The sequence below is a fragment of the Anomalospiza imberbis genome, chromosome 3 (assembly GCF_031753505.1).
Source record: "Anomalospiza imberbis isolate Cuckoo-Finch-1a 21T00152 chromosome 3, ASM3175350v1, whole genome shotgun sequence".
Taxonomy (NCBI): domain Eukaryota; kingdom Metazoa; phylum Chordata; class Aves; order Passeriformes; family Viduidae; genus Anomalospiza; species Anomalospiza imberbis.
This window is the reverse complement of record NC_089683.1, coordinates 29,634,481-29,771,121: the sequence shown is the minus strand read 5'-3', so window position 1 is coordinate 29,771,121 and position 136,641 is coordinate 29,634,481. Positions and strand designations below refer to the sequence as shown.

Sequence of the window (136,641 nt, the reverse complement as noted above, 5' to 3'; positions counted from 1 at the left end):
TCCTACCCAAGTGGTAAAAGACATTTAAGAAAAGAATTCTCAGTGTTGTTTTAATTAATGAGATTTTTTTTCAGCATTTTACTTTGTGTAGGATAATTCCTGCCCAGCTCTAGTGCTGGTATTTTCAATCAAAAAAAAAAAAAAAATTGAGGAAGCCATAGTAACATCACATTACATGAAATAACATCTGTATCAGAGACTCTACAGCTATACCAAGAGTCACCACATATTTTTATTCTTTGTTTAAAAAGAAAAATACAGCCCTGAAAATAAATTCAGTAGTATTAAAGGATTCAGTATTTTTTAACAAAAAACCCCCAACAAAACATAACAAACCCTAGCCTTGGAGAATCAGAAAGTTTAGTTTTCAAAGCCCAATTTTAAATCTGCCTTGATAAATCTTTTTAATGTTAACATACAAACTACATGTATTTTTGAACATAATACATTAATTTATGCCTTACAAAACATAAGCTATATAGGATAGAATATAGTGATGCAATAAAAAGATTCCTTATACAATGCAAAATTGTTGGGGACAGGACTTCTGAAACTGTAGTTGAATATACTGTGTACACAGGAGTAACAAGATCATATCTCATCATCCCCAAAATCAGTATTATGTGTTTGACAGCCTTGGAGGGTCACTGCAATGGGAACTCTGGTTGATAAGCGTTGTGGGCTTGCCCCAGGAGTGGCATGAGTTGTGTTCTTACATTTTGAGCCCTCACTGCCTGGCCAATGAACCAAACAACGATAGTGTCACTCCTAAGATGGTTAAAAAGTATTAAAGGACCGAGATTTATAGGTGAGGCTGCATTTTCAATGAATTCTAGTTTCTGTACAGCAACTTGACTGGAGAGATTAGATATTGGAGGCAGTAAATCTTTCCTCCAGTTTCTTGGTTCTTCCTTTATTTCTATTCAAAGATCTGGTATTAGACGAATTATTGACCTTATAACATCCCAGAAAAGGCAGTCTAATTTCTATAGCTGCTAAGCATTTGAAATACACTGAAATAGAAAGATTGTGATGTGACTGCAATTCTGAAAATTGAGACAGAAATTCTAATGCTTCACCAACAGTCTTGTTTTCTTGAGAGTTAGTAGTAAATCTGAATTTTAATTGTAAATAAATTAGTGCCTGAGGGGAAACTGCAAATTAAATAGAAGGATGAGTAAATACATTTCAATGACCTTTCCTGTCAGTCATAACTGTGTAAACTCAGGGAAAAAACCCCATACTGTAGAGCTAATATGCTCTATTATGTTTTGAACTAGTGCATGTATTAGGCCACTATATTCTCATGTGAATTATAATGCAGGATAGTGTAGGTGTAGAATATAAGGAAATGTAAGCTCCATATGGTTCCAGTGGAAGCATGGAAGCGATCTTTAAGATTAAATGCTTTGCACTTGCCAAGCTCTTGGTGTATTTTCAGCTATTTAAGGCTGTTTGTATGTTTCAGTTGGAGTCTTCTCATTTCGATTCATCTCATTTTAAGACTGGGTTTTCTGAACAGAGAGACTGTTAGATGGAACTTTGTGAGTCATGCATTTGGCTCAGTTGGGCTTTGAGGATAAGAATACCAGCCTTAGGTATCAGCAGTCATTAGTATCTAGCCAAGATGAAGAGCAATGATCAGATGTAAAATCAGTTGCAAAATCATAAAATTGAAATACTAGGGAAAATATGAAAAGAAAATACAAAGAGGGGGAGCTGAACTCCATTGTTATTGCTGTTTCGTGTCCTACTGTGTAAAAGGTAGTCTTTGAAGCTTAAAAATGTTTTGTTGTTGGGTAAATGATGAGATAGTCACTAAAGCTAGGACAGTTTTTGATCTTCACAAATCTGAATTTTAGCTCTTCAACGATAGGAACTGTGATTCATGTAGTCCATTTTTTCCCTCCAATGAAGTCAGGAACTTGCAGAGAGTGTGGGTTAAGGACTAACTGATGAACTGCAAGCTTCAGACAGTTGCAGACAAAATAGAATCTAGATATATATAGCATTTGAGATTATTTTTTTACTCTATAACATTATGCTTTTCCTTCTCTTTTCTGCAGTACTCTTTAAATACTAGTGTCAATGAATTTGTGTTTATCTTGTCAGTGCCCTTTACGATAAGGAGTAATTAATAATTGTGTGCTATATCTTACCTGTTTGGAGATCTACAGCAGCCCTGCAAATTCTACCTATTTTTGTCTTAGAATTGTCCTCAGAAAAGTGGAAAAGTTGAGGACAAACATTTTAAATACTTTTTCTTTTTTGAGATAATTTCACACTGGGGGAGACTGAGGGGGTAAAGTTATAACAAATCATAGTGGCTTCTGAGTGTCTCTGCAGTCCAGAGATGCTTAAGGAGAATAATTTCTACTTCAAAAGCTGATATTTTTAGTGATCAGTGAGTCTTTTATCAAAAAAAGAATGTCCATAGCACTCACAAGCTGAGCTTATATCTGCAAGAAAACATTTTTCCTCAGCTACTGGATACTCAAGAAATGAGAAAAGTGATTTGCTGTACAAAAGAAAAAAAATAAGCTCTTCCTTCAGTCCCTCTGTGATCTATCACTTGAGGAAAAACATATTTGGGATGTGTTCCCTGGGCAGTGGCTACATCTGGCAGATAAAAAAATCTCCTGCATTTCTGCCTTTAGAAGCATGAAGCCCATAATGGTTGATGTGATGTTTTCCTTGGGTTTTGTACAAAACTTGCAATTATACTGCACAGGAAGTGTGATGTCAGGAGAATATGAGCTCTGACTCCAAGAATTTGCAGCTCTCAAAGAGATGCATGGCCCTGCATGTGCAGGAGAACAGGAAATCTGTTACATACTCTCACGTCTGTTACATAATCTCACATACTCTGGACAGGCATCTGATTGGGACTTCCCCCAGCTGACTAGTTGCTTCAACTTTTTATTCCTGGCTTTAGGCTGACTCTGGAATTCTCTCCAGATCAGATCAAGTTTTCACAGAATGGGAAATATTTTGTGGAAAGTCTCTCATAAATGCATTGCTTTTCAGGAGCAGTTTTTCTCTCCATACAAAATCCATCTGGTCCTTTGCCCCTTCCCTTCCCTTCCCTTCCCTTCCCTTCCCTTCCCTTCCCTTCCCTTCCCTTCCCTTCCCTTCCCTTCCCTTCCCTTCCCTTCCCTTCCCTTCCCAACACAGGCCCACACATCCACATCATGTAAAAAAGAAAAATTACCATTGCAATGTCTGTGCTTTTATTACTACAGCATCTTTGATACCAAAATGCTGCTCAAAATGCTTGTACAGGAAAGCAACAGGGATTTTCTAAATGCAGTACTATTTTGATAGTTTAAAAATAGGTTTCTATGTTTAGAAAGAATATTGAATTTTGTCTTTTATAACTTTGTGATTCGTTGTGATGACAGACTTAATCAATCTGATGAATCCTTGTTCAGTGTTCTGGCAAATATAATCAGCCCTGGAGTGTTTTCTTACTCCCCAAAGGCACATTGTTTCTGTGTTTATTTCATTCTGATGTTTTATCTGGAAAACATATTTCTTTTTCTTGAAGTGTACTGTTGTTCTGAGATGTACATTGAAAGCCATGTGTTTATTTTACTGAATATGAAATGATCTTTTTATTTAGGAAGTCAAAGGAGAAGGTTATTGAACAAAAGGTCCAGTAAGGTAAAGGGCACAGAAGTCACAGAGAGAAAAGGGAAAGGATTGATCTTGTAAGAATCACAGGGCAGATTTAAAGACAGTTTGTAGTAATAAAAAAAGACTGTTAGAGACTCCAAGTCCTATGCCTCATTTCTAAAAATTATCCACAAAATGTACACTTGTATTAAAGCAATATCAAGATCTACTTTCCACAACTCATTTCTTGCTTCTGAATCTTCATTTTGTGTTCTTTAATGTCACTTGTCTGCCAGATTATTCTAGGGCCTTTGAAGTGCAGAAAGATGGTCTATTTTCAGGCTTTACTCCCATGCATAGTTCCAGCATGCACTGCAAATCTTTAGGGGTGGTATTTGTCTCCTAAAAATATGGAGCTTGTAACGGAGTACTATAAAATAATGAATAAAATAGACAGCAGAGGTATTCAAGACTAAAAAAATAAATAATGTATTATATATGTAATGTTGAGACTACTAAAGAGGATCATTTAACTAGCAAGCACTGTTTTGTTTTTTTTTTTAATTTCAATTTCAGTATCTGCCCCTTTGAAGGCAGGTGTAAGTGCACACAGCAGCAGAGCTGACTGTTTCTCTTCTTCAGCAAGTGCAGAACAGAGCCTGTGGTACAGAGTGGGGTGTACCTTTCCTATTGCAGGAAAGGCAAGGAAAAGCTATGCTGTGTGGTAGCAACTGCTGCTTCATACCAGTAGCTTTAGTACATTGCTACACCTGGCTCGTTTCTTGGATGTTATGCACAAGGGGTCTTTCGTAATCAGATCAGTTGCAGGAATGACCTGCAGAGTATTGAAAGAAGGTATTCTACATAACTCATTAATACTTTGTGTGTCAGAGTAATTTAGACTCAGAGCTGTTTAAATGTTGTAACACTGCACACTTAATAACAGTCCAGGGCTAGGTAGAACACAATTAATTGCTCTCTAAAGCACAATTTGTAATAAGCAATGTTGTCCTTACAACTCTGATGACTGAGATCATCTCTGAATCTTCAGCTGAAATGATGAAATGACACACCCAAGGTCAGCCATTATCTCTATGTATTCTTACTATCATAGTCTGATAGGAATTGTCTTTAATATTCGTGCATAGAGCGTTCATATCCATGACAGCTCTTTAATGCCAGATAAGATTTTTGGTATTGTCTTTACTAGGCAGTAAAAGTGGTTAGCCTTAGCAGGAGGCCCTTAATAAATGAACTAACAACAGTTAAGGTTAAAAAAATGGTAGCATATTTTAAGTAATGTCAGTTAATTTAAATTTATAGTTCTAACAAACCTTAGATCTTTCCAAACAACACAAGTTCTTAAATTCTGGTAATCGTGCAGTTATGTAAAATATCATCCTTTTGACATACTATTCCATAGAATTCCTTATCGGAATGCTGAAATAGACAGCAGTACCCCTTCAACTCACTCGGGGGAGACTATAATGATAGTATGATTTTTAACCAATGGAAAAATGCAAACCAAGTATTTGTTTAAATTGCATCTGATGGAAAGGTATTACTGGACAGGTGTCTTCCTCTGCTTGTTTCCATGGGAGGTGGTTTTTAGTTTGATTACACTTGGATGTTAATAAACGTTTCATTTCATTTCTAGTTTGGGGCTGTTTTCCATGAAATCTCTTGAGACCAGCAGTAAGTATGGTTTTTCTGTGTCCCTGATGATTCTGAGATCCTGACATTGCAAGCAATTTACAGCTTTCTCTGGTTTTAGCTGAAATTCACTACCTGAGCCTCAGTTAACCAAGCAGCAAATTTCCCTGGGTGTCACTCCAGTACTGAAATTTATCCATGTCAGTATTATACAAGCTCCTTATATTTTTGGTGACTTTCTCACTTTGCATTTCAACAGTTAAAGACAAGAATTCATGTCCTTTGAGTTGCAGCCTTCAGAGACATGACAGATTAACTAAGCTCTTTAGGTGGCTCTCTAATTTCAGGGTGAGTTGCATGACATTGACAGTGTAATTAAAACTACAATCCGGATCTTTTTCATATTTTTTTTCTAGCACACATTTTTATAAGCGACTTGTATCAAATAATTTCCTGTGCCTTTTTTTTTTTTTTACTGAAGATTTAACTCACCAATTGCATCAGCCTCACATGAGCCTCACATGAGCCTTTCTGCACCTCACAATAATGTAAACATGTAGATTTGTCAACACATGTAAGTGGGTTTTCTTATATTTTCCTGGGATGTGTCTAGTGGCTGCAGTAAGAGACAGCATATTTTCTGGATAAAATGTGTCTAATCCAATACAGGTAGACTCAGATTTGGTTTTGATCAAGTCATTCCACCTCCAATGGCTTTGTTTCCCCATTAATATGACGAACTTAATGTACTGGTCTCCTTTTAATGTGATACCAGATTTATAGAGGTGAAGTGCTGCTAAATAACATTTTATCATCAAGTCCTGCATCCCTGGAGCTTGGATTAAGGTGAAGGTGTTTGCTTGGTGTTCATTTGTTCTTTCTGAAATATCTGCTTTACATTTATTTTTAGAAGATGGCATAGATTTTGAGGTCCAAGGAAATGCTTCCTGCACTTGAAAGCAGCTGCCTCACTTTGTTGACCCTTTACAGCCTTAAGATGTCTTAACTACAGGAGAGTTTCTGTCATAACTCATCCTGGAATCAAAGCTCCCAGGAATATACATCAGCAGAGCAGAATTGGAAAGTAAGCAGGTTTTCCCACTTCTGACTCTATTTCTGGCTGAGGTTGAATACCCCATGTGTCTTAGATTCCATGTTTCTTAAGCTGAAGGCTCTTAGAAATTCTTGCACCTGAGAAAAGCAGGGTGAAGACTGAAAAGCTTGCAGACCTGGTCTCCAGCTGAGAGGTGCCCAGTGGGTGGGCTCCATTTGGACTTGAAAATGCATGCATTGGGTGCTCTACGTGCTCTGCTTTAGCTGTGTGCCTTATACAGTGGAGGTACAACCTTCTGTTTTAGTCCTAAAGCTGCCATTCTTTATCTGTGGTCAAAACAAAAGAGTAATATTTTCTGCTATGGAAAAGCTCCTTTCTAGTAAACTAAAAGGAGAGTGTTAATATTTTTAAAGTATTTTGTTAAAACAAATGTGGGTGAAGAAAACATTTAAAAATATATCAGATGAAATCTATATGGTTGGCAAAATTTGAAGCTTTGCTATTATTGAATGATTGCTGTGAGGAAGGAGTCCTACTCTTTTCCTTTAAAATTTTCAAAGATAAACCACATCCACACATGAAATTTGTTAAAATTATACTTGTAGCATACACACTATGAAAAACATATTGTTATTACAAAAGCAAATAATTTGATAGTAAATTTAAATGAAGAAGAAATGGGATTTCTCCTCCTTCAAATAATATGATTTTAATGTTAATGAAACCTTGATAAAAATAAAAAAATCTCCTGGTAGGGTAAAAGCTATTGAGTGTTACAGAAAAGAACCACTTCAAAGTGGCCGAAAGAGCCTAAGGTGACACACAAGCACTGACAACACTGCTCCTTCTGAGTTTTATTCTGGTCAGATGTACTTGCTCTGGGCAAGGTGTGTAAGAACTGACAAAGTGTGCACATGCTGTAGGCAGTCTGAATGTGACAAACATGGCTTAGTGTGTTAAAATCTGGGGGTTAGCTGATTTTTTCAAGAGGTCACTTGCCCAAGGAGAGCACGTGTTTGTTTTCACCTCAGTCTACCCAAGAGATGCAGCTTCTTGGTCTCCTCCCACTTTTCTCTCATCCTCGGTGGCCTTTAGTGCAGCCCAGTTACGTACCTCTTTCTGACATAAGCCCCTATGCTGTATGAAATAGCCTGCAGATGTTGACTGGCAGGGAGTCTAAAGCAGGGACTGATAATTAAAGGGTGGCTGGACAGGAACAAACGCAGATCCAAACCAATATGGCTAATCATACCTTCTCCCTTTATTGTTTACAGACAGTAGTTTTTATACACTTCCAGATAGTTTACAATCGTGAGCACACTCTCATTGGCAAGCAAACATTGTTTGTTCCTGTCTTAAGGTGGCTAAAGTTTCACACTGCAGACCTATACTAATTCACACCTAGATAGCTCAGTAAATTGTGCTATACCTTAACATAATTTCTGACTGTGCCACAGACTTATTCTTAACTGCGCCACAGGCTTTCAGGCCTCCGAGGCCCACATCTGAGGCCTAGGCTGGGGTAGCTCAACCTTCACTCTAAATTTATAAATCATGAACATCCAGATTGTGACCCCTTTCTCTCAGAAATTGCTCTACAGAGTCTGAGAAGCAGACTCCTTTCACAAACAGACTGACCTGGCTGAAGTGTTATCTCAAATTTTGTTTAGATGTGTCTAGTTGAGCAAATTGTTGTTGATGTTAGGTATGCCGGGATGCTTGCGTTCATCAATGATTCTCTTCAGGTATTTCAGCCTGCAATGTCTTGTATGTGCAATGAAAATAATCCTTTCTTCTTACTGCGAGGGTTTAGGTGAATAATTTCTCCAAATTTCTCCTGATATCTATTTCATCTTTGAGGGACATGTTGATGTAACAATGAATACACACAAAGAGTGTCAGCAGCCTGGAAAGCAGAGTGAGACTTCAGCTTTGTCTTTGCTCTGGTGCTTTCTCAGGCTACATACAGTGTCCACAGTTCTCTGCCTTCAAAAATATCTGAGATTAGCATCCAAGAGTATTAGTATCTGTATACTTTGGAGAGGTAACATAGGCAAATATATAATATTTGAGTTGATTTTTACTCAAGAAGTAAGGGGTATGTGCACAAGAATATTTCCAAAGAATTTTTTAATTACTGTTGTCCTCTGCAGACCCTAATTCCTTATGCCGTGCAGCAGCTGGCATTCCCCACCATCGGCCAACTATAGTAAATTCATTCACATACACAAACTTCATTGAAGTCTTGTTTTTCTAGTTCTTAAAGACACTTCAGCCATGACTGATGTGGTTTAGTTCATATGACACAGCCTCTGAGCACTGCTGACCACAGAGAATGTTGATTACCTTGTATTAGGCTGCATGTATTTTCCAAATTCTTCCCATAGTTTACTGATGATGCAAAGGAAGTATTCTGTGCCAGTTCTGTGACCATTGCAGAACAGCAATACAAGTAATAGAGCAAACACTGTGAGGTACAGAAGCTGCACAAGCCTCAACTGGTTAAGAAGAGTAAGAAATATGGGCTATAGTTGGCCAGGAATTGGTTTTTAATGACAGGGATACAGCAAATTGTGCATACCTGAGGAGAAACCAAGAATGTCACATTCCTCCATCCTGTTGTCTTGGCACGTGCAATTAGAAGGCAGGATACAGATCATAGAAATTACATACTGATCATATTAGAATTTCAGGTGAAGAGTCATAAAATTGAATAAGCAAAGGCAAGGATTCACTTCTGAGTGTAAATTTTGAAAACAGAACTAAGCAAAAGACTGATATACTCAGAGAGATTTCTCCACTGAGAAATATAACTGCATCTGGCAGCATTTCAAGTTTTCTTCTCCCACTACTCTAAGAGCATAATGATGTTGTTATTACAAATGAGAAATACCCAACATGCCTTCTTGTGGCTTCAACTGAATATTTGCAGTGAGGAAAAAAAAAACATCTTTATTTCACACTGGATTCAGTCTCACATACATTAAAATCATTAGAAATGTACAGCTGTTCAGGTCCCTACTATCTTAAATTTACTCTCTAAATTACTTTCTTTAATGATTTTTATATTTTTATTGACTCTTTTTTCCCACTTAGAAACACTACAGATCCTCTTGACTAATTACAGCATTAAAACAACCATTATAAAAAGTTTCAAAGGAGCAGCTGATCAAATGATCCTTAAATGAATTCCAAAGTTAATTTATGCCTATTGTCTAGTCTTATCTCTAGACAATTTATTTTGTGTACAAGATGTAGAACTACTCAAGAACATAAGGTCTGAAAGAGAATTGTATTGTATTGAAAAACTACATAGACTTAAAAGCTTAACTGTCAGACCATGGTAAGAGATAACAGAAAATCGAAACAAAAAATTGTCCCACTGATGTTCCACAATGTCTTTTATGAGAGGACTTCTACCAAAGCACTTGGTGATACCTTTGTCAGATGAAGGATGCTGGCCTAGCTGGATTTTGGCCATAGTTCTAGCAAACACAATCAGTTCTTTCACAGTTTGGTTAGACATTAATATTTACCATTTAAACCAGTCTTGATCTGGCTGTAACTTTTTCAGTTTTCAAAATTCTATAGGATATTTATAAACTCCTGAAGAAACTGGAGCTGTATTAGCTGTACTTTTACTACATAAAAAACCATTTCATTATAATTGTTATCTATGAAGTTTTGATGCATTGTGAAATGGTTTCATAAAGTGCCAACCTCCCACACAGGGATGAAATTGGCAAATGATTCTGTATTAAGGGTGTGTGTGTACATATACATATATCTGTGTGAATAAGGATATGCAAATGTCTGTAGATATTCATGTTCTAGAAACAGGTACAATTTTCATTTTCAGCTCTGTGTGGGAGGCAGTTTCCGTCCACGGAGAGGAACAACACACATCTATTGAGCAGAGAGGAGAACCCCATGATTAGTACTCAGCAGGAAATGCTGAGAGTCCAGACTGCTGCCTCTACGGTGTCTGATAGGACAACAGGAGCTTAGCAGCCTGCAGAGCCCATCTGCCCTGAGAGGACAAAGCTGGGATGCTGTTAGGCAAGCCTGTGGGTTATCCTGCATCTGCACGGGGCAGCAGGAAAGCAGGGTCACCCGCACACTCTGCAGCTGCTTTGGTTTGCCCAGCCTGTAGCCAAGGAAATTAGGGAAAAGAGCTGAAAGTACTGGGAGTGAGGTGATGGGAAAGGATGAATTTGTGATTGGATGCAGCGTAGAGGGTGTGTGAGAGGGCTCTGTGACAGCTACATGCTGGGTCACACTGTCCATGCCTTGCTGTCCACTGGGAACTCAGCTGACTGCCTTCCCACAGAACTTGCTCTTCCTGTGTGCCACCAGGGAAGCACTACAGCGTGTTCTACTGCTCATGGACTAGGGAAAAGCCCTGCATGCCAATCAGGGCCAACAAATTACCAAGGCATCAGTAGTCAGTCTCCAGCACGCTGAACACTTCCCAGAATCTACAGTAAATCCAAGTTTCTTGTCCTTGAGTTTAGAAAAGTGGCATATTCATGCTAAAACTGCTTCTGAGGAGGCAACTTCCTTGGAGACAGCCTAACTTTTAAAAAACAAAACTAAAAATGGGCAAGACGCAGGCTTAAGGAAATGTTTGTTGTGTGTCCAGAACACTATGACATCCAGACCACTCCTGAAGTTTTATAAAATGTGTCTGGCTGTTGAAGTACTGCAGACAGAAAGGGTTCTGCAGAGTACAAAGTGAAATTTGGGCTGCTATTCCCAAATTAGGCTGGATGAGAATTTCCTACAAATGAGGCAGCTCAAAATGTTAAAGGGATTTCTTGCCAAATTTCTGATCCCCACCTTAAAATTTCTCTCCCAGCAATCACGAAATGATGAAGCAAGCTCCATGATACATTAATTCTGTCCTAAAGGTCAGAAGGAATTGTTCTTTCCTTTGTTCAGAGATAACAAACCAACACCACGTTTCCCAGTGCCACTATGGTCTAAACTAATGCCAGCACCATCATAAATCCTGCCCTGCCATCAGTCCCATTTCAACACAATCCGAAAGGACATAACCATTTTTTTGTTACCATAAACTGAAAGAAAAAACACACTTCTGTGATAGGAAAAAAATCTTGGAATCATGTCAAAGCAGAGATGGAAGAACGCAAAAAAAGAGCTAGGAACTGAAATTTCTATTATGGTATGAAATAAATAAGTTTTCCATTTTCTGCTGATGACCAGACATGAAAGGTATGCAGCAGCACTGCATGTCAGGGACATTCTTCTTAGTGAGGGACAAGTATTCGCCTACATCCACAAGCTGCCAATTCAAGGGTTCAAAACATTTTGGACTAAAGGAGGTACATAAGGAGGGACATGCTGATGGACATGCTGAGGGCCTTCCTTGGTCAGCTGAGGTTTTCTGAAATGCAGGAATCCTAGCCAGACCAGCAATGCAGGACTTGATGCAACAAGGAAAAGGCTGTAATAAAAGATCAGTTAGATGTTACAGTGACCTTGGCATATACGGATGGAAAGAAAGACTCCAGAAACAGAGACCAGGATCCAGTTTAAGCCCAGGCTTGGTGCAGCTCATGTGGAAAAGCCTACTCCTGCCTCCCCTCCCTCCCCTCCACAACACAGCACAGTACTGGTCCCCTCATTCTCCAGCCATCCTTATTTCAATAATATGGCAAAATGAAAATTCTTACTCTTTTCTTGCATACCTGTGCTGTTTTGCTTTCTGGCTTCCTTTGAAGTACCACAGTAGCTGCACAAATGCAGTGAGCATTCTGTTTTTTCCCTTCACACAGGGTTTGGTGGAGCCCAGCAGGCCTCTGTGACAGACCCAGTATTATCCACAGTTCTCTACAAACAGTTTTATAGGAAGGACCATCTGGTGGTCAGCTGCCCAAATGCACATTTGCTGCATCCTGCACCTGTTCAGTGTCATTCAGCCTCTCTCTGACAGTTGCTCTCCCATCAGAGGTCTTCCTGAGCGCAGGGACGAGAGGATGCAGCACATCTCCTGAAACAGTGGCAGGTACAGACACCTTTTTGAGATTTCTGTTCTTAAGGAGGAATAAATCCCATTTTATCTTCAAAATGGAGATGACAATAAGACCAGAAGGTAACCACCTGGCTCTCTGAGCCCTTTTACTCAAATCTCTCTGCCATTTCAGAGATGGTATTGATGCCTGCAGTCATTCACAGGTGAGCCTACAATGTACCTACCAGTCAGATGTGTACTACTTTAGCATGGTATTTCTCTGTGCAAACTAAGATCTGAAACCATAAAAGCTTGTTTAGGGACTGTCCTGACATACCAGAATGTCCTGACCGGACAGACTGGACCACAACCATGTGCTCTGAAAAAAGCTGAATAATGTAACCTGACAGCTAAGTGACTTTCACAGAGGAGACCTTGAAATGAGTTTGGGTTTAAACTCCTGAAAGTTTAAAACTTTCAGGGAGACTGATGCTACTTCTTAGAGACATCTTTCTCCCTCTTTGCATCTTTGACTTCCTGCAAAAGCTAGATTTTGACAGAATAATTAACTTAAATTTGAAACTTGAGTCAAATGCAACTGGAGAAGTTCCAGTTATCTTTCTGACTGTAGGTAAGATCTTCACATATAAAAATCCCCCATATTATCAAGATTTCCTTCAAAGAAAGGAAGCAGAAAGAGAAACACCTGCAATTTGTGATTAATGCTGTGATGTGCCCTGTTACTACTACAGAGAAACAAAGGATACAACCTATCAAAAAAACACTTCAAGGACGGCAAAAAGTAAAAGTGAAATTAAATAATATGCAATTTAATGATAAGAGAGCTGCAGCTGTCATTATCAAGCTGAAAAAAAAACCAGGGAGAATGAAACAATATGTCTGCCAGACCAAACAGCTACTGCAGTCCTGTCTGAAGAAAATCATCTGGGAAAAAATCTGTCTCAAGATCACACATACACACTGCAGAATGTGTAAGTGAAAACTCTGGGGTAAAATGTAAACCAAAAGCAGGATACTCCCTAAGCTAAGCAACACTTGCTTGTCTGTCTTGTAAGACACGGTGAAATTTTCCCCAGCTTTCAAATGGTAGCTGGAAACACACCATCCTTTGTTTTTTAGCCTCTCACAAGGAAGTCACACAGACTAAAGGTTTGCTGAGCAAATATATGACTTTTTCCTAGTCTGCCAGTTTTATTTTGGTGGAAAGTCCCTCTCAGCAGCACGTCAGCTAAGACTGCTTAGTTGTTAGGTCAACGCACTTCACTCTTATTAGGGAAAACATCCCAACTAATTTGTAGGTTTGAGATTCTTGTTGTTATCTGACTGTAAGTTTATTCAGTGTTACCCTCCTGGCTGTATCATGCTGTAGGCATTTGCCTGGGAGGTGGATAGGCAGAAGGAATTTAAAGAACTAGCTTCAGCCTTTTTCTTCTCATTTTAAGATAATGTAACTCCCTTTTACAAGGTGTCTAAGAGCTGGCCCTGGACATCCCCTTCACTGCCACCAGTGTTTGGGAAGGGTGCAGGCAGCAAAAGCACTGCAGGTCCTGTTGCCTCACTGCAGCACCCCCCCACCTCCACCTCCCCCGAGGAAGTAAATAGTTCACACTCATGTTCAGGGACACCCTGGCTTCCCTTGTCACCACCAGGGTGCTGATACCTAATGCATCTTGCTTAGGGCAGCTGTTTAGGCAGTCTTTAAAGTCAGTAGGGAGGATACCCTTAAAACACCCCCATTCACCACCTGTAATAACAAACTCTCCCCGTACTGAGACAAGACTACCTTTTAGAGGCATCTCCCTGAACTACAACTAGGAGGGAAGCAGAGATGGCTACATAAGTCACTGGAGTTTAAAACAATCAGTTAGGAGAGTGTAAGTTATAGTTCAATATCTGGCTTCTAGAATTAACCCGACCACCACTGCATAGCTCACTTGACTTTTGTCAGGGGCTAACATTTGAGAATTACAGCTGTGTTTTGATGGGCTATGGGTGTCAGCTTTAATATAAATTACAGTATTAAGTAAGGACCTTAAAAAGCTTCTTTGAACACTCTCACCCTAAAAATGGCAACATTAAGATATGTGATTTTTTTTAAAGGCACAAGGCTGTAGCTGACTGGGAGATTTAATGCCTGGAAAATGCATGTCAAAGACTTTCCTGCTGCAAGCTTTAATTGGCACTTCTGATGCTATTTGAGGGGAAAAAATTCCATTCTCACAGCAAAAAATGAAGAGGGATGCTGAGTATTTTTGAAGAAAATACATATGGTCAAAGTCATTCACCAACTTGATTTCCAAAGGATGGGAGGCCAATATCTGCACTGCCTCCACACTTCAAAAGTCAGTAATTCCAACCAATTGTGAAAAGGTGTCAAGGAGAGACATTAAGAGAATTAAGCTCTTGAAAGCTCTGTGGAAATCAGTGGCTGGGAAAGAGGTCCAAATAACTCCTCTCAGGGAAAAAAGATGTGCAGAAAGATGCCCCTGGCCTAGTGGAGAGAATGTCAATCAACACAGGAACGCGAAGATGCTCGATCTGCAGGGAGTGTCAGACATTCATAGGAAACAGGACTTCGTTAGTTCCGCCCCTCAAACACTCATTTTAAACAGAGCTCTTTTCTCAGGATTTGCCATTTTGTAACTAAGATTCAACTTCTACTGGGACCCTTTCTGCAACAAAAGTGGTTTAGAAGATTACACATGACAACCCCTAAACAAGCAGCAGTTTTGGAGCTGGAAGAGGGAGCACAGCCATACCCATATTAGAATATAGCCTCCACATCTCAGCTGGTCTGATAGGAAACACTGACCACCAGCTAAGCAAAGGTATTTTATATTGCATTTTACAAAAGCAAGAAAGTGACCACAAATGTGCATGGTTTTGATCTCCATCAGCACATGAATACACATTCCAAACCATTTCCTTCTGTTCTGATATATTTGATACCATGTTATACTTTGATACTCATGAACAATTACAAAGACACAGAACTACTAAAACTGCTTCTCTTAAAAATGAATGCAGTTTTCCTCCTTTTCCTGACATTTCAGGACAAGATGGTGTGGTGGTTTTTCAGTAAGAATACCAAAATAAGGGTCATAAAAAGGCATTTAATTTATCTGTCACTACAGAGCACTGGAATTTGTCATCATTTATTGCAGTCAACTGAAAATGTAGTAAAGATTTGTAACAACATTCTATGGTGCTTTACAAACATATGCTACCATCACAGGTAATTTTACTGTGATTCTATTATGTATCCTGTGTTTCAATTTAATAAAATCAACACTGAAATACATACTTTCTAAACAAGGCAATATATAGCTAATATTTTCTTGAACTGTAAATTGAAAGTTCATGTATTTTGAAATAAAATAATTATGGTGCAATTCCTTCAAACAATAAAGGCTTAATAATTTTAATAATGTACCAAATGCATCTATGTCAAGTAGCAGAAACAAGTTTAAAAGAGAAAACCTACTGCAGAAATACAACGTATATATTTTTATTAAAGAAAACGAAACAGAGCAGCTAGCATCCCGCAGTACCGCAAGAATTTGCTTACACACACAGAACAATTTTCCTTTGTCTCACAGAAAGTTAACATAAAATGTTAGGATATAGCCCCTGCTGCTCTTCACTCTTTATATTAACAAAAAGAACTAAAAAAAAGAATCAATCAGTATTTATGATAAAAGCATACCTATGGCTGATCTAATAGATAATGCCCCAAGCCATTTTCTTACCCTAATGCTAAATTCCAGTGAATTGCTAATAGTAATTATCTGGGAAGAGCAGGAAGACAGCTCCAAAAAAGTGCTGAAGTGCTGCTTTCCTAACTGCTGGCACTGCAAGAAAACAAAGGGAAATGATCATTTATATCCTAGAATATCATCGTATCATTTGTTACATTCAATCCCTGATCACTTTTGACAGGTACCACAACAGATTTTGCAGCATTGTAGGATTTTGTGCTTAACTGTTACTGGAACCTAGGGCTCCTCTTTTTTGGTAAATGCCAGACAATGTAAGAGGGCCCCTTGGCATTCACTCTTTGGCTCTCACATATTATTTGCTTATATGTTCAGTTTCCTATGTCTTATTGACACATTCCATAAACAAGTTAAGCAAGTACTTGGTTACTGGCACCAGCCTGGGAGGTGGTAAAAAAGGCTTGAAGTTGCTCAAGACTGAAGTGGTATCCTCTATTTCCCATGCACCAATTCCTTTTCAGCTATTTATAACTAGGGTTAACAACAGCCTTTTTATTTTAGGAAAAAATTCTTCAATGAAAGGGCTGTCAAGCTTAAAACAGACTGTCCAGGGAAGTGGTTGAGTCACCATCCCTAGAGGTATTTAAAAGATGTGTAGATGTGGCACTCAAGAACATGATTTAGTGGCAGACTTGTCAGTGGTTGGACTTGATGATCTTAGGTCAGGTCTATGAAATAGACCTCTATGAAATAGAGGTCTATGAAATAATTCTATATAAATTCAATAATTTCTATAAATTATTCTGTGATTCTGTTTTTTGAAGGAAAGCAAAATCCCTGCCTTTATGAGACACTCTGTCCTATTGGTACAGATGCTAGCGCTCTCAGAATTATCTTCAGAATGCAGGTACTTCACGGATACTGGCATGGAGTGTCTAGGACGTGCCCGAGCTCTGACAGGAAGGGCTGGCTGCCTGTGCCTCTGACAGCAGCAGTCATTACCTGCATGAAAGCAGACAAGCAGGGGCCTGGACAGTACTTGGGTCAGCCCTTAATCACAAAACTGAGGGAGACTGAAGATAAGTAACTGAAATGTAAGGAAAATGATGGAAAAGTGAGACCAGTTCTTCATATGCTAAATCAAAACAGTCTAAGTCCGCATCCAGGGAGGAATGCACCTGCAGTCGGCACCGAGGAAAACAATTAGATTTGAAAATCAGGAATGCCAAGAAGTGCAACTAGGTAAACATTCATGGAGTGTGTGCTGGGAAGGGTAAAACCTGGTATGAGAAGATAATGAAGTAATGCAACAATCCATGGAGAAGATTTAGAATTTTAAAATAAAATAATTGCAATATTTTACCGCTTCTTCGTGAACTAAGATGTTAAGCCTATTAATAATGATGCAGAAAAGGCAGCAGAAGCTTCCAACTAAAATTTCCACTTCCTATTTGAAAAGGTGGTGTATTGTGTGAGAAAGTATTTTCCAACACACCAGCAACTGAAAAGACAAAACATTACTAGAAATAATTAACAAATTAAAGACAGCTGACCCAGCCTATCTTTTAGGTAAATGAAAATGTCAATAGATTTTGAAAAGATCTGTCACTATACAGAAGGGAAACTAGAATGAATCAGATAATAAATGCAAACCAATTTTCCAATATCCAAGCCATTCTGCAGAATTTAAAGGTTCAGAATCTAATTACTACTAATAACACCTTTTATGAGAAATAGATTTTTGTTAATCTCATTTTTCTTGTCAGTGAGGTATTTGGTTGATAAACCTATAACTGAATAGGTTCAGTATTTTTGTAGGGAATCATCACAGTGACACACACATCCAAACAACTACAGGAAGACTATGTAACATACACACTGGATACACAAACTGTCAAATTTCAAAAAGGAGCTCCCCGCTGGCTGTCAGTCAAATGAGTTTAGGGGAGGCTGCCCAGATTTGTGACAATACCAACACACTTTAATGCTCTAGTTAAACCATGCAAAGACAAAGCTGGGCAAAGCCCATACCTTTCTCTGATTCTGTGACTAGAGAAGATCCATTTGTTCAGGATATCAGAAAGAACTTGCACAGAAATAGAGCACATGTTCACATTTCAATGACAACTAACTCTCATTAGTAAGTACCCACACAAGTGGTAGATTTGCACAATACTACTACTCTACTACAGTACTTACGACTAGGCAAATTCTTGAATGAAGAACCAAGCTCAGTCTAACTGAAAGATATTTAATTTGATGCCAGATAACTTAGTTTTAAGACCTGCACTATTAGATCACCAAATGGGATTTGTCCCCTTTGACCATAAGGTTTCAGACAGTAAGGCTGTATTTTTCCCAAGCAGCATTTAGCCCATGTGCAAAAGGGCACCTCCACAAAAGAAAAGACAATGCAAGTAGCATGAAGAAGACAGGTGATAAAGGACAGTGTTCTAGAATTGCAAACAGAGCACCTCTACACTACTTGCAATCAAGAGCTGACCCTCTCCAAAATATAAGTCTCCGTTTCCACTGTACTACTTACACTCCTCAGAGACAAGACTGTCCCTTCCCTACAACCAGGAAAAAACATCCAATCCACTGCAATAGAGACAGAGGGAAGGTCCTTCAGTAAAGGGGCTTTTACCAGGGAACCACTGTGTGAAATCAGTGACCTACTGATCTCCTCAGAGTTGGTTCTACCTTTGATGAATGGTCTCCAGGTTCATGAAATGCAAACTTTTACAACACCACATAAATCTTTGCATTCATGAAGAAATACAAGCCCTTGTACATCTCAATAAGCTCCTGACTACCAATTTCATACCACTATACTTGCACTTATACTTGCACAGTGTAAATAGTATTAAAGATCAGGCAGACACTGAGCCACTAGCAGCTCCATAATCTGAGCTGCAGCACTGTGTTTAATTACATTGCATTATTAAGAAAATTCATCACATGACAGAATGTAGTGGCATGACAGAAATAATAAGCTCCACGACAAATCCAGGTGAGATTTTTTCTGTACATTATATTTTTCAGCAACTAGAAATATTTTATTAGCAATACAGTTATTTAAATATTAGAAATCTATACAACGTCCTTTTCTTTCCCAGTCTCCAAAACGTGTAGGTTCAGGGCCTCTGGGTCCACCCCTCTCTTTTGTAGTAGGATTGATTCCATCAGGGAATTCTAAAATAACAGGGAAAATTCATTAAAATTTCTATAATGTTGACAAATATAAAGATGCTATCAGTTATGATGTCTTCCTTTTAGTTTCATTTTCAGAGACAAAATCAATTCTTTTTTCTTTAGAAAGGCAACCTTGAGCTAAACATTTCCCAGAGCCCTACAAAATTAATTTCAGTTTTCTTGAGATCATATATGTTATATTATGTATATATACAAATATAGGTATATTATTTATTATGCAAATAAAGAAGCTACTGAATGTCCAGAGGCATTAAAGGACCACAGCTTCTCAAATCAGAACTTGCATCATTCAGGTACACTGTATTTATGTTCATGAAATCTAAAATACCAGGTATCACTTGCTGTTTACCTCTCTAATTTTAAGTACTCTGTTTTAATTTTAGCTTGAATTTTAGTCAAGATTCTGTTAGTCTTGTACTTAAAACATCCAGGTTGGATGGTTGACCCATCCAACCTAATCTTGAACACTTGCAGGAATGGGGCATCCACAGGTTCACTGGGCAGCCTGTTCTAATGCTTCACCACCCTTGAGTAAAGAGTTTCTTCCTAACATCTAATCCAAACCTGTCTTCCTTCAGTTTAGAACCACTGCCCGTTGTCCTGTCACCATCTGCTGGTATGAAAACTCCTTTCCTACATTTCATAAACCCCCTTAAGGTACTGAACCCCCTTTAGACATCAGAAGGCCACAATTAGATCTTCCCAAACCCTTCTCTCCTTCAGGCTGAGCAGCCCCAGCTCTCTCAGTCTGTCCAGTAGGAGAGATGCTCTAGTCCTTTGATCACCTTTATGTCCCTCCTCTGGACCCATTCAAACAGGTCCATGCCTTTCTTATGCTGAGGACTCTACACTGGATACAGCACTTCAGGTAGGGTCTCATGAGGGCAGAGGGGGAGAATCACTTCCCTTGATCTGCTGGCCCTGCTGCTTTTGATGCAGTCCAGGATTTGGTTTTCAGGGCTGCAATCACACACTGCCGGATCATGTCCAGCTTTTCATCCAACCCCCTATTCTGCTACTAAAGAGAAGCATACTGCCAGCTCATGCTACTTTCTTAAACACCTGAGAGCTTTCTGTACCTCAGCCAACATTCTTACACTACTCGGTGCACCTTTACTCAGGTCCATCTCCTAAGAATGGTTAACTCAGGCCATGAAGTACTTGTAGCACAGCACCATCCTGGGCTGAGTCTCATCCTGCTCTAGACTGCAGGGCTCCCAGAAACTCACAGTACCCCACATGCCCCTTGCCACGCTGATTCTCCAGAGCTTCCCATACAGACACCTAACGTGGGACTCCCTCAGTCATATCCCTAACACAGCCCTGGTGGGCAACACAGGTAATAAGGTGCAGGGTTGAAAATGAGAAAAGACAACAACAGAAATTCTGGAGAGCAGACAAGAAGAAAAGTGATGGAGGAAACTCATACAGCTACAGGCTGTACAGGATGACATACTGGGATACCTGTTTCATAACTGATGCCGACCAGGAAAAGAAATGTCAGTATCTGAGCACCTCTGGCAGTACAAAGTGTGCAAATGCACCTGATATTATTTTGTACATGTCATCATCCCAATATCAAAGCACTACTCATGCGCTGACAGTGGGTGCAGATGCTCAGAAGTTTTCTCCACGACAGCTACAGAGCACTGGAAATTCTAAATCCAGCTTCAACTCTTTAGTTTTTTCCTAATAATACAAAAGGCAGTTTGCAAACGATTGCTGGTGCTCCACATAAAAAATACAGGTGCCACTAAAGAGACCTTGAGTCTTGCTCCAAAACCTGGAATACCTAAGCAAATAACAAAAGATATTGATTATGCATGTTTTAAATGAAGCAGTGATAGCATTGATTTTCCTGGGAATAAAAAGATGAGAATTAAACAGCTGCTTACACAGTAATTCCAATTGTGAGTTAGTTCTCAAGTGAGCCACAATCTGAAATTGTGTGATGATTCTATAATACAAGAATAATACAACAATACAATGACAAACTTGCAGAGCAATTTATGAAAGAAGGAGAAACAGAAGTAACTTTTCACCATGATGCAGCTTTCCCAATGGCTGTGGTGGCCTCAACGTAATACTCTGGAGTTGGAGACCTTTTTCTAGCTCTGCTGCATAAAAAGTGCCATTTTAGCCTGTATGAATAAAGAGGGGACTTTTGTTAAAGAGTATCTGAGGATTTTAGGTATGAAATTAAGGATTCTAAGGTGGAAGAACATGATCAGTTTCTTAAATGAATGCAAGGAATAATTTGTCTTTATGCTGCTATCATTCAACTCTGGTGTCCTTATGGAATTAAGGAAGGGGCACATCCTCATGGACTGAACTATGCATGGCACTGGCTTGCTTGGATGTTGAATATTGAGCCCCTGACAGATGTGACAGCTACACTACTTTTTAATTTTCTGGATGTGAGTGGAAATGCTCTCATGAGACAGTATCACATCCAGTTCTGGAAAATGACTTTATCCAAGTTTATCCAAGGCTACATCCCAAGAATTGAAGCAATTACAAGCACTGTACAGAAGGGCACGTTAATGTGTTTGAAGGATTTCATGAAGCACTGTCTACAGATGAAGGAAATTCTGCTTCCAATGGGCACTCTGCTGCCTTCCTTTTGGAGACTATATATCAGTCTGTATTTCTTTTCCCCAGGATGTTAGTGCTTTAGACTTGGCTTCCTGTTTACATGCTAAGGCAGAATATATTCTGTATATAGAAGAATGAGAAGAAAATATTTCATCAACTTGTTAATGCTTAATTCATGAAGATGTTCGGCAGAAGAAACTTGTGTTTAATTTGCTGCAAATAGTTAAAAGTCATTCTTTGCACTGCCTCTTTAAAAGTTCTTGTATCATAAATACTTGTTGAAAAAAAAAAAAAAACAAACCCCACCCAGAGTACTGTGTTCAGCTGTGGAGCTCTCAAAAAAGAGGTGGACCTGTTGGAACAAGTCCAGAGAAGGCCACTAAAACAATCACAGGACTGATGCACCCCTCCTATTAAGACAGACTGAGAGAAGACTGAGAGAACTGGGGTTCTTCAGCCTGCAGAAGAGAAGGCTCTGGAAGACCTTTTAGTAGCCTTCCAGTACCTGAAGAGGGCCTGTAAAAAAGCTGGAGAGGGCCTTTTAACAAGGGCATGTAGTGACAGGATAAGGGAAACTGGCTTTAAAATAAAAGAGGGAAGGTTTAGATTAGCTATTAGGAAGAAATTCTTTACTGTGAGGATGGTGAGGCACTGGAACAAGTTATTCAGAGAGGCTGTGGATGCCCTGGAAATGTTCAAGGCCAGGCTTAAGCAGCCTGTTCTAATGGAAGGTACCCCTGCTAAAGGCAGGGCTGGTACTAAGTCAGGACGCCCAGGCAAATTTACTTATCTTCAAGAGCAGAGGAAGCCCAGGCTCTCTGTATGACTTGCTAAAATGTTTGACCACAGTTGTTCTGAAGGTTCTTCTCCCCTGGTGCACCATTTGCTGCAACTTGTGCCCATTGCCCTGCCTCTCTGATATTTTTTTTTCAGAACCAGTAAGCTTAGAAAATGATTCTAAAGAGTGCTGAATGCCTGTCACCTTCTTAAACTGACATCAGCACAGCATCTTGCAGTCTTGCCTTTAAAACACAGCTTCCAATTTTGTAAAACATTACTTACTTTCCAGGGGTTCCTTCTCCATACTGGACTCTTCTGGTTCATCAAACCGCCCTACTGGTAACTTTGGTTTCTTTAGTGGCTGCTTAGCAGGTTCAGATCTTCCTCCTGGCTTAGAGCTGGAGCTGCTTCGCGAGTGGCAAAGAAGTGAGGACTCTATCGACTCTATCAAGCAAACGGACACGTGTAGCATAAATGTGGGAGTTTAACACTGAGTAATGCTGTGACGGTGCAGAGCACCTCTGAAAAAAAACCCTACTTCAGGGATAAGGGAGAGGAAGGCAGGAAAACAAACTCTAAAAATTATTTACCACTCAACTCATGAACACCTAAGAAATCAGCACAGATAATTATTTTTGGCCCTAGAAACATATGTAGGCAAAATTGTGTTAGTTGTATAACTCAATTCACATTAACAGTGTATTTTAAACTGCTTGAACTTAACTTCGCTGTTACTTTCTTGTATTTTAGACTTTTAAACAGTAATTATGCTAGCATAGACCAGTACAGTCTGTTTTCCAGGAGAAATCCTAACCTCCCCCAAGAAACCTGCTGATTTCCATGTCTTGGCTCATTTCCACCAGCTTTTTAGTCAGAAAAAGCTTCTGCTTTCCCAAAGGAAAGTTTGAAAAATAAAACGTTCCCTTAGTAACATATTTTCCAGAAGGTCGGCAGAAGATAGCTGGGTTTCCCTTAGGATGGTAAAATAATTCAGGTGGTAGTCAAAAGCAGGAAAAACTTAAGTTAAATTATGTAACTGCAAGAAAATGCTTTCATTAAAAGCATTAACTTTTTTCCTTTAAAGTCCTACTAGCATTTTGGTTAAAAAAGCCAAATATCTAGAGTGAGCACAAACTATCCACTAAAAATATTTTGGCTGTATACAGGTGCCTAAAGCAGTTCTGACATTTCCTAAGCAAGATTCAAACAGAAATCCTCCCTGTACCAGCTGGGTGCAAAGTACCTGAAAGAACTATTATTCTACTTTCCTAAGGAGATTGAATCAGGAAGCCTTGTCAAGCCCTGTCAATTTGACTCACCTTAATATACACCAACTAGCAACTCACTCCCAGAATCAGCATATTCATTCATTTTAAAATACCACATCTCTAATATCAAAGCCTACAGCCACACAAACTGTATTATGTCTGCCAACTGCTGCCAATGCCCCAGAGGCGTAAAGCATGGTGTAACAAACTATCAACAGTAAAGGATCCAATCTGTTGCAAACATTGGGTCTTCCTACTCCTGCCAAGCTTCTTGTCATTCTTCAGTAAGCTAAAATAGAAAAGCTAGCTAGAAAATTAAATTATAGCTGGTATTGTAGTCCAAATTAAAATAAAAATCAGATTAAGGTACCATTATGAAATTGATTATCTTGGTCACTAGAAAAGGGGCAAAACCCATTATCCTTGATAGATTTACTTGATATTCTTGACCAAAGTGCACTCTTCTTGACAGAGAGGTGACAAAAGTTCAACATGAAACATCTCTGAAAAAGATGAGATGAACTATCAACATTAGTAAAACACATTGTACAAACTGATCATCGATTCCCTCCTCTTTTACAAAGCCCTCCCATTTATTAATTATATAGCTAAACTTGAAGTTGAAAATCCCAAGTCTTTAAAGTTGCTGCACTGCAATATTCCGTTTTTTCAAGTGGCCACAGCATGTGATTTATCCTAACAAATCCATCCATGCAGTGGGATTTAGGCACACATCGGGATGCTCAGAGGATTAGAGCATCAGCCACATCTTGCCATGAACCTGAGAGCCAGAGTACAAACGTCTAACAGCAATTTGAACAGCTCTTCCATTAACACACAGCGTACAGGCTTGTTTTAGCGTATTTTATCAACAGCATCACAGAACCTCAGCTTTTGACGAGAGGGAAGCGCCCAACAGAGAGCCCAAGCTGAGGCCTGTGGGACAGGCTCTGTTATCCAGTCTGCCTTACTTCCCTATAAACAAAACACCTGACTTTCCTCAGGTGAGGGGAACGGACCAGTAACTTCCAGGTGTACAGCACGTCTCCTCCAGCTATTCTCCGAAAGTTACACCACTGTCTAACATTTTACTGCCATGAAGCAACGACGGGGCAAGAAAACCTCCGCAGTAACAGATTTGCTCGATAGCAGTAGGTTTGCAGTACAGGCGACGATATTAATATCGAAAGGGCGGGGGCGAAGGGAGGGAAGGGGTTAGGAGCAGGGAAAGCGCAGGGCCACGGAAGGTGCGCGGAAAGCCGCGAAAGCCCGCGGCCCCCAGGCTGCGGCGGCCGTGCAGCACTCCTCCCCCGCCGCCATCTTGGGCGCTCTCCAGCCCCCCCGGCGCCGGCAGCCCCGGGCGGCGCCCGCCCCGTCCCGTCCCGTCCCCTCGCTCGTCAGTTCCTGCGGGAGGAAGGGCAGGGGGGCCGGGGAGCCCCTCCGCGGCACAACCCGGGCTCTCCCGCCCTCCGCCCGCTCCTTACTCGCTGCGCCGGGCGCGCCGCGCAGCAGCCGCAGAGCCATGGCCGGGACGGAGCCGTGCGGGGCGGGCAGCGCCGCCGCGCAGGCGCCCCAGGCGGCGGCAGCGGCTGCAGCTGCAGCCGGGGGCGGGCGGCGAGCGCGGCCCCGGGCAGGGCTGCTTCAGCGGCCGCACAATGCCCGTGCCCCTGCGCTGCTCCCCGGCTCCGGTGAACAGAGGCGAACGGCGCCTGGGGAGCCACGGTCCTGATGAAAGCAGCTACAGGCTCCTAGAGGTGCTCGAGAAATACGCTGTAACTCTATTCTTCACTCCTAGCGAAACGTGGAGCAAAGACGCCTTCTTTCTTCAATGCAGTGAAGAGTTTACCGCTGCAAGAACCCGTTTTCCCCTCAATGGGTAGTGCAGTCCAGCTAGGAGTTTTTTGTGGTTTGTTTGTTTGAGTTTTTAATTTTTTTTTTTTTTAATAATAAAAATTGTACATTGTTTAAATAATACACAAAGGCTGCCAAGGACATGAAGGAACTGTGGCTAACACCATAGTGATGTACAGACAGTGTTTGTGCTTTCAGATGGCATCTTTCCAGTTTCTGAGTTTAAGCAGTGAAGTTGCTTTTAACGCTCAGAATAAACCCAACCTGGGATAAGTAGCATGTTCATGGAGTGGCACTCCAGTTAATTAAGTACAGGTAATGTTCTGAATATGGCAACTTTTGCTTTTTGTCACTCTTTAAACTTCTCCAGCTAACCTTGTTCTTAGATAAAACAGATGTACACAGATACTAACCTGAAGAAGGTAACTTGGAGATCTGAATCTAAAACAGCATTTTTTGTTCACATCTGAAAGCTTTAAGAAAGTAAGTCTTGGTCAATTAAAGAGCAGCAGCACTTCCTGGAGTTTATTTGAGCTACATCTGGCAATGCCTACACACTGAAAGTAATTAAATTTAACTGACTGCCTTATGTGTAACATTTTCTCAATCAGCCTTTTATAACATGGTTAATTAGACATTGGAGACTGAAAATAATGGAAACTCTTTCCTTTATTCTAACAGCAAGATGCTGGGCCTCTAGATCAGAGAAAATAAAGATGAATGCAGAAAAAAAATGCTCTGCCTGAAAGCAGCAAGGAGAAAACCTAAACAGATCTTGTCAAAGTTCAAGAAATTATTATTTATGTCTTCAGTACAATAAAAACATGAAATCCTTCCCTTAAAAAAACTTATGAAGCTGCCTGCAGACACCAATAGTAGCCTCTGCTTCTAAACCACTTAACACAATCTGTATGCATACATCATATGTACAAGCATACATGTCAAATTTCAAATGGTAAGAATGAAAGAACAAGGAAAGATTTTTGAGGTACTGTTTATCCACCTATAAATTAACTGTCTTCAAAACATATTTCTCATCTTTATTGTATTGCTGTAAAAATTCACTTGTAACTCCTGAATTATTCATTTCCAGATCTCTTGGCGAAGGAGGTAATAAATCTTAACATTGGTAAAAACAACTGTAGCATACACCACAGGAATTTTCTACTTTGTGATTAAATGGACTGTTTTCTTGTTTTCCTTCCTCTGTTTACTGATCATTTATCTCATGCACTGCAGCTTCCTTTGCAAGATGACACAAACAGTATTGTATTTAGCTTTGCTGTTCTAAAAAATGGGGAATAAAAGACTTACAGCTAGCACAAAGCTTGCAGCAGGTCAGTTCAGATGAGCCAGATGTACTGATCTTGGAGACTACTGGGAAAGCACCACAACCAGCACGGCCCTGGGCAGCCAATGTACTGATATTGCCTAAATGCCTCCTCTGCCTCTGAGACCACGTCAAGAACCTTGGTTATCTGAACACCACACCTGGTCAGGGCTAAGCAAATAAAACCAGCTTGGAAACAAGGTTGTTTCGTGGTTACAGAGTAAGTTTTCCATCTATGTCAAATCTCTTGGCTCTGCTGCAAATCCTGGCGATTTCCAGTATAACATGAACTCTTTTTTCCAAAGTAGTAGCAATGCCTAGATTTACAGTAACAGAAAGCTTAGTTTGTATCAAGGATTCAAACACAACCCAAGGAATTAATTTATATACACAACATGGAAACAGAGGTTCAGACACTATGCCATTTTATGCAGTGATCTCCTAATTTTATCACTGAGAGCTTTTTAAAATAACAGTACCAGCCTACTGCCTTCAGGGAACAAGAGACTGACAGTTAAAGGAATGTTAAGACCTCAGTTCTTACCTCTCATTCTGTAAGCAGCATACTTCTCTTTGAAGCAGCTGCAGGATACCTGCATGAAGGAGAGGTCACTATCACTAAAGGAATATGAAGCCCTCATTCAAACAGAAGAGTGGTGAGATGGTGAGTAGCAGCACTTTAGAGCTTCTACTGCATCAGATGACACTGACTTACGTATACACACATCTGTAGGTCTAGGAAAGCGAAGGCAGAAAACTGCAGGAGTAGGGGGAACATGCCATGCAACACATGCACAGTTGTCCAAAATATCCCAGCCTGCATGTGTTGTTCAGAGAGCAACTGCAAGTGACCATACAGTCTGCAAGTAAATATGAACCTCCTATGCTTCAAGGACATGTTGGGGTCATCACGCGTCTCACTATGGTCAGACAGCACATTCCTTTGGGACTTTGGGATGTCAAACAGCCCTCACAAAAGCTACAGTACTGAGAGGGCTACCAGACCACATATAGACTAGGCAATAAAAATTAAGGAAGAGAGAATTAATGTACTGAGAGGGCTACCAGACCACATATAGACTAGGCAATAAAAATTAAGGAAGAGAGAATTAATTTACTGTTCTCTTAATTTGCCCTGTTCCTTGAGATACTTACACGCAAATGTCACATGATGTCCTGCACCATCCATTTTCCTCAAAGAACAAATCTAATTCAAGCTGCTTTAAATAGATGGGACCTACTGTTACCACCCCCACCCCAGAAAAGAAAAGAAAAGAAAAGAAAAGAAAAGAAAAGAAAAGAAAAGAAAAGAAAAGAAAAGAAAAGAAAAGAAAAGAAAAGAAAAGAAAAGAAAAGAAAAGAAAAGAAAAGAAAAGAAAAGAAAAGAAAGCTATTTCTATCATGATACTTCTGCTTTTCTGATCACAAAAGCATGCTTTACATGTTCAGATTTCCAGAGACAGAAAGCAAGACAGTAATTTTTCAATAGTGACAGAACCATCTAAATACCTGTTTCCTAAGAATAGTTTAAAGTCTTAAATGTGAATGAAGGAATATTTTGTAACTTCAGATAAATTCAACAGCTATTCAAAGTTTAGCCAGTAGCCACATCCAATAATATTGTTATATAAAAGACAGTTGAGATACCAGAACATAATTTAAACATTTAGAGCTTAATAGCAACATCATAATACAAAACTAAAATAAAAATAGGCATTTTTATAGTGAGAATGTATTAAAGATACCTTTGTGTCATAAGGACTTGCCTAACACAACTCTAATTAAATACTCTGCAGTGTATACATTGCTGAACTGTAGATGTTCAGATACTCATTTCAGCATCTTGTAAGTTATAGGAAACTCCCCCCATATATTACAAAGACTATTATACAACATTCCATATCAAATGCAAAATCACTTCATCTATTATTATAGACATTTCATCTATATATATAATAATTTCAATTATTATTGCTATATTAATTTCAAAAGTACAAAATTATTAATTATGTACAAAAAGCCTTCCCAGAATTTTGGTAATTAGCAGAACATTTCATTTTCTTTAATTGCTTTCATTAGAGTAATTTCTTCATTTTATTAACACCAGATGCAATAACACAATGCTAAAAATAAACATGCGTTATACAACAAATTCATATTTTTCAAAAAATGTTCATTACAATTAGTGTACAATTAATGAATGCACATATAACTCTTTTCCCCCAGCTTTAGTGAACTATTGTTTGAAACAGAGAAAAGGGAAGGAAGAAGAAACCAAACAATGCTATTCAGCACCAGTAGAAAGTGAGATCTTTAACATTCCTGTATATCAAAAACATTTTATCTGTGTCACTAAACAGGTAAAGTTTACAATAGTCTTATTTGAAGATGTATTGATTTATATTTACAATACTTTATAGTCAATAAAACATTTCAACAATATTTAAAAATTGCTTAAATTCATAAAAGTATTGCAGAAATTTATAACATTTACTTATTTTAAGTATATACAAGGAAGTCCACGTAAAATTGTCCATGTTCATCTGAAGAACTGACAGAGTAAGGAACCATCTTAATACAGTTTGCAAAACCCCAATTATTTGAAGGCAGCTATCACTGAACATTCAAAAATCCTTAGTTGCCATTTGCTTCTGAAAACAAAAGTTCCAGTCATAAAATTTGAGTGTGTAAACTAACATGTTTTTGAGATCAGCAGAAAATATATTCCCACAGGCATAACATCTTTAACAATGACAGTAATGATTTTGTAGAAAACCGTTAAGCTATAGCAGATATAGTAATTTTCAAATATCCAGTATTTTAGCAGCTCATTGTGTTTCCAGTTAAACTTCCTACAGTGCTAAAATACGACAAGTGAACACGTAAGACATTGTTAGAATTTTAAAATCCAATTTATTTTTGGCATCTAAAGCCTCTTGTAAAATGTAGCCAAGTAACATCGACTTCTGTTGTCTGAAAGCCAATACCCAAACAAAAGTACACACTGTGCTTTAATCTCCAAATAATTATGTACCCAAAATTAAGAAAAAGTAATAGAAAAGTAAAAAGAACAAAATAAAAAAATATTGCACAGTCACATTACCTAGAAAGTAAAGTTGATGTTAAAAAGCCCTAAGTGTGGATGATATAAATTATCTTCCATATAAAAAGTATAAATATCTCTTAAAATACAGCTGCAGCTATACTTTAACACCACACATTATCTGAATTCATCTGTTAATGAGGTAATAACCAAGTCTCTGACAATGCTTTTCTCTACTGAAAATATTTTAGGGCAGCAACAAGAAAGAATTTTTCTAAAAATATTTCTGAATCAAGAACAGCAATGTGTGCAGCTCTCCCTATGAGAGAATCTGCTGTATTGGGCAATGCATTAATTACATTATAACGAACCAAATTACATTCCTTGTTTTGAAGAACTGGCAGAAGCAGGTTCTGGATCATTTCAGCATAAATTGGTCCTGTAGAGGAAAAGAAAAGTTGTACTGCGTGAATTGCCAGAAACAAACAATTCTTTGACCTTGAACTCAGAATGAACACATTCCAGAGTAAGAGAAGTAATGAAATGTATTATGCTGTGGTTCTGTTAAGATAGAATATAGAGAAAGTTTAATTTCCTCTAGAAATGTTGAAAAAATAATTTTAAGCTATGCATTTTAATATTTGTACATTTATAGTGAGAATGTACTTATCCGTATTAATTTATTACATCATATTAAAGTTATTTGTCAATATATAACACTAAAATGCAATTGTGCTAGGATATCTCAACAGTAAGTACAACAACTGACCCTAACTCATTATAGAAAAATTACCTTTTTTTCAGTGCTATTATTAAGCCACAGCTAAATACAGCCCAGGGCCTGATGCTACAATTTGATATCCTCAAAAATCAAAATTATTTGTCCTCCCTGTTCACGAAATAATACATCAAGGGCTGTGTCTAGCTCACCTAACCTTCAGCAAAGTCAGTGAGCTATAAACCTGTTCAGTCTCATCTCCATCTGCATGTAATACAACAGGACAGACACAGAAAGCAAGTCAGCCTCTACATGGATTTTCTCCCTCTACTATTACTACAAAGTAAGCCCAAAGTTTCTAAACACATAATAGAGGTGCCTCAGTTAAGCAGCCAAAATTAAATGGGAGGAGATTGATATGTGTGAGGTTTTAACCTGAGCGGTTTGTTTATTTTGCAGGATATTTATTACCTGATTGTTTATCCTTTAAAGCTGTTTTACACATCTCAATGCGAGCAGAGTGATAAGGAACATAACGATCCTGCAGAGATCCTACTAACACAATGTTTTTGAAGTAATGAAGACCTACAAGAAAAAAGGTATCACTTAGAGCAAATCCTCTGATCTATTACTACTGAATAATTAAACATTTTACAACTGATATTTGGCACTAATTTATTACGGGATCTTGCACAAAAAGGGAGATAAACCAATTACAATAGGTAGAGCTACAAAATAAGGCGATGTTTGGTACCAGTCTTTCCTCCGTACATATTTAATAGACATGGCCATGGCTCAGTTGTAGAGTTTCCCATTAAACTGAGTATGGTTCAAACCTTCATCTTGTTTCTTAGGAATACAGTGGTTGGTTTCTGGCTATACAGAAGAGACTAAAGCTTCCACATGGCTTAAAGAAACCTAAAGATGGATGGTGCCTTGTCTTCACTGATGTTTCAGACAATAGCTGCATTGAAATTCGTGCCTAGCACCAACACATACATGATATAGCCCACCTAGTGCAGGTGCCTGTCTAAGGCACTGCCTCACTGTAAGGTTTAACCAGCTCAAGCACAGGTGCAGAATCCACCCAACACAACCCTGAAGTACAATTAAACCTTTATAACTAAAACCAGACTTCCTAATTCCTGAACAAGCATGCTCATAGTAGAACGATGCAAGGTAGGAACCCCAAGTAATGACAGAGTTACAGCCCTTAAAGACATTAAATTGTTACATTTTCTGTAGAAATCTGCAGCAGATTTCTGGTGCTGCCCATCTGCTTTAGGCCAAACACAATGAAGCACTTTAGAAAATAGTTTGCCTTAGAACAGCCCCTTCTGAATATCATATTTTAGACATAAGTATCATCAATCTTTCATTATGAAAAAGTGATCAAAATCTTCAGCAGGAGCAAAGAAAGTATATAGGATATTTAATAAGATAAGTGAGTTTAACTGTTTACCTATTCTTCATCCATTTTGGGGTTAAGCAACAGGATGTGTTTAACACATATGTTCTTTGAGAAATTTGAAATTTAGAGTCACAAGCCACCATACAACTATGTAGCTGAGACATTGAACCCTCAAAACACCACCTGCTGGATCCACAGCAAGTTTTAGATTTTGCTGCCTTAGGGATTTTCCCAAGTAACTCTTAAATATTAAAACTGAAACAGGAGCTGTTTGAAAATAAGTTCTTTTTTTTTTTTTAGGTTTCATATTTATACACAGTTGCTTTTTAGAGATAGGAAGCATTAACAAAGCTTACCTGCTTTTTTACTAAGTTTATATAAGAATGTCTGTCGTGGATCTGAATGGTCTCGACAAGTCAGTTGCAATAAAGAACCAGACTTCTTCCATTTCTGCATAAACCACAGTCCTGCATTGTTAGGTACAATATTAGTATAGATCCACAGTAAAATATAAAAACCAATTAAACATAAGTATAATATATGAAGTTCATAACAGTCTCTCAGATGTTAATTTTACTTTTCATGTAAGTATTGTCAATCTCAGAAACAGTTTAAATTTTCATTTTCTTTCCTCTCTATCTACACAATGAAGCATGAACGCCTTTATTTCCACTAATGCACACGCCTGCCAACAAAAAATAACTTCCAGAAAGTGTAAATAATGTTAGCCACAATATACACATTCTATTTCAATAATTTGTATAGTATTAAAACATTTTGATGTTCAAAAAACAACAGGCATTACTTCTCCAGTTTCTAAACTGAGCTCATTAAATGTAACTTGAAAAAAGGAAGCGGAATTTTGTCACAGGAATACCATAGTAGAAAGTTTACTATGGTGCTATTTCTCTTTATTAGTCAATAATTATAATAGGTGGCTAACTGACTTTTCAGAAAACCTTGGCTCCCTCGCCATGCACATCTGCAGAAACACACTGCAGGTTGTAAGGCATTTTTGAGAGAGAAAAGACACCAATAGTTTAGAATTATTTTAATGTATCTAATATAATTGTTTGGCAGATTAACTATATTCAATTCAGTTTATTATAAATTGAACTCAACAGATCAAAACTGGAGTTTATTTATGCTGCAACAGAAAATCTGAACCAAACATACTGGAAAATACTTATGCCAACCACCTCTTGCACATCCTTTTATTGATACTTTATTTTTATAACCCTTCTCTCTGCTTATGACAGTGAAATATGCAGTTTCTCAAAACCATAGTAATGCAGAAATGTGCACCCCACATAAAATTGCTAAGTCCATTTAAAAGTCAAGATTTCCCCTAAACTAATACTACTGAAAATAATACTTCACCTGTATTAACAAGAGCACTGCTGTTGTAGAGGGTACCAAGATGTGGTCCAGACAGAGACAGGAAGGTATGAAGTTTGTTGAGGTAATACTTAAATCGATGCCTTGTAAGCACTGAACGGATTATTAAATTACCCAGTGAGTGTCCAATAAAGCTGTTAAAGAGAAAAAGCAATATAACATGAAATTTTATAGCAGGATTTTTTTTTTCCACAGAGAAAAAGAAAATCTGTGTCATGAAATGCTAAAAGAGCATAGGAAAAAATTAATGAAAAGTTTCCATTCAGACCTGTTTTTATATAATTCAGGAGGCATAGCTTGTCTATGTCTCTCAAGCTGCACAAACTCATTACAAACATGTTTTGAACTCCTCCAGAAATATTTAATACAGCACTTCTGAAAAGCTAACAAAACCAAACTACCCTTCCACCAGCATCTACCACCCAAACCCAAGATTATTTCTGGGTTCATTTCCCTTAGCACCAACTATTAAGAAAATATTTTATGAGCCATGCATGACTGAAATCATCATTACTTTGGCATGTGATGGCAGTCAATATGATAAATGTATGAGCATTCCTGAAACAATCTGGTGTAGACAGATTCCAAAGGTAGTCCTAATAGGGGGGAACTCTATTACTTAACTGAACCTGATTATTTAAAAACAGAAGCAACATCTCAGATCTGCTTAGCAGAGCTGACCTTTTCAAAAGAAGTGATTATCAGCTTGAGCAAGCAATTGAAGAATATGTCTCTGTCAGGACAATAGTACTTTCAGGTGTTTCCCTGGTTAAGCAATTTAAGGGAAAGATGGATGGAACTCTTTAGCTTCTTGTATCTAAGGGTAAATATTACTTAATGTGAGGTGCTTACTGTCATATATGCAAGCCTATATAAAGCATTCCTTTAAAACAAACACTACAAATATTAAGCAATTCTAGTTATTATGCTTACAGATCCCTGCTGAGATCAGGAACACACCAGACTAGGCACTGACTTAAAGCAGAACAGACTCACAAAGTTAGAAGGAAGAAGTGCTCTCCTGCATTACAGATGCAACCCCAGGATATGGTGAAAACAGAAAACCATCCAAAATTATGTACAGCAGAACTATCACTGCTGGATCACATATGTGCTACAGTATTATTCCTCTAGGATCATCCTTCGTGTTTGCTCTGTATCACTACATTCATAAACAAAAGTAGCTAAAACAAAGCTTCCTGTAACATCTGTATAAGATACAGTGCTTAAAGATTACTTGACTGTTTAAATGCTTCCCAAGCAAGAAAGCTGTCTCGGAAAATACCAATTTAAAAGTAAATTTAAAAATTCAAACAATTGGTTATAGAATGGCAGAACCACCCTGAACTCCTAAACTTCAAAATAATTATGCATTTCTACAACAGAAAAATGTTTTTTGTCCATTATTAATACATAGTTTAACCATGTATGTATATTCTTCTCAGTTGCTTTAACTACTAGATTTCCAATATTATTTGTATGAGAAATTCTTTACTTGAGTTTGCTATGTTTACTTAACTAATTTTGAAATGAAAGATTATGTATCCTCTGTGGTGTCAGCACAACAGCAGTGCATTTGCAAAACAAAACACTGAGCTGCTCTCTTGAATACTAAAATTTAAAACTATTCCCTTGGAGGACATCATGAAACTCCACACAAGAACAACAAAACCACAGATGTCTTTAAGAAAAGTAAATGCCCACAGAAATTGAGTTGACTCTGCAGATGATCTGTGTGATATAACTGCTTTTGAGTAAAACAGATTGTTTTCTAAAGAAGATCTGAGCATTAGCAGAGATACTCTCTTGACAGTTCTCCTACAGTTCAGACAGTATTTACTAAAAGTCATAAGGGGATGAGAAACTCTTATACTGTACCATAACAAAGGGCATTTTCTGTGAAAAAAGCAGTAATCCATCTATCAATTCTATCATCCCTAAGAGTACAGGCATACTTAACCCAAATTTCTGAAACATGAAAGATCAATTTTGAGGAAAACTGGAAGCTCACAATCAGCTATGTGAATGTACCTCAAAGACTAAACACTTGTAGTTAATTTGAAAAGCCTTAGAAATATAATAAAGGTTACAGTAATACATTGTGATCCAATTCAGATGCTTAGGTGAACCCATAATAAGCCTTAAATTTGTTTTTTAATAGAGAAAGGTTTTAAAAATTGCTCAAATCAAAAAGGGGAGGAAAAGGAAAATTCTTCAAATAGGGTCTTGAAAGTGTAAGACAGGAATGTAATCCATCCTACTCACAGGAAGCTTTGCAAAAGCAATGAACACTAGGTGGCAATAGTACAATCTTCTGAATATATCATAAACACTCTAAAGTTAACAGAATTACAGTTTTTATACATGCTTTGTGATACAAGTCTACCAATTCAGATAATACTAGAAAAATCAGACTCAGCAAAACCTCATTATTCTGTGCCAATAAACAAGAATCCTGTCCAACTATAAAAATTCATGGAAGGAAGAAAAATCAATCAAGATTCATAATCAATGAGGTGCTCAAACAACAGATGTTTTAATATATGCATAGCATTAAACACTTTTTTTTTTTTAAATGAGCCAATGTTACTTTGGGAAGAGGATGACAAGCTGATTAATCTACCTGAGGTCAAAGTCCAATACAAATCATCAGAAATTTACATAAGACCTGACATGTGCAAAATGGTTTCTGAAACTACACTATAAGAGCAGATGGTTTATTCCCCAGTTGCCTGGTTACCTGGAGGGCTTCCATCCTCATAGACACTTAAAACTTGAATGGCTATGACTGAGCAATTTGACACACTTCAAAGCTGCATTAACTTTGATGGCAACATGTATGACTGGTCCAAATGACCTCACCCCAAAGCCTCCTGTGATTCTTTACTAAACAGTTCTTTTATAAGGCATATTGCATTTGTTTTGAATCAAGCTTCCAGCTCATGCTTGCTCCACGCTTGTTGTGAGCACAAAGATTTTGTTCAGAGATGAAGGAATGTGTTAGATAGTGAATTGCTGCAATAGCTGATATTAGCTCTGCAGGTACCAAAAATGTTTACTGAAGCTGACACTATTCCAGTGGTACAGGGAGTGTCTTTTCTCAGTACAGGAATGTAGCACAGTAAAAGTAGGATTTCACCATTACTTAAGAGCATGGAACTCTGCATTTATCTGAATAAAGGGCAGAATCTCAGAACATCTCTGGACTTATCCTGACCTGAGCCGATTTTGATTTGTGAACTACCAAGTTCAGGTCTAAAGTTGTTTTAGTTTCAGTACAGTTTCTATTAATAACAAATAGTTATTATTTGTGGCCTGAACTGTGTATCACCAGAATGAAGTGTGGTGTGGATGACTGTAGGTACAGGTATCATATGGTAGAGGTCCCCAATGGTCTATTAATGATCACTGCAAGAGCACAGTTGTGTAACTTAGGAGAGGAAGTCAGCGTTAGGGATAACAGAGAATGGGAGGGGAAAAAGAGTAAATGGGAAACAAAAGAAAGAACATATGTGCCAACTGGAAATATAGAAATATGAAATTAATCTATCCAGACCCAAGGCCAAGGAAGCTGGAACTCCCACCATGAACATCATTGTCCTTATACTGAAGCCTGGGATGCTGATGTCCAACTGCTTAAGCAAGACAGAATCCAACCATCTTAGGATGTTGGCTTTCTTTGCCATACAAAATCACAAATCTGGAGACTGATGTCAATTTTGACTGGTTATGGAGCAGTACTTGTAGAGAGAACACTTCCTTTAGGAGATGGGGAGATTTTATGAGGAGAAACCAGCATCATTCAGGACACTACAGGTAACTACTACAAGGGCTGTTTTCTACAGTGGCATAACCAAAATGAGGCAGGAAAGCATCAGCTTCTTAAGCAGAGGATTTCTCAGCAGTACTTTCCCAGGCTTTCTGGGTCATCCTTTCAAGGCCTTCTTGCATAGAGGCACATGTCTTTCTAACAGGTCTCTCATGTAAACTTTCTTATAAGAAAAGCTTAAGTTGAAAAATGAAAACTTCTGCTTCAGTAGGGCCCAAGACAAGTACGCACACACCTTAAAAAGGAAACTAAAATAAAAATTCATAGGTTTTTTTTTCTTTCACATGACGAGTAACAAATAAAAGTGAAAAATATTTACAAATCAGAAGTCTTATGAGAGAAGCAAACCAAAAGCAAATAAGAGTTCAATTCTCAGGTATAAACAATGAGAAAATAAGTGGGTGGGTTTGCTCATTACAATCTTCAGACAACAGCATGGGAGAGAAGATCCTGGTGTATGCTGGTGGGTTACAGAACTCTTCTCTCCCATACTGAGGGTGCTACCATGTAGTCTGTGAAACAAAAATACGATCACACAGTGCTTTTTAAAATTTTAAATCAACAGTTTAGACAAAATTAAGCATGTCAAATCTTGCCTAGCTCAAAACAGAAACATATGTTTAAACAGTGAGATTATGTTTAAATGTTTTAGATGTTTCCTCCAGCTGAACAAGGCCTACCAAACACATGTGAATGCACAAACTTGTCTGAAACACATGTGACTAGAAAAGTCAAAAAACCTTCTGGATGTATAATTTGAGGATGCCTAAACAAATGGATGAAGTCAGGCTTGAATTAGCTCTTTTCATCTATTGATGAGCTAACTCCAGCAACACTGCTGAGTTAGTAAGGTAGTCTGCCCAAGTGGCGCACCATGCCTTGAGAAAATAAGTGCAACGGGCATTCCCTGAAGTAAATGTAAAAGAAAACAGGAATGCATAGACTGTGGTAAGCCCTCTAATAAGATGTAAAACATGCTATTTAGCAGATGAAACAATCAGAAAACATAAAAAATAATGAAATATATTTTCATGCAGCTGCCCTTCAACATCACAGGTAAGATGAAAGTGCCCTGTAGGAGTGACAAGACAGTCTGCCGTGTCATACTTGGTGAAGGGACTATAAAATCAGAAGGAAGCTAACTTAATCCTGGCATAGTGATATTACAGGTTCCTTTGACTTTCTCAAAATACTGTTTTTCTGCAGAACTCTATTATGCAGGATTTGTCGAAGCACAGGACAGCATTCCTTAAATTTAATGCTTAACCTGCCCTAAAACCACCAACAGATGAGCTTACAACATTGTTCAGTCTTTGTTCATCTGGCAATTCCCTCTCTCTCCATTTTCCTCCTTTCCCCTACTCCTCCCCCATCCCAAATTGTTTTTTCTCAATCTCTGTTTTGGTCTGCTCCTGAGCATCATAGTTTAAAACAACCCAGGGCTCTAGTTTTAAGTTTATTTCTGTAAATAATATAGAACACATATTACCTGATTTTTGAAAGGGGTAGATTATAAATTTGTATATACTGAATAATTTCATCTAAAAGGCGATCTGTCATGGAATCAAAATCAGCAAAGGTATCATTCTGTAAAATAAAAGAAATAAAAAATAATAACTGTATTTTCTAATGCAGCAATATACATTCTGCATTCAGTCTGAATTCTTACTCCCCAGTGTTTCGATCAACAGCACACAAATAAAAGCATCGATATTAACTCTGAATACAAACACTACAGCTAGTTATTATGAACTTTTCATGTCATTTTCTTGTAACACGGAAAAAAGTGATACACATTCTACTGTAAGACTACTTTCATCTAAAATACTAAAACAAATCTTAACATTACACACCCAGCCTTACTTCTAAGCTGTTCTCTACACTTAAGATTATCTGTAGTGAAACAGAAGACCAAACTGCATATTCAGAATTATATCACACTGCTCATGAAATAGAGATGAGACAATTACTGTGACAGCAGTCTATAGTAATACCAGTTATTCAAAATGAAACAAACAAACAAAATTCTTAAGGCCTTATCCTCAGTTCATAGCAGATTCTCTCCAATGATCAGCAGTAAGAAATTAAAAGAGATAGGCAAAGCCTGCCTAGAACTTTTCAACACAAGTTCCAAAGGATCTGTGCTAAAATCTGTAGTGTTCAACATATTGGTAAATCATCTGGGAAAGTAAAGGAGATGAAAAATCAGTTTGTAGGCAAAACTAAATATCCAGAGTAGTCAAATCTAGAATCAACCAGAATTTCACAAGAATCTTATACTACTGCATGCCTGGGTGATAAAATGGCAAGAAATGCAAACAAATGTTACACAGAGAAGACCAGCCCTAACTGTATAAGCAAACAATGATCTACATGTCTGTGTTGCATATAATCAGCTATGTTAGGAAAGCAAGGAAAGAAAATAGCAATATAGAATTTTGTCAGTCCATAGTGCAAAAGCCAGGTCAGAACTAGAACTAAAACTGAATGATCAGAACTAGACAGGGCATCTTAAATGCCTTGTCTAGTTCTGATCATTCTATTTTCATGACATGAAGTTTCAAGTGGGCCAGGAAGGGTATCGTGGATGAACAGAAACTTTTCACATCTAATTGTTAGAAATAATAAATGGACTAAGTCTCTTCAGTTGCCTCCTGAGGGAGAAATTGTACTTGCTTATAAAGTATGTGATTAATTGAAGCAGTGAATGAGGAATGATTATCAAGTATTTTTTCCAAAACTAACTGTAAGGTAAATTATTTCTATTTCCTTGTTTGCAACTGAATTACTAATGTATAGAAACCACAGAATTAATCTCAACTGTATGCTATGGACACAGAAGTAAAAAAAATTCAAATAGAATCAGCCAACATTAAGGAGAAAAGTCTGTCACCAGCTATTAGGCTCAGGGGTCTCAGTGGAATCCACAAATCAGAAAGCATCACAGCTGCTGACTGACACAAACTATAGGGCTAGAGAAGAGAAAGCCTGGCTGATCCCTGTCCAGCCTCTTTCACAAAGCATCCCAGCAGCTACTGCCAGAAAAATGCTAGTGCACTAAATGAAGCTTTTGTTTGAGCCACTGACAAGACTTTGTTCTAGTTAATCTCTGAAGTATGTCTAATACACACATACACACAGACAAAAAGTAAAAATTGGTCTTTTGTGCTTTGGCAAGTTTACATCATAAGAAAATAATAAAATTCACAACAGTTTAACACAAGAGGTAACTTGATATTTGTTTAGTGTTATGATGTAGATCTTGCAGAATGCTGACAAAGAACAAGTGACAGCAATTGTGTATTTCTCAGATCCTTTGAAAGAACACATCTCCCTTCTTGCCACACCAGTTTTCACTATTACCATTTTAACCACTAGTATTGAGCATATTTTATCCACAATCCAAACTGCTTATGCTGAGAACTTAGGAGACACACTACATACAACAAATTGGTAGTAATAAATGTTACCCCTTAAAATATTTACCTTCAGTACCATACAAGATTTTGTGATTACTTTGACACAAGCCACAGATCAAATAATGGATTCCATGAGAATACAATAAAATGCATAAAATGTAGTAAACACAATAGTGCAATAAAATCAATGTGTTTGAAGGTTTACACTGTTCATAGTTTTACAAAAATTATTTTTTAGCTGGCAAATACCTGATTCCTTTCAGACATAAGAAATTCAATTCTTCCTCCAGGCAGCCCTAGCTCAATGTATGTCTTCACTAATCTTAGATCTGCACTGTTACCTTCAAAAGAAAAACAATCAAGAGTTAGATTCCGCAAAGTTAACTTGCAATGAAAGCACTCAGAATACTGAAATGAATCTCTGTCAGAGCTTATATTTAAACACAGATAATTATAGCCTCAGCCCTAATTAAAATTCAGTAAGACTTTGAAAGATAAACTAGAATGTCAAATTAAGTGACAAAATGGTTTATGAAAATTATATTAGATGTAAACACTTTTAAAAAAGCAAGGATGTAGGAAGTCATGCTTGATTCTGTCTTATCCTCCAACTGATACACAGCACTGTGAACATTACATTCTTGGAAATGTAATTAATTTTGATAAAGCCAATTAAAGAACTCAAAGTGAGCTTAAAGAATTCAGGGAAGGAGTATTTCATAAAATGAAAAGGCAGAGTGAACTATCAGCAGATAAAGATACTTTGAGATACTGTGGTACCCAAAACAACAAATGCCAGTGGAACTAGCATCCTAAAGATTTTTCCACATCAGCAGTCAGTGATGCTTTTGAAGAAAGGGTAGCCTTTTTGCCCTAATTAGGTAACAGGAGTTTTATTTACATCTGTCATTTATAGGAAATAGCTTGCATAGGCGCACCATTTAATAAGAAAATTCTAACTATGTGGACTTTCCTAAGGCTTCAAACACATGTTTTTTTAACAACAGGCTTCTTAGTCAAGTTAATTTTTGTGCCACTTCAGCATGCAATGGCATGAGAATATCTACACTAGTAGAAGGGAATACTCTAAGTCCTCTGAGTCCTGTTTTTAGAAGGACTTAACAAAGGCTGCTTTCTGCTCAAGTGAGGAAAGAAAAACTATGTTGTTATTTTATTTTTTTAACTTAGGAATTTGAAAAATGAAGAAGGTGCCTGTGCAGTGTTGTACTCTATTCTACTGCCCTCTTGTGTTTCCTTACATTGTTAATTTAAGAAGTGTCTCAAAAATGCACAAAAGCTAGAGGGGATATTATTTCTTAATATACATATATGCTTTGAACTAAAAGCAGGGGAATATATTCAAGCTATTTAAACTTTATAACCCTTTCAATTAAAACGAGATTTTTCTCACTTCTACCAGAGTAGAATCTTTGTAGATTCTTTGTAGAATCTTGGGAATAGTCAAAAACCCAGCTGGGTTACATCCTGGGCAATCTGCTGTAGACTCTGCTCCGAGCAAGGAAACTGAACAACAAAATATTCAGTAATCCCCTTCACCCTCAACCACACTGTGATTCAGTGACTTAACCTTTTAAAACCTTATAAATACTTGACTGTGTTTTACATGTACTGTTTCTTTTTCCTAACAAGATACACATATTTCATTTTTCTTGACAACACAGCAATTCTAAAGAAAACAGTTTTGTCAGTAACTCCATTCTATTACCACAACATGGACAAATTCCTTTATGACATAAAAAACTGAAAGATGCACCTGATGTGAACTATGGCATTAAATACTCTGCAGGGAAGTTTTATTAAAGAAAGAGAATTCTTAATTTAAAAGATTTTATGGAACACATTGTCAAATGTAGCAGTACAATGTCAGGTTCCCATTTCCCTCCAGTCAACCTATTTCAGGTGTTCAATTCAGAGTCTGAATGACCAAAGCTAAATCTCACTGGTAATCTGAACTGCTTTCTTGTACAGTATCACATTTCTCAGCATACCATCTAGGCCATGGACACAAACTATAAGATGTACTCCTTCTTCTGAACACTCCTCATCTTCCATACTGAAATAAGGTATTGAAGAAGCCAGTTTGAAAACATCACTATACATAAATCCAGGAAGTTTAAGTTGCCTCAATTCTTCTTTAGCCTGTAGGAAACTGGAACAAAAAAATACTTGTACATTTACTATTGCTAGATAAATGTGGGGTCTTCCAGGATACAGTTTTCTACTGTCATTTTGTTTGTATTCTATGTAATTAATATGAAGGAAAATATATTTATCAAATTACTATTTTCACAAAATAAGCCATTTCCTCAGAACATTTTACTGCAGATTCCTACAGCCCCTTTTCCTCTGTAACAAAAGCATATCTCAAGCTCTACACTCTTCTCTCCTTTGATTATCCTTTCAAACTCTCAAGTATTTCTGAAACCACTGAAGATGCTGGGTTCATTGTGGTCTTGAGCAAGCAACAGCTTTGTTTCCATGCAATAAAAAATTATAGAAATTATAACCAGTTGGAAGTCAAGGTAAAAATTTTCAATGACTTTTGATAATTCTTGCCAAGCCTATTTCTTAGGTCAGAAGAGAGCTGGAATCAGTGCTGTAATGTCTCACCATAAGGTTCCTGTGGTAGGCTGAAAAACTGACACTTGCTTCTGAAACAGCCAGATCCAGACTTCTGATCTTCTACCTATTCTATGAAGGCATAGACTATAAGGTTTTTAATAGCCGAGATCCTCACATGCTAGGAGCTCCTTGTGTTCCTTCCTCTCTTTCTTCCACTTCGCTTAGTTTTTGTGCATGGCCTTCCTAATTGCATATCAGTTTCCCTGCAGCACATAAAGCTTTATGCTTCCTTATGCTTCCTTAATCCATCTGTTCTGCTTGATCCCTTACAGCGTCATGCTGTACTCCATCCTCTTCTGCCTGCTCACTGTTTCCCTCCCATTCTACCTTTTGTTCTCTGTTTCCCCAGCTTTATCTTTAGCTCATTCTTCACTAACTGGCAGGAGCAGGCCTCAGTGAAGTCAGCCTGAACAGAAACCACTGCTGACAGCTGCTTTTATCACTCTGCAACAGAAGCTACTTGAGTTTGTACTCAAGGCATGTTTCCTAAACACACCAAGGGTGGTTCTTTATGGAGCAGATCATACCCTCTGGATTCACAGCTATCTCATATTCCAGGGGACTCTGCTTCTCCCATGGCCAAGTCCTTGATTTTATTCCAAGTTCGCTTTTATTGTTACAGATCAGCCTGAGTAGTCTCTGATCCTCATTCTTCCCATTCCACACCAGTATCACTGTACAGTATTTCAGAAACTACTTTTCTGGCCACTTCTAACATGTTTTCCCCCACATGACTGCTTACCCCTTCTTTCTGTTCTCAAGCTGCTTTTCACAAACTATCTGGTCTTCTATCTCTTCCACCTGATCAGCATTTGTTTCTGCCTCTCTTTTAAATTTTCTTTTCTCTCACAGCAACATTTTAGTTCCAATACAACACATAAGCTGCTGCTTCACATGTTTATTTAGCAGCAGGAGTTTACCAGGGAAACTCCTATGTTTGCAGCAAGAAGAGGTAAAATCTGGGATCCTTGATGTTCCTCTAAATTTGGCTTTCCTGGTCTCCAAACTGCAGTGTAATTTAAAACACTGTGGTCTCCGAGGTGTTACATTTTTGATATTTGAAGTTACGATTTAAAAATAAGGCCATTACCATAGCTTGCATTACACATTTGCTTCACTTAGCTAATCTGATGTACAACCAGTTACACAATGTTTTTGGATTTATGTTTTTGAAGTCAAAGCATATTTTCCCAAGCTAGCTATTTTAACAATTTCCATTTCATAAAACACCATTTTTATGCTCAGTATCCTTTACAACATCATTCTTCAGCTGGATGATTATTTTTTAAATGTAACAAAGAAAAATCCTGTTTTACTTGTTTTTCGAACCACATGAAATGACAAGGTAACTTAGAGAAGGGTAGTGCTAAGACACTTTCTATCTGAACATCTAGAACATGCTGTTACTTGGGCATGCAGAATTCAGAAGCCACAGTTCTGGGGCATTCTACAGCCCAATCATATTTCTTTTTCCCCTTCTCTATTATATTAACATAGTTTCTAAAAGTAAAAAGCTTGTTTTAAAACAATCACTTACGCTAACATCTGAGGTTTTGGGGAGCTTTCATACCAGGAAACAGCTGAAGCTGAGCTGTAGGATGTGCTGCCTGGCTGTTGTGTAATTGCATCAGATTTATTCTTTGAAGAAGAGGTAGCATTGCAGGGAGAGTCCCTCAGAGAAGAAGGGAAAGACAAACAACCAGGAGTACAGACAGGGGGCACAGTCATTATGTCTTGCAGGTGTCCACTGTCAATCATTTCAGATCTCAGGGCTCTCTCTTCTGCTAAGCCATGATCTCGGTCAGCACTGCATGCTCCATCTAATATACTATAATCAGTTTCTTCATAATACCCATTTTCAATCATTTCTTGATCCTCCTCTTCTTCCTCATCTTGTTGGGAAGAACAAATAATTTGTTTCTCATATGCTTCCTTTTGAGGGCTAACAGGATTGCTGTTGTCCATAGGCCAAATATCTGAAATATCTGTGCTGCTTCGAGAGCCAAAATAGTTTTCAACGAGCCCTTGCTTTACCATGTCAGCACTACCAGCTGGAGAAGGATTATCTGTACCAGTTTCACTTTTTGCTCCTGACAGTTCTTCAGTTGTGCCCTTAAATTCTAAAGGGTCATTATTTTTTCCTTTGTTTGTTTTTTTTACCACTGCATTTACAGATGAAGAACCTGAAACAGCAGATGGCTCACCCAAACAAGTTGTTTCCAAACACAACTTAACTGTTTCCTCTGTAGCTCTAGGATGCCTTTCAAGGTCCTGAGGGTCCTTGCATGTTGTGCCAGGGCCTGTTTGTGGGCTGCAACTTTCCACATCAGTAGGTGTGTCCTCATCTGAAGCAACCAAGTGTAACAGACCTTTTTCTCCTGAGAGTGAGGAATGTATAGACACAGTTTTGTTATCCAAGTGCCCTGAATACACAACAAGCTGTTGCTGCAAATTGGTGTTTGATGTTTTACTGTCATCACATTTTGGCAAGTCAACTGCTCCTAGATCCAATACTGTTTTGCTGTCACTTAGCTGGCATTCAGGTACAACAGACATCTTTGAATTCTCATCAGGTGACAGCTCATCATCATCTGAAGGCAGTGAATTTATGGATGTCAGGGATGACTGTATTTCACTTACAGCACTTGTACTCTCAGTGCAATGGCTTTCGATTGTGTTTTTTATTGCACAGTCTGGTTTTAGTAAAGGCTGAGGAAATGCTCTTTCACCATTGTGTGCACTTTGTCCATGAATATTTTCAAAAACATGATCAGGGTTGGGGTGAGTTGCAAAAGAACTCGGTTCACTTTCTACACCTGAATCTGAAAATCTAGAAGAGGCATATGTCACACTAACATCTGGTAATTTAGTCATGTCTCCACTTGCAGAGATTTGACTTTCTTTTGTTGAAAGAGTAGGTGGATTGCTTTTCATTTTTGTCAAGATGTCACTGGTATGCTGGCAGTTTCTCTCATGGACCTCTTCCTTTTCAATCGTGGGTTCCTGTTCTCTCAAACTCAATTTATTTCCAGATTCTAAAGACTGAACATTGGGTGTCAGCAAATTATCTTCGTGCACTTCTTCTTGCGGAATCTTAGCCCATGATCCAGTGTGAGCCACTCCTTTCTCCTCTTCATAAAGATTCTTATTACTTGGTTTGACCTCAGTTGTCCTGACTCCTGAGGAAGCTGGATGACCCCTGTGACAACCTTCAAGTATACCTCTGTGTTGTAAAGCACTGTCTGCTTGAACAGTTCCAGAACCAGTCTGGGAGATAGTCAGTCTATCAAAAATAGCCTCATTTTCACAGTGCACAGGACTACTTGGACCTGGTTGGTCACCTTCAATCTTGACAGCCATTTCATCACATGGCAACAATGGAAGGTCTCTTCGAGTTATTTGCCTGATGCAGGCCTTTGTATCACATGGAATTCCACTTACTCCAGGGTCCAGCCCTTCATTAGCACTGTATGAAGGCTCTCCATCTAACCTTCTACAGGCATTTTCCAGTGCTGCACTTATCAAACATTTGTATCCTACTAACACCACAGAGTCCTTTGAGTTCTGTTTTACGACTTTTTTTGTGTTTTCAGCTTTCATTGTTTTTATGAGCTTAGCAACCTTAGCTTTGGATTTATTTGTATCTTCATTTTTCCCTTTGAAGGTTTTTGTTAGCATCTTTTCAGCTTCTGAATGCCAAAAGACAGAGGCACCAGCAGGTCTCATTTTCAGTTCTGGGCTACTAAAACCAGCAACGAAACCTTCTTCAGCTTCTAATTTATCCAGTTTATTGGACTCTGCCCTTGGAACACTCTGAGCTACCAACCAGGGTACATCCAAATCTTTCGCAGAAAAGGGGGGAAAAGAGAAAGTATGTTTACCATAAGATTGTGCAGATAAGTGATGCTATAACACACTAACAATTACAGAATTTTACACATCCTCAAAACTCAAGCTAAACCCCCATATCCTATCAAATAAATGTAGTCATTTAAAGCCAGCAAGAAATTTGTAAAAAAACCCTCAAGTTTTACATAATTTTGCTAATTTCTTCAAAAAGGAAATTGTTCTGTGAGCTGTGTTTACCTTCAGTAATTGAATCTAAATACCGATCTTCAAAGATAATAGGCAAGGAGTTCATATCTCCATCTAATTCACTGCATTCAATAGGGAGGGGTGGAAGAGAACTGCAGAAGGAAATGTTTTTGATAGCTGCACACACCTGTAGATGACTTTGAGCACTGAAAAAAGGAAGCAGTCCTCCATGAAAAAAACAGAACTATTTATTTTTACATTAACAGAAATTACCAACAGTTTAATTCATTGTAGTAGGCGCTTTTCTAGTAATTAACTATTAATAGCTTGATTATTTAATAACTTCTTATATAACTACCAGTAGTTTAAATCTATATTGAGAACAAAAGTTTCCCTTGAATTTCTTATGTACTTTTGCAATGCTACTTCAACACAACAGAAACTATACAGTAACAGTACTACATGCTATATACTGTGGCATTTCAAAGGCTACTCACTGTAGTTCTTGAAAGGCAAGAGCAGCTTGCCTAGGATGCTCAAAGCAAAAGAATGCTTCAGCAAATCTGCGCACCTGCAAGATCCAAATGAAGGCAGAGGTTATTTTACCTTACAAATAATTTTAACAATCCACCAGCATTCCTATGCATCAATGTTGTATCATTTGTATGTATAGTACAGACAGTTACTTTTTTTTTTAGATGTTCATTCTGGATAAGTGACACAGACAAGACTAGTGACTGAAACAATTTTAATTTGTCCTCTGGATAACTGGGAATTATATTAGACTCAACTGCCTGCTGAAAATTTTATTTCAAATAAATCAGGCATCCAAATCAGGCACAAATAATAACACACAAAAATATTAGTGGGATTTTTGATTGGAAGAAAGGAAATCACTGGTCAATTCACACTTCTGAATGAGCCTGTTCAACTCACACTTCTGAAGCAGAAACCCATTAGATATTCTGCAGTCTCAAACTACAGAGGAGTGTTTCAAACTTTCTGTAAGTACCCTCTAGACCACAGTAAACTACTGTGCAAAAGAATCTTTGGTTTGCAAAGATTTCAGCTGGAAATGATGAAGACAGTAACAGAATGTACATTAATTATAAGCACTGCATTAAAGACTTAATTTTATGTTTGAGGTCAATAAACAATACAATACTGAAGTGGTATTTAGTAACACATGGGAGTATATTTTTTTACCATCAAATGTGTTAAACCATCAATATTTTACCATCAAATACATGCTAAAATAGAGAATATGAATTATACAGCAATTTGCTGAAAACATAATCAATGTATTGAAAATATAGGATCTAGAAACCCCAAAGGTTTTGTACAAGATTTCTCGCATTTCCAATATTCTACATAAATATTAATTTAATCAATATGCATTTTATTTTTGCAACTGCCAAATTACCTGCATCTAAAAAAAGCAAACCAAAGAGAATGTGCTCTGCAATGGTTGTTGGCAACAGCTTGTTTGTTAACATTAACTTGGTTGTATCAATTTAAACAAAACTTCTATCCCACTTAGAGAATTACATGCTAGTCTTCCAAATCCATAATTTATTTATCAAGTGCTTCCTGACCTCCTACAGCTTTATTTCTTCAATATACTCTGGGTCTTCCTCTTAAATGATGCAACTTCCTGAACAAATTGTGGGAGTTTTCAGCGTGAAACTAGCAACAAGTGTGAAGACCTAGTTCAGTTCCCTCAGCTCTCTCACTCAGAGCTACAGCCAGCATCTGCACCCATCCTGAGCACAAACATGGCTGAAAATCTTGTCCATGAACTGGCAAACATCAGACTTTCAGAACCACATTAATTTTGTTCAGAGATAAGAACTTGCATGGGAGTTCATTTTCCCTCCTGATACACGGCCCACTATACTTTTAGAGAGTACCACTTGGATGAAGTTCTGTAGCTTCTACACTTTTTTGTTTTCTTAATACAAGAAGAGCTGAGGAAAAAATTTTCCCTAGGTGCTTAAGAAAAAACCCAATCCTAAATCACAAACATTTTACCCCCAATCTCTAACTTGCAATCAAAACAGAAAATCCTGTCCCAACCTCCCAGAATTCATTGTACTGTATTACATGAAATTAATCTTAGTCATAACATCATCTCTGAACAGTCATGGAAAATGCTTTTAAGTAAAAAGAAACCACTAAATTCAGCAGTTTCTTGTAAGTGCAACTTCCACTCTTGCCAGAACTCAATTTGCTTTCTTTCAGAATTTGTTGTTAGGAGTTTATACATACACATGCGGGATTAGATTTGATGTTCCCAAGTAATTTGCTGCATTTTCCCAGCTGGCTTTTCTAAACAGACATCTACCTTGCAAATATATGATTTTTTCTAAGCTAATCCCTACCCTTTCCCCCAGAAAGGGGGGACTATTGTTATACAACAGACTTAACAGATAATTTTACTGCTTAAAAACTAGATTTTAGAACAATTGATGATGAACAGTGGACATTATAATTTTAAATTAAGCAATTTTAAAATTATTTAAAGATCCTAATCAATCAGGTTACAGGAACATTGCCAAATTAGTAGATGTCTATGGTATATGTCAAGAAAAGGGCACACAGCTGTTTCCCAGGAAGCAAGTAAGGTAGTTTTGAGTTTACATGTGAGAACTTCACCATATAAAGTAACTGGAGTTATATGGAGAGTAGATCTTTAGAATACTGCACTCTCTCCAACTGAAGAGGAAGGCATTTTTTTATCTGCAATAAATCCCATTTGCAATTAAGTAATTTCAGTGCTTGTGAAGAAAATCTCAATACCAGCTCCAGACAGCTCCACATAGAATAGAAACAGTATAAAACTAGTAGAAAGCAAGCTCCTAAAGCACATAAGTCTTTATTAGTGACAGAAAAGAACCCAAATCAACAGGAGTTTATTATGTTTAATAGGTGTTTAACTTACTGAAGGACTGAGGCACTTGCTAGGACACTGTTAAATAGGCTCTGCAGAACCAGAGTGACTGCCAGCTCTGTTAGTGACGCAGGAACCACTGACTTGGGCTGACTCAACAAGGACTTTGCAGGAGGAAGTTGCAGCTGTTACTCCTAATCTCTAGACTTCCCAGAGGCATGGTTTTTATGATCCTCCCAATGTAAACAGAAGAACTGTGTATAAAAACTGCTGTGGAATACATATTGTGTGTCTGCATATTTATTAATGGCAATCAGAGATCTTAGTGTTCAGCTCTCCTATTTTAGGACTAATCAAACTGAAAGAAATAATTTTGGAAGAATTTATTCAGACCTACCAGAAGATGTCACTACAGAATAAAGAGATGAACTAGTTTAGTGTTCAAATGTTTTGTAATATAAAATAACACTTTCTGAGCAGTTTTTTTCAATAAAATACATTTGTAAACTGTATCAGGTTGATCAGTATGATCCATGTAGTAGATGGATGTTCAATTTTAAAGTGTTCCTTACTTCTTAATGTAGTGCTTTTCCAAGTATTTGAAAATAGTTAAATATTGAAACACTTAAGTAAACACAAGTAAAACGATTAAAATAGTAATTTCAATACTTGAACAACTCTTCAGCAGAAATACCTGGTTTATAAACATCTGTGCAAAGAGGGTGAAAGTCATTTGACCAAATAGAAGTCATTTGACCAGGTGGCAGGCCTTTCTAGGGGGTATTTTAACACAAGTATCTTAACCACTCAGATTAATCACTCCCTAAATGTGTTCATTCATAAACATTCCCAGGGAGAAATTTCCTGTGGAAGGTATAGTCTGGAAATATTGCAAGAAGAAAAGATAAAATGAGATTTAGCATCCAGTAGTGAACACATGAAAGTATCCATTTCCAAAATAAAAAGGTTTCTTATTCCAGAAAGGACAGGTTAAGTCTCTTAAGAGGAGAATTAGTGGGTCACCTTCAGCCTGAAGGAAAGGAAGCTCAGGGGAGACTTTATTACTCTCTACAACTACCTGAAAAGAGGTTGTAGCCAGGTGGGAATTGGTCCCTTCTGCCATGTCCCAGGTGAAGACAAGAGGAAATGGCCTTAAGTTGTGTCAGGGGAGGTCTAGGTTGGATATTAGGATTTTTTTTTTCACAGAAGGAGTTGTAAAGTATTGGAACAGACTGCCCAGGGAAGTGGTGGAATCGCCATCTGTGGGAGCATTCAAAATACATCTGGATACGGCACATGGGCATCTGGTTTAGTGCTGAATGCGATGGTGCTGGGTTGATCGTTGGACTTGAACTTAAAGGTCTTTTCCAACCTTAACAATTCCATTCAATTCCATGACATATAGTCTCCAAAGAGAAGAATTAGTAGATCATCTTTTAAATATCAACAAAATCCAATAACCAGAAAGCCTGCATCACTTGGTATGTGCATAATGGCTCCAGTGGAACATGATCATCAATGCAGATTTCCCGAGGTATGTTTATACAATCCCTCTGAATATAAATTCTCAAGAGGTTATTAATAAAAGTTACAATTTATTATATTAAGCACTGCAAAACAAGATCCTCCAAAACAACAACTGAACATACTCTCAGAAAACATAGGGCTGAAATTTAGCATCTCTTTTTAATTTAAAGATTTACTGAATTTATGGATTGTGAGTTCCTGCTCTACTGCCACAAGGGAAGCCCAGTGAACAACGGTTTCTTATACATATTTTAATTTCATATATTTGCAAAGTATTCACACAAACTCAAATCATCTTGCAGTGCAGAAAACAAGTGTCCATTTAAAAATGAAGTAATATCACATTGCTGGTTCTATCTAACTTGGCTCAGGTAAAAATCCCTTCTCAATGCTTTATTATGCAATTCTTACAGAGTCAGCTTGCTTGCTTTCTGCTATCAGGCACTAAATAAAAATGTAATTTTTGGATTACCCATGCCTTGCATCTCCTCTCCAGTCTTTGATTGATTATAGATATCCACAAAGTACAGAGACAGATAACAAAAGGAGTGAGCATAACAGCAACTCAAAATCACACAGGCCATGCAGATATGAAATCAAGTTATACTATATCTTTTTCATAGGGAGGAAGGCGACTCTTATTTGAATTTTTTTTTTCAAACTGGAAAGCATCACAGAAATATGTGCATTATCTCAATTATCTTAATATGTGCATTATCTCAATTCCCATAGTATAATTAAATACTTTGATTTATACTCCCTAAAACAATTGCAGGAAAATTCAACAATTAAAGCATTTATGAGATATGGAGGATGACTGATATCACAGATTTTAAAAGAACCACATTTAAGAAGACAAATACATAATCATTAGCAGTGTCTTTTCTGGAGCAGTAAAATTAATATATTAATTCTTTCTTTGGTTTTATTAAATATAAATTTGTACAAACAGTAACATACCAACAGCTGAATGCAAATGCAGGTTAAATGAAACAGTATTCTTGTTTCATACCTTCCACCAGTTAACTTGAGGGACACCCGTATTTATACAAAAATCACAGAAAGGTAAGTAAGATTCATAGACAATAAAATTACACCTTTCTTATGGCTAGCACATCAAACAAATAACCCTTACAGTCTTTCTGAAAGATTCCATTTATTCTCCACAACAGGCTAGTTCCACAACCATAATATCCTCACTAAACAATGTGATTTATCAAGTAAGAGTAATGTTTTAGTCCATACTCGATTATATTTCACTATGGGAAAGAGCACTGCTGTGGTTCTTCTTGCAGAGAGCCCACAGCAATTGCACACACCCATAGAGAGACCAACAGCACTACAGATGTGTTAGTGTACACGCACACATAATCACTGGCCAGATCATTTCACATACACTTCTTTTACAAAATTCCATGTAAAAGACTTTTCAAAACTTATTAACATCACAGATTCTTAATTCAGAAAGAAATACACTTTGTTTATGATGTAAGCAGGCAGCCTATATGCAGCAGAGAAGTAAAATGTAGGGTGGGCACTAGACATGGCTCCCACAGAAAATACATCAGTCTGCACAAATATATGTTATTCCACAGCCTGCAATCTGCCTTCTGAACTGCATTTCTTATTCAAAAGAACAGTGAATTACTTGGTTCGTAAACATAAATAATATGTTTTATGCATTATATTCCAACATAATACATTATATACAAGGTAACAAATGAAATGCAACAGCTCCCTTTACAATTCCAACCAGCTTTCCAAAATATAAATAGAAAAATGGTAATCTGGAGTCTGATTTTGATAAACATTAGCATATCACTGTGTCCCAGTAAGCGTATGAAGGTCCCTGGGTCAATACTTACTCTTAATGTGTGATGCTCTTGTGCTAGCAAAGCTGTGACCTCTTCTTGTAAGGTAATGACCTCCAGAAACTGCCCCCAGAGAGCCATCAGAAGTGAACAAAGCTGAGCAAGATTCATATTTATAAGTTCTGCCAGTTCATCAGGATTTTCCATTTTCTGAAGTCAGGAAAAAATATTTACACGATTCACTAATTAAACCATAATGTACATACAGGAATAATAATAAAAAATATACTTTATCTTAGCGGGAATTTTAATTTAAAAAGCAACTTCCAAATGAGAACTGTTTCAACTAAGTATCAAAACTGGATGTCCTGAAGTTACCTCAAACCAAGACACTGGATCAATATATGTTAAAACAGTAATAGATTATTTTATGTTGTATTAAATATTGTCCCATTTCTTTTTAGAGTAAGGACTCCTGTCCAAAAATTAAAGCAATAATTCCACTTATGGCAAAGATAAGTGAGTTCAACTCTTGTATTTTCTAACATATAAAAATACTGTGTGCCTGAAAGGAAGAGGAATCAGGAAACCAAAAAGTGACACTTGCTACGTTAGTCTAACTTTTATAAAATCATATGAATTTCATAAAGATATCTCCATTTCAGAATAGTTATAACTCACAATAACCTTTATAAAAAGCTATATATCTACATACATTTTATGCATAGTCAGGAAGCAGTGTTATAGCACAGGCTTCCTAGAACCAGATCATACCAAGACAAATTTGGTGTGAAACAAGTTTTGCTTTCTTTACAACACACTGTAATCCTGTGATACAGTCCCACAGAAATTGTAGATAGCTAGGCTTATGCTCCCTGACATTTTAGAAAATAACACAGTTTTTCAGAAACTCATTGTAGGTCTGTAAGACACTAAGGCAATGGGTTTAAAATTAAAATATAGTAAAGAACCACCTCTAGCAATATTACAGAGCTAGTATAAAAAAGGACGGGGAATACAGAAACACCAACTTAACCAATAATAAGAGAAATAACAGAAACTTTTGACAAGAATCGTACAAAACAGAATGAAGAAAACAGAAAATGTTTAGCAAGCTAAAGGAGAAACTAACAAATTCAGAGAAGCTATGAAAATATAAAAACTATGTGAATACATAAAATACGATTATTAGTTGCCCATAGAGAGTTAGCAATGCTGAATTTCTCTCCAGTTATACAAATTACATCCTTTTAAAGGCCATATTACATTTTCTTGCAGTTATACTACTACTGCAGTAACTAAAGGTGAGCTTCTAAGCCAGCAAAGGGTGGATAAACTTTCAAAAAGTTTTAAAACCTGTCCTTTAGACTTTGCCATGACCAAGAAATCAATTATTCAGCTGGGGCTAGTTCTGACTAAGGAGAGAGATGGGGAGACAAATCTAAGCCATTTAAAGTAGACAGTGTTTCCTTAAGAATATAGGGAAAACAGGAAAAGGAGACAGCATCAGAACAAGTACTTTTAGATGAGGGGATGACATACAGAATTTCCTCTTGTAAAACTTACTACTTCTTGATTTTGCATCATTGTTATTTGATACCATCAAATCCCAAAAAATCAAATTATAACTGCAGAAAAGTCAAAGTGTGATTTTTATACAAGTATATATATATATATATATATATATATAAAAATAATAAGATATATTATAATATTTATATATATAAACATTATAATATAATAAGATATATTATTTTATTATAATATTATATTATAATATAATATATTGTATTATTATATATTTATACCTTTCTAAACTTTTGTTTTCATGATACAAATAGTTACACAGCTACCACTGACACACCAGATCAGCAGTTCAATTTTGGTGTCAGTTGCACAATTTCTCTTTGTAGGAAGAGTTTAAATAAGTGCTGGGAAAAAACATAGATGCTGTCATCCCTGAAACAAACAGTTTATTCCCAAGTAGCATATAAAATCAGCACATTCTATTTTTATAGTTATTTCACTTATTTAATACATGAAAAAAAGCCCTGTACCTTGACTTCTTCACACAATTCTGTGAGACGAATTTCTACATCTATGTTTTCTGGAAAGATGAGAGGACATACCCATGAGTAATGTACTTTCGAAGTTGCAGAGTGAAACAAATTATCTCACAAAACAATTTTAAGACATGAAAAAAAGTTCATCAAATAAAACTTCAAGACATATTAAATGCCACAGTTATTAAGTAAACTATAAACTTCCATTAAAATTCTTATAGCAATTTCTGAGACTGAGGACAGGACATAATTAAGAAAAAAGAATTTGCAATTATCTTGATTGCTTATCATGATACCTTGTCCAGGACAGCAATTTTCCATTGAAAATTAAATTTGAAAATACTGTTGTTTAGATCATACAGTTTTCAGATTGTCCACTGATATACAGCAGCAATGTCATCATTTAAAACCAAAGTAATACAATTCCTTTTCTATAAGATTTTCTAGAGAAGCCTTATTCCCATATAATTTTTCTAAATGTATATAATCTACAAGATACATGAATATAAATACAAATCTTTAGTCGTATGAGGATTTTTTTTAGTTAATAAAACTGATTTTTAAGCAATCTCTCAGTAGTCCAATGTTAAGAGCAATTTAATCTAACAGCTTAAACAGCAGCTTAAACTAGATCTGAACCTTGAATGACTCATTTATGAAGAGAACAGATATATTCCTTCATGAAGATGTTTTTCCTTGTTAAACAGCCCTGTTTACTCCGGGGGATTTGATAAATCAAATAATAATTTGGTATTATGTTTAATTTCCTTCTGCATCTGAAGTATGAGTAATAAGGGAACAATTAATAAACCCTAAAATTGCCTGTAACAAGAATTTGTATTTCATTTTTGAAACACAGTATTAAGGAGAAAAATGTCCAATATTTCTTGAAAACACACAGCAACAAAATATGCCTTGAAAGCCCCAACAGTAACTTCAGGGTATGGATAATGAACAAAGGTTTACAGAACAGCAACAGTGTGTATACTGAACTTCTCTTTAATTATGTCACCTATACTTGGTAAGTATATATTGATTTTGAACTAACAGCATTTATCATGCTTAGGTTTGAACTTAATGCCACACAAATTAACTCACAGAACACAAAGTTCTGAGAAAAAAAAAGCAAATTGCAGAAATGTATGTTGTTCTCAGAAGCAAACTGACAAAAGTTGTTTAAAGAAACTACCTGTACCTTTTGTTAAACAGCACTTCATGATAATTTTTCTGATGCTATATTAAAAAAGAGAAGACAGAATAGAGCTAACACAACACAAAAGGAAATTAAGCACTAATATTCAATAGCAGTAATGTTAACCCAGCAAACATCTGATGCAATTTTGCTGGCTCTGCAGAAAACCAGTTTGGTTTCCTTTTTATATTAAATGCAAAACACACTTATAGTTGATTAAAATATTGACCTGCTATTCTATCCTTTTCCTAGCAGAAACTTCCTTGTGCTTAAACAGCTCTGTAATCTTTTGTCCAGCATCAAGCCCACACTGACTCTCCAGAGGGAGGACTGGCCCATGTACATATGGACAAATGCACCCTAAACAATGATAATGCCTTGTGTAGTGTTTAGAAGAATTAAGTCTTGAGATACCAGAAGGAATCTGAAAGATTTCTCAGAAACAAAAGGCATTAATTATCTTTAATTAGCTAAAAATCATGAGTCTGTGTTGCATTAAATGAAGCTATAATTTTAAACTATTTTTAAATGTTGAAGACTGTCTGAACTTTCATTCATTTTTGTTTAGTATAGTAGAACAACACTAAGCCAAAAAACAGCAATGATGTCTCATTTTATCATCTACACTCAGCCTAAAATTTAGTAGCTCAATTTTGCAGACTTCAGAGTTCAACATATTTTTACTATGGCTGAATACTGAATTTGTTTCTTTCTACAAAAGGAGTAACATTTTATATCATTAATAAGACTATAATATTTTATAATATCAATAACAATCTGAGGGATTATATCACCTGCTTTGGAAACATACCTAGGTAGGCGAATCTCTGGGTTCGTGGATATTTTCTTCTGAGAAGGCGTTCATAAAGGACCTGCATGCTGGCCTTGGCTAGTTACAGGGATTGTACACACATGACTAGTTACTACACTCCTTTCTTTCACCTGTGATTTATTATTTGCCTTAAAGTTAGTAAAAGAGCTTATTGCTAGCCTAGCAATTAGTGCAGTTAGATCAGTACAGGAAAACATATCAATTTAGTGTAGTTTCTAGATTAAGTATCACTTGTGATACACATTAAGATAGTGTAGATAAATTTTTTATTTCCTGAAACCAGTAATATTTAAATGCTCAATTACAGTTATAGAGTCCAACAGCTGTCTTCACATGCAAATCTGTGCCTTGTGTTAAAATTTTATGACAGAGAAATAGCAAAGCAAACAGAAGAAGCAAAATTAAAGAGAGAATAATTTTATCTTAAACAAAAAAGTGATGATTTTGAAGTTTAAACAGGACTGGATATTCTCTTCTGCAATGCCCATTTAAACTTCACAGACAAAATATCCACTATAAAAAAGTTCATTTACTTTAAAAATTAAAAAAAGGTGCAAATTACAATTGTGTACTTTGTGAAGTCCAGTGAACCTCAATTTCTTTACAGAAACTTAATTTCTTTACAGAAACTTAGCAGAAACATAGCTTTTTTTGTTAACTGCTGATGGATTTTAGAAACATTAGTGTTAATGGTAGGTATTATTTTTCATAAGCAAAATGTGAGTAATAATTAAAGCTTACATTATTAGTACTTTTTATTATACCAATTGTCCCAATCAATGTATAAACAAAACAACCAAAATAAATGAAAAAGATATTTATAAATATGAAAAAAACAAGTAATTATAGCAGAGACTTAAAAAATAAAAATAAAAAATTAAACCCCCAGGAAACAAACTGTCAGAAGACTATGTACAACGAATGTTAAATCCAAGTTGTAATTTTCTCTTCAGATATTTATTGTGACCATTTCTGTTCAAAATTACAATCCTAAAGGTAAGCTAAATTACCCATATAGATGAGAAAAGGTCTGATTCAAGCTCCACTGAAGTTTGTGAGTGATTTTGGTGACTTCAATGTGGTTGAAAGATACAACCCAATACTGCATGGCCAGTATGCAACTCAATGACTGCTTTTTTTCTATTAAATATATAGTTTGAAGGAATGTTTTAGGGGTACTGAAGATCATACCTGAAACATTTAAATATTTAATCTAAGCCTATCCTTAGAACAACAACAGTGCCATCAAACTCTATATATTGAGCTGGTAAAGCAAATCCAGAGAAGGGCAAGACTGGTGAAGGGTCTGGAGCACAAGTCTTGTGAGGAGTGCAAAGGGAGCTGGGGTTCTTCAACCTGGAGAAAAGGAGAAGGCTCAGGGGAGATCTTACTGATCTTCTACAACTGCCTGAAAGGAGGTGTAGCCAGGTGGGGGTCAGCCTCTTCTCCCAGGTAAGAGGAAATGGTCTCAAGTTGTACTAGATGGGGCTTATATTGGATATCAAGAAAACTTTCTCCACTGAAAGGGTGGTCAGGCATTGGAACAGCCTGCCCAGGGAAGTGGTGGAGTCACCATCCCTGGAAGCATTCTAAAGGCATCTGGATGTGACACCTGGGAGATGTGGTTTAGTGGGGAACATGGTGTTGCTGGCTTAATTGTTGGACTTCATGATCTTTAGGAGTCTTTTCCAACCTAAATGACCCTCTCATTCTATGATTTGGGAAAAAGTGTATTTTCACCTTACAAGGAAGACTAGGAGTTGAGTCACTCCTTTAATAAGGTGTTTCCCTCCATATCAAAATTAAGATAACTGACAGAAAAATGTAGCAGTAACTGTAGCAGTATTTTTGCTTCTATAAAGAAAGTACCTCAGTTTCTAGTATTTTTCTATGGACAGATTTGTCATACGCTCCCTGATTTTTTTTCCACCAAAAATAGCTTTGTATTTTGTAATAAAGAAGTGAAACATTCTTTCTTTGAATCACTAACTGACCACATCACACTTTAAAAATATCTTTCATATCTCAATTACCAACCTTAGTGTTTCACTGTGCTTAGTTTTGACACTGGTAAGAATAAACAATACAAAAATCAGTAAGTATTGTCTACAATCCATATAAATGCCAAATGATCTTTTTTTTTCTTTAGTAGAACATGACTAAAAAAAAAATATGTGGTTGCTGAAGAAAAAGTCTGAATCATTGTTTACAATGCCAGTGTATTTTCCTTTCTTACTTCCACTGCTCTTCTAGTTCACAAATCAAGGTTAGGCTCTCTAATAGATCTTCATTCTACAGAAAAGGAATGTACACGTACATTTCCATACATTACATGTAATACATTTGCAGTTACTTTTATCACATGTGGTTATAGCTAGAAGTCTTCACAGCAACTAAGCCTGTTTAAAAAGTTAAACTACAAACTAAGCCAGCAGCAATTTTTTCTTGTAGGTCTTTTTTATTGTAAGTTTTCAGTGAAATATTCTTCTCAAAGCTTACAGAATTTAGATTTTTGTACAAATATGCAATGTTTCCTTACAACAAAGAAATGTAGTGCACTACTTGTATTAGGAGCTTCTCTAACTTTCTCATCACTAAACACAGTAATTTGAAATAAGAACAAATCAAGACCAAGAAGAAAAAATATATTTTCATAGATTAAGACTGTTATCTCCTTATTTTATTAGAGATGAGATAGTACTTGTTCCTTTGTTTTTCTTTAGTTATTAAATTTCAGATCAGTTTAAGCAAAAAACCATTTTAGATATGAGATATGCCATCAATGACAGTTTAATCTAGAAGAGGTCTTAATAAACATTCACAAGAAAGTGTTATGTTTTATGAAATAGAACATACCTAGTTCAATTCGGTGTGAAGAGGGGAGATCCTTGGTTATCGTAATGAAATATCTATGTAACCCTTTGAAAGCAAGCAGCAAAGTGGCACAAAGTGTATAGTGGAAATTATAAGCATGGCTGAGGAAAGACTCTGAAACAACAAAACTGCAACCCTAGAATAAAAAAGAAAAGGCACATACTTATTTTGTGTAATAAATGAAGTGTTAGCAGAATGGCTATAAAGATAAGCAACTGCCTCTTTTCACAAACTTGATCCACATTTTTGTAATTTTCAATGGATTGCAAGACATTAAAAAATGAGGTCAAACACTTAATATTGTAAGCTTCCTATAATTACATTGCTGAAGCAGGTAACATAGTCTTTTGGAACAATTTTTCTCATTTCCCTTTTCACATGCCACCCCAAAACAACTTTAACAAAGTTTATTCTTTATCAAATAATATCCCTGCAGAAAAGATAAAATTCACACCTCCCAAAAGAACACAAAATTTTAAACTGATATATAATCTTACGTCTGCTGATAATTGTTTTGTGTAGTTATTGCCAAAGACCACACTTTCAAGAGAAGGAATCACAGAGTCCCTGTTTTGTGCTGGTGCATTCCTGTTCAACCACGTATTCTTCACTGGGCGAGGAAAACTGCAAAAAGCACAAATGAACTGATAATCTGAACATACTGTTCCTCATTACTTCCAATGCAAATTTCAATTAATTTAAACAATATTCCTGAAAGTTTAAGCCGGGAAGATAAATTTTGAACTATAACAGGTATGAAGCATTCTTTTTCTGTGGATTTTGCTGTGAGGATGTAACCTCTTAAAAGTGAAGCAGTAGCAGGAAGTTGAAAGCTGTTAGACAAACTGACATTGCTGTTTTCCTAAAGGATGCCTGACCTCTGCCTGCTGAGGAGGAGATACTATCCTGAACTCCTGGAAGAACAGAGCATCCTGCAACAGTAGCCTTGTGATAAAAACTAGGAAAGATGAATGAAGAATGAATGAATGCAGAAAGTGGAGACTATTAGATAACAGGCAGAAATAAGCAATTATGGGTTAAAGAAAAGTGTAGGTTATACAGGAGTCCAGGGCTGTACCCAAGTAGAATTATCCTTTCAAGGGAAGTGTTAACACTGGCTGTTCACAACAGAAGGTGAATCTGAATGCTACTCAGAAGAAGAAAACACTCAAAAAGTAGCCACCCCTAGGAAAGGAAGAGATGTCAATGATGTGAGCATGATCCAAACAGAAGACCAAACTGTCACCCATGAAAGCCTAAAGGACAAAGAGCAGTGACATCTGCAATTCTCAGGTTTTTCAGAAAGAAGCGTTCCAGAAAAGTGAGCCAGATATGGATACAGCAACCATCAAGTATTTGCTACATGGGGGAGCTCAGCTGAAATAAAACACTGTAGATTTTAAAGTTTCGTCCTCTCCCCATCATAAAGGACAACTTGAATGCTTTTAATAATTTTGTGAACACAGCAAAACCTTACTCTCAAGATAACAAAAGCAACATAGAAGTTGCTGTTTTGTTTCAGTATCTCCTTACACAAACTGTATCAAGCTGAGGTTTAAATAGTGTTATTGTATCACTTGAAAAGCCAGGAGCAGAAGAAAAATGCACAGCAAAGATTTTTCTCAAATTTACTCCAACTCAGATTTACTGCAACTTTTAAAAAAGGTCAGTAGAGGCAAATATGTTTCTGACCAAAAATTAGTATCAAAACCTGGTTTTCATTTTCTAACAAATTATCAATATAGGTTAAATGCCTGAATCTCACTTGTGGGACAGTGTGATCATGTACATTTTACATACATGATGCTATTTTAAGTGCATTAAAAAGTGAATTTAAGTGCATTTATGAGATAAGGTCTTCAACAACAACAATTCCCACCTTCTCAGTACTTGTTTCTCTCCCATGTAAGGCTGAGCCATCTCTTCAGATATGTTAGATCATTTACTATATAACCACGCCTAAAACGCATCACCAAAACAATTCAAACCAACTTGCAGGGGGGAAAAAACCCATGAAAGCCAGCTGAATCCTCCAAACCAGTACAGCCCTACAGCACAGAACAGCTGTCTAACGTACACAGAGATAATGCTTTCCATGATGTGAAGACAGGCAGAAGGAGTGGGAGTACTAGAAGCTAAAGGTCTGGGCATTTATAGCACAGACTGGACTTGAATATGAGGAAACTTGAGGGCAGTAGCATGGAGTTTTTGAAGACCATGAAAGAAGGAAAAGATAGATACAGTAAAAAAAAGTGTGCAAAGAATACTTCATATGTGTAACTTGACTGTACTTAACTTTTTTCACACAGAGAGAGATGCAAAGTAAACAGAGATTGCAAAGGTTGATACAACTAAATTAAATACAAAGGCTCCAATAAAAATTAGCCAAAATCTTTTTAAAATAGAAAAGTAAATTCTCCAGTTCCATTTACTGAATAAAATGGTAAATGCATCATTTGCAGACATCTCTGTTATTCTAGTAGTAACCAAAAATTGTGCAGATAATTAACAGAAGGCACCCTATTTTTATTAACAGCAGCTATTTCAGTCACTGTGTACAGTGTGCAGATCTTCCTGATTAAAAAAAAATCATAAATATTTATACATATAAATATACACATATAAATATAGATATTTATACATTCCTCCACTTCTCTGGCCTTGGGCATTCTCTCTCTTCTACACTACACACTCTTATTTCTAATTTAAAAACCCTCAAATTTGTTTCAGATAATTTTAAAAACAATAAGTTTCTCATCCCTCTGGGCCCTGACTTCCAAAATCACATGGAATTATAGAAATTATAATAATTATATAAAATTATAGAAAATTACAATTATAGAAAACAATACTGTCCATAGACTTAACTCCTTCCTAATTATTCTGGTTTTATAACATTTCCATTTGGACATTCAAGAATCTATTTGCATTTTATTAGCGAGAAATTACCTTATTAATGGCTGATGCAGAGCAACCAAAGAAGCATGGACTATAACCGATATGACAGAAAGGTGGAAATAATCAAACATAACATTGACGTAATGATGAAGGCCCTGGTGTAGGTTAAAGTGCAACTTTAAAGTTCGGCTACTAATTGGCTGTAGTGTGCTCAGGTCATCTGGTCTAAAAAGAAATCAACAGAACAACATACAATTAGAACAATCATATTTAAAGTACAAATTATTAATAACTGACACAAACAGCAATTTATTGTAAGTTCATACTTTGGAACACAATGGCATCTCCCCCAAAGGAAAAAAAATAGAATGAGACAAACCAGTTATGAAATTTTTAAGAGACTTCAGCATTAGATTTCTTTTTTACCATCATTTATGTCTAATGTGAACACACTACACGTATAAATAATACAGATTTAAACAGATAAGGGAGTTAAACTATATTCTTGCTTTAATGAAATCTTCTATATTTAAACTTACGAGTAGTCTGTATCCGTGAAGTGTAAATCTAATGTTAGCAGAAAATTCATTTCATTAAGCGACTCCTCAATCTACAAAGAAATTATAGAAGCATGAAATCTTTCAGGTCCATTATTTGTACTAATTCAAATTGTACATTAAAAAGCCTAAATTATCTGAATATAGTGAATTTGAACAGCAGATTACCTTCCTCTCATCTAACAGCATTTTTATTTTGAAAAGCATCACATCATTCACAGAAACTTCCTCATTTTTGTAAAGAATCTGAAATGTTTTACTGCAAACTATATTGTCATGGACTGAAGCAGGAAAGGCAAGATCTGTTGCACCTGAAGAGAGAAACAAGTATTAATATAACTGGAAAACTCAGAGCAGCTAATAAGTGGAACTATCATTTCCATAAGTTTCATGATGACTATTAAAACTGTAACAGTATCAGTAATGTAAATGGTTTTCTTTTCAGTCAGCAACTGATGAAATTTGAAGGGGTACATTTTGTTTCAAAGAAACACTGTCAATATTTTTAATATAATTTACTTTTAACACAAGTTCTAAAGAGTTTTTGCTTTGTTACAAACTGAAGACATTCTAGGCATCAAAAATTGCAATAAAAATCCTGAATTCTGTATTGTTTCATCTAGCATTCAGGTTAATTTGAGATTTTAACCACACTGAAAACAAAATTACCTACAGATGAGGCAAAGAGGTTAAATGACATATACCACTCCACTGAATTAATTGGGAACAGAGATCGTTTGTTCTTTCTTTCGAGATCTTTGCATCCTACTCAGGCCAAACTAATTCTGAGCTTATCACCTGATCTGCGCATGCAATGTGACACTTCAAAGGCCACACATCACAAAGAGTTCAGGAAAGTGTGATAAATGGTTGGGGAATCTTTTGCTGAAAAAAAATGTTAAAAGACTTGCAGAAGAAATGAGAAAGGGAATGATTTAAAACAGTCATTGAGGAAATATTTATCATAATAGCAAAGGATTATCACACAGGAAGTATCACGATGGGTACTATCCTCTGAAAAAAAACTAAAAGAAGTTGGAACTTGGAAAGAACAGAAGTAACAGAAATACTGACACTTATAACTTCTCTTAAAAAATGGCTCAATAGCATCATCTTCCAAGACAAAGTGTCTTAGAAATTGTGTAAATGAAGGCATAAAATATTTTTTAAAATTCTTTTGACTCTTTTTAATAACTTACTTCAAAGGAATCCACAAGAGGAAAAATAATCTGCAGTTTACAGTCTACGGTTTTGGGGCCTCTGATAGAATATGTTTGCCCTTGGCAAATGTTCCCACTCTTAGTAACATCTTAATTCAAATTCTCTTCAGAAATGTACAAATACTGGGTTTTGCTGAAGTGTTTTCATACATATCATCAGTTGAGGTGTCCTGGACAAAGTGCTTACAAAGGCTGAATCATTACAGTGTAATTCCCCTATGAATAACGCCACTTTCAGCTTACATCCATCTGTGTCATCTGTTACAGCTGAAGGGCAGAGCAGGTATGGTTTCACTTGGCACATAATCTGATATAACTGCACAGCATCAGCAAAAGGGATCTCCCACTCCTGTCTGAAACAAAAGAAGTAATGGAGACAAATGGCTGAGGTCCCACTTCCTCTGCAGTGTCCAACCTGAGTTACAGGCCCCAGCTCTGCTGACCTCAGTGTAACACAAACTTGCACCCCCAGAAGAGAGAGAGGACCTGCAGAGCAAATGCTGAGTCAGGAACAGGCTGAGCCACTTCCACATGGGGAGCAAGGTCTCACATATGTGGGGTCATCAAGGCAGAACTGCTGGTTTTTAAATCAGTGCTGCACTGACTGGCCAGGACTACGCCTAAGCTTCTACCCATACAAAAGGCTGTTTCCACAACAGAGGAGAAAAAAAAGTGGGATTTTTTCACTCTTGCATATAAATGACATATTTACTCTTACATATTTCTTACTCTTGCATATAAATTTACTAGATTTACATTTATACCTATATATTTATTGATTTGTATTTTACAAGATAATTTACTCTTGCATCATAAAACCAGACATCTCATTCCTTCCTACTCTGCCTTAGCTGTTTTTTCTCCCCCCTTTTTTTCTCTGAAAAACAGTGATGAATTTTTGAGAGAAGGGAGAATTCAGAACATCCTCAAATCTGAAGCAACCTCATAAAGGCTAAAAATACATGTTTTTCTTTTCATTTTCTACAGCACAACTACATCTTCCTTCAAATTACAAGTATAATAAAAGACCTTCACAAGACTGGAGCTAAAGCAAGTAAATTGCCCTATCATATCTGTAATGACACTCATGCTGTGTCCCAAGCAGTTCTCATAAACTACTAAAAGATGTGGGAAATAGAAGTGGAAAAAAATACTTATTTAAATTAATGAAGGGCTGCATGAAGAGCTGGGCAAGGGGTGAAAGGAGATGCAAATGAACTGGAAAAAGAGGAAAAACTTAAAGACTGTGTATCTGACTTGGGAAAATAAAAGGAGGAGAGAGATCAAACAAATAGTCTGTAGGAGAGGGGAAAACACAGCCAAAGTAAGGAAACTGTGGATAACTTGTGGATGACTTGTGCAGAGTCCAGGGAGAACTAGCAGGCAAAATTTCTTGGGGAGGAGTGGGAAAATCATGACATGACAAAGCTAATAGGATTTAAAATAGGCAAGTATGAGAAAGACTGAAAAGAGAGGAAAGTACAGAAAGAAGCACCTGATCAATACAGGACACCATTCTCAAGAGTGGGAGCTGTGGGGATCCTGACCAGCCTCCTCTGTGACCAGCAAGCAACATTTTCACACAGTGAATCAGCACTGTGCTACTCTTTGCTGAGACCAATAGCAGCTATTTTCTACACACAACAGTAGCCTCGGGAATTACTATCAGCTATTCCTCCTCCTGGAGCAGGAGGGCTGCATGTGAGCCTACAGCATCCAGCTCTGCTAAATCAAGCAAGTGGCTAAATGGAAATGAAAAGCAGAGGTTCTCGGCAAGACCTAGCACTACTATGTCCACGAGAAGGACAAACTAACCCCCTTTCACTGACCAGCCTGTACCTTTCCTTCTGCTTTGTTGTGGGACAAACATCATCAGTATCTACCCAAAAAACCACACTGAGAAATTGATCTAAAAAGGGCCCCAGTTTTTGGGTTTGAAGGGGTTTGGGTTTTTTGTAAAGTGGTTTGGGTTTTTTGTCAGCTGAATGAGCTCCCCAGCTGAGTTCCCAGACCAAATCAGACTTGTGTCAACAACACACAGAGCAATATGAAGTTAAGACAGAGTGGCCAGGGGAATCAAGTGCTGGTATTTTTCTTCTTTGTCAGAACTGCTGATCTAAACTCACACCGAACTGCTGTCTTAACGTTTATACCCTTTATGCCTAGTAACAAGAAACAAGAGCTAACACATTTGTCACAATTTACTAACAAGACTGTGGCTTTCTGAAAAAATAACCTAAGACCATTCAAAAATATACCACGAAATGGAAAAAAATTTCAATTTTTTTTCCAGCAGTATCAATTATATTATTTGGTGTCACTCCTCAAAGTATGTTTTACTGAAGGATGTTTACCAGACCCAAATTCTCTAAACTTTGCCTTTGAAGTGGAATAATCTTGGCTCATCAGAACTATTAATTTATCTCACACAAATCCAAGAAATATTTAGGAAGCTTGACCAAAACCCGGTATCTACATTGTTGTTGTACTTGGAGCTACTTTCAAAATAGCCTCAAAAATCTGGGATAGTTACATCCTATCACATTTTCTCAGGCTGTATTAAGTTCTTCTTCCTTGAAATTCCTGTAATTCCACATAACATTTGAAAATTGAATTAATTTTTTGCTTTTCACATTTTAACACCATGCTGAGGTATGGCCCACACAGAATAAGGTGAGCCCAAACAGTTTCCTCTGGATTTAGTTTGCCTGGACATAGAAATCAAAAGTGAATGACAGGCTTACAAAAGAAAAAAAGATAAGGGAATTCTGTTCAGGGGGTTAAATCAATTTTCAAGTATACTACTAGAGAACAGCAGAGTAAGTTTGAAAACTGCATCCTTTCCAAGTGTTCTCTTCAGAAAAAGAATGGGCTTATCAATCTGTGTAAGAGTCAGTATCTGAAATTCTCCATTGCTTTCAGATATCTACTTAGATCTGCCCTTGGTCATCCTAGCCTGAAACATGGAAAAGACTGAGCTATCAGCGGAAAAAACCAAAAAGCACTCATATAAAGGAATCACCATGTTTTGCTACCAGTAAAGACAATCAGCAGATGAAAAACAGTAACACAAATTCTGTAATCAACTTTTAAGTCCCATTGGTAAGAAAAAGATATATTTGCATTGTGTTAGTAACAAAAACACATCTGCATTAGTTATAAAAATATACGACAAAAGTGTAATTCCTCAATTAGCAAGGCAAGATAATGACCTAATTTACTGAAAAGTTTTTACACTTACCAGTCCCATGTAGCAAACTAGCTTCCAATATGTGTGGAATTCTTGGAGGAATTTTCATAGACGCACGAATCTGGTAAAAGCTAAAGCAAAAGACAGTGATTTGGAACAGTTGTGCTATAGTACATCTCATTTACCATATACAGATATATTGACAAAGGCAAGAATGGATAATGGGAAAGAGGAACAGATCAAGGAAGTCTATAAAGCTTAATACTGTCCTCCTTGACCCTTATCTTGTTATATATTTTTTTTAATTATTGACTAAAGTAGTAGTCTGTCGTGGTTTGACATGGAAGTGATTTTTTCAGAAAGTTGGGTCAAACCAATCAGTGGTCAAGTTTGGATATTGGCACCTGAAGTGACCACTGAAGATAGGGATACGCCTCTGAGAACACAGGGGGTTAAAAGCAAGAACTCCCAAGAGCTCGCTCTCTTTGGTTCCGGTCAGGGTGCTGTGCAGACCTCCCCTGCCCAGCCATGGGGCTGGGTGGGGGAGGGGAAGCCATGCGGCCTGGTCGAGGTGAGCTGAGGGGTAGAAGGACTGGAACCGAGCCAGCTCCTGTGGACGGAAGGGTGGAGAGAAGCAGAGATGTCTTTTTCATTCCCCCCCACAGAGGGAAGAGATAGAGAGTCCGGACGGCACCTGTAACTTTTCCAGCGCGGAGAAGAAGGGATTGGAGAAGGTGCCCAGCCTTGGCCTTGGGAATTGGCGGCTGGGCAGAGATATCAGCCGTCCAGGGAGTCTGAGCTTTTAACCCTTGCCTGAGAAATGAAGGCTTTGTAAAATATTACTCCTCCTTGATTTGAAGTAGAAGAGAGACAGTCTGGGATCCGAGATGATGGAAGAAGAAATTCTTGAGTTGGAAGGAGATGATGGAGTGGCTTGTGGCTGGACTTTTCTTGTTAGCCATAGACTGAACCAAATTCTCCTAACAGAAGCTGCACTTAGGGGGGTGCGTTGGTGTGCCAAGAGACTTGTTTCAGTGATTACCAGCAGAGGAGTAGAGAGAACAGAGGAGAGTTGGAGAAGGTGTGGAGAAGCCCTCTATCTTCAAGGAAGAAGAAGAGGAGAAGAAGACCTCTGTTCTTGGACCCTCAGCCCCAGGGGAAAATGGTGGGGACTGTAGTCCCAAGATGAGAAACTGAACTGTTGTCTCTTTTGGTCCATGGCAAAGCATCCTTAAAGGAGCCCTATGAGCAGTCTGTCCATGCACGGTGGTGAGAGCACTGTGACATGGAAAGGAGAGTGTCACCATGGCAGATTTTCTCCGGGCAGTTGCCATGTGTGACATGGAAACACAAGGGTGGCAATTGTGTTTCCTGGGGAGTCTGTGGCACAGGAGAGACTCCTGTCTCCCTTGAAAGATTGAGAATTTGAATATCTGAAGGGTGGCAACTTGATGAGGATCCCGGGTGGTGTCTCACTGTTGAATTTGTTTGGAAATTAGGTGAGAGGAGGAGGGGTGTTTTGGAAAGTTTTCATCCAGGATTTAGTGTTTGTAGTTTTTATAGTAGTAGTAGTTTAATAAAGTTCTTTTCTTTGTTACTAAGCTTGGGCCTGCTCTGCTCTGTTCCTGATCACATCTCACAGCAATTATTTAGAAAAGTACATTTTCATGGGGGCGCTGGCATCGTGCCAGTGTCAAACCATGACATAGTCAAACATGAATAAAAAGAAGTCCCAACACTAGCTTTTCCATACCCCACAGAGTCAGGGCAAATACTTGTAAAGAGCTGCAGTAAACTACAGTGGGAAACTGGTATGAATGAAAAATCAGGATTATCACCTACATTACAGTCATCTCAGAGGGTCTGCCATGTAGCACATCTACAGGACTGCTATAATCAGTTCTGACACTGAAGGAGGTGAAACTGCAGTTTGTAAAACTCCCCCCTCCGGGATCCTCTGAAAACACACTGCTTATCAGACACTCCCTATATGGTTTGTGGCCACCAGCAAATAAAGGGTCACACTAGGCAAAACACGACAGTACCTTTATGCTATCACAGCCAGAAACTGCAGGCTTCAAGCCTAAAATTGAGAAAAACCCCAACACAAGTCTTTGGGGTCTCTACCCCATCTCTAAACAAATTTTCATCTTATTCAGCTCCATACCATTTCCAACTTTGATTTTTATCTAAGAAATCCTTCACTGTCACCAGACAGATTTTATGGAAGCCTCTACATAACACAAGCACCCACAAATACCCTTAGATGACACATTCTAACCATCTCATCCCATTTCAGATAATTTATTTTTGTTTGAGGAGTTAGCTTCAGCTCCTCAGTGAGCTGATGTGACCTACCACACAGCTTCACAAACACCAGGACCAGTGAAAGGGAGGCAGGACAAACACAGGTACGGAGAGGAAGAAAACCCCTCCTTTTTTGGTAGGAGCACGGTCCTAAATGCCCTTAGGAGCGCACATTTACCCTTCATATTTCACTCACAGTGTACACCCAATCACAGTTGTGATTTTCATCATCCCCAAAAATCCAAATCCAAACCAATGTATTTGTGGTTTTCTGATTTTGGCTTCTAACACTTCAAATGAAGCTCCCCATCTGGGACTGATGTGACTGTGTATTAGCCTAACAATCAGCCAGTGAAAAAGCCCTTAATTTAATTATTGCACCATATTAAAATCAACTTTATTCTCGTCAAAACTTATATATCACAGAATGCTTTATAATGAACAAGTAATATTGTTAGAGATAAGAGATTAAGTGATTCCTACTTTTAAAAAGTAGAGCAAAACTTAACCTATTGCAAGCTACTAGTTAGATATTTCATTTTTTGAAACCCACAGTTCAAACATGTTTCCAAATACACTCCCTAGTGATTAATAAAGAGTAAAATAATTAATTTTTTCATTGGGTTAAAGAAATATAAATTAACATTAAGCTTTCACTGTTATCTTCTCCAGGAGTATACAGAATTGAGATTAAGAGTGCCCCCTCAGCAGTAACCCAGGAGGATGCAGCGTAGTACAGTGATGAGCTCCTTTTTTCTGGGTCAGATGAGACTTCCATCATTCAATTGGTGACTCATTTCACCTATACTGAAGAAACACGATACATGATAATGTACAATAGTCTCAGCAAGGAGATACTTTCCACCAGCCCCAGCTTCACAGTGTCATTTTTGGATCCACAGTAAACATTCCTCAAGAGCCTGATGCCCTACCACTACTGGCTGCATCTTCCCATGATCCTAATGACCAGCCTGTCATGGTAAAGCATACTGCTTGCTATTTCATGTATTAAAAGAATGTAAAATTATTGATATGGTTTACATGAAATACTTGGTTGCAGTTTTCTATTAAAACATCACATCTCAGTAAGTTCAGAGATAAGCCAGGTATTTTAATTCACCTTGGCTTTAGCCTACCAAACTATTAATACCAAACTGTCATTCTATTAGAATTTTAAAAATCCAAAGACTGCAGCGTTCTCAGCTGATGTTTAGAAGCATGTGACAGTTCTGCAGAGCATAAATTTGACTCAGGATTAACAACTTTATCAAATATGGATAGATTACTGAACAAGGACTGTAACAAGGTAAAATGAAAGACAAGGCAAAATAAAAACTGAGCATTGAACAGAAAAAAGGTGCAATGGGATATTCCCATTACTTAATCCAGTAAGACTCATTCACCCTAGAGATACTATTAAGTGACTGTTTACAGTTTGTGCCTCAAAGAAAACAATCAATAGAATTGTTCATGCTTAAAATGTAATTTGTGTAACCAAAAGGCTGTTAGGACATCCTTTCTTTCTTATTTTGCTTGCAATTAATCAAGAGCAGACCATTCTATCCTTTTCCTTCAGTAAACCCTTTACCTGCCTAATATTTTTATTTGGATCCATGGGGAGATGAAGGTGTCTTGTTTGCTTGTTTGAGGCTTTGATTTTCAGCAGATTTATACTTTAAGCAGTTTAGAACACAAAACATTCACCTGTTACTCTGAATAAGATCTTGTAGGAGTTCAGCAAAGGGCAAATATGTAAACACTAATTCAAAATCTTATGCCTAGATAGATGACAAAATTATTTAACTGCACTAAGGTATTTAAATAAGAAAAACAGCCCCCTACACAGTATTTACCTGAATTATTCACTGTCATTCATCTTTAAATGCTGTACACATTAAGGATCTATCCGCAAATGAAGAGCTATTATACTGAAACAGGATACTTGACTCACAAAGGTATTATATTTGCAATTTGTAAATAGGGAAATACTTTTTAAGGTTATGATATACCTTTCTCATTTGACAGCAAATTTGAAAATAATGTAAAAAAATGCATCAAGCTTCATCACTCTTTTCCCCAAGCTCTGCCTTCCTCATCTTGCCATCTTTTGTTCAACCCACCAATCAATTTGTGTTGCAATGCTTCTATTTCTTTTAAAAAACAAAACAAAACCAAGTCACTTTCAATTATTTCCTGGCTGTACTATAAACATTGTTTAGTCCTCATCAGGACAACTGACTCATAAACCTGATCTATGGTATCTGCTTGGGCCTACACATAACAATTCAGTATCAAGGACTTGTTACTCACCTATCACATTCAACTGTCCCAAATATCCTTAAAACACTCCATAAATAAGATCTGAATACAATCAGCTCTCCACTGTCTCATGTATCAACTCTACACTATCTAATGTAATGAGAGAATTGAGGTATCCTGAGTAGTGGAAAATTCCATGTGATAACAATGCTAAAGATCACACAACCAATGGTGCAGCAAATGTGCCCAAATCAAGATAAACTCCAGTCTACCAGTGCTTCCAAACCCCAGTCCAGCTTCTTCCAAATGGTGGAACATGCCAGACTTAATCACACAGTTGCAGGCTTACCACAGAACTTTTCAGACATAACAGCTCAGGTCCATCAGTGTGTCTATCCTACACTGCTTTCCTGAAGCCCACTGGAAGGGAGAACTCAGTACAAACATCTCAGAGCATGGCCTGTGCTAAAGCAAAGCCAGTGCAACCTCACATGCCCAACCTCGATACAGCACATTTTCTTTAACGTGCATCTCTAAGCCCCAGGAACATGACAGGGGAATTATCAAACTGATCCTGCACCAGTCTGGTTCCTTTTCAAGTCCTGACTCTGAGAGCAACCTAGACAAATGCTTTAGTGGTAACAGAGATATGGGCTTCAGGTTGATTTAAAGCTTTATGTAAAACTGTTTTCCAGAGCGGAAATACTAGAAAAAGAAAATAGCTCAAGCTTTGCAGTCAGCATTAAGATTCCAGAAAGTGCTAGGGTTCTTAAAACACAGACTAGCTGTGGTTTTTTTTATGTGAAGGTTTTTAAAGAATTTGAAAAAAAAATGTTACAATCTGTCCCTTAATCTCTGTTTTGACTGCATTACATGAAAAAAAGCCATTTTCAGATTATTAACTGAAACTGCCACATCATCATTGATTTTTTCAGATAAAGTCAGAAGTAATTTGACGAAGATGCTTTAAAGCTACTCTGTTTTGAAGAAAAGAATTAATGGTATTCAGAAAGGTGGTATACTGTAAGAATCACCTGTAACAAACAGCAATATTCTTCAGACTATCATTTGTGCCATTAGCTCAAGCAGGATTACTGTGTATTTCACTAAACAGAGAACAAAGCAGAAATACCACCAAGAACTTTAATTCACAGTATGACAGAAAAATTAATCATCAGCAAGAGCCTGATATGCATTTACTATTAAATTACCCTGACAGATTATGCCAGGATGTTAAGACTCAGCACCTGATAATTCAGCAAAATACAATTGGCTGATCTTAAATGATACAGCTAGTGTTTGTCACTTTAAAAGGCTGGGCTACAATGGCAGCTAAGGAAGGTGAGTCTTAACATGAGTCACTGCAGTACAAGCAGTGCAGGGAACACAGCTGGATGAAGGTCTGACTACACCAAGAACAGATTTTGAATGAGTCTTTAGAACCATTTTTTCAAGCAGCTTGCCACAGCTTGATGTTCAGGGTGTTGATATGATTTGAAGGACAGGCTCCAGAGGGAGGCTGAGTAAATGGAACTTGAAATTGTCTTAAGGATACTTAAGCATTGGAACAGATAAGCTATGGAATCTTCCTTTATGGAACCTTTCAAGACATGAGGGGACAGTGCTCCAAGCAATATGGTTTGTATGATATGCTACTATCCCTTTTAGCCTGAATCAGTCTATGATCCCAGAAGTTAAAGGAAACCTGAAAAACAGGGTTCAGCAATTTCCAACTTGATGACTGAAAGACAACACAGTAAAAAGCACATATGGTCAGGAACTGGTACACAAAACAAGTTGCAGACTATGAATAGAGCATATTCCAGCTCCTGATTTTCCTAAGTAAACAGAGGCAAAATCCCTCTCAACTGCTAATTTACTTGCTTCTCTGAAAGACAACATCTTTTACTTCCTATTAAATTTCAAATGTCATTGACTTAGGAAAAGAGATGACCTAAAACACCACCTCTGAAAATTTGCCAACCTCTCCTTCTCTAAATGCTTACAGCATTTATTTTACTTTTCTTAGCCACAGACATGAGGTCTAGGATGAATACCATATCTCTTGCTCTAAAGTACTACTTCAAACCTTTATCCTGAAACAGTTTGACATCCTTCCTCCAAAAGGTACCTTTGCTTTTGCTTCAATGTGGGAGATGGGTCTAAACATTTGAGATGTCTACTGAGACAGCATACAAGCAAAGCTAAAGTGGACAGCTTATAAACATCCAGGTGATTTTTGTCAAACAAGTCAATAACTGCAAGTCGATGCAGTTATTCTTCAGTAAATATATGCACGTGCCTGCTTGAGTCTGATTATGTCATTTGGTCCTCAATGTCATTACATGCTAATATATAACCATGATATTAAAAGGTTCAAGGATATGTGGAGCTTAGTGTCCTTACTACAGACCTTGCAGGAAAAGGTGTTGTGAAATAAACAGCTAGAATTACTGCTCTTCTGTAGGCAGAGGACACCTCTACTATCCATCTTGTATAAAGGATTACATTTTATTCATCAAGTTGTATTAAAATCTTGAAGATTCAAAAATTTGGCATGTGCCAGAAAATGCTTTCCCACACAGGAAAATCGATAGGTTTCCATTTTTTATCCCCAATATCGGTGAACTTCATTTAGATAGGCATAAGTATGGGAGTTTTTACCACATTTGTGGAAAATGGTAATTTATAATCTGAGCAGGAAAGAGTTTTATCAATAACTGGAATGTAACTTGCTACTGACAAAAATAGAATTGTACGAAGCAATAGCAATTTGACTTTTTAATGCTCCCACATGGAACTACAGGGAGTAATGCATGCAAATGCAGTCATAAAGTACAACCGTTATTAAAATAAAAAAAATCTCATGCATTAAAAAAGCATATGAGCATTTATGGCAAGAGCTGCACAAGAATTTACTTGGAAAACCACTTAGTTTGTCAGCTAAAGAACATTCCAAGGCAAGTGTACATTCTGAAAAAGCTTCCTAAAACACTTCATCATCGAGGTAAAACTTTTTTGCTGTTCCTCTTGCCAGGAAGAGGAAAGACAGAAGCGGGTACAGCAGAGTCTGAGCTTTCCTCTTCCCTAAATCCCACTGGACTCACTGCACACTTAAATGTGCTCAGTCACATTAACAAGAGCAAGCACTGAATGTCGTGGACTGTAAAACTCACATGCACATTGGGTCACCTGCAGGGCAGATTCTAAATTTATCAGTTAACCAAATGGAAGAACAGCTGTGACTCTGTATATGCAAAACCTCAGGAGAGCTCTTGGGATTTACTGAGTGCAGGGCCCTATTAAAAACACACCCTCCACTGCAGACCACCACTAAGACCTCCTTTTTCCAAGGTGAGCTGTGGCTCAGGCAAGCACAACTCGTTTGGTGCAGGAGGAAACAGAGCTGGAGAAGAAGCACTGCTTTGCAAATATGGAATGTGGCAGTGAAATGAGGAACTGCAAGGAAAACAGACAGAAGAGCGAGTCTCCAGAGGAACAGGCAGCTCTGGGGCCAGCGATTCCACGGAGGCAGTGTCAGACTGACCCTGGCAGAGCCATGTCTTCTACAGATCACACCTCTTCCCACGGTAGCAAACGCACACTAACAGAAACTCCCACTGCAGCGAGAGGTTGAGTCAGCAAAATACTGAAAGGATCCAACAATGAGAAAAAATATCAGTTTATTTCTGTTCAACACCTCTCTGTTCTACAAGATAAGCCCCTTGCTACTGGAGAGACCCTACATCCCCAATTCTTTCATGGATTTATAAAACAAATCTTAAAAGCAGTAAATACATTTAGCATTTCCCACAGTTACAAGCCAATACTGACAAATGCCAAGATACTTTTCTAGGCAATCTGAGTGCACCTGTAACGTTTAAAACATTCCATATGATTGTGGAACACAAATACTCTATCTTAAACATTACCGCAAATTTGCCAGATTTTTTTTGTAACTTCCTAAGCATTCTGTAAAAAGGCAATCCAGGCAAAGAGGAAAATAAGAACAGAAGTAAAATTAGGTGCAATGGAACAGAAATAAGAGAACAGAGAAATACAGAATAAAGCACAGGCAGTAGAATGTTGATTATTGAAGTGCAAAATTAAAACCAGAATTGGTTAGACTTGTTCCTCACCAGGAGACTTGCACAGTCATCTATAAAAATTTAATCCCACCAAACCCAGTTGGGGCCCAAATGGACACCAAGCTACTTACAGGGCTTATCTAGACAGGGAATTATTTAATACAAGTGTAGAATGCACATAAAGATTAATATCTTGCAATCACTTTGTAGTAAGTACTTCTAATATGGACCAATATGAGATTTACACTCTGCTATAATTGTGGGATTTATCTGAGAAACTTTAATTCAGATACTTGAGTAACAGGAAAACTTTCATGCCCTATGTTTAAAATTTTTAGCAATCCCTTCAATGAAAAATCCATGTATTTCCCAGCTGACTTTTATTAAGATGAGTAACACAATGGGCAAACTTAGAGGAAATAGATAAGAGGTTCTCATTCATTTGAAAGAAAGTTTCCTTGAAAGTTAATTACTTTTTTGAAGTAAGTGCTCACATGCCTAGAGCACACATTTCTGAAAATTAATCTTATATACAAACAAAATAGTAATTAGACCAAAAGTTTGACAAGAGTTATTAGGGAGACTAATACCTCAACTAAGTCACAGCAGCTTGTTATGAAACAGGATTAAATACATGAAACAGGATTAAATATATAAAACAGGAGAGAGGAAGTAAAATGCAACTGGAGATTTTGCCTTATTATTACAAAAGCTTTTCACCATACTCTTCCCACAAGACACACTCAGGCAGAATTCCTGCAATGGTTATTTACATCTATTAAAAGACTTGAAAGGGGAGCAGTCTCAAATAAGTATTGCTATTTTAAAGAGACACATAAACATGAAGTACTAGATGAGTTCTTATTTAAACAAATATATGTTAACTTATATTAGTCTATGTTTATAATTTTAGTTCCTCTTTTACTTCCTGAAAAGAAATCATACTAAATTTCCTTACATCTTTACAACAGTCCCATAAAGCATATCTTCAAGAATAATGATTTCTCATATTCTCTTAAAACAACTTTTAATAAACTCTATTTATTTACCTTGAAAGTATTTTTCATTTGACTTTTCGATTCAGCATACTAGCCTTGCAAATGATATATTACAATTGTTTAACCACATTGTGGCTTGGAACTTTTCAGTTTTCTGGGGAGAAAAGTATGGGATGTTAGGTTTTCCCAATATACAGGGTCACAATTTTATAACTTCAGCCCTTGCAAACAGACATCAGTTTTTACTAAGATATACCATAACATGTTAATTTTGAAATCAAAGTTTAGCAAACACAGCAGATGGGAGACCAGAAGACAACTCATTTTCTGGCATTCAGTAGTCTTTTAAATGTTGTAAGTTTTGTAGCTATGCAATTCTGTTCCTCTCATCCGTCAGTAAACAAGTATACAAGCCTAACAATTCACTTTGCACCTTATTTTAATGAAAGGCAATTTTAATAGCAAATAGCAAACATTTAACCAGAGGGAAAAACAGGCACCACAAAGAAAACTGTTGCAAAAAATCATGACAAAAGAGCCCATGTGAACTACCATATCTTATGTAAGATGCATCAAAGAAAGGTAGGTCATCAATTTCATCCCTTACCAACATCTTCATCTTATCCCCAGTAGTAAGCTGTGTCATTCATGAAAGTCACATTGGCAATGTAATTTAATTTTTTTAATTGAAAAACTGTAGTTTCAAATATAACATACTGCTCTGAGATGCTATTAGCACACTAAGAAAGAAAAGTCATCTCTCAGATTTAAAAGTGTCTTTTTTCCTTCAAGCAAGACACATTTTCATGACTCATTTAAATCACCTTAAGCTAGTACTGCCACAGGTAGAAGCATCTGGCAGACCAAAACCTCTTTTACATATTTTTGTCGCTCCTCAAATAAATTTTGATATTCCATCAACTCCATGGTAAAACAAACCAACATGCTCGTCCACCTGAAAAGGCAAAAGAAGAATCCAGAAGGGGCTATTAACAGAAGGCAGGATCACAGGGCCAGAGGAGAAAGTGTTCCCTTCAGTGACATGACATGGTCTTAAGAAAGGCTGAGCTAGTGGTGGGGCTCCACACTCAGAAATAATATGAAATTTTACTGCCACTTCTGGTAAATTATTTTTTCCTCAACTTCAAGAGTTTCAAATCCAAAAACACTGAGAAGCAGAACTGCTGGCTGTAGACTGTATTTATACATTTATTATTAACATAAATATCAAGAAACCTCAGAGAATATTACCAGCACAATGTCACAAGCAAGTAATGAAAAGTTAGCAGTATAAATTAAGACCTGTTTCTCTAAATTCCAATGGTCCTAAAAGCTTATGAATGTCAAAGAGTAAAGTGAACATTCAAGATTGGAAAGCAAAAACTCCACTTCTTTCCCCTTCATAAAAAAGAAGTTACTGTTCTTGAACAGTTTTTTTGACATGATAGAGCCACCTCCTACAGCAACAGTATCTTTCATCTCCTAAGACCTACCCTACCTAATACACTCACAAGAATTAAACTTCCGATGCCAATTTAAATAAACGAAACAAATTACAGGAGAACAAACACACTAAGTAGTCAAATCCCTTTTTCTATTGCCAGGTTCCACAAGCTGGATACCCTGAAGACACACAGTACCTGCTGAACCTGTTCAACAAGTTAAAAAAATTATATAAGCAAGCAAAAAAAAAATTGTTTTTCTAAAGTCTCATTTTTAAAAGGCTTCTGTTTTGTGAAAAGTGTAACAAGCACCGCAGAAAACTTCAAATGGTATCCAAAATATTTTGAAATTAATTTTATGTAGGAATGTATTAAGGTAGGAAACAAAGTGCTGAAAGGAAGGCATGCAAAAGTACTATAAGATGAAAACTGAGAAGAATATAATCAGGAAAAGAGAAAAACTCCATAGAAGAAGCACTAACCATAGTAATTTGACTGAAGTGCAGAGATGGTCATCAAGGTGATCATATGATTTACTTTCTACATACACTGAGGAGCCCCAAACTTTCCATCCATCTGGGTATCTAACTAATTTTGTTCCCCATTTCCTCATTTTTGTTATGAGGCTGACCTCCCACCACTGCTCCCTGTAAGTTGAGATCTGCAAAATCCACTGAAGAAGAGTCCGAGTTCTTGCAGAGTTGGAAGCTGAGGGTTTCTGCTGTTCTGGATGCCTTTCTATCATCTCCTCCTTCCCTCTTTCAAAGCTGACCTACAGAAAGGGACTAGGCGTTCTGGATGTGATTAGGGGCCCTTTCTCTGCCAAGTACCAGAGCTGGATCTCTCTAACTTCTGCAATGATCTGATTCCTTCTCTGTGCCAGTCAAGCAAGCTATCATCTGGGAAACCCTACCCTTTCTTATAGTAAGAGAATGTCAAGAAAAATGTCTTGAAATTTAGACTGTACTTTTACAATATAAGAACTTCTGCAAGAAATGAAGTTTAAGGAATTCTATTTACCCGTTTTCCTCTGCCCTGTCCTCCCAGGCACTCAACTCTTCCCCCTGCTAGACATTTGACACCTTTCTCAATTACACCAGTGCACCGTTTGCAGAGCAGTTCTGGACTGGTCAGATTCAGCAGCTCAGCCAGCACAGCCCACGGAGCAGGACACTGCAGCAGCACAAAGCTGCCAGCAGCAAGGGAGGTGGAAACTGCAAACTGGCATCGCCAGGCAAGCTCTGTATCTCCACATGAGGGCTTAGGGAAATTAGAACTGACGTACCTGATGACTGTCATAACTCTGTATCCTAGGGGCAGGGATGCCAACTGAGATAAATGCAAAAGTTCAAACAGAGGTTTTGTTTCAAAACATACTGATCTCTGAGCTGCTGTCACTGAGTAGATCATACTGACATAATGGCCTCTCCCGTGCCAGAAATGTCTTCCTATCATGAAGGCTGGAACTTTTATGGACATTTCTCTCAGGACATAGTCCAGGATTACAGTTAAAGCTAGTTGGTGACAGAAGTAGGCATCCCATTCCCCCTGTGTACTTTATACTCCTTCTGCACCACCACTGACAGAATATCAGTGTTTTGCCAGTTTTTTTCTGCTGGTTTACTAACCATAAGGTGAAAGAGCATGACTACAGGCATACAGGAAGCACCAGAAGCAGGATCACCCTACTCAGGCAGCTGCTATCCAACAGATCTCCATACCTGTAAGATCTATACCATTAACCTTGTGTTCCTGCCAGCTTAATCCATTCTCTGACTACACTGCTGTTGAAAGCAAGCCCATCTGACTGACCTGACTGCAGGAGCAAATGAAGCAGGAGAAGACCATGCATATCACACCTTTTGGCAGATACATGCTTGGCCAACTAGAAATGCCAACAGATACATGCTTGGCCAACTAAAAATGAGAATGCTATTTCACACCAGATTTGGGTTCATGGCACCAACAGTGGGCCATGCTGGGTATACTCTCTTACCCTCTCCCTCCACCAAAAAAAACCCTGGTGCTCAGGGACAACCATCCACATCACAGAAACATGCACAAGTGAAAAATATGCCTCTTTTTTTCTCCCCAGCCTGATCACCTCCAATAACTTGGATGCTACTTTTTGCAGTAAAAATACACAAATACAGAAAATGATTAGCAGCACAGGTCTTGATCACTTAATCTAAGGTATTCATCATATTTTTGGAGAAAATATGAGACAAACTTTAAAAGCAATTTTAAAACTTTGCAAATCAACAAAGGAAGTTATGTATGCAAAAGTAGGAACACAATGGTCCAGTCTAGAGGGCCTCTAAGTATTTGGAGGTATTTTAAGCTTCTTCCCTCATGGCCAGTGTGAGTCAGAATCTGGGAAAAGGCAAACAAGTAGAGTGGGGTGAAATAAGGTTAAAAAAATATTCAAAAATCTGATGAGTTACTTTATGTGGAGTACAGCAATTGGCAGGAGGCATAAGAAGTAAAAGAGGAAGAGACTTTGAAGCAAGCACTTGGCTGAAGTGAAGGAAGTGAGTCTGAATCTTCATTTGGTGGTGGGACTGAGCCTGGTTCCCTATTTCAACAAAGCTATATGCTCTCTGCAGTTTGTGATGATCCAGTAAAGTGCTGTTTGTGATTACAGATACAGGTATATATCAAGGTATTATTAGCTTGTATGAGTAGCAAAAGAGACACAAAAAGACACCATACCAGAAACTTTTGCTGTATTGTGAGACAGTCAAGACTGTGAAACACAGGATTAATATCTTTTCTCTCCCTTCCCTCAGATAGCTATGGATGGTAAACTAACTTAAAGAATCGTATTTCTGCTGTAACTATTACATGTATTAAACAAGCACACATAAATAAGGCAAAACACCTATGCATGACAGATTTTTCTGGGTTTTGCTACCATCTCACAATGTCAGGTCTGAACTGTAAGACTATGTACAAGCTACAAGCTTCTGCACATAAGGGTGCTAACACTTGCAAGAATCTCAAAAGCAGCAATTTTAGTGACTAAATATGTATTAAATGCAAAGTTAAAACTGCTACTGCTGTTACATGCCACTCCATAATACTGAACTCAGTAAAACTCAATTTAGAAAAAGAAAGTAGATACTCAAGAAATCATTATTGTGATGCCTTCAACTAACACCTATGCCCATTCTACCTTCATATAATAAACAGCTGAGTGTTATATGTTCTACCGAATAAAAAAATGGATCTTCTCAAGATAAAATCCTTTTATACTCATTTCTGTCTTACACTGTCTTTTACTCCCTCACTAAATTAAACTCATTGATCATGTTTCTCCTGATAGACTTCATGGCAAGGCATGCTGAGGTACAATTGTTACTTTGCAGTGTGAAATGGTTACATACACAAGACCCCTATTTCTTCAATTGCATAAAGAAAGAAGGAATTATACAGACCCTCCAAAAGCAGTCTCAAAAGACAGCAAATTATGCCATATCACTGTCACACCAAAGAGCTGTGCCTACCATGGCACTGTCAGGTCCAGAAAGGCAGCAAGATGGCATAACTAGGCATCTGAGCTCTTTATCTTTTTCTATTTTTGTTCTTAGAAAATAGAATTTTGCCAAATCTAATGCCTGGAGGAGATGGAATGCCGTTAGACAGCTTTAATGCTGAGTTGAGAAAATGTTTTCCATTGCAAAATTATAATTTCAATCGCAAAAGTTGTTATTTTTAAAATTTCCAGAAGTACTACTTTAATGTAAGAGCTAAAGTCTGAATAAAATTCAGGTGATTTGAAATTTGTACTCTGTATCTGAGAAGTCTAGAAAATGCAATGAGTACCCATGAACATTACAAAACATTGAAGTAATATTTTTGGAATATGGAGGGATGCAGGAAAAAAACATACCCTCAGGACAACTATAACTACCAACTCTTAGCTATACCTCTATGTATAATGATTGGAGAAACAAGCATCTGTACAATCATCTTTATGGGTCAGAATACGTAGCTAAAACCTGAAGCATAAGGATCTCATTTAGTTTCTTAAGCTGGAGTATAGTCTTCTAGGAATTGCCACAGAGCAGAGCAGGGAGGAGGATTCAAAAGTAGGAGTCCAATTTACAGTGGCTCTAGGTGACCCCCAGACAAGCTTCCCTGTGTGGCTGGAAGTCTCCTAATACAGGCATGGCACTTCAGATAACTGAAGAAGACAAGCAGAACAAACCTACCCATGTCTTCAGTTCCACTCGGTGTGCTTCAAAAAACCTTAATTCTCAGCTAACTCAAAGGAAACAGTGCTCAGTTTTCCACTTACTTTTCTAACCCCTATTTTCAACAAATATAAGATGTCATATTTTAGAAGATAAGATTCTGTCTTTTAAAGTGTAACTACTCTTTGGGACCAGACCACATCATTGATGCCTCAGGCTGCATCACACGGGCTAATAGGATAATTGATGATACTAAGTTTCAACTTCTGTAGCAATGGCAATTTAAAATAAGATTTCCCCACTGCTCATTCCCAGTCCTACCTTTCTTGTCTAAAAGAAAGCAGGACCTGTGTGTGGGCATCCACTGACAAACTAGAATCAAAAACTGATCCACTTAAAAAAACCAAAACAACAACAACAAACACAAGACCAAAAATATTTGCATAATTTTTCTTAGACACATTATTCCGTTGAGTTTACAGCCTAACCTTCCAAATCTTAAACCTGTATAATTGCTATTTGTATTACTGTAAAACCATAAACTGAAGAACAGAGCTCATCTTACAACTGTTAGACAAACCTGACAGCTTTCTTCTCTGTTTGTAAAGATGCATTACATTAAGTAAAGATCACAGAACAATACTTCAAAAGATAAGCTATCCTGTCAGAAGGCAATTCACAACACTTATTTCCAAAAAATATGTCATATAGAAATGTAGTTTGAAAGTAAAACTATGTCTGAGCTGTATGAATTAAAAAGAAAACCGAACAGGTGAACCTGAATGTTTCTTGTCCATCAAAAGTTTGTTATTTGATCATAGGCTAGCAACACAAACCATTAGCAAGGGCTACTTCTTCATTTAAGGACAAAACTTTTCCATTTCTGATATAAACAGGAGGAATAAATGTGGTGCTGCTGGAAGTGTACATTTTGAATTTTAATTTCCTGTAAAAAATTTAAAATTAATGCAGGCAACACACTGGCTACAGAAAACAATACAACTTTTTATATATTTCATTATTTCTCATTACATTACTAAGTAATCATAAGATTTATTAAATTTCATACTCTGATTCAGTGTTATTTTCTTTTAAGCTACATTAGACAACCACATGCATGGAAGCATAAAATGTCAATGCTGCTCAGACACATCAGTGAGTATCTACACATGGAAAAGCATAGATCTGTGGAACAGAAGAATATCATAAGGCTAAATTTTCAGTAGTCCCTGAAGCTTAAATTCCTTTGACTTTTAATAGGATTTAGGTTCACAAGCAACTTATGCTGCAATCTTACCAATAACCTTTCAGATACGATACATCTCCAAAAATACATTTTAGTTTAGAATCTGCCAAAGTCTCTCCTGTGGAAGGTATTTAGTATTATTATTTCACCTGTTACCCAACATTAAAAGCAAAAAGACTTTAAAGAAGTGTGGTAGACTTACACTACTAATGTAAGTTCTTCATGTGGTTTTATAAGAATTTTTTAACCCAAAACAAAGTAAAGTAAAAGAAAACTAAGACACACTGAGCAGTAAATATGCAATAAAGAGCTACTGTTACTACTTTATTTTAGTTCCTCTCCTCATAGTTTATGTAACAACAAATTTACACTGCCAAAAAAAACCAATAGGAAATTCTTTTTCTGAAATCCACAATGACACTGCAGGTATTGTACCTTACAAATTAAAATGGTACCAAAAAAAAAAAAAAAAAGGCAAAACACATAGAGACATAACTATTAGAAGTATTCTAGCTTTGGCCAGTTGTGTGTGCATGCCTACTACTGACAAAGTAAGAAAAGGTTAGTGAGAAAGTAAGAACTTAACACTGGGATTATAAAAATGCACAGATATGGGGAAAATGTAGATGAAAACTGTTTTCAAAACAGATCTTGCAGCAATGTGTGCACGACACTAAACTACAAACTACAAGCTAAGTCTCTTTAGCTCATTAGATTTGCCATTTACAGGTAAAAAAGCAATACAGAGCTCCAGGGAAATGAAAACCTCATCTTCTCAAGTGAGGGTTATCAGGAAACTCTTCTTACCCACAGAAAAGGTGTAACTGTCCCAGGTTAGACATCAGGACATCATCCCATGGCGGAACATGGGAACTTCATCTGAGCACTACAAAGTACTGAGGCACTTTCAGTAACCAGTTGTTTGGAATCAGACATTCTGAACACATTTATATCTCAGTTCAGGATATATATGTATGCTGACACATACAAAACACATGTAAATGAGGGGGTAAGCAACTGTCCTTACAGCAAAGTCTTTGAAATTGAACAGCTTTAAGTAGAAGGAGGGTAGGGTTAGATGAGATATTAGAAGGAAATTCTTTTAGTCAGAGGGTGGTGAGGCACTGCAAGAGGCTGCCCAGAGAAGCTGTGATCACCCCATCCCTGGAAGTGTTCAAGGCCAGGCTGGATGGGGCTCTAACCTGTTCTAATGGAAGGTGCCTCCCCCATGGCAGGAGGGTTGGGACTGGATGATCTTTAATGTCCCTTCCAACCCAAGTCATTCTATGACACTATGCAAAGATTGCTGAGATTACTGACCCACTATCAGGCCACGGGAGGTGCCACTGGTCACCAGCTTTAAGTTGGACTTAGCACCACTAACCACAACTCTTTGAGCCAAATCATCCAACCAATTTTCCACTCAACTCATTCTCTACTTCTGCAATCAAGCTATGTTATGCTTCCTTTGTCTTTACAGAAGATCAGTACTATAGAGCCCACACCTTACTGGAACTTTCATGAACTAAGATGACAAAACAGCCTGAAACTTCACTGTGTCAGACTATCATTTTTACAGGTCCCAAACAAATACATTTATTTAATTCATTTTGTCACATAATACTCACATATCAATCACTGTTTGGGCAAAAATTCCTATCATCACATCTCAATAGCTCAAAACAAAAATTGTGTGAAGCCTTACTTGAATGTAATAACAGATAAAAATAAACCAATAGGAGCCATCTGTAATAAGATTAATTTAAAGCAAATGGCAGAGTTATAAGAAAACATAACAAAATAGCTGTATTGGATACATATGACAAATATTCTATTACAGTGCCCTATCTGTCACCCCTTCTTGGAGTAGTAAGTTATCCTAAAGTAAAGAAAATAGTCTGCTTTAGAGGGTCACTTAGAAGGATAATATAGTTATAATCCTTCATATAAATATGATCTTGAATAAAATACTATGAGAAATTTTGGCTCAGTCTGCACTATTTAGACCAGTTTAGATCAAAAGAGTGGTTTTGAGGCACTTTCCCCAATGACCCTATGACCCTTTGCTGCAAGCTGGTTTAGTTCACTGAGAGCTTTCTAGTCATAGAACCTGGATGTCTCCTAAGGAAGCTGAACTATTCTGACCTACTTGTCACAAAATGCACTTCAACCCCTATGGGCACCAAACAGTCTTAAGCAACTACTGATACAAACAACTTCAAATTACACTCATGATACAAAACATCTGGTCCAGAAGACGAGGTTAAAATCTAGTTTGAAATAACCCTGGAACCACACAGATGTATGGACATCAACACCGCTTTTAGTAATTCATTCATTAAATACCAAATGTAATTGTTAGTGCAAACACAGTCATAAGTGCTTCTGGCAACTGTAGTGCCAGTACAGATACAAATCCAAGAAAATATGATATAGTTTGGATGCAAGAGTTGGCAGATTTCTTCAAATAGTTATAAAAGCAGGAAGAGAGTAAAATGGGTTTGACTGGATATTAGGGTATGTGGACTCTACAGAAAAGGAAGAGAGGGTGGGGAATGTGCCACAGATTCCAATGACCAAACTCATATTTAATAAAAGGGACAAAAGACTGAAAATACGCAAGGGTGGACTTTCAGGCTGATAGAGTGATTCACAAGACAAAGTTGTAAAGAAAAACAACTAAAACAGTTCAGAAGGAAATTTAGACTGGGAATGATGACACCTCCAGTAATTAAATGAGTGAGAATCCAGACTCACTCTGCAAACAAATACTTTGGAATAAAATCTACTAAGTTCTAATAAGGAACTTGATGTGATTACTTGCAATAGCTGACATTTTATTCTGTACAGTTCAGAAGGTCATACATCCATGAGACAAGCATGCCATGCTGGGAAGGCTTGAATGAACACAAAACAATCAATTCTGTACTTGATTTTAGTGAGACAAACCATACTAAACAGAGTGGTAGCTAAAAATAGGAGGCTAACAATGAAACTAAAGATTTCCTTTTCTGTTCATTCAATCCATTATCCAACAGCTCCTACAGCAACAGAAGTATTACATATGGTCTCAAATAAACACAAAGCAGTTTCCTAGAAAAATACTGGAGCCTACCCAAATTGAATTAATTGCAATAGTCACATTTCTTGGTCTGTCAAATTCTTCTGAAAGTTCTCTCTTCTACCTGACAGTAATTTCTACAGGAATGTGCCCAGAGTTTGAGGTTCTGGTTGAAACCAGAGAAGTCGTTATCTCCTCACATCACTTTTCTCATTATGTCAGCATTCCACCTCTCTGAACTTGCCCTGTGAATTTGCTGCTTTTTAGCTTACTGCAAGAGTAAGCTAAAAAGAAATACACCAGGTAAAGCACAAGGTAATTGAATTGCTGTCCTTTGCTTCTCAACTACCTTTCTGAGGAACCATTTGAATTGTAAGGTTAAGACAACGCAAACACTTTCTTCTCTTCAGGTTCTCCATTAGAGTAAATGTGCTGCCATGTTCTACCCTCTCCTTCCCCACTGATTTCAAAGATTAAAAAAGGCTACAGTTCAAAAGACTGTGCTTTTTTGTTGAAGTACTTAGAATAGTCTCAGTATTTTCATAGCCCTCTTAAGCCTTCCCTAATCCTTCTGTTCCAATGAAGACTGAAATTAAAATTTTCCCTAAAAAGGGGTCAGTTTGTTATATATACTTTTCATATAGTAGCAAACATAATGGGTCATCACTTCTGTAAAAAAAAATTCCCCTAACTGTACTGAAAACAATACTCAAACACACGCACACACACACACTTGTCTTCAACTAAGACAAAGCTAAAAACACGAATGTATTTTCTTATCACTAAAATGTTTCTGAGGAAAGTTACTCTACAATGTTTTGGAAAAAGCAGCTATCATAAATCAACACTGATACAGCTCGTTCCATCTCTGCAAACACTAACACAGCCTAAACTCTAACATGCATTTTTACTGTAGTCTACTTGAGGATTGACAGAAGGCTAATGTACCACAACACTAAAGGACCAATAATCTTTAATAGCTCCAAAATAAGCTGCAAAGGATTATTTCCTGCATAGCCATGGGAAACAAGGACCTTAGAAAGTAATCTAGGACAATCATGTAATATCAAATGAAAGGAATGTGGAAAAGACTTCTACAGAGGTAAGGTGGAGTAAGAGGAGGTCAGGGCAGTCTAAAGAGGCAGCATGGAGTCCTGTGTAACTGGAGGTACAGCACAGCAAGAGGAGAGAGACTGGTGAAATTCTCCACTGCTAAACTGATAAACAAGTAGGTTAATTGGGGCAAGACCATTTTTAAAATATTGAAGAGAAACACCTATCATATTTCAAACAAAAGGGATTACAGAAATTAAGACATGCAAGGGTAAAGGCCTGGGTAATAATATAATGTACTCTCCATATCTACAGATTTTCCCTCACCTCCAATTAGACAAAAATATTGTATTACAACTTAGGTTTTAAAAAAAATTATTTTAATATTTAATTTTAAATCCTAGAAAGAATATGACTTTCCAATACAGAGTAAAAAAATTCAAATTCTCCCTCCCCATAAAAATAGTCAGTACCACATGAAGCAACACTGTATGACAGAGTACCCATTAAGGTCTTTCCAACAATAGCCCCAACAATAGCCATCCAACAGTAAAGTTTGAAAGAACATGCTACCTACCCTCTTTGAAACAAATCCACATTGAAGAATTTGTGGAGCTCCACGGAGAATTCTACCATTGCCTGAACTTCACTCATGTTTATGAGGATGAAGAAGTCAAAACTTGTCAGCACCTTAGTTACTGAAAACAAAGTGAAAACAAACTATTTAGAACACAAGCTGTGGATAATGCATATCTGATCCTAAAAAGGACAATGCTTACACACAGTTTTGCACAGCTTCCTTAAATATGCAGGCCCTGAGGTAAACAGGAATATAGGATGTACCAAATCCAGCTCACAGTAACTTCTACCTTTCTTGTGAAGGAATCGAGTGTTATCAGAGAAGCATCACAACACATCGTCAGCATAATACAATCCTGGCACTTACTGGTACTTACATACTGCAGCTCTGCTCGGGTTCTTGGCTGGAGAGGGAAAAATACTCTCCGACAAGGAGAAAAAGAGCATGGGCTGCTTCCAGCCCTTGGTGGTGCAGAATGGCCATGCAGGCAGCAGAGCCTCAACTCTGGCAACAGCTGAATTACAATGTAGCCCAACAGTAAAGAGAAAGTGTCTGACCAGGTCATGTAAGGCTTTAGACTGAGAGATTCCAGGGGAAGGCCGGAGTTACGGAAGGTAACATGCCTATTTTTAGGGTTGTTGTTTCTTGGTTTTTTTTTTTTTTTTTTTTTTTTGGTAGTAAAGTGATAATTCTCACTGTCATCTTCACAGCCACAGACTAGCAAGTTCCTGCTACCTTACAACTGCCTGCTGATAACTACATTAAAATCCTACAGATTTTACTAAGTTCTGCAGGTTTTCCTTCAACACTAAATTAATGAAACAGACTACACCTTCTGCAAACACTTGTCCTCAAACTTCCCAGTTTCTGCAAGCACTGTCTGGTTTGAGGACTAAGCAAACAAAAAAAAACTTGAGCAGGCTGTACTTCATGAACATTAGTCAATTTTTCTGGCTCTGATGTAGAAGCAGTAGACATTGTCTGGAGCTTGAATGGATTATGGGGTTTTTTGTTTCTAAAATTTTGAACATGCATTTGGGTGTTTGTGAAGTAGCAGGCAGTACTGAGACTGAAACAGAGTAGGTGGCAAAAAATGTCATGACTGTAGCAGGTATTAGTCAGCTGAAAGCCAAGTTACCTTTAGGGGCACAACCTCTAGCCTACCAACTAAATTGCCTTAGAATATGACTCAAGATTTCCCTTTCTGTACTCACTCTAGAGGAGCTGAAAGACTTAAGCACTGTAACACAGGTGTAGATTTTATACTCTAAACAAGGCATTAATTCTGACCTTGGTTTAACAGCTGATATATGGACTCTGAATGCACTTCACAAAAACATTGGAACAGTACATTATTGATGTAACAGGGGACAGGGGAAGAGGAATTTTGCTGCATTGGGACAACCTGAAGAACTTAGATCAAGGGCCCTTACCACAAGATCAAAATTACAGCATATAGATTATGCTATTAACCCAGCTTGTCTAAAAAATCTTGTCATTGTATGAATTTCAATCCAAGGACTTCAAGAGACTAATTGAATGAAGGCACAAGCTAGAGTTTTGTAGTGTTAGGACTGGCAGTGACAGCTTACAGGGCTTTGCAGCAATTCCCTCTTCCACTGCTTTGTCGATAGTACTGTACAAGGATGTCCTCTTTAAAGCTAGATACAAAATGTCCTGCACTGTAATTCTCTGGGGCTGCAATACTTCATTATCACATGGGCATCACCTACCAAAATGCAAGTGTATATTCTGCAAATGAAACCTGACCTGCCACAGAGCAGAGATCCTAGACCTACTGTGACCCTTGGCCGCTGGGCAAAAAACCCTGTGCACAGTGGATGAAACTGTCCAGTACCTCAGAAGGAAGCCAATTTAAAGCACTCAAGGAAAAGCAAAAGGATCTTGATCTTTTTAAGGATGCCATAGGGCAGTCTCACCCAACTTGCATTTTGATGAAACTACATTCTCAAGAGAGGAAGACATGACAAGGCTCTGGTGTACTGGCACAATGAGTGGTGCTAACTCCCTCAATAGTTTGTCTCCATTAAGTGAAGACTGTTCCTGTGGTTGCTGTTGGGCCATGATCAGGGTCCCTCAAGTCCCCAGCAGGAAAACTCAGAACAACCCAGAACCAGTCCAATTAGGTAATCTCAAAGGTCCATTTTATGAATGACTTAATTCAACAAAAAAAAAAAAAACCAAAAAAAAACCAAAAACAAACAAAAAACCCACCTTAAGTGAGCCACTTTTGCATGACTGCCAAAAGGGCAGTCCAGTGAACTTGTGGTATTGCTACTATGTATAATATGCCCCTAGCTGGGGTACTCCCTCCCTTCTTTCTCTATTGAGCTTACTTAGCACTCCCAGTCAGTTCACTAAGAATTGCCTGGCAGGCAATTTTTCCCTGCAGACTAAGCACAGGGTCCAGCAACCACAGGCCTGCATGACACAAGACCATGCATTTTAATCCAGTAACACGGCTCTTGCCCAACTACAAACGGCATTTGGAGAAAACAATGTCTATGCCTTGCTCCAGCACCAACTGCAAAACCAGTAGGAAATAGTGTGGCACAGTTCACAGAACAGCACACCCAGCAAGCAGTGCTGTGTACCACAGGTACCCAGCTGACCACTGAGAATAGCTTTTGCTTTGTTGAGCATCAGCTTGTTCCATGTGCATCTTAAATTGGAAAAAAGGGAACATTCACTGCTCTGAGCTGACATAAACCACAACACTACTTTTCTGCCAAAGTCTTTCATACCAGTGCAAAGGAAAACAGTTAGTACAGAACAGTTATAGTTCAGCGAACTATGCAATAGAAAGTGTTATGCAGTGAATAAATATTTTAAAGGAGAAACTCAACTTGGACAATGTCATAAGCTTGCAGACTAATCATACAAAAGCCAACACAAAAACCTGAACTTATGCAGAGGTATTTTTTGTACAGATTCCTGTCAAATTTACAGCTGCACTCCACAAATTTCATCTACAACAGAAGTCCACAACTCAATTTAATATTTAATGAGTTTATTGTTGTATTTTAAAGCACATCATTAGCATTTGGAAACCGAACTGCATTAAGAAACAAAGGAATCCTTCAGCTGAAGCTCTCTACATGAGAAATGGAGTTTAATGCAGCATATAAACCCATACCAGAAGGTCTGTAAATGACAATCTCTTAACACACAAATTAGAACAGGTGGGTTCTAAACTTTTGGTAGCTACTTAACTTTTAGAATCAAAACAGCATTTCTATATTCAAAAGTATTCAGAGCACTGAGACTTAACATTTCCAATAGTTAAAATATCAGTTAAAGCCACTTGATCCTACACTGAGGGCCAAACCTTTCCTTTCCTTCATACTTCTGAGAGTTTACTTATTTTCCTAAGCTGGAAAATCTCCTCACCTCTTTCTTTAGTTATCCAAACTAATTTTTCCTGAGGCCACAATACAAAGTGGACCACAGGATAACATATTTTTAATATTTGTCTGAAGGGAAAAAGCTGTTTCTTTTGTTTCTTGATTCTGTTTTTTTTTCCTAAATCGATCATTTTAGTGCTACTTTACAGCAGCTGCATCAGAGCACCTGAGAGCGAACTGAAAATACAGAAACCTCTTAAATGAGCTTTGTTTTCAGAAAAATGATAGTGTAACACTGGCATTAATCTAGCTATTTGCACTGGGAACTGCAAAACTACACTTTTGCAAATGAAAAAATGAGGAATTAAATTGCAAAAAGACGTTCAAAGAATGTCTTACCTGCACTGGTAAATACTCCATTTTAGTACATCAATCAACCAGTCTTCCAGTTCTCTGCTGTCAGAAACATACTGCTCAAACTAAAAAACAAATAAACAAACAAACGTTTTACTAAGAACAATCTCTCTAGAATGTTTCAGTACTTATGTACTTCGTTCTCTTTTCCTGCATTCTAATAACAACCTTTATCATGACCTCTCCAACAACCACGCAAGAACTGCCTACCAGCATTCTCCAATCTGACCTTGGGTCCTGCACTGCAGTTTTCAGCTCTCCTAAAGTGTAGTAGTCTGATACGTATTTTTACAAAGTAAAAAATACAACTTCTCATGAAGCCAATACTCTGGCAAAGCTGACATTGCTACGTACAGCCAAACTATCCCTGTCTTCACCAAGGAATTCTAAGCTCCCAGAGGACTCTTGTACACCCCCAGCCACCCCACAGTCTTCTCAATCTTCAGAGAGACTCACAGCTCTCCAGGAGCAACACAGCCCCAAAGAGGTAGGAGGATATTCTGGCCTGAGTCATCAAATACAGCTCAAGCCCCCACACAGCCTTACATAGCTACCAGGGAGGAGACAACTTATAAGAACAGGTCTGATGAGATTCTCCTGGTAAATTTTATGTCGCTTCTCCACAGAAGTCAAAATTCAGGGAACAAGAAGAAGACCACGAACCCACTTTCTTAGAGCAAACATTGCAGGTAGGTCAACACCACCTAATATTCTGAAACTCTCCCTGGAGCTCCTGATAAACAACTACCTTAAAACTGTTTATTAAGAAGCAGTTAATCTCTCCTGCACTCTGAAACCATTAGGGTACTTAAAAAATACAATTAAAAAAATGCAAAATCTCTTTTTTATCTGATGACCTTTAGATTTCAAAGACACAGAAAAGAGAACACTTAGTTCTACCCTCTTAAAGGAACTTTGCATCTTTCTGTATATATATTTCAAAAAATACAAAGACAAAATCCATCACAGCTTGTGCAGGCAAGCTGTGAAACTAAACTGGTTTTGCATTAGCTTCAGACGGAAGAAAACAGAGAAAGTACAATATAAAAAAAACATTATCTGGATCTTTTAAAACAGATTTCACTTGTGCATGTCATGTTGGTATTACATCTTTGATACCACAAAACCAGTAAAATCCTGAAACCATAATGCCACATAAATATGGCACCAACATTTATTACATTTGTTTAACAATGCATTACAACCTGTGCCATACCAGTTCTCTTTTAAAGAAGACTGAGTTCTTTTTTTGAAAGAAAGAGAGAGAGAGAAATAAAATGCAAAATTCTGAGGAACTGAATTTTTTCTAGCCTTAGATTTAGTATTTTATATTCAGTGGAAATCAAAAGTAAAACTAAGGAACCTACAAATGAAAATAAAACAAACCATTCATTTGCTCCAGTCTGTTTCTAGCTTTCATTTAACATTCAAGCAGTATTTTTCTTCAAAGCTGCTGTAGGAGCCTCATACACCTCCATCCCTGAGCTTTTTGACCAGTCCTCTTCTCCTGTATGATCAGAGATCCAGCACCTGCCAACACAAACTCGGCCATCATCTATCTCTGTGCTGATGACTCACAGGCTTGTCCCCCCACCTGAGAACGGCCTTCAATTCCAATTTTAGCTGTTTCTTAGACACTGCCTTCAGCTGAAACTTAATGTGGTGAAAACAAAGTTTTTGACCTGAGCAACAAGGCTATTCCTAATGCCTACTTTCTGAGTGTGCATACTAGCACAATCTGACTGGAAACCTAGACACTGTTTTTCATTTCGTTTTCTCTGGGTTCTCATAGACTTTAGCAAGACTATACAGAAGATGTGCCAAATATTTCTGCATGCGCTAAGAAATATGTCCCATCTATCCATACAGCTAAAACTCTTCCAAGCTACTATCCTTTTATTTTAATTACTGTGAGGCTGAAAAAGCATAATTCACTGCATGTATTAGTTCAGCATGGTGCTGCAAAGAACCAGTCTGTTATTTTGATCATTTCACCTTTCTGCATTCCCTGCAGAGCGCCTGGACTACTGCAAGCATAACTCCCCTGTCCTTTGAAATCCTTTCAGAGCTGTGCAGCACTCAATATCACAGTGTTCTGGTTGAGACTAGAGCTTCCCAGCACTAGAAATAAACCCTGCTTCTCCATAATTAAAAAGGTGAGGGTGTAGAAAATAAATGGTAGTTGAATTTTTGATTGCATAATCATCATGTCATAAAACAAGCAAACAAACAAGCAAAACCCTTATGCAGAAATATCTAGAATACCTTATTCAATTCATTATCCCAATTTTCAAAAGTCATCACCACCAACTAGAAAAATACCTCAGAACAGACTGCTTTACATCAGGATTTCCCAATTAATTTTTTTTAAAGCTTCACAGCTATAATAATTGTGTGAAGTAAACAACTACACATATAGTTAAACAACGACCTAATCTTCATGGGCTCAGGGCAAAGCTCAACTATAACAATTTTCTTCATGCCTGGCTCTCTAAGTCTAGACTACTTCCCAGCCAACCATAAGGTTTGATTCTTAAGAAGCTAATGCAAGATACCTATGACGTTTTAATGGACTAGATAAACAATCAGGCATTAAATTGGGCATTAAAATTCAAGTTTTCATACTTTTTGCTTTAAGTTTATCACCAATATCTCATCCCTTATGCAGCACACTGATAAAAACAACATACACACTACTTTAAGCTGACAACTTGATTATTCCCACTGAGCACAGAAGTCATTAAGATGTTGCATTTATTTCTTTTCTTCTCCCCTATTAATAGATCATACATGTGATACAATAATTCATCATACATAGGCTTATTCCCTTCTATTCTAGTATTGGTCTTTGTCTGTTTGACAAATGACATGTTATTTCTAAGCTTCCTCATTAAAAACTTTAACAGGAAAAGTTCTGTGAGAGCACAGTTAAAAGCTCTCTTTCTTACTGATGTGTTCTTCTCCCTCCACCACAAAAGCCCCTGCTGCAAAACAGACCCCATGCATACAGATTTCTGTATTTTTCCTCCCAGTATGGACACTAACTTCTTCTCTCTTCAGCCAACAATTTATGCTAAACAAAAACTGCATCATCTCTGAGATCCCTTCTCCTCTTTCTCATTAAAACAAATTGAGCAATGATTTCAACAGTAATTTGCACAGAAAAATGGAAACAGAACATGAACAAACCAAAATGAATTATTTATTTACCTTTTACAAAGACGTCCCATAAAAATAAAACCCACACTTTAAAAAATTATTAAAGGGCTATGAAATAACTGGCACAAATGTGATTGCTTTTGAGTCAGAAACAACTAAAATGAAGTGTTTTGATGATAACCAGTAGCAGTTCAGGATATGTGCTACTACATTATGCCAGCCACCTTGTCCCACTTTGATCCCACACACTGGCTGAGTGAGAAAAATGAACTTCCACACACTCATGCCAAAAACTATGGAGAGTGGACCATGAAAATCAGCAGTAAAGCTGAGCTACTTCAACAATGATGAAAATAAATACCTCTAACTACAGCAGCAGTAATGTATCTGGAAATACATTTGCAAATGTAGAAATAAGTCTGTAAATTAATTGCTTGTATTGCTTATCACTTTCCATTAATGAACTCACAATCTATCTTTTCCTAACCTATTCAGAAGAGCATTATGGGGGAAAAACCAAAATGAAGTGCTTCTACTAAACAATCAAAGTATTTTGGAACTTTACATGAAATGCATATAAGGATCTTACAGTAAATGGAAAAAAAACCCCAATAAATTGCAGGCTATAAATTTTGGATTAAAAAACCCAAATTGCATAGCTTAATATATTCACCTTCTTATAAACTACTGAATTTATGAAGGATGTATCAGATAAGAATTAATAAAGTAGGAGAGGGAAGCTTACTAAAATAATTTGATTCCATCCAATGGAATAGGTTCTTCATAAAACACTAAGGGTCTATCTAAGTGTACTTAAAACATACTTCATTTTCCTACTTACACAAAGGAAGAAAGCTCTCTCTCTTTGAATTCCATGTCCCAACAATGTCATTAAATGAAAAATAACTTTCATGTGGATGGATGAATTTGACATTAAAATGTCTGCAATGATTGTGAATGTCACTACTCTGCCATATTTTATGAATCAAAAATCTCCAAAATAAATCTGCAACCTCTCTCCCACCACAAGCAAATTTGTTTTAAAAAAAATAAACCTTTGGTTTCAAGAGAAATGAAAAATAAATCTAACGGTATATGATCAGTAAATTATTTTTAATAGGTAATAATTCTGTATCATTGTCCTCTGTAAATAAAATAGCATAATTTACAGAGTTGAGTCATTCTTTCAATACTGTTCTGAGGTCATTCTTTGACAAGACAGTAAATACAGTTCAGATTTGACAGGTTAATTTTGTATTGGAAGGCATTATGCCAAATAGTTACTGTATTTCCTCCCTGTATTTTACAGCAGGCATTAAGTTAGCACAAATGATATATTGCATACTCTTATTAACATAAGAAATGTGAAACTTGGCTGCCTGATCGAAGCTACATTAGGGGATAATCTGATAGTAAATCTGATCCAGGATCAGTGGTCACAAAACCACTTCCTTGGTAGTTCCTACAGTAATAGCATTGGTGGTGATAGGCTGGATCAGCCAACAAAGAAAACCAGTGACTCCAACAGAACATTCTTACAAATATAATTTCTTTCAGAAATACACAGGAGTACTGTATCAAAAACTATTTTATTTTTCAACACCTAATGTTAATAACCCAACATAAAGGCAGCTGATTTGGGGATGGCTACTACATCTTTAAAAACATAATCCTTGACTTCACTTTTTTCACAGAATCATTACAGTTGGAGAAGACCTCTAAAATCATCAAGTTCAACCTTTAATCTAACACTGCTGTCTCCATCACTAGGTCATGTCCTTAAGTGCCAACTCCACACTTCTTTAAACACTTTCAGGGATGGTGATCTCACCACTGCCTTAAGGTATCCCTTTTCAGAGTTTGACAACCATTTTAGTGAAGAAAATTTTGTATCTAAACTTTCCCTGACACAATTTAAAGCCATTTTCTCTCATTCTGTCACCTATTACTTGGGAGAAGAGACCAATCCCCATCTTGCTACATCTTCCTTCCAGGTAGTTGTAGAGAGTGATAAGGTCTTCCCTGAGCCTCCTTTTCTTCAGGATAAACACCCTGAGCTCCCCAGAGGACTTGTGCTCCAGACCCTTCACCAGCTCTGCTTCCCTCCTCTGGACTCGCTCCAGCACCTCAATGTTTGTCTTGTAGTGAGGGGCCCAGAACTGCACACAGGATTTGAGATGCAGCCTCACCAGATGAGTACAGAGGAACAATCACTGCCCTGGTCCTGCTGGCCACACTATTGCTGATTTCCTTGTGGTTTGGTTTCCATTTTCCTACCATTTTACCAAAACAAATCAAGGTAAGCATTATAACACATAAATTTAGATTACAAGTTTAATTTTTTGATCTTCAGCACAAAAGAAAAAAAACACCTAAAAACTGGAAATATAAAACATTGTTTTTAACATCTCATAATGTCTGCCCACAGCTTTTATTCAATACCTACCTGAGAAAAGTCATATATTCTTATTTTGTTCTTCCCTTGTTAATGGTTTTCTGATGCTCTTCAAGACCCTCTCTTCAGCTGACCCTTCTTCTAAGACCCTGTATATAACTGTAACTTTTCTGCTCCACAAAACATGCATTAATTTTACAGTCTAATCCATATTATTCTAGTACAAAGTGCAATTTACTTCTGGAATGAATGATACAAGTGCAAAGTTGCAGGACAATTCAGCAGATTGCCACTGCAAGCTGTAACCTAATGAGGTCATAAAAAGTATTTCAGAATGTGCATTAAAGCTTTTCAGAAACATATTGTAGCAAACACCTACATGTCAATTTGGCCTAAGGCTTTAAGCTCTCTTGATGGCCAGTTATCTTCGTATTGACCAGATGAGGAGGAGATACTTTTCTCTGCAACCTCAGGTGCACCTCCAGCAGCTTGTCTTGTACACCTCCAAATCTAAGAGCACTAAGCTGAAACATAATCTAAACTTCTAAGTTCACTTAGTTATTACCCAAACCAGCCAAGCACAAAATTTTAATGCTCTGTCTTTAATGTTCCACACTCTTTTTTCTGCCACTGAAGCCTGGAGCAAAACAGATCTGACTTAACAGAAAACAAACAAAGAAACAAAAAACACCACCCAAGCAAGCAAGCAAAATAACAACAACAAAAACCTAACAAAAACCCCACAAACAAATAAAACCAACCAACCCACACTCCCCACTCCCAAGAAAAAAATACAATAAAATTGAATCACTCCCTACTTCTTTTAGCTGTTTAGAAGAGAAGGGACTAAACACAATATAAAGAGTACTGTGTGTGCTTTTTTATTGAGAAATGCTCAGGCAAAACAGTCTTTGAAGAAACAAGTGTCAAGTAAAGATAACACTGATCAGCACTGGTGGACAGCTGTGATGGTAGCTTGAACAAACTGAGCAGATCTTAGCATGCACACTATAAGAAGATTGGGTGTCAGTAAGCACCCTGAGAAAACAGCACATTATATATCAGTAGCAAAGTCTTGAAATTATATCCTTTTGCTACCCTTGCAGACTTGCTTGCACCCACGCCACAGACAGCCATCTCTGCAACTGTGCTGGCAGTAGTGGGAGGCAAAAAGCCCCACAGCACCAAATCAAACCAAACCTTTACAGATATTTTGGAGATTACTTTGTAAGTAATTGGTGGTTATGGGGTGGGGGGATGTTGGTTAGGGTTTTTTGTTTTTAATTTAAATAGCAATATTTCACTGATTTAAATTCAGCTCGATTCCATAAACAGCTGCACTGATCTATCTTGGAGTGTGCCTATATTAACATCTAACCCTGAAGAGGTGAGTGAGGGCACAGCAAGAATTTAAGCCAACCTTCTCCATGAAACTACACTAAGTCTTCCACACTAGAAACAGCTTCAGAAGTTTCTCCCTCATGTGCTCATTCACATCTTCATAGCAGCAATACATCGCCCCCTCAACACTGCCAACACAGTGCTCATGGGACAGCATTTTAAAATTAATTAGTTACCATTTTAGAATAATCTATTTTCGCAGGGCTTGATCAGATCGCTTCCTTATCCGGTTTCAAAGCACAGCTCCACAAATAGCAGTGCCATCGAGCACGGGGAAGGGAAGCGCGCAGCAGCACAACACAGCGATTCCCTGGCCAGTTGTCCCCTCAGCCTCCACAAGCCACAGCCTTGGCACAGCAAAGCAAAGAGGTCTCAGTAGCAGGGTGAAAGAAACTGCCCCTTCTCACAGCCATTCCTGAGGCAATGTTTTTAGCCTCCATTCCAAGCTGGACAGTAACGCCCTACCCCTGTTCCACTTCTTCCATGGAAGGACACAAGCCCAGAGCCCAAGCAGCAGCTCAGTCCCACCTCTGCCCTGCTCCACAGGACAAGTTCTGCTCTCTACTCACAGGCCTGGTTTCCCACGGAGGCAACATCTCACCTGGGAACCCTCCTTGGCAGCCCAGACCATTTCCTTCCAGAAGGAGGCACGGAAGGACAGAAAGCTGAGCAGCTTCCAGCAGCTTTGTCCCAACAGATCCAAAAACATGCTATGCCTGCAGAGTAATCAACCAACACATCTGGTATCAGGAGACAGGCACCATTTTTGCTGAAGAAGGGCTCTTCTGCTCCCTGCCATGGAGGAAGAGCGCGACAGGGCTGCCCCAGTCAGCACAGCCTGCTCCATCTGAGCTCCACAGGCTGCAACCCTCCCTTAGAGTGCTGGCATTGTGCCTCCCCCACTACACTGCGAGAATATCTTACTAAAGAGTCCCTATGAAACAGGCAAGTATAGCAGCATTAACAAATTCCGTTTTAAGATCTGCTTTTGTTTATGTTGCAGCTTGAAGGCTTCATGCTCCTCTTACCTCCCGATCCCCACATGGCATTTCACTAACAGAACAATGCTGATGTGTGAGAAGCTGCTAAAAACACTGACACAAACCTAAAATGGCAAGACTCTGTTTCCAAAATAGCACACCGGAAACAAAACAAATCTAATTATCACCTTTAGTAACTTCAATGGGTAGACTTGCAGGGTTACATCAAAACAAATCAAAAAACTGTTTTCCAAATTAGCTCGAACCATCACCAATGCTACTTAAACAATTTTTGACAATGTTTTGTATAAAACAGCTTTTGTTCTCCTTTTCTTCTACCATTTACTTGTCATGTTTAGTTAGAAATTCTTGTATTAACGTTGTGTAATCATTAAATCCCTTGCATGCTGCTTTCAAATTTGCTACAACTAGAACAAGTACCACCCCTTAAATATAGCATAAACATTCAGGGAAAAAAGGCCCAACGACTAGGAACCAAAGTAATCAGAGGCTTTCCCTACCCTGCTGATAGCATGGCTGGTTGGTTTTCTAAAAGGTTATTGTTCCTTCCTCTCTTACCTGCGAAGGGCAAAGTGACTGGCCATGAAAATTCATCATTCTAGCTAAACTCCACCAGCTTTTACACATTTCTATCAAAAGGCAGGTAACTTCTGCTAGAGCTTCTAGTCACAGACTCAAATTCAGCTCTAACATTAGTAGCATTAGCTGGCACTCAAACCAATTTCAGAGACACACAATACACCTTCCTCAGGTTGTCCCTTAAGGACATACAAAATAAAATTAAGAGCAGGTAAAACCCTATGAATCAGAGCTTCTGCCTCAGCAACAAGGGCCTTCATTAGAAAAAGAAGCCCAGCATGAAAGAATGGCCACAAATGTGGAGAACTAGGTCCTGACTTCCATGTTCAGATCTAGTATTGACCTCATTCATCACAATTTTTTTTCCTCTAAGCTGTTTTACATGTAAAGCAGTAAAAGATGTTTTCTACTATCCATGGTTTCTTGTTTCAGTACTTCAAATATCCTCAATACCTTGGCATGTTTTAATCTGGATTTTTTCAGCGCAGTGAGGGACTGAAGGTCAGAGGTGCCTGAAAACATCGGCTCTAGATTATCTGATAGCTGGTATAATCTCAGAATTTACCCAGAATATCTTTTAAAATCATATATATGCCTTTATAGAAAGCTAGATGGGCCACATATAAATAGGCAAGCAATTATAATTAAATTTAAAAGCACTACATATGCAACTACTACTACCTCTACCACTAAAACTCAGGAGCATTAATTACATTATTTAGACTGATTTTTTACATGGAAATACACAATCATTATGCAGAAAAATCATCAAAAGATAACGGAATTGACAGCCTGGGGAGAAAGTACAGCTTCTTCTACAGAAGCACAAATACTACAACATTTTCCTTGTAAATTTCAATAGAAAGAAAACAGAAAATGTACTACAGGCCATTCTAATATGAAAATTGAAAGGGAAATCTTCCTTACTAACTTTAGAAAAAATTATCTAAAGCATAAAGAGAATTCAGTTTATTTTATAGCTAGAAAGCACAATAAAGCATTATCTCTCAACATCCTTTATGCAACAGGTAATGAGTGATCTATGGCATTGTCAGTAACAGGGATTAATTCATGAGGTCACAGCACGTGAACAACGTTGTGATTATAGTAAGCATACTTGCATATGGAAAACAAGTCAGTTTGTTATTTCAAAATGTCAGAGGTCAAGTGTAAAGCTTCTTGTAAAATTAACTGCTGAATGCTACAGATTTCTTCTTAATTTGGGTGTGTACAGTTTTGTGATTTATTTCACAAACAAGATTCAGCAAACCATATGCACACATATGTATATATATATGTATAATTCTATAGTATTAGAGCTAACAAATTTATAACTTTTCACTAGAAATCTAAATACAGCAAAATCTGTATATTTTCCTTTCTTTCTGATACAAGACCCGCAATTCAGAATGTGGACATGTTTCATTTATCTTTAGTACAAAATACTGGTAAGTGAAACTTTGTATCTTGTTTCCAACAAAACTGCTTGCACAATATGAAGTTCAAAATTCTTCACAACAAAAATGTTCCCAACTTCAAAACCTCTACAGAAAATCCATTACAAAAAAAGGCACTGAAACCATCTAATAAAAAATAGAATTGATGTCATTTCAATTTGCTTTAGCATTTTCAACTTTTGTTCCACTTAAAAGTTGAGCTCTGTGAGATTTGATTCTGTTCCTTATTTCTCTGTCTGTTCTTTCCAAGAACAATGCTGTCACCGATTTCCTGCTTGAAGTAAATACAATTTGCTCACCTGACTTCTTCCTGACCCAAAACTGTGGCAAACTTATTTCCTCCCTTTCAGATTTTTTTCTTGTGTACTCTTTGTTGTATAGTCTTGTTACCACAAAGGTTCCATGCATTGTTCTTCGAGGAAGACGGTTTGTACAACAGACTTCTACAAATACAGCAATACCACATTACTAAATACCAACTGCTTTTGCTATAAATGAAAGCATAAATATTTAATTATGTTTCTACTTCAACAGTAACTTATTTTTCTACACACAATACTTAATGACATGTATCCAACAAATTAATGTGTTCAAAAGGTGCTTAGCAAAATGCTAGAGAAGGCCAAAATCAGCAGATGTGTAGCAAACATAAAATCATGTGTCTTGCCAAGGAGAAAACACATGGTGCATTAATACTAACAGAATGTAAGGACAAACTTTACTGCTTTGCCTAGCTGTGGCAGAAAAACATAGAACTAGTGCTTTTTAAGAAGCATAGTACAATTGTAATAAGCTCACAGGGACCAAAAATGTGACTTGAATGGATTTAACCAATCTCTCATTCCTGTTTTAAAGCAGCAGGATTGTGACTTATAGAACCATAGAATAGAATCCTCAAAGTTGGAAGAGACCTTTAAAGATCATCAAGTCCAAATGTCAACCCAGCTGTAACCACTGAACTGTACCACCAGGATATAGGAACTTAAAAAAGTTTTGAAGATTGCAAGATAAACAAACTTTTCATTAATAATAAAAAAAAATCATATTTTCCATGCTTGTTCATTAAGAGGAATATTGAATGCAAAATTAAATAATTATTAATTCAAGAAACTCTGAGTTATGCTCATAGTTAACCAAAAGAAATTCATGTGCTGGTACTTGACACGGTAGTACTTATTTAGGCTACAGCAGCCTGTCAGAGGTAACTGACATACAACAACAGGCTGTCAAAACAAATATCCATCAGGGACAATGACTGGTCAACACATAGGTGCTACTCATCTTTCCTGTTATGAAAACAAAGCACTAGTGAGACTGCATTTTACCATACAGTGAAAAAGGAGAAGAGGAAAACCCACACAACAAAACTGCAACTCTTCCACTTTGGTTAACAAGAGAGTATATTCTGCCAAGGCTGTCCTATAGTGTATAGGGATGGGGAGATGAAAAAGAAGAAAAAAGACTTCAAGACAGAAAACACAAAGTACAAGATGAAACAGTTACCAAGCAAGGATGAGAAACATTAGTCTTTATCACAAAAACAACTTCAAACACTGAAACAAGGTCAACAGTAACAAGAATTCACAACTCTTGATTGTTGATTCTCACACTGAGGTCCATCTTTGGTACTGATTTAACTTTCAAATTTATTCAGGACAGCAACCAGGCCAAGAGAGAGACACAGGCATCAGTAGTCCCAGCATTACATTAATAAACATTTGGGTACCTGCATCCTAGGTTGGTGAAGGCAACCAGGTTCCCTTCAAGGAAAAAACAGTACAAGAGTCAGAGCTCATAAAGGGCTCCCATACCTTTACCTGCAGTAGATCAAAACCTTGCCACTCAAAGTAATCTGCCTCATTCCTTTGCCAGGGTTTGCTTTCCCATGCACCTCCCCAGGCAGACAGGTGCCTGTGGCATTCATATCTCATTCTAATCACTTCCAGCATGAGAAGCTCACACCAAAACACCAGATTGTAACCTGGTGAGAATGAGATACTGATAGAAACATCCTGTCAAAGAGTGCTTAGCATATCTCAAAACCACAACCAAGTCCACTAGAACTTGTCAGTGTCTTTCTCAGCAGATAACTAACTAGCAAAGTCAATAAGGAATGTCAGAGTGAGCAATGGATCTCAGTTTTCACATCTCTCCCTGCTTGGGAACTGAATTCACTAATTCTATATTTGTGAGAAAAAAGCACCAGAGACAGTCCTGGAACTGAGCTTTGAAACCCATGTGCTGCCAAGGGAAATGTTAAAACCACAATACTGCAGTGTCAGGTAATAGCATCACATCCATCACTGGGGCTTCAGAAGAGATGCAAGGCTTAGCTCTTCTGAAATCTGAACAGAGCCCAATGTGTTATTTTTGAGGTTTTATTAACTCAAAACAAAAGTAAATTCTATCACAATGGAATCAAATTGAATCAGCAACTGTTTTGGTTTGTCTGGCACATTTTCAAAATCACAGTTTTGAAGACAGGTTTTGGTTGCTGTGTGCGCTTTACCATTACTGATTACTATTCAAGCCAAACCTTATACAGGCCAGTCACATTGACCATAATTTGAAGGTAACAAATAATTTTTATAAATAAAGGGCTAATTTAAGTTCAAAACCAGTATTTTCACATATCAGCTAACTCTCATCAGTAGTGTAGGATTGTATTTCACACAAGGGATATTTAAACCACTCCAAAGAATGAGTTCAAATTCGTATTATCTGACTTTTATCAATTGCCAAATGATAAGAAGTTACTTATGCCACTTACAGGGGGAAAAATGAATGATGGGAAAAAGAAAACAATCGGTCCATGCAAGGAAAATGCAGACTAAGATTTATAGCTGCGCTCAGACATACCAAATGCAGGTAGTCAGACTGTGACTACTGGTACAGTCATATGGAAGAAACAGAACAAGATTACAACTCTGTGCTTCATTCATTTAAAGTACTTGCAAAGATACAGCCGGAGTCCAGATTATTGTCCACTTCTGACAAAACAATTCAGTTCTAAAGGGCAATGAACTGTTGAACAGAATAATAAAAACTATGCTGGAGTACCTAATTTGTTCCCCCACAAATCCAGAATTCTTTCATTGTAAAAAAGCCATAATGTTCCAGCAAACCAGAGATTTATTGAACCGGGTTTGGGCTGTGCTATTTATCCCTTAGCAAGGGCAAGCAATTTTATCTTCACAATCAAAATGCTAAGTTGGAGTTATTTAATGGATGAAAATGTAATGCCTTCCCTTCCAGAGTAATACAGATTCTGCAGCATTTGCTACTAGCTATCAGTCAAGCAAACCAAAAGGTGGTGCGTGTGGATTTTACCTCAGGCTTTGCCTATTTATAAGGCATTAAGCAAGTTGAAAGAACCACTTAAAAAAAAAAAAAAAAGTAAAACCCAGTAAAACAAAATAGACATTTATGTCCACTCTACTTGATAAAATGTAAGATCTCAAACGTTAGCTTATTTACGTTTCAGTCAGCAAAATTCTCTGCAACCAGGAGAAAGAGGAAGTGGGCTTAAACACATCAGCACAAATATCTCTTTGGTTATAGTATCAACATGATTGTAAATTCCCCAATTACAGTTTTTAAAAATCTGTTATGCTATGCAACTTCTCTTCCAAGCAGTATGCTTGCAACGCATAATTATCAAATAAAGCTTTCAAATTGGTTCTATTCGAATTCTTGCTTAAAATACAAGAAACTAACTTTATTTCCACCAGAGCGCTTACTGATCATGCAAATCCTGCCGAGCGCGCCCCGAGGTTAACCGAGCCCTGACGAGCTCCTAGGGACGGTAAGGGGGTGACGAGCATCTGCTGAAGGCACGGCACCGCCGCCCCCAGCGCCCTGCCCCGCTCTGCCGGCGTTCCGAGGAGAACGGGCCGTTCCCGCTCGGACCGGGAGGGCGGGAGCCGCCAGTGCCGCCCTCCGCGCACCAGGAAATAGCTGGGAGTTATTCCTAACGCTCGGCCAGCAACTTTCCACACTGCACGCAGAAACCGACATTTAAAATAAATAAATAATTAATTAACGCCCCCTCCTCGCCCCCTCAACCCTGTTCCAAACCCTGCGAGGGTCCCGTATTTCTCGGGAAAGGAAGGAGGGGAAAGGCACCATCGCCTCCAGCAGCTCCTAATACCACGGCCGGCCCTCGGACACTTGGCGGCGGGGACGAGAGAGACATTATTTCTGACCTATTTTCGGCGGCGCCTCGGAGCGATAAACAATCAACAGCGGCGGCGAAACGCTGCCCGGGCAAAAACTTCTCCGGCCATGAGCCGCTCCCGGGGACCACGAGCCGCCCCCCGACCGGGGGCTCGGAAAGAGTCCCCTGCCCCGCGGCGGAGGCGGCCGAGCCCCCGCCCCACCTCGCCGCCCACCCGGTCGGGCTGCGGAAAGGCACCCCGAGTTTTCCTGCCGTGGTGCGGGGAGCGGGGGTCAGACAGACACAAACAAGTCCCCCGCCCACCGTGCCCACGGCCCCGGAGACAGGCCGGCCACGGAGAGGTGCCCGCCTGCCCCAGCCCTCCGGGAGAGGACGGACACGGTCCTGCCGCTCTGCCCGATCACCCTGCACCTCCTCACCGCTCCCCGGCACCGACCTGGGACACGAAGGAGCGGCCGCCGCTGCCCGCCGATCGCCCGTGCTCCCCGCGGAGTCCAGGCCGCGGCAGCACCGGGATGGCGTAGCGCAGGCATCCGACGCCAGCGCTTGCTGCTCCCGCGACGGCCCGTGCCGCCGGCGCCCGCTCTGCGCTGGGCGGGGAGGGGGGGGCGCTGGGAGCCGGCCGAGAGCCTCTTCCTGCTGCCCAGCGCCGAGGGGCGGCGGGTGCCGGAGCTGCCGCCGGGGGGGCTGCGCCGGCGGCTAAGCAGAGGCCGGTGGTAGCGGCCGCATCCTCGGCTCCTGCGCCGGGCTTTCCACGCCGCCTCGCTCCGGCTCCGAGGAGTCTCCCGTGCGGCTCCCGCGGCGGCCGCTGCTGGCAGCGGGAGCCCCGCTGTCCCCGCGTCGCGCCCGGCTCGCGCTCGTGCTCCCCCTGCCGCCGGGCCGGGCCGGGCCGGGCCGGGCCGGGCCGCTGCTCGGGCCCCTCCCGCGGCTCCGCGGGGCTGGCTTGGGGCGGCCCCGAAGGACCGGGAGACCCCCGGGGCCGGACGGACGCGACCCACCCAGGGCTTAGCCCTCGCTGCTTTCCCCCCGCGGCCCGCTTCCCAGAGACCCCTTCGTGGCGCACGCTGTGAGGCGGGGGAGGCGTGCCTGCTAGCGCGGCCCTCCCGGTGCCCGCTGTCCCGGCCTGGGCACGGAGCGGAGAGCAGCCCGCGGGGAAAAGGCTCCTCGGGCTGGTGGGTGGCAACGGCGGGGCGGGCAAGCTGTGGGGCACCTGCCAGCGGGTGCAGGACTGGAGGTAATGAGCCTTTTTTGAGAAAAAGTTCTCGTTTCTATTGTAAGACTTTTTATCAGTACGTGATACCAAAGTAGAAGTAAATCGGCTGTAAACGACACTTACAAAACTGGTAGTCTTTAACATTGAGGAGGAGGGATGCTGGATACGACTGTCTCATTAACAAGTGTGACATGTAGCTTGAAAATGAGTTGGTTCAGAGAACTATTGCCATCAGAATGATTGTCTGAAGAAAAATCCTATTCTTCCCCTTATATCTACCTGCCTTTATCTGAAAATAAAAATCTTGGATGTAAAGAAAATTTGTATAAAAATAGTTTTTCAGACTCCCAATGTGTGCTTCTTTCTCAATGCCTAACCCTGTAGCTGTTTTGCAGAGAGAGGAACTGGAATGCCGACAATTTGCTTTTAATTAAAGGGGTCTTTCAGTCCAGTCAGGTGGCAGCAATGTTAAATTTTATGTTGGTATTTGCATAGAATTCTTTCAATAATTTTGTCACCAATTGATTTGGCATCCAGACATGCAAACAGTAAATTGACTGTGAAGGCAGGGAGCCAGACTGATGCTGGGTTGGGGTAAATGACAGAGGGATGAGAAGCTGATTGCCATGAAGTACCAAAACCAGCTTTGTAAGACATACTTGTGAGTTCTCAGCACCTTTTGTTTCTGCTAAATCTGATTGAGATTGTACTGCTGGCAGAAATTTACTGCAGGTTGAACCCATGGCTATTTGGAAATTTAATTTTTGTGAAGGAGATTTCAGTTCATGGGAGATTAATGATTTAAATGAAACTTGCATCTGTTTTATCAGGAGCGTGTGACTGTCTCAAGGCTTTTTAAAAAGGCAGTTTTGAAATTATTAGTGGCTCTGCAATTTTTTGGTTTTGTCCTTGGTTATTTTGGTTTTAGGAACTGCTTTGTGGTCCCACAGAGTCAGTTCCAACAACCAAAAAAATACTGGAGTAGTTGTGCGTGGCTGACACAAGGTCTCACCAGGCCTAAACATGCCTCCGACCTGCCTCAGAAATTCAGCAGCTTTGTACTAAAAGATGCTCAGCACCAGATAATGCCTGTGGATCTCAAAAGCCAGATTTTATTGTAGATGTTCTGACTGCTGAATAGTCCAGAAGCCAGCCTGGCAGTTTGGATGGGCTTTTGTATATCTGCACAGATAAATTCTTGTCTGACTTGTAATTTTTTGTTATTTTATCTCTCCTTAACCTTGGCTGGACTTCTGCTATTAGGAGAATATATCTTGTAGGCTTCTTTCCTGTCAGATGGAGGAAGCATTTCTTGGTAGCTGTATTGTCCACTGATATGAGCCGAAAACTGGCAGCTTGTTCCTATAAATGGCAGAACTGCCATTAGAGAAATCTAATTTCATCCCTCACAGAAATCCACTTGTAAAGATATATCATCAATCAGCCCAGCTGCCAACCTTGTCCCGCTTTTGCATGTGGTGGTGAGTACCGGGGATGGGGTCCAACGACATCCCACACGTAGCCCATGTGCTTTCTGCTGCCTCCCTGTTTGTCCATGTAAAGAGGGATGATCTGACAGCCCTTCTGAATGAAGACAACTTTAGGGAACAGCAGCTCCCTCCGTCCAAAACTGTCTTTGTTTTCAGGAGATTTTTAAAGTTTGGGTGCTGTACATGAGAGCTGCCACAAAAAGCTAGTCAAGCCTGGATGCACTGATAAGCATTGCTTATTAGAGATACCTATCATGAACTTATGGATTATTCTCACTAATAACTAACAAAGGGAAGCCTGGAAGTAATTGATTGCTTAGGTACAATGTAGGAGACTCTAGAAAACACTTCAGCAATTTGAGTTCTGATAAAGCTGCCTTTTCCGTGTTAAATGAATTTAAATCCTTAGTTCATATGGCTGGGCTGAGCATTTTTCTAGTCCAGGATTTTGTTAAAAAATAGGTTATTGATGTATGGATATGTCTGTCAGGTTCAATACAGCACTAATACTGGTCTGTATCCTCTAGCTAGCATCAAATTCATGCAGACTCAGAATCAAAAGCTGTGGAGCCACCAGCAACTGAACTGAGAAGCAGGACTGGGAACCTAGATGCAAAACCACATGAAATCAACTGCACAGCTTCCAGTTTCAGAGCCAGCCTCTCCAGTGATAACCTGGGGCTCTTTCTGCACTGCTCCTGTGTGTAGTATAGATAGGTACACTGTGAAATTAATGTGGTAAAGGGCTAGTGAAGCCGAGTGAAACCACCAGTCTGGGAATATTCTGGGAGGCTCAATCCAGATTCCTGGAAAAAAACCCTACAATAGATACTCTGGCAAGGAAGCTTGGTAACTGTGCATAAGTGTGTGTCAGGAGGCCATTCAAGAAGAGTGTGGAGTAAATAAACAGTTTTTCTGAGAAGTTTACATAGGTAGACAAAGAGAAAGCTGGAATCTCAGAAAAATTGCCAGAGGAGAAAACACAGGGTGTAGAGTAGGATTATAAAGATTGCCAGATTTGGAGTGAACACTGTATCACAGGGATGGCTCATATGTAACTGTGTCTAGGATGTAAAACTGGGTAAGTATAAGTGGAGGAATGAGTCCTGTCAGAGAAGCAGCTGTTGATTGTGCTTGTTAGCTGTCAAAATAGGAAAAATGCTGAATGAACATTCAGCTGATTGCTCAATAAAAACACAATTCTAGACAACTGCCAGATTTGGCTATGTGCCCTAAATAAATATCCAGATATAGGATACACAGCACTAAGCACGTTCATTTTCGGATAACAGATTTGTGTGAAACATCCTCTGCAATGGCTTTAATCATAAGAAAACATAGAAACTAATTACATTTTGAGAATATTTTGATAACTGTGTGTTGAAAACAGTGAATGAAAAGATGCTTCTGTGAACTGTAAGGGATTGAAAAGTTCTAATTAGAATATATAATTACAAAATCATAATTAAGCTAGTATGTTACTAAAATAGAAAACATTTCACTTACAATTTTTTTGCTTTAAATAATTTGGTTAAAACAATCTAAAGTAGCTTTAAAACTTTATTACATAATAAAAGAATGCAATACTTATAGGATTCACAGAAGATTGGTTAAAAGCTACTTTTCCTCATATGACAAATAGTGATAATGTTTTGGTTGTTTGGGAATTACAAAGCAAATGGAGGAAAATTAACCAATTGTGTATGGAGAATAAATGAGAGATATAAAAATACAGCAGTAGAATTTAAAAGGTCAGCTTCCTCTTGTCAGGAGAGGCTCTCTAAAGGCTGCTCAAGACTGGGAACTCAGTGCTGTAGCTACCTCCAGCTTGCATGGTATTAGGTTGATGCAAAAATAAGGAACTGGCTTTTTTAACACACAGCATGCTAGCAATGATACAGGGAAACCTTCATACCATTGCTGTTGTCAGTGGTTTCTGACACAGCCAGAGGAGTTTCGGATTAGATGCCCTGACTTCAAATAAGGGATCTCTAAAGTGGCTATAGATAGAATTTAAAGAATGGACACAATTTAGGTGTTGGAACTATGCAAGTAAAGATGGGAACAGAACTAATGCAAGGGGATCAATTGATCAATTGAGAAGTTGTAGTTGTAGAGGTGATGATCCAAAGGTGGAAGCACAGTCAAAAGGAAAAAGGGAAGCAGAGAACCCACTAGAAGACTGCAATGCAGGCTTGTAGAAAAAAACAGGATTTAAAATACAGCATGTTAATTACCCTACTAAAAAAAAGAAGAAACAAGGATATGGAAGAAATGTAGTCCATAGGATGCTGAAACAAAGCACCAATAGTCAGTTAGAAATGCTGAGAAAGACAGATTCTGCAGAGAAAGCTGCATTTGGTTTTGGCTTTCTTTACACAAGAAGGAACTGCAAGTGTCAAGGGCACAGCATATGTGCTTTCATTTGATATTAGCGTTCATCAAATGAAAGGCAGAAGGGAAGGAGAATGAGGGAAGGAGATGTAAGAAAATAATTCTGAGTCTCTTGTCTAGGATTTAAGAAAGTAATCTACTTGAAGATTTGTTTAAAAACTCTAATGCCAAGAGATGTTACAGGAAATAAATTTGCATTAACTGTCATTGCTCTTTAGCAAGTTCTCATGTATCAAACCTAAATATTTCAATGCAGGAATACTTAATAATCATGTCAACATCTAACAATTTCAGTTCTCTCCCTTTTTGGGAAGGCAGCAATAGAAACAAATTACACTTTCCTCAATGCAGCAGCAGTACTCTTTGGGCAAGTTCTGTTAGGCAGTGATGAGATCAAAAGTGCCCTGTTTGCAGGGTATTGGGTGGACTCTACTGTAGAGTCTCTTAAAACAGTTTTCTCCAAGTTGTTTCCTTGCCCTGTCATGGGAGGCCTGGGACCTTGTGTCTCTGGCCACAGCTGCACCCACATTGAAATTTCGCCCTCCTCCCAGTGATGCCCAGGGCTTGCTCCTGCTAACACCCAGCAGTGGTCAGGTCACATGTCAAGTGATTTCTGCCTTGGGGCCTTCTGCCCTGGCTGTTGGAAGGAGATTCCATAGCCCAGCAGATCAGACCTTAATGCTAAGTATTTTCTTATACTGAAATCACATTTTGCTTTATCCGAGGTTGCACTTAACATTAACAGTTCTCTTATGCTATGCATTGAGTACCATAAACCATAGAATCAGAGAATTGACAAGGTTGGAAAAAGCCTCGAAAATCAAGTCCAACTGTTAACCCAAGACTGCCATGTTCACTACTAAACCACGTCCCCAAGTGCCACATCTATACATCTTTTGAGCATTTCCAGGGATGGTGGTTCCACAACTGCTCAGGTCAGCCTGCTTCCCTGAATAGCACTGTACGCTGATGTTTCCACCAGAAACATCTGTGTTTATCATGTTGAGCTTCAGAAGTTTAGGATTACCAGCTCTTCCCATAAGGTAACTTCACTTGGTAATTGGTTTCTGAATTAATTCTAATATTCTGTAGAATTTTATGGAGGAAAACACAGTACTTGAAGTATAACCTGGCTGGTGCCAGATGGAGCAAGACCACTGCATGTACTGATGGGTCAGCCTGAATATTCAAGTCACATGCCCCACAACTTTTTACTTTGTGTTTTGGCAATATGAAATGAGATTTCCACAAACAATTTTATATCCAATATCAACTCCGTGATCTTTTGGAGTATTTTCTCTCTTGTGTTATTTGGCTGAATTTTTCTAAGGTCAGGAGCAGTTTATTTTATCTAGTTTCTCTGGAGCTATGCTTTCTTTCTACTGATTTTTTTCCCAATTTGGATATAATTTCTAAGATTAATTAATGTATTTTTTGATTTTGCTTCTGAAATACAAATGAAAATTGTTGAGACTAAGCCTAAAAACAATAGTTAAAATATTCCACTAGATTCTTTTCCCCAACTTTCTATGCTGCTGTTTATCATTGTCTTTTGTGTAAAGTGTCTTTCCCATTCTTCTGTTTGATTATGTAGTATAAGATTTACCATTCTTTTTAAAATGAGAGTATATCCTTCTGAAAGCTGGGAAGCACAGCAATACAATAAATCCATATGGATTTATTCTACAGCATGTGACTGATGGTTCAAATGAGCACTTGGCTCTCATAATAATCTTGAAAAGAGGAGAGAGAGACACAGTGAAGTGTGGTGTGACAAGATGGAAGGAAAGAGAAGAAAAACCTTTCGAGACTCAACCCTCTTTTGCTCACTCCTTTGCTCTTTTGTATTTGTCAAGGACATAAACAGTCATGTATGCCCTGAGGCCAGAGCTTAAAGAGCATGAGTCCTGTACTGGTTTATTATAGGACTGGCACAAGAGATCCCCACCGTTGTGATTGCAATCACATTAAAAAAACAAAAAAACCAACATACTACCCCCAAAAAAACAAACAAAAACCAAGAATAGAGAAAAAAAAACTTTGTAGAGATTTGAAGGTGAATTAAAGCATAAGTCTCATTTATTTACTTGATTTCCTGAAAATGTACAACTGTTAGTGGAAATGTTTTAAAAGTTTTGTGTACATCTTTGGTGTCAGTAAACAATGAAGTTTCTAAAACATGGGAGTACAAAAATATGTAAAGTACATAACCTCAAATGTGTGATATTTTTGGTTTTGAATATGTTAGTAGGAGGTTTTAATACAAACAACTGTGTGTTATTTTTTATTTAAACTGTTGTATTTTATATTTATTTAGAATTTGAAAATCACTAAGATATCCTGATGGTCTTTCATTGATTCTTTCATTGATTCTTTCCAAAGCTTCTGTTAAGTTTACAACCTCAAATGTTAAAAAAATGCATCTTTGCAAAATTTAAATCATACTGCACAATTTCAGTACTGTCAGATCATTTGTTTAAATCTACCATGGCTTACCTATATTTTGGATTAAAAATGCTGTCTTGAAAGAGAAACAATTGCTTAGATAGGAATTTCTGAAATGCTGAGATTTTAAGATCCTAATGATCATAATAATTTGAAAGGTATGAAAATGGAAATACACAAGTGAAATACCATCCTGAAACAGCAAAGTCCAAAGCAACATCTTGTTTTTCTAATATCAGGCAAGCATTTAAACAGACTCAGTGGAAATAAAGGGCTTTTGCAATAAAATACTGTGTTTTTCTGAGTTAATATATGAGAAATAATATTCTGAAGATTTCTGGCCCTTGCATAGCATTAAATGTCATTTGAAGGTGAAAAAGAAAGTTGAATCTAAAGGCAAACACTTTCATTATTACTGCAGTCAGTCTGCTTCCAAATTTCACTAACCACTGAAGCCATCTCATCTCCACTGAATCTGAAAGTGTTTTAGGTTTTGATTGCCCTGGAGAAAAGTGAGATGATGTGTCTAGGGTAGGCTACTTTGTATCTCCAACAGAAGAACATTTTTTGTTTTTCTCTTCAGCTACCTCACGTAGGAGCTGGTTCAGGTATCTGCTGAAGTGGAAAGATGCAATACTCTTTTTATAAAGAAAGATGAGCAAAAGCATCACAAATTCTACTCACAACCAAAAGTTATACAAATACTGCCACTTACAGACAAAAAAAAAAGTTTTTTTCCAGTTTATTGTTCAATTTTATGCTACTGTATTACTTCAGCCAGTTCTGGCACAAAATAAATGTTGCAACTCACTAATAAAATGAAAGAAAGGTCCTCGTCATCTACCATGTCTGCTATAAATTTTTTTTTCCTTATTATTTTATTATAAGTCTCACATTGTCTGGGATTTGAAATGCTGCATTGCTGCTCTTAGACTTATAAAAGTAGGCTGGAAAACATGAGACCAAGAAGCTGAGACCGCTAGAAAGCAAGTGAAACTTATTAATTATTTCAGGTTTTTTTGACTGCCAGATCTTTTGGATTATTGGAGTGTTGCTATGGGAAAAAACAGTATATTTTTCAGGTAAACAAAAGAGTTCTAGTCAAGATAATGGCTTTTCCTAATGTCTGGTCAAGACAGTAAGAATAATTGGTTTTCTGTCTGTTTGTGGTTGCCTGTTCATTGGGTCTAATCTTTATATTTTCATCATAGTAAGTGGAGCTGAAATGGGCAATAACTTGGCTCTCCCCATCCCACTCCCTATCCAGAGCAACAGAGGCAGAAGCAGTGTCTATCTTTACTGCTGGTGCAAATCCAAAGCAAGCTTCCTTTAACATCTCAGAGAACAGGCTGCATTAACAGAGCTTTTCCTGAATGCCTACAAAGATACTTTACCATTGTGTACACAAACCAAACACTGAAGGAGCTTATTCTGTCACTGCTAAATCAAATTAACTGTTGTTTAAGTCAGATCAAAATGGTGTTTTACACAAGTTGTTGCACATCCATCCTGTGCGCTGGTATAGGAGCCAGGACAAATACCATGCAACTACTTAGCTGGAAATGGAAAATTCTTCAAAGTGCAATACTGAATTGTCCAGTATTCAGTCTACACACGGAGGGGCTTATCATGGTGTTGAGATAGCTAGACACGAGTGCAAGAATTGGGTAAAGAGGATGCAAAGTATCAGAGAATCAATAGGTACAGCAGTACTACTTGCTGCTGTGTGGTGCAGAGAGCTGTGAGCTAGTACTGATGGGACTAATGTGCTGTGCTCTGAGTCAACATGAATGTGTCACCCTCAGGACTGCTGCCAATAAATCTGCCTTTAGAAACCCCATAGAGCTTCAGCAACCTGGTTCGGGCCACAGGCTCTACTGCGCTGTGAGCAACGAGCCTCACATAACAATGTTCAAAACTGGCATGTGTGCAAGGGAACATCACAACCTCCCCTTCCCTGCGACCCCCCCATACTGGCTGATCGGAACATTCTTAGTTCAAATTTCCTTTTCCTCACTTTGGACAAGGAAGGATGAAAGTGAGTTTGAGAGAGAAGAGAAAAGTGATCATTAGCATGGGATATGATTGGTTTGCCTATATTTCTTTTGCACAAAGAATGTGAAATTTATGGGTGGGTTTTGTTGTACAATCCCTTGCTTCTGCAGCAGTGCCCAGAGGATGTTTTTCCCATGCTACCGGCCAGTTCTGCTCAGCCTTTATTCCTTGCTCATGCTATTATTCTGCTTGCAGTGATGGGAAAGCCCTTCAGCCTAGCAGCAGACAGTGGTTGAATGCAATATGTTACAAGAGACAGGAATATTTTGCTTGCACAAAGCATGGTTTCCTTTCTTCAGGAAGATATTTTCTCCATACTTATGTCTGAACATCACAGTATTTATGAAGTTGTAGCCTATTGAAAAGGACTTAAAACAGTGCTCTTCCTGCTGGGACCCTGTCCCTACATTCATATATATTTTGGAAACATAATGTACAGATAATTAATAATAAACTTTCCAGTTTTTTTCCTGTGGAAAACAATTCTATTCCAGACTTTTACTATATGCAGAAGTTGACTGTCTCAGAGATTCAGCTAGCACAATGGATTCCTTTTTTAGATAAAAGTCATTACTTCTCAGTTATGGCTGTGTACTGCAAGCAACGAATTACATTATACTTTACAAAACCCTATTTTACCCTATCAGGTTCATGTGCAACAGGATTTATTACTTCAATGCTAGTGATATTCTTCTAAGAATAAGGTCAAAATATTGTAAAATCAGGATGTGACAAAGTTATATGCAACGTTTTCGTTTTTCACCACAGTCAGACAGCTATTTCACTCACATTGGATGCCTGAAAAAAATGCTGATTTAAATACAAGGCAAGTGCACCAATGAATTTTAAGATCATTGAATGTGTTTCAACATGTTACTGATAAGATGGGGAATTAAAATACATACAGGTGTTCCTTATCATCTTTGCTGAGACAGACAATGCACCTTTGACAGCTTTAAGTATTTGGTGGCTGCAAAGCTGTTTCTTTGTTCACAAAGATATTATGAAGGAGAAATCATGCCCAGTATCCAAACAAGAAAGCAAACAGGCCCAGTTTGTTGTCAGTCATCCAGGATCATATTCCAGCACGGTACTCTGAGCAGCATTATGCTGCCACTTGTCCTGTTGGCACGTGTCAGGACAAGGCATCTGCAATCAAGGCAGCAGATGGTTCTTTGGGTTGCCTAAAATCAGGGTTGGCATGACACATCATTTATGATGCTGCAGAGAACAAAGTATTGGCATGAACCTAATAACAGATATGGATATTGCAGACATCCTGTATTCCACTAATCCCTTCACACAGAACAGTAGCCCCCACGTTTCTGAAAGGTTTTTCTGTTATTGTGCTTGCTAGTTTCATATCTGGTGATACATATGCATTCAGTCCATAAACCATCAATTTTAACCCAATTAAAGACAACTGTTTGGGGAGTATTTCTAGTTTTGACTACAGTGGTGAACAGCACAACATGAGCTGCCTTGAAAACATCTGTGACTGCTGGGCCAACAGTTGAATTGCCAACACTCAATTCTTGGCCAATTCATTTCATTCTGTTTTACCAAGCTCCAGAGCAAAAACAACACAGTTCTGAGCAGTGATGACACAATGGTTAAATCCCCCAAAAGTTTCAGAAATTTCATGATCCCGCTGCTGTTTGTATCCCATTTTCATTGTGGTATTTCTGAAAGAAAGGAGTGAAATAGGAGAGAATACAGACCTTCAGTGTGCCTTCCCTGCCACGTCAGCTTGACTTGTACTGGGAAATGTTTCCAAGTTTAGACTGTTTCATATTTTAATGTTCACTATACATTGGCTGAAAGCATTCCACAGAGCAGTGAGTGATGTTACCAAGGGCTAGAGAATATGCATTCTCTTAGCTGAATTGCTTGTTACAAGCCAAATGCAGATACAGAGTGGGGATATCAATCACTGCACTTACATTAATGATATGATGCTTTTGCAGTGGATCAGGCCTCTATGCCTTAAATAATCTGCAATTAGTATTAAATAACTTTTTGCTTACATTATCAGTGAAGTTCGGAGGGGGAGGCCAGTTATCAGAACCTCACTCAGATACAGCACAAAAATGTCTTCTGAGGAAGAAAAGGAGAAAGGAACAAAGGAAGGAAGAAGGGGGAGGGAATGAGTGAAGGTTATCAGTTACTTTCTCTTCAGAGTTGATGCCCTCTCTGTGTCCTACTGTGTAAGGTCCTATTCACTTTGGAGTGAGGTGACCAAGAACACAAGGTTTACAAAACAAAGGAGAACAGACACACAAATATATATGGCCTGCAATCATTTGCAGAGATTTAATTCTTCTCTAAGGTGTTCCCTCTCTCCTGCCTCTGTTACCAGTTCAATTCATTTTTTGATATCTGCTCTTTGGAAATGGACTGAGTGTTATGGTTTCTTCCATGCCTATGAAAAATATGCCTCATGAGTGCTGTACATGTCAGCCTCTTTACTGCCTGTTATATATGGAAATGGTGAGGAAGGAAAGCAGAAGCCCTTTGTTTTCTTCCTGAAATTCATGTTTTTCAAATTACCATTATTGAGCTTTAAAAAATGCCGAGGTTTTACCAAAATAGACTATTGCTATATTAACCTTTTTCCCCCAGGTTTGGAACCTTTAGAAGTCACTTCTTCCAGCTTACATCTGTAACACAAAAGCCATGAAAATTATGTACTGTGAGTAGAAGGTGAGATTGTCATGACTTCATGAGCAAAACCACCAGGTAAGACAGGAGAAAAAGATCAGTAAAGGTATCAGAAGAGATGAGAGTGAAAATGGCATTAGTGCCAGCTAGAGCACCTTGGCACTTCACGTAGTGAAACCAAGTCAACCAAATACACACACAAGTACCAGTTACTTAATTCTTCACCTCTGATGCCATGTTATCACGTGTAAATGTGCATGCACACCTAGAAGCATGTGGGTGTATGTGCTCAGCCCCACTGCTGGCAGTCCCTCATGGATGTGGGACTCAGACAGCCTTGTCTCTGCTGGACTTCCTATTTGGCAACTCCTAATAATAAATCCAAGCTGTTGGGAGTTGCAGGTTTTCCATTGTAAATTACATTTTTCTTAGCATACTTGAGAACCAGCAGTTATCCGTGGATGATCCAACCTTGGAAGTCTTCAAGGCCAGGTAAGATGGAGTTTTGAGCAACCTGATCTAGTGGAAGGTGTCCCTATCCCCAGCAGGGAGTTGGAACTAGATGGACGTAAAAGTCCCTTCCAACCCAAACCACTTGATTACAATGATCATGAAAGGCAAGGGGGTTGGAACTAGACAATATTTAAGGTTCTTCCAACCTAAGTCATTCTGTGATTCTATGGCTCTATACTTTATAGGATATCATTTATAGTAATATAGTTTGCTTTTAATATGGATAAAGGTCTTCTGAAAGTTTTGTATTATTACTTGGAGGAGGGTATGTTAAACTCCTATATAAAACATACAGAAATTAATATATCCACTAAATTTCTCACTTTTCATGGCTTATTTTAGTTTCTCATGGATCATGATCACAGTGTATTTTTAATTACTTCTGCTATGGAGGTTAGTGTCCATTAACAGTAAAAGTTTATTTTATGCATTCAAAAAGTACATAAATTTTCAGCAACTAAAATATAGTTTAAAATCCTCAAGCACCACAGTACTGGCAACAAATTTTACCCATACTGGATAAGTTAAATCCAAGTTCTTTAATGATAATTTTGGTGCATTGAGTATAGGTGAAACGACAGAGCAATATATTGAATTATGTCTATCATCAGTTTAATATACATTCTCCTGTATTTATGTAAATAAAACCTTGGGCCTAATTTTCTGACACGTGCTCTTGGTAGAAGGTGGCAGAAGAAAGCAGTGCAGAAATTACTAGGTGATATATAGCATCTTTGAGACACCATTCAAGTAACAATTTGATATTTGAATTCAGACACAGAAATTAATTCTGGGATGTGCCAGTTCTTGTTCTAGCTTTTCCTTTTCATTTTAATTGCTTTGTTGTTTTTTACTTTGGGGTTTTTATCTATTTTTTTCCCCTTTTGAATGAGAGATTCTGCTTCGTGATTTGCAAAGCAGCAATGGGAAACATGACTCTGCCCATTTTCTTATCTTATCTTGGCTCTGACTGCATTTAAATTATCGACAGTGTTCAAATAGGCTGTGTTAATGCAGCACCAGTCTCTTGCAATGGGAGAGAGGTGAATGTTAATTCAGCTTGCTGGAGAAGAAGAATCAGCACATCTGTTGTCTGCTTGACACAGTGTTCAGTATAACAATTGGAAATATTTAAATTTCAATCATTTACTCTGATGTGTCTAAACATTACTGGAAAACAGCTCATTAGTTCTGCACCTCTCAGATCTTGAGAGTGAGGAGCTCTGCGGTGGCAATTCCAACCTCTCTGCTTGGACTTGGATGGCATGCGCCACAGTGAAACTTGAATCCCTGAGCTACTGAGATCTTGTGGGAAGTGAGGTATGACTTGAAGAGTTGGAAGACTTTCAATTTACTGTCTTGGGACAATTTATTTATTTTTATAATTTGCTATATAATATATTAGATATAGTAGTTTTAAGGATGTGAGTGTAATGTTTCTCCTCTATCATGTCTATCCATGCAGGAACAAGTAACAGTGACAGGAAATTTGATGTTACAATCACTTTTTTCCTCCCTAATTGCCTATGAAATAAATATTATTTGCTAATATTTACCACCAAACAGTGAAAATAATAGAATGCAGTCTGTTTGGAACCTGATAGGAAATTGTTTTGGAAAATTGTCTAACCATGCCCAATAATAACTGCTGAAAGTCCACTCTGTAGTACAAAATGGAACTGTATTTCTATAGAAGCATAGAGTTTTTTGGGTTGGAAGGGAGGTTAAAGATCATCAACTTCCAAGCCCCCTACTATGCCCAGGGACACCTTCCACTGGACCAGGCTGCTCAAAGCCCCATTCAACCTGGCCTTGAACACTTCCAGGGATGGGGCATCCACAACTTCTCTGGGCAGCCTGTTCCAGTGCCTCACCACCTTCTCAGTAATGAATTTTGCCCTAATATCTAATTTAAACCTACTGTCTTTCAATTTAAAGTAATTCCCCCTTGTCTTATCATTACATGTCCTTGTGTAAAGTCCTCTTCTATCTCTCTTTTAGCCCTCTTTAAGTACTGAAAGGCTTCTACAAGATCTCCTAGACCCCTGTCTTCTCCAGACTGGTTATTACGTTAAAGATATTACCCCAAACAAAGTATTTGTTGCAACCAAATCCAGCTTTGAAATTTCCTTTGTGCTGTCAGCAGGCCTGCAGGCCAGTTTCTCTGTTTGCTGAACAAGCCTAGACAGGTCAAAGCAGATACTAACTTAGATCCAGCATGGTTAGCCATCCAGTGCAGAACTCAGAGCATGTTGGGATTTGTGCTCTGCTCTTCTGTTGAGAGCTAGCTCCCACCTAGATCTTGCACAACATTGTCAGGGTTTGTATGACCAAAGCATTTTACGTCTGGATGGGAATATCGTCACTGAAAAGTGTAATTTAGCCAGATTATGACCTGCCCACACTAAATCCTGAAGACTACATGAAAGTTTAGTTGTGGGTATGTATCCTTTCCAAAGCCTCTGCATAAGACATTGCCGTGCTCTGCAGCAATAGCTCCTGTGAGGACTTCTCATCTGCAGTGAAATGTCTTAGCTTCAGCAATCTGTTATTAGCACTGCCTCTTTTAATTGGTCTGGACAATGTGGTGACCTAAACTGTTAGCCTGGCTATCCAAACAGTCAGTGCTGAGCTGGAACTCCCAAGGGAAACATGACAAGGTCTCTTGGCAGATCAGCAGCTGTGGGAGCAAGCGCAGAGGGCAGGCAGAGGGCAGATGAATCCAAAAAGGGCATCATCCACATACATAGCCTGTAGGAAGTAAAAAACCCCAGCTGATCTGGTCTAACACAGTTAAAAGTAAATGTAGTTTTACGCAGTAAATAATTAATTCCATATGCTTCCTACTTCATGTTCTTTTCTTTGCCTCAGCTAAATCACGTCTCACTTTAAAAAGCAAACAGAGTAAAGCTAAATGTCAGAAGAGTATTTTCAGATGAGTGATACAATTATTAACAAGCAAGTAATCAAGCCATCAGATAATATACAATTCAGAGCATACCTTTGACATTTTGACTAAGAGTATAAAAAATGCAATTAAATCAATGCACTTCCCTAATAGAGTTCTTGATTCAAAATTCTGCATGGCTAAGGTTAACTCCTAATGATTCAATTAAATTTTTTTAAAATTACACTTGATCACTGCTGTCTGCTTCTGCAGAAAATCCTTAATACTTTTTAGTGAAACTGGCTATCCATCACAAAGATTATCCTATCTTTTTATTAAAACTTTTAATGGAAATGTGAATATATTGTAAATTTCAGAGGCAAGATTATATAAAGGTATAATACAAAAGAGATAATATGTAGAGCCATTTTAAACAATTCTAGAGTTAAATAGCCTCAAGTATATTTTGTTCTCAAGATAAATACAGGAATTTTTGTTTCAGGTCCACGAACACAATTTATATCTCTCCTTTAAGTAGAGAAGTCACAAAATATAAATCACTGACAACTAAATATATTTGGTAACATGCCTTGCCTTCACCTATTATACAGATTAAATTAAATTGCAAAACTCTTGTAACATTCATGAAATTCAGATTTCACAATTATACATTGTCTTGAAATGTCAGAATGATAATACAGTTCAAGGGATTTAAATACCCATTTCAGTTTCTCCTCTCCATATCCCCAGTTCTATTTTTCTATGATCTGGCAGCTGAACAAATTGGAACACTACAAAAGTACATCAGAAAAATGTGTCATTCATGTACAATTACTCTTATGCAGAATTGCTATAAGCCATGGGTCCAGTTAGTCAGATGCAATCCACTGAAATCATATATCAAATTCATTAAGCCAGCATTTTGTTCAATAGATGGCCAGACAGCTGGTTTTGAAATTGTGAGCTGGTATCTTCCTTCTCAACTAGAGTTGCACCAACTTAGTGGAGACGGTTTAATCTTATTCTCTTGAATAGCTGAGTACATGCAAATCTTCCTGATGTTTCACAAGTGAAGTTTATCAAGGAAATTTTATTATAAGTCTGAGTGGACTGATGTGGAATGGAAAAAAAAATAATAGAAAAAAAAAGTCTATGAGACATGGTAAGTTGAGAAAGTGAAGAAATTTCACTGTTTTCCAAATACTTTAAAACTACATATTTTCAAAATAGGTATAACTAGAAACTAAAATTAAACAAAGCCAAAACATGATTAAACCTGAAGCGGGGTGGAGTTTTCACCTTTAATACTCTTTAGAACAGTTTGATAGTGTTACAATTACTGCAACTTGATTTTCCCACAGGAAAAATATGTTGTCAGTAGACAAGTAAGTACCATGGCTCTTTGTATCCAGATATCTTTTCCTTCTGGCAGCTCCGGTGTGCACTATCTTAGTCTACTCCTCTGCCTTTTCAGAGTTTTAACTGAAAAAAAAGAATCACAAACTCAGACTCAGAAATCCTATGGGACCAGGATGGGATTATTTGTTGAAAAGTATTCAGTGTCAGCAGGACGTCACTTCTGTATTGACAAAAATAGAATTAATATTGAGGCTGGTGACCAGGAAGATGTGAGTAAACATTGGAAATGGACTTGGGCTGAGGTTCATGTGAGTGATCAATGTGCTGTTCATCACACTAGAGTAAAGCTGTCATTGCTGATGCTGTGCTCAGATGTTACAGTAATTACTATGCCACAGACAAACTGATACAATAAAAAAGATGGTGCAGACACATTAGATCCCTTTTTGATGAGTATAATTGATGTTTGCTTGTTAAAGGGAAAGGGGAACATCCTTACTGAAAAAGGAAACATGGCATATTCTTTCAAAACGTCTTCTAATAAAAGTTTAGTAAAAGACATTGGTTTTTTTATCCCCATGTTTTCCCTTGTTCTCTATTAACATGTCTTTCAGTAAGTACGTAGATAATACAGTATAAGCCTCTCATCAAAGCAGGAAATTATTTTAGCTGAAGCATAACCTCGATGCTGATGCTGTGTTTGATCTATGTGTAAATTCAGCAATTTTGGGGAAGAATTCCATTACATTAAAGGGACACACAGACTCTAGCACCACTAGTAGCAGCCTGAAGGAGGATTCTGAGGACCCGAAAGGGCATGTGTGTTATGTTGGCATTAGGTAGCACTGGTGTGGAGGCTGGTAGGCCAAGGTAAAGGATAGATGTCTATTTGTTCTGCAGTGCTGACACAGTGCTATATATGATACACCAGTCCAGAATGCAGCTTGTAATTTAATGATGTCCATGACTGTTTTGAATGGTTTTAGGAACCACTGCTATATCTTTGTAGTCCAACCATAGGTTGCCTAAAGCTCTTTCAGCTCTCTAATACATGCTCAATTGTTGTATTCTTTATTATGCCTGTGGGTACACAATACAGATTGTCTCCTGGTTTTCTGAGGGGGAAAAAAAGGGATCTAAATTTAATGCAGACTGGCTATATTTCAATTATGGGCAGACTTCTTTTCAGCTGAAGCAAATCACTCTTCTTGACATGTTTTCAGAGTCACAGACGACTGACCTTCAGGCCACAGTGCAAGAGATATCTGTTGTATTGCCTAGTTATGGATTTTTTCCTTGGTTTTGTTTTTGCCAGAAGCATACTTATTTTGGGTTTTAATCTTTTTATTCAATGCCCAGCTTCCTTAGCAGTCCACTTGAAGAAGTAACATATGAAACGTATATTTTATGTCTGTTGTTTGTAATTAATCATCAGTGATTATGATGCATAGTTATCTATTCCATTTAATTCAGTATCAGTAATGGATGTATATTAAAGTTACTTCAGCCATCTGCATATTTTTCCTGCCAGCTACTATTCAGAGACCAGCTTTTGAAGACATTTTTGAACAGAGAAAGATGGCCATCTGCTAATCTTGACCATGCACATATTTTAAGATACGTTGATTAGATTATGTAATGGAATTGTAAATAGGGAACCTGATATATGCAGTTGAAGATTGTGTTATCAGTTTGTTGGTCAATAGCTACATAAGTGATTTCTTATCATTTTCCCTTTCCAAATCTTGGAGATTTTCCATTTCTTATTTAGATATTTTTGAAGCTTCTGAAACTGTTTACTACTCAAGGCAGGATGTTTTAAAAAGAGTACACTGTAAACACAGGAATTATTCCTCTGTTTATTATTCTAATCCCTTTAACAATTTATTACTTTCAATTTTAAAAATGCTGTATGTATTTATGGCTTAGAGTATATTTTCAGCCTATTTTCATTGCCCATTTAAGTAGTAATGACCAGTCAGCATGTAAGGAGTTCACTTTGAAGTAACATGCCTAAAAAGATATGTTAGATATCTTTAAAGATATGTTAGATATCTTTATTCATCTTTAGATATCATTATTCATCTTTAGACCCCACCTTCCTCCTGAGCCTTCAAAGAGTCCACATGAATAAGGATCTGGCTTCATAGCATATAAAAAGCGTAGTGGGAGCAATCTGTAATTGACCTCTCATTTCCCTGCACTGTCTGAACATCATAGAAAAAAACGCGCCTCTTCTGTCAAATGATGCAAATTCAGTAAACTCTTTTTCTTCAAAACAATACTAATCTGACATTTTACAATTTCTTCTTTTCACTTTGACGCCTTTTCTGTCTTGTCCTTAAAGTCTCTAACTGTTCAGGCAAGACCTACAACTTTTATTCAAGGAAAACTCTTTACGAGGGGATTTGGTGCAGCCAATAATGAATTCCCAGCCTGCTTTATTAGTTTTCTTTTGTTTTTACATGAAACTAATTTATTTATCTGTTCATTTACTGAAATATGAACAGATTCAATTTTGAAATTGAATTTTCACTAAACTGAGTACAGCGGGCCTTTCTTTTGTCTATAGATTCTGAATAAATGTAAGCTTTACGTAGAAATATTTGGCTCTTTCCACCTATTAGAAAAAGCCAGAATTAAATGTATAAATAAAGTTTACTTGTAACCCATTTATAATTGTAGTAAAATATAGTTTTTTCAAGTAACTGATTTATCCTTGTGAGAAGAACAATACAGAAAACATTCTTAAAGAAAGAATGGTTTTTGAAAATTAAGAGTTAGCAAGATGTTAAATAATGTTAAAATGCTTATGCAAAGTGATTCTCTATTTCTGAATTAACTACTAGTTTTTTTTTACATCGAAAACCCACTCTTTTCTTTTGGCAAAAACTTTTCATTAAAACGTTTGTCCCACCATTTTTTCCTGCGGGAGTGAAAATTAATAATTTCAAAAAATCTTATAGGTAACTATCACAGATAATTTAAGACTTGATTTCTGAAATATCATCCAGTAATCAAAGAAGTTACTCTTAATTTTTTTATGTGTTAATCAAATGTTAATAAAATCCACATATTGCAAGAGTCACAATATAATGCTAGACTTTTTAATTCAGTAAAGACAGAAAATTAGATAAAAATATGATCTCAAAACACTTTTTTGTTTGCTTTATTTTTTACATATAGGATGGGGATGTGAAATATTTTCCCTAATATTTGGAATAATTTTCTAACTTAAATCAACCTTATCAAGCAGCTAGAATTCTATTAGGTCAAGGTTCTGCCCCAGTCCCTCCCAATCCTCTGAGTTATAAACTACAGGTGCTGTGAGGGATTTACTGTGTCTGTTTAATGTAACCATGTGTCACCATGATTTGTCTTACTGTACACATCTCATTTATTAGAATCAGTGATTCAAACATAGGTTTCCATGGATGATCATGCACACTAATTTTAACTATTTATCCTTTCTATGGAAGCATTGTACTCTAATATAGTCACCTTTTTTTTTTTTTGGCTTATAATTAAATACTGTAACTTTGCAATTTTTATAAAGTGGGCAAAGCATCAATAAAAAGATTTTTAAAAAATGCTTGAGGGTAAATATTTGGACTGTTAATGGTACACAGTTATTTTTCTTTTTCCTTTCTAGTGTGTTACGATTTCAATGTTCTTCTTTCGTTGGCTTTTACTAATCTTTTTATAGTATAGCATACATGGAGCTGCCAATGCAATCTAAAACAGCATGTGACAAGTAGCAAAGAGCCCATCTAATTTTAACCTTCTCTGCCTGCATACATGTTTTTGTCCTTGCAGCATTAGAATTGCTTGTCTGCCTGCAGCTGAGACCTAAACTAAGCACTGTAGTCATGTAAATATGAAAGAAAGCACATTCAGTTTTTAAAGCTAAACTGAAACAGCTTGGATGTGGGGACAAAAATAAAATTAATAAAGCCTTCATGGAATTCTACAGCATGGTTAGATAATAGGAATTTTTCTCCTCATTCAGTGTGTTGTTTCTCATACCGAGAGCATTTAAAGGAAGATTTGATTTGTGGTGATGTTTCTATTCCCAGTTCTGATATTCATGTTTCTGTTGGTCTCCGCTCTTCAGCACAAATATTCTCTCTTTTTTATGAGACTAGCTAAAATCAGAGGTACAATGCAATGTCAAGAAAAGCAAAGATTCCCTTGGCAGTGCTGCCGTGTTTTCAGGAAAGTGCATTTAAAGGAAAATCAAGAAGAGGGGAAAATAATGAATCTGAAGGGTGTGAAAGGGAAAGAAACAATGAAGAAATAATATAATTTTATGAGAAATATTTATACTAGAAACATTGCTTTCTAGTTGCCAATTGTTCTCTGGAAGCTAAATTATGCAAGAAAATCAAGACTAAAAACATGACAAAACCACGTTTTTTTAATATTAAAAAAAGCATAGCCTGGACAAGAAAACTACTGATGTCTGAGAAATTAGAGCTCAGAGCCACAGAAGAACTTTTCATTATGCAACTTTTAATAATATTTGATGTAAGATAAAGACATGAGTCTACTAAACATCTTCTGTACCTGCACACTGGACTGGGACTTGGATAGAAAGACTACTAGCAGGTGGATCCAAACAGTTTTAGGTAATGAGAAGCCCACTTTAGTCCACAAAAATTAACAACTGTAGGCATCCAAAGAATTGTTCTGGTAAAAACAGACATGCCCAAAGACTTTAGGACAAATAAAAGCTTTGGTGGGGATTAGCTGCACCTTGATTTTAATTCTCCAAACAAAGAGAATTAAAATCCTAGCAAAGGAAACCTTTCAATTGACTTTGAGCAGGTTTTGCATCCATAACTTGCTTAAACATTCTGAATTATAGAAAATACTGCTAGTCACACTCAGCATTGGTTTCAGACTGGCTGCGACCTCTTCTTTACCTCAACAGTGCTAGTGAATGGCCAGAGACAAAACTACAGCAGACTTTTATGTGAGCTATGTAGCACCCTAACAACAGTCAGAGATTTGGGGTTACTATTACTTTCTTATTTTGTTTAATAATTGATTTGTGTTGTGAAGAGTGTAATTTTATGGAATAATTTATAAATTTCTTTCCTGATAAATAATTGATGAGTATCAAGATTATGCCTCTGGAGGCATTCAGTCAGTGTGCAAGTCAGTCTGCAAGGTAAACTTGGCCCTTGGCTCTACTACCACAGGGCATAGCATCATCCCAGCCAAGATGCTTCACACCGTGCTCAGTCTTTAAACTGGATGAGCTAACTGAGCACATCGTCATTCTGGCACTTCCTGCACATCAGCAGCTTTACTGTTCATGCATGTTCTTGGTCCTGCGCAGGCACAGCAGGATCAGTCTTCCCTGGAAGTGTCTGGCTTTCTGAGCAATACGAAGCACACCAAATACAAGGTGAGAAACAGATGAGGCTTTTAGGAAGTAAGGATTGTCCCACTTCAGAGTAGCAGCAGAAAGCCAAGTACCCAACACGTCCTCGTGCAGGCTAAGGGTCCAGGCACCTGGGCTTCATGTGACATCCTGGCATCTGCTTCTAATCTGCACCACCTCCTGCCCAGGTGACATGCACATGGTGCCAATGTCTCATTGTCAACCTGCAGTGAGCAACCAGCATAAGCTCTGCTGATCTGATGCTGGGAAGTTATGGATATAGGACTCCCACTTCAATACTTGGAAGAAGTGGAGCGTTCATCCTGCAAGGAGGACAAGGAGACTAGAAACCCACCTTACTTCTACCTCACGTATCTTCAGGGAATCCAGATTCCTGCTGGACCATATATGCATGAATATTTGTCCTGAGTTTCATAACACGACTGCAGATCCACCCTCTGCTCCCAAAAGCATATGAGCATTTTGGCATTATTTATGATCATGATTTCTGGAAAATAGTTGTAGCATTGAGCCTCCATGTCCTTGGGTCCTCCAGGAGAATCCACAGCTTGGGCTGGTGTCCTCCAGCTCTGTGCATAGTGAGTGATGAGATCTGGGAAGCATCAGTATGAGAAAGTAGAAAAAGATGTGGGGGAACATACCTTACAGTTTCACTAGTCTCAATAATCATAAATATAGCACATGTATAACACTGCAGAAATAATTGCTTCATACATTTCTTAAGAGCACATAGGAAGAATCTTGTCCCTATTGGTCAGTCTCAGATACCCACTGCTGCTGACAAACATATACATTTTCCTTTTTCTTTTTTGAGATTTTCATTTCAAAGACTCAGCTGTTAATGCATCTGATGATAATCCATTTCTACCTCTGTGTTTTATACATCTTTGATCTTTACCAAAGCACACCCAAGGGTGAAAGACTAGATTTACCAATATCCATTCACTAAACAGTTTACATTTATGCCTCAAGACCTGCAATGGGAATCCAAATGAGGCATCTCTAGGCTGACTGGCAGTGACCCTGCCTTGATACAAGCAGAGGGGATTCAGAAGACTGACTGCTGCAACCATGTGTCTTTTAGCTCAGGGACAGGCTTGACTTGCAGCTACAAGCTTACATTGTGAAAGTATCTGGATTTTGTAGCATTTTGCAATCCACTTATTCTATGAATCTTTTAAAGAAATTATATCTGACACATTCATAAATTGTTGTCAGTCTTGGGAGTGGGGTCGCCAGGCTGAAATGCTTCCTTTACACCTGCAGGACTGTTGGGGTTAGGGTCAATGTGACACAGCAGTGCCAAAAGCAGAATGCAAGTCTGGCCATGGGCACTTGGATGGGAGAGACAGTTTCTCTGTCATGCTCTCATCTCAGAGGTGGAGTAGTTCCAAACAGAAGCACTGAGTCACCAGATACCACTTAAGAAAAATTAATCCTCCCAATTGCTCTCCTTACTTTAATGCTACCTGTGTAGCTTTCACAGTGACACATCCTCCTCCTGCTCAGTCTCTGAGATGTGAGGAGGTGATGGAAGGCAGAATGCATGGTTAAAGAGATATACAGCTCATAGGGTGCAAAACCTTCATGCCATAAACACAGACAATAAGAGAGCTGAAAGATAATTATGTGTTATCTCATGATTCATTTGATTTGGTTTCTATGGATTTTTCCAATCCTTGTAAGAAAATGCTTTGGAATTTTTTTTCTTCTTCTTTTTTTTTTTTTTTTTTCATTTTACAATGCAGTCAAAGCAGTAAATGAGAGAATGTCATTTGTGTTTGACTTATGATGTTGTAATGAAGCATAAAAATGTGCATGATTCTACCAATCAGTGACTCAATAGCTTTTATGAGCACAACTCTTGTATCTGTACTGTGGTGAATTAGAACATATTAGGAATGTTAAGACACATTAAGTGTATTAGAATAAAAGACGTACAAGAATAAAATTAAATAGATGACTAATGAAGATAAAATAGTTAAGCAATTTGAATTTCTAATCATCAATAAAATAGTTAAGATTACTATTGTAGAGGTGTGTTACTTGTTGGATGATTTACCATGTTTTACTTACACAGGCTGATGGCATGTTACTTTATCTGTACATCTGTACACAAAGGAAGCAGGAGAGACTCTTAGATACTTGGTTGTAAGAAAAAATATGACAAATCTAGGAAGAAGAAAAATTTTAAGTAGGTGTTTTCATTTTTTTTAGAATTTTTGTTATTGATGGATTTGGAAGACAAAGAAGATATATTCTCGGCTTGTGCACAGCAAAGCAATTCCAAATAGCTGTTGCTAATATCTATAATATCTATATGTTTATATAAAATATTATATATATAGATATATAATATCTATATGTTTATAGATATTAGATATATTAATATCTAATATCTATATGTTTTATAAACAAAAAGATTGTATATAATAAATTAATAGTTTGCATTTGTCCAAAACTCCTGAATATGTTTAAGCAGGGATACTAGCCAGCATGACTGGGAGTCAGTCTGGCTCCCAGAAAGCAGAGCACGTTACTAAGGCTAAAGTGTACATAAGGTGGTAGTGGGGCCAGGTTACATGGGAGGAGTGCAGAGGCATTGCCCAGGCATGCAGGGAAAAGCCAAAGCTCAGCTGGAATTAAACCTGGTGAGCAATGTAAAAGATATTTTTTGTAGGTACCTTGTCAGCAAGACTGACTGCTGAATGGGGTGGTTGAAAAAGAACAAGAAAACCACAAATAAGTGGTAAATAAGTACCTCCTTCAGTTCAGTCTTTATTAAGCAGGTATTTCCCAAGACATCTCTCTGGGTCTCTGCTGACTGAGTTTGAGGGAGAGGCCCACTACCATACTTAAGCACTTTGGATGTAAAGATATCCATAGGTGCAGACTGCATGCTGCGGGAACTGGCTGACTGTATTGCAGAACCAGGCTCCATCAGCTTTGAAAAGTGTGATGGTTAGGGGAACTTCTCAGTGACAAGAAAAAGACACTTTCATAAGAGCACAAAGGAAGCTCTATCTACAGAAAAACTACAGGACACTTGGCCCCAAGTCAGTTCCTGGGAAAGTTTATGGAGCAAAGCAACTTGGAAGCCATTTCCAAGTGTATGAAGGCCCAGAAAGGGACTGTAGACAGCCATAATGGATTTATGAACAGCAAACCATGCCTGGTTAACATGAGTATCTTCTGTGATGAAATGGCTGGCCTTGTGAACAATGACACAGCAGTAGATGTCATTGACCTTGACTTTAGCAAGATTTTTGCCACATTCTCTGATAGAATCTTAACAGACAAACTGAGGAGGTTTCTTCCAGACAGGTAGACTGTAACATGGGTGCAGAAATGAGATAATGGTGTTCGTAGTAAAGTTGGTGTCTAGTAATTAATGGTGTTTCCCAGGAACAGATACTGGGGTTAGAATTGTTCTACTTTGATGTCTATTGATGATCGGGATGATAGGGTGGAACACACCCTCAACAAGTTGGCAGACAGCACCAAAGTGGGAGGAACAGTCTGTGTGCTGGAGGACAGGGTTGCCTTGAAAATGAATGTTGATAGGCTGGAGACCTCATAAAGAGAAACCTCATGAAGCTCACCAAAAATAAATGCAGTGTCTTGCACCCAGGATGTGAAAATACTGCACAATCTTGAAACTGGGACAATGACTGGGTGGAAAATAGGCTTGCAGAAGGGAACCTCACTGACAAGAGGTTGAGCTGGAGTCAGAAGTTAACCCATGGGATGAAGATGTGCTGTGTGGCACTGGCCAGAGCATGGAAAGCAACTGTGGGAGGGCACCCTTCCACTCCTGAGGCTGTGTCTGGGGCACCAGTCATCCTGTTTTGCAGTTTTTACTTGCTTCAGCTTTCCCCGTAGTTCTTTCTAATCTGTGTTAGAAGCACTAGGCAAGCCTTGAACATTATGATTCATTTGACATACCTACTAGAAATTTCTGCTGGAAGTTAAAAATACACTAATAACCATAGATTATGAAGGTACCTGATACTGGAAATAATCAGGAAATAGTCCACAAAATCTGACAATTGCTGTTAAGATGCTGCTCAAAAATCTGACAGCTGCTCTCTGATTGAGAGGAAGGATGGGAAATCTCTGCCTTTCCAGCACTGGCATGTATGTGCTCTTTACCTCAGAAAGGCAGGCTTTCTAATGTGTTTGTGCTTTAAACATAAATTTGTTGATTTTAAAAAAAAGGCACTGTGAAGAAATCTGGCTGAGGAACGTAGGTCTGTGTTTTTGCAGAACTGAAAGCAGCCCTGGGATGCAGCCATGCTATCCCAGCACCTGGGGCAGTTCTCAGATGGAGTAGCAGGGGGTCCCTAGGGCCCTGGCAGGGCAGGGTCTGGCAGCCCGGGGCCAGCCCACTGCCCCAGCCAGGGCAGCAGGGAGCAGAGGCAGCCCCAGCCCGGGCCCCTCCGTGGGATGGGCTTGGCCAGGCCAGGGTGTGGGACCCAGCTCGGCAGAGCCAATGGCCAGGCCAGGCAGGGCAGGGGGGCTGGAGACCAGCCCTGCCACAGGAGCTGGAGCAGGGGATGCTGGCTCCAGGGTGACATGGGGTGCTGAGCAGGGACACCCAGGCCCAGTACTGCTCTCAGGACTGTGCATGCAGGACCCTTTCATTGCACCAATTTCCCATTTTTAAAAGGTTATTGAAGTTTCTTCTTACTGGAAGCTTTCTTCCTGCTGGTAACATTTTGAATGCTTTAATCTCAAAACAAGCAGTGATCATTCAACATTTTCTGCCAAGGCTGTTTGTATAATTTGTCTTCTCTTTCTTGGGTGAAAACCTTGTTTATTTAAATGGTTGAGATAGTATATCTCTTTTCAGGTTACATGTGAAATGCGGTATATCTTAAGACACTCTAGGTTGTAATTTTTTGGTACCCTTATTACCCTTATTATCTGAGTGCATATTATGTATTGTATAGCAAGGTTTTTTTTTTTTTTTTTTTTTTTTTTTTTTTTTTTTTTTTTAACTAAGGAAAGTAGCTATTTGTGTTATTTATATTAATTGGGAAGTAAATTTGACCAGCTGTCATACACAAGTCTTTGGCTTATGCAACTCAAAAAGAAATGACTCACATGACACCCACTTTTCTAACAGAAAAAAGATTATGAAAACAAGATAATGCATTTTTGAATAGCTACTTAAAAGTCAGAAACTCTTCAATAATAGAGTGAGATGAAAGATTTTCATAAGCAACGTTATTTGGATTTATTTGAAACATTTTTCAAGCACTGAAAATATGAAAAGTTACTCTTTTGAATACAGCTTAATGGGAGAGTATTTATTGAAAAATTTATCCTTGTAACTTCTCTTAGCTACTACTTTCATAGATAATGCATGCAGATAAAAACCAATACATAGGTAATAAACTGCATCAATGATCTGTAATATAGCAAAGATGATCTATCTTTCCACAGTCCTTCTACACATATTTTCAGGTATTTCTGATATGTTCAAATTAGACTTTTCTATTTATTAAGGGAAAAAAGAGATTAGAAGTCTAGAGTAGCCAATAAATGGATTTCTGTCCTCCTGTCAGCTTTACAGCTTTTAGCTCCTGGTCTCCATGTGAGATCAAGATTTTTAGGCTACTCCAAGAACAGACTCATTTGCAAAGCCACCAGCAGCAGCATAAACTTTCTACAGAGAGCTATGGAAAGCTAATCATAAGGACTTCTTAATGAATTGTTTAATTTTGAATTTTTTTAATTTCCAGATTCTCAAAATCTGGAATCAGTACTCCCTAAGCAAAGATTGTCAAGTCAGAGGTACATGCAAAATAACAATACCAGTATTATTTTAACTAGTGACTGAAAAAAGTAATTTTTCTTTCAGAGTAATAATGGAAATCTATTACCCCAAAAACATATTTAATCACTTAGATACTAACAAGAGAGAAATCTTACTAAACCTTTTCTATTTCCAATATTTTATGTATTTGGTGATTTTTACCTTTTTTTTTTCCTTAAATTATTGTGTCAAGGTGTATGCATTTCAATGAATTCCATGCATTTTAAAGAGGAAAATGAGGAGCCCTCACCATAAATGTATGTTGGAGAAACCTGGCTGCCTGTCAATCTTGGTTTAAATAGCAAACAGGAATGTTTCATTCCTGATAGAGAAAGGAACAGATGCTGAAGATCCACAAAAATCTGGTCTACAGTGACGGACTCCATCCTGGCACACAGGAGCATTACTAGAGCAGCAACAGGCCAAGGAGGAAGTGCAGCACCCTCCAGCCTGGGAACGAGACTTCCCTCCCTTGCAACTGCATCAGCTTTGAGCCTCTGCTGCACAGGGCATGCCCGGAAATACTTGATTCATTAGGCAGTGCTGACAGAACACTTTGACATCCTGCACTCTCCTGAGGGCTACCAGCTTC

At 38.0% G+C, this 136,641-nt stretch overlaps 2 protein-coding genes across 7 annotated transcripts; both read right to left on the bottom strand.

The window, feature by feature from the left end:
• Positions 1-15,456: 15,456 nt before the first annotated feature.
• SDHAF4 (succinate dehydrogenase complex assembly factor 4) lies at positions 15,457-25,497 on the bottom strand. The gene is made up of 3 exons (XM_068183764.1): positions 25,377-25,497; positions 22,907-23,059; positions 15,457-19,228 (listed from the first exon to the last, which is right to left on the bottom strand). The coding sequence occupies exons 1-3, from the start codon at positions 25,414-25,416 to the stop codon at positions 19,119-19,121; spliced, it is 303 nt and encodes a 100-aa protein (XP_068039865.1). The 5' UTR covers positions 25,417-25,497; the 3' UTR covers positions 15,457-19,118.
• Positions 25,498-29,104: 3,607 nt separating this feature from the next.
• Positions 29,105-108,672, bottom strand: FAM135A (family with sequence similarity 135 member A). 6 transcript variants are annotated; one of them, XM_068183760.1, is made up of 22 exons: positions 107,830-107,853; positions 93,618-93,697; positions 89,851-89,971; positions 68,675-68,754; positions 64,382-64,524; positions 64,196-64,266; positions 63,708-63,881; positions 61,256-61,382; positions 60,741-60,894; positions 57,864-57,941; positions 55,855-55,904; positions 53,852-54,007; positions 48,067-48,140; positions 47,621-47,775; positions 45,072-47,376; positions 42,901-43,061; positions 41,141-41,232; positions 38,962-39,059; positions 33,626-33,777; positions 32,602-32,712; positions 31,306-31,419; positions 29,105-30,555 (listed from the first exon to the last, which is right to left on the bottom strand). In XM_068183760.1, exons 3-22 carry the CDS (start codon positions 89,925-89,927, stop codon positions 30,350-30,352), a joined length of 4,578 nt encoding a protein of 1,525 aa, XP_068039861.1. In that variant the 5' UTR covers positions 89,928-89,971; positions 93,618-93,697; positions 107,830-107,853; the 3' UTR covers positions 29,105-30,349. The 6 variants fall into 6 exon arrangements, 5 of the variants coding, with proteins under 5 accessions (XP_068039861.1, XP_068039860.1, XP_068039864.1 ...); XM_068183762.1 differs by lacking the exons at positions 89,851-89,971; positions 107,830-107,853 and adding exons at positions 31,047-31,098; positions 108,238-108,671 and having other exon boundaries at positions 30,394-30,555; XM_068183759.1 differs by lacking the exons at positions 89,851-89,971; positions 107,830-107,853 and adding an exon at positions 108,238-108,670.
• Positions 108,673-136,641: the final 27,969 nt, after the last annotated feature.

Excerpts from the sequence above, each read along its gene's own strand:
- FAM135A (XM_068183760.1), bottom strand. The coding sequence starts at position 89,927 with ATGAGTGAAGTTCAGGCAATGGTAGAATTCTCCGTGGAGCTCCACAAA. Across the intron at positions 64,267-64,381 it reads TGCTGTTAGATGAGAGGAAG|ATTGAGGAGTCGCTTAATGA; the intron begins GTAATCTGCTGT and ends ATTTCTTTGTAG. Across the intron at positions 55,905-57,863 it reads CCAGAGATTCGCCTACCTAG|AAAACATAGATGTAGAAATT; the intron begins GTATGTTTCCAA and ends TCATCTTTCCAG.
- SDHAF4 (XM_068183764.1), bottom strand. The coding sequence starts at position 25,416 with ATGGCTCTGCGGCTGCTGCGCGGCGCGCCCGGCGCAGCGA. Across the intron at positions 23,060-25,376 it reads CGGCGCGCCCGGCGCAGCGA|AGTCCTCACTTCTTTGCCAC; the intron begins GTAAGGAGCGGG and ends TAGAGTCGATAG. Across the intron at positions 19,229-22,906 it reads GGAGAAGGAACCCCTGGAAA|AATTCCCTGATGGAATCAAT; the intron begins GTAAGTAATGTT and ends CTGTTATTTTAG.